This window comes from Mastacembelus armatus, chromosome 24 (assembly GCF_900324485.2).
Source record: "Mastacembelus armatus chromosome 24, fMasArm1.2, whole genome shotgun sequence".
Taxonomy (NCBI): Eukaryota; Metazoa; Chordata; class Actinopteri; order Synbranchiformes; family Mastacembelidae; genus Mastacembelus; species Mastacembelus armatus.
The window spans coordinates 7,463,858-7,608,036 of record NC_046656.1 but is presented as its reverse complement, the minus strand read 5'-3'; the positions used below and the strand labels follow the sequence as shown (position 1 = coordinate 7,608,036).

The 144,179-nt window shown below is 39.6% G+C and overlaps 1 protein-coding gene across 4 annotated transcripts; it reads right to left on the bottom strand.

Annotated features, from left to right (window-relative positions):
- Positions 1–61,317: 61,317 nt before the first annotated feature.
- flrt2 (fibronectin leucine rich transmembrane protein 2) lies at positions 61,318–114,546 on the bottom strand. 4 transcript variants are annotated; one of them, XM_026318543.1, is made up of 5 exons: positions 114,270–114,546; positions 107,006–107,188; positions 106,074–106,140; positions 99,526–99,707; positions 61,318–68,037 (listed from the first exon to the last, which is right to left on the bottom strand). In XM_026318543.1, the coding sequence occupies exon 5, from the start codon at positions 67,607–67,609 to the stop codon at positions 65,630–65,632; it is 1,980 nt and encodes a 659-aa protein (XP_026174328.1). In that variant the 5' UTR covers positions 67,610–68,037; positions 99,526–99,707; positions 106,074–106,140; positions 107,006–107,188; positions 114,270–114,546; the 3' UTR covers positions 61,318–65,629. The 4 variants fall into 4 exon arrangements, with proteins under 4 accessions (XP_026174328.1, XP_026174327.1, XP_026174326.1 ...); XM_026318542.1 differs by lacking the exon at positions 114,270–114,546 and having other exon boundaries at positions 107,006–110,137; XM_026318541.1 differs by lacking the exons at positions 99,526–99,707; positions 106,074–106,140; positions 107,006–107,188; positions 114,270–114,546 and adding an exon at positions 70,397–71,014.
- Positions 114,547–144,179: the final 29,633 nt, after the last annotated feature.

The window sequence follows — 144,179 nt, the reverse complement described above, 5'->3', positions numbered from 1 at the left end:
AAGCTGCCTTGGGTGTAGATAAAGCATGTTAACTATTTATCGCACATTTGTGACAACACATGAGGCTGTCAGCCTAAAAGCCCACGACAGCAAGCTGCCTCGCCTGCCTTCTGCTGCAAAAACCTGCTGACAGGGGTGAAACTCAACGCTTCCCAGCTCAGATAAGGATCCAGACCTCCTTCAGTCATTACTGAGCTCCCCGGTGCGGCGCTTGACCGATATACAGAGCTCTCTACAACTGAACTGGAAAAGGAAATGAGGACAGACTATCTCTTATCAGCGATTCTATTGCCTTTTCTCTCCTGTCTCTCTGACACTGTGGCGTTGTGGTTCTTCTCTTTTCACTCAACAATTGTGAGACTGTGTGCAGAACATAGAGATGATCGATTACCCTCAATGTCTCTGCCCCATCAAGCAAATTCACATTGCCTTAATGAAGAGAGTGCAGGTGTTATAGTATGTAATTTGGGAAATAGCAGAAGAAAAGAATAAAAATGATTTTTCTCCAATATTTGGGGAAGCAAGGCACTGAAGAAGCCTTGTGAGAAAGTTAAGTATTAAAAGAATAAAAACACCTCAGCGAAGAAAATCACAGGTGCCTGATGAATTAAACATTCCTGGTTGGCAGGAGGCTCCCAAGTGGCATCTTTCCACACACAACTTTATTGATCTAATGTGTCCAAACCTGTGACTGGTAACGTGATACAAAAACACTTCAAATCCAGCAAATCCAGCTGCTCCTTCCTTCACATGGTTGAGGTGTCTACTCTCTGGACTTGACCTACCCCTAGTTCTATTTCTATTTGTATCCCTATTCTATTTGTATTCTATTCCGCCACTTATGTGTAATTAATCTATGTCCATACAGTGTGAAGCACACTGAGAGCCACTGTGCCGGGGTCAAATTCCAAATTCCATCCAACATACTTGGAGGAGGAATAATGAATGGGCTGTGTGAAAATGCGGCTGTACATACAAATGCCATGCTCTTTGACATAAACTGAGGTTTCATCATATTCAACTGAAAAGACAGAACACCACCTCTTGCTTATAGCCAGGGGTGACTGAACCACATTAGTCCCCTGGGGTTGGCCGTTCTTCTCTCAGCTTTTCACCACGGGCAATGGATTTAATACTGCACTGAGTTAAACTGAAAACTCACCTCATTTTCCACTTCATCACATCGCAACTGCAAACATTATTAACACAACAGACTGCGTCAGAATTACTGTAAGCTTCCTATACAGTCTACAATATTTTTTAGCCTTTCTGAGCATCCTTTCATGTCTCCTAGATTCCTGGTTGTTTCACATAACACATTCACAACATTCTTTAAATAATTGGCTGCTTTACATTGTTTTATTTTATTTTATTTTAGTTTTTTTTTTATTATTGTTCTACTCCAAAACTGAGTTTTTTTTACACACGATCCTGTTGTACCTCCAAATGTATTTCACATCAGACAACTATCATTTTATTCCACCCATCCACCTCGAGAAGCATTCAGATCAGGGGTATGTGACTGTCAATAAAAGCACAATGGAAGCAAATAACATAACAAAAATGTAAAACTGATACTGTGAAATAAAATGCAGCCTGAAGTTAAAGTGCAATGAAGAAATTCTTATTATTATGCCCAGGATAAGCTTGTAGTGGGCATGAAACCATAGTTTTCTCAAAATTGAGGATATTTAGTTTCATATAGGCAAGTATTTTTTCCATTATTTTTCCATTAAGGATTATTTTCTCACCTGGATACATTTAGAAGTGGTTCTTGCTCCACTGTTAAAATTCTGGATTTGTGAAATCTCTTCATAGCAGACGTATTTTACTGCTGTAGTGCTGCCGCATCCAGCTTACGCCTCTAAACCACATTTTCCACAGAGGTTAATAACATGTTTTGAGCCAGGATGAAGAGCTCCTTATTTTGTCTTTAGTTCATGTCCATATTTGGCTTATGAGATATGAGAAACCAGACATTCAGTCCTATAAAGGCTTTGATTTGTTTGCATGTTTGGAAGCGTGTACAATTTTCAAATCGTTCCACTTTCATTTTGTCACTTCCTTCCCTGACATATGTTTTACAGACTAATACTGTTGCAGGTTTAAGGTTATTTCTCTGTAGTCAAATTGTTTCCATTAATAAGACTTAGACTCCCAGTCGCCTTGGTTTTTCTGGTTGCTCCAAAATTCTTCTAGATTCACAAGTGCGAGTTAAATATAGCTGTTGCTATATATTTCTATATCATCTCAATAGCCTCCAATGTATTGTGAGGCTAATTATTTGTCATTAAGGGCATTTTTGTTTGTTTGATGAAGGTGTAAACAAAAGAAATTTCTGAATTCAGCAAACTGCTTTGCAGCTGCAGGGCTTTTACTCATGCAACCATTTTGCTCTTTGCAGGCTGGTCATTTTAGTTTCTGACTGGGAGATTTATTGAACCAGCAGAAGCTTCAATCACTTTTTCCTCTGCTTTCAATTAATTTATGGTTGAAGCAAGGATTATTGAGTGCTCATGCAAACACAACATAACAAATTAGCACGTCCAAAATTATTTTTGAAAATGATTATTTTTTTTCAGAGTAAACAGTAAAATTAAATTTGGAACAGATTCTAAAAATGTGTTATTTAACCTCGTAATAAAGGGCATCATAATACAGGTAAACCAATTTCCAGTTCAGGTCTGACAACTTTATTAAAATCTAATAAGTGTAAATGTGAACTTGTCTGCTTTTATTTGAACTTGTTGGATGAGGTCAGACTCTTTTAGGAAAACTTTTATTGTAGAATAACAGTATGTCCTGACATAAAAGACATCCCATGCCTTTGAGAAACGAGGCCCAAATGGACCATAAGGCTTCGTGAAACTCCCACTTTTACTGAATCGTTTGGTTTGTTCTTATGCTTGGCCTTCATTACTGAAAATATATTTATGTGCACTGCACTCAGGAAATCAAAGTCACAAAGTCAAATGTTCTAATCTCAAACTGTTTAACAACGAACGTAAAAAAAAACTGTGTCAACAAACTGGTGTACAGCATTGACGTTAGCTTGCTCTGCTCAAAAAATGGTTAAACATCTTTTTACAGCTGATTCTGAAAATCATCTCATCGATTTACATTGTTTAAACTTTCATTAATCCACCGTTTATTTAGATTATGTTAAACAAGTGCAATTTAACAACAATAAACAATGGTTTTTCCTGGGGTACAAAAACGTATCAGAGCTTTCTGCCATTTTGTGGCATATGACGTCTCCTCTCCCGTGGCCTCATGGGATAGCAAAGTGTCCATTGTTTGCATACTACAGAATTCGGGTGGAATACATACATACTAATTTTCACATACTATATAGTAGGGAAGTATGTGATTTTGGACGCAGCCAACTCTTTTCCTATTCTATACAAAGAACAAGCCTGGAATCTCTTTCATTGAGATCGATTTCCAGGGGGCAGGCCAATGGATGCAGAATAAACCAATCAGGGACACGAACGACACTAGTGAATGACAGTTGTAGTTTGTGTTGTAAAAACATGAGAATACACAGTTATCACCAGTTCTGTGTATATTTTTGAACCTAGTAAACAGGAAAAGCCAGTTGTAGAAAGATTCGTGGACTTGGGACTGACATTGACGTTATGAACAAGTCAGTGCGTATGTGCAAGGCTTGTTTAAATCTGATTGGACGACTGGAGCGTAAAGCCAATTCCATTGCAGATAATCGGTTGTGATTGGCCAGGCTTTTTTGAGGCCGGAGACTACATTTGAGACCCACATTCTGTCACTAACAAAAGAGTGGGTCTGGCTGACCAGGCTAGCAAAAAACTGAATTTCTGGAAATGTGAGTTAATTAATAATTTGTAAAAGAAAATAATAATAATAATAATTATTGATAATTTATTTATTTTTTATTCAGTGTAGTGACAATAGAGCTAGATGAGAGACTAAACTACAGCAGCCTTTACATAGCAGTGCATAGCAGTGTTGGGCACTGGGATAGGATAATAGTATTTAGTATAATTATAACAGTCATGGTTAAAGGTCAGACTATATTGATAATTCTGTTTCATTACATTTATTTAACAATATGGAATCATTAAACACTGATTTTCTCAGTGGAAATACTAAATGTAACACTTGTCATAGATGTGGTGTTTTAGAGTGGATTCTTGCCCCTAGCATTGCTGCATAAATTGTGAAATTCAATGAAAACTGCACTGAACTGAGAACTATTGACTGTAGCTGTTTGGTGGCACTAAGCTCCATTCTGAAGCTTCAGGAGAGCCCTGTTTCTTTGAAAATGTGTTTAAATCTCCACAATAAAACTGACACTGCTTAATATGACACATCAAAGTTGAAGGTACGAGTAGATTTTTCAGTTTTACAGTTCATTCAATGTGTGTCAACATAGTGATTGTGATGATTAAGTGCTGTGGTGAATTTAAACTTCCTTGATTGGATAGGACAGAACCTGCACTTTACTGCTCTTGTGTATTACATGTGGAGTCAAATACCCTAGGGTTAGATTTTCTCTCCTTTCGGCTCATTTAAATGTCTTTTATCCTATAAATATGGTCATCACCTAAATTGAAATAGTTACTGCAGATGTCTCTTTTAGTATTTTTTTTATTTTTCGAAAGGAAAGCTTGTCCAAGCTGTGTTTTCGCCTGTAAAGAAAGCCTAAAATTTCTATGTCAAATAGGTCAGTAACAAATGTTCCACAACTGTCACTGCTACCAAGGGGCATGGTGAGAGCAATTTGCTATGCTTGCCAGTCACTCTAATCTTGAAAGGATGCTGTTATTGCACCGCGTACGCCACTCACTATCCACCCAGAGTTCATCTGGCCCATCCTGCCAGGGTGTGTCAGGTAAAGTGCTTGATTACATCCCGTGTCAAACTGAACTCCTCCCAAATGGCAACACTTTAAATAAACTGATGCCACCATTTATTTTGTTCTTTTATACTTATTTTTTTTAGAGTGGGTTTGAGACTGATACACTGATTTCCTCTCTATAGCTGCGTCACGCTGGGCCCTATGTGTGAGGGCTGTCAGAATGATCTGAAAGGAGCGCATCTGCGAGGTGGTGTCTGATGAAGCAAAGCCAAACTGTTACTGTAATGTACTGCAGCCAGTCGGCATGTTGCTCCAGCCTTTAAGCGATCAAAGTCAAACTCCAGCAGAGTGGACTGGTTGTAACTACAATGCATCAAGGGCAACGCTCCGCTTTGTCTAATTGTGAGGTAGTTCAAAGGGGAGGAAGGCTGCTCAGGTTAGATTGTGCTGCAGTAGGGGAGTGGGGAAAGAGGCAGAATGGAGGTGTAGCATAAGGAGAGAGGACGAGACAAAGACAGAGATACAAGTGGGATGACAGAGGGTGGGGGGTGGGGGTTGGCTCTGAAAGCAGAACAGAGGGAAGAAAAACAGAGCCAAACTTGCTCCCTTCTGGTGCCAGCACATTTCATCCTATTGTCTTTTTTCCTCTCCTTTCAATTGGATTTGCCAGTCACAGTCTACTGCCCAGATGAAGCTTTGGGCCACTAGTTTGTAGAAGATATAAGGCTATCGCACCCACACGTATGCCAAGTTTGGGATACTGGTTTTGCCAAAATTGCCACTGTATTATTTTCCTGGTTTTATGTTGTTTGAGCAAACAAGGGCAATTACTTCCACTTTGGAATGTTCCACTGCATTAATATTTCAATGCTGTACAGGCCAAGACAGCAGCAAAATGATAAAAGAAGCAAGGCACATGGGTCTGCACAGTTTCTATTCTAGGGCTAGTGATGCTTAATTTCCTTTGTTCACTGTATTAAGGTCATTTATTACAATTTCTTTACATGTCAGTGCTTATAAGCATTTTACTTTCATCCGTCCAGACTCAAGGCTACCCAGTGCAATCTAAATGAAGCACACTATAAACTCTACATAAGCATGAAATAGTGATGAGAAAACAGTGGTCGGTTTTGAAATTTCAATCTCAGCACCCATGCCTGAACAGGCACTACATGGTTTTAATTTTTTTTGTTTTTTTTTTGGTGTGCTTGGTAGGTATATGTCTCCATGCATTAAATTCAAGTGATGTGTCAGCACTGCGGGCTCATATTACGTGATGATGAAAACAATTAGTTTCACATCACTAATGCATAAATAATGACTCCTCCTGGGATGAAGTGAGCGTCCTCTGTCAAAATGCTGTCATACGCAGCTCTGGATCTCTCTTCATTTCCTAACAGCTCTTCCTCTTTCATTCTGCAGGCTAACAGTGGTTTGGTCATGATACATTTGAGAGAGTACTTTCTATATTATTAGGCCTAACAATCTCTTCCCCTACATTTACTTCATTTGAAGTTCACATCAGGTTCAAGTCAATTGATCAATTTAAGTATCACTGGAAGACAAGTACAGTAATCATGTTCATATATTACTTGCGTATCAGACTGGCCATAAATACTACAGGCAGTAATGCTATATAGAGCTATGCCACAAATGCAAAATGCACCTGAGTACTGTAAGACAATCTGCAGTAGCCAGATGTTGAAAAGACGCACATCTAAAAGAATCTATCTCTGCAGGTTGCATACACAGTATTTACTCACTCCCTACTTCAGTCAGAAATACAGGGGCTGTATTTCTGTGATCATGGTAGCTCAAGGAAATTAAATTTGTGGTTCTCTTATTAAAGCTACAAAAAGAAAGCTGCTCCACTGATTTTAGCATTATACTTATAGAAAGCACAACCTTTTAACTTTTATCTGATCTCTGATCAGTTCAACTACCACCACCAAGTATCTGTATGGATGAGGAGCCAGTGTGAGTGAAGCCAGTGAAGAGATGTAAAACTGGTCTCCCTCACAGTTCACAGACTATTAACAATTAAACAAGTAACTCTGGAAGCGGGGCATCTGATGATAGGCTTATTCAGCTGATCTGACAGCTGGCAAAAGACACTGACAAGCAAATTGTAAAGAGACTTTATTAAACAAGTCCTCATAGTTTCTTGTTTCCTAGCAACATTCTTAAATCCAGTTTGTGGATTTTTTTTTGTAAAAAAGTAGACTGGGAAGTAGCTCCGTTACCTGGGTATGTGCTGTTTTTCTGTTACAACTTTATTTTTAAGATTTTTTTTATAATATTAAATTGCATTTGCCTCCACAAATTCCTGAGAGACCAAATTCAGTGAATGGTAAGGCTTGAATGCAGAAGTGATATGATGAGAAGAATAAGTATACAAAGGGAGGATTCAAGCAGGAGAAAGGAATAGAGGATAAAATCACGGGATGGATTTCAAGTAATTTCTGTTATGGAAATTACTGATGTTCTATAATGAATCGATTCTCCAACCAACGTAACAACATACAGCTGCTGAAGAGCACAATTATTAGCTGGAGAAGCTGTCAACATCACATTACACTTTTAACCAAATCCATGTTGTCTTCTGGATTTGATTTTCCAACAGCATAGCTCATGCAGGCTGCTCACAGCCAACCTTCATATCTCTCTTTCAACCCTCCTCCCTCTGGTCTGTCATTCTCTTGTCACTCAATACACAGTACTGTGAGAAGATCCTGTCCAAACACCGCTGGTGAGTCTGTGAGAATATTCCACAGTGTGTGATGATTGTGCATCTCAATCACTAATCAAAAGAAAAATCCCTCAGGGGAAATGGGAATTCACAGTATAAACAAACCCATATCAGATGTAGTGATATTGATATATGGTTTGCCTTTCTTTCTCCACCAGCAATTCCTTTAACCGTAAAATAGAATTTCTGTTACAGAGCAGACTTTGGCACCGGCAGTTGTTGCCATTAAAAATAAATCCACAGTAATCAGTTTATTAGTAACATCTGTCTTGATCTGAAATGTAATTGTGATTTTGGTGGTGCTGGGTTTTATCATATTAGTGTCTCTAATATTCTCAGTATGTAAACAATCGTAAAAAAAACAGAAGCAAAACAGAAACGCCTCTTATGATGCAGTTTTATTTGTTCAAAGTTAAAAATGTTCCTTTATCTGCTCCTCTGCACAATATAAAAAACTTAAACTGATAAGCCTCAAGCTTATTCTTGGTCATGGCTTATACTCAGGTTTGAGTAATGGATTATTGGATCTGATTTTAAAAGTGAACTGGACTCAACATGGTGGTCCTGCCTAAAGCCAAGAAACAAAAGAGTCTCATTAACTTTCATGAAATAAGCAAAAACACCAAAGCATGAACGCTGGATTCCTCCTGCGCAACAATATGTTCTGCCAATAGCACGAATTGGATATGGACATTGGACATGGTCGAGTAAGATGAGACTTCTGACTGCAGAATTAAAACTTCACGTACACTGGCCATGAATTACCTCTTGGACAGCTGACCACTGGATATAGTATTTGCTGTGTGACACCTATGAAGTGAAGCGCAGTGTTCAGAACGGCCTGGCCAGTTGCTGTCACCTGTGAGGATTTAGCCCCTGTGACTCAAACACATTACAGTCTCAAATCCCAGTGTTCAGCTACTCAAGGATCTAATTAGCACAAGATCCGAAAACCACACATAAACCGGCATCCCCACCACCACCACCACCATCACTGACTGATTTATTAATGATAAATGCACTTGATCTAAACTCTGACAGGATGATTAATGTGAGTAAGTATATGAGTCTGCTTTATGCATGGAGGGTTTTAGAGGGTGTGAATTTTTTCTGTCAGTATAACTACATGACAAATTCTCCCACTTGTCACTTCATCCCGTGTAGCCAAAAACATGCTGGCTGATATTAGTTTTTCATATAAATATAAAATTTCTCACCTTTATCATATTTTACAGTGATTTTATTTCAAAAGTATTATATTTGCAAAGGCCTTACTTCTACATGTTTTAACTTTAAACCTTCTTCTTGTTATTGTTTCCAGCACTGGAAGATTTTCCATTGCTGAGGTATTTACATCACATATGCACCCTAAAGGATCTGTGTGAAAATGTTCTTTGAAATGCCTTTTTTTATTCCATGCAACATTTTTGTGTTACCTTGCAACAGTATTTCACTCTGCTGCAATACTTTTTGACACTTATATTTAAACCCTTGTTAATAGTGCTTATTACTATTCTCACCCAGCAGCTCCCGTTCCCTACATGTCTGTGTATGTTAGTCAGTCAGATGTGCAGACAGCTTATATTGTTTGTCCTTGAATGCCTATTTTGTAATGTCAATTATTTCTAGCTTTAGAAGAAGCCATAGTCCAAATTCATTTTCTGCTTAACTGTAATGTGGACAACAACTAGTGTAGCACAGTGCACAGTGTCGTGCGCAGCATATGTTAATGGTTTGTCCACACTATACTTACATACAAAACAATTTAACATATGACACTTATTTAACATTAACCATACAGTGTCCACAGTAAACAAGGATTAGTGAAGAAATCTAAAATAGAGGATTTACATCTGGACAGGACAACAATACAGCATCATTACTGGACCTTTTTTGCAACCTGAGATTATGGAATCTGCTTATTGAATATGGACCCATTCAAATATATTATTCATATATTTGAATGTTTAGCTCTTTAAGTAGCTGAAGTTCTTAAAAAAGGCCTAATTAATGTTCAAAACCTGCAGCTAGAACTGAAGCTATCCAGATGAAAATATTTCTGAGCTTTCCATAATAAATAGAAGATCGGCATAAGATGTAAAAAAAACCTTTTGACACTACTTATAACTATTAAACTGATTAATATGTGATATATGAATGGAAGGTTGTGGTTCTCGCTCCTGAAATTGTTCTGTCGTGATCATGTTGTTCAGCAGAGAAGGCTAGCACACAAACAAAAGCACACTCCAGCTGCTATGGTTGAGGTAGTTTCTCCAATTTAAAAACTCTTGGCCACAGCCCTCAAGTATGTCAGATGTATTAAAATGATGTATGCTGAGATTGAACATGTACCAGCGTGAAATTTACAAGGCTTTTGGTCTGCAATATGAGAACCAATGTGAAGAGAAGGCAGAGGAGTTTCAGAAACACGTCTTTATGGCTCTTTAGGGGACCTGTACTGTGTTGGTGTATAAACATCGATTAATCACTTGCATTTCTAAAGCATAAAGTATTCTGGAAACACCACCTAAGAATGGAAAACTGATCACTGACACAGCATGTTGTCATTTCACGTTTGCTGCTAAGGTTTACATCACCAGTACAAGAAAAACGAGTGTGTACAGCTTAAGAATGCAGCTCTGCACATCTGAGATGATTTTGTTTTACAAGCAAATTACCACAATAAAACAGCAGGAAAAGATTTGTTTGTCAGCCATCTCTCAGGCTAACATAAATGAAGTTGCCGGCACATGGGGCAATTATCTAAAAATGCTCAGTGGGCATTGTTAGGCAGTGGGTTTTCCATTGCTCTGAACCAATTAGTCATGATTTAGAAATTATTATTTTTTACAAACAGAAAAAAGCTGGATTTAAGTGATATGTGAAGGGAAAATTACTGTGTATTTTCAACCTTCAGGAATGATTTTTTTTTTTTCTTCTTCATCACCACTTGAGGTTGGAAATATGCAGAACTCAGAGGATGGACATTTTCAAGAAAAATCTTTGTTGCTTTGCCTGTGAGACTTCAAACACAAGGCCTTAACGGCAGGCAGGGAAAAGAAGGTCTTCAGAGATTTTGTGATTCATGCTCAAATGAATCAAATGGCTTTAAATTATTAAATATTAAATATTCAGCACTGATACGTCCTTCTGAATATCACAGAAGACACCCATGTTTAAAGTTTTGCCCTGATTTTACAGTCTAGATGAATGCAAAATACTGCAAGTACGAAAGCTGCTGGGTATTCACAGAATGTGCTGCTTTTCAGATGTGCTGTAACATAGTAATGTGTCTGTATTTCATTTTAGGTTTAGGTCTTCATATAATGAGTTAATAACTGTAATATCTGTATGAAGAGCCAGGGGATGCCGGTGGAGCCTCAGTAGCCGATATAAAAGAGATTTTTATAACACTGTGGAGAATTCCAACGTTTTATTTGACAGCCACATACTTTTACACTATTGTAAGGGTTTGTTTGCACTTTCAGTACTCTGTCCTGGTGGTACTGTGCTGTATTGTCACTTAAAACATTTCTTTTTTCCTTAGTTCTTCACACATGCTATTCGATACAAGATCAGTTTTTGAGTAGCTCGCCAAAATATTTTTTGTGGTGAATGTTGTCCAATAAATGTCAAAAAAGTGTTTACAAGTAAAATTATGTTTTTGGCCCCTAAAGTAATAAAAGTTAATATAGGAAGCCTAGGTTCTTCTCCATCATTCTGACTGGTAGATGGTAGCACTGAAAATATTATTGATGGTGTGTACATTTAAAATAACTTAACTTTGTTGGCTGTAACTAAAGCGTTACCTGATGAACCAGTAAAACAGCCCTTAACTCTAAACTCCTAACAGGCATTTAAAGTTCATCTCAGGTTATGCCTCAAAGTGTGTGTAAAGGGTCTATTGGACTTAGTTTCACATAATTTGAATGATGACTTTGACATTTACCACACACCATTATAAATAAATTCTTTAGCATGAATCAGGCCACAGGAATGTGCTAAAAAGGAAAAAGCAAAACAAGAAAAAACAAACAAGACCAGAACCAAAGGGATTATCACAATCTGACACTGCATTCCTGCAAAATGCAAATATAATAGTGATAGAATTTCTTTCCAGTTTAATTCTGTGCCAATTCATGACAACCAGAAAATCATTTTTAATAATTCACTCTATAAACCTGTGTAATCCATTACTAAACATCTTTCATGCTTAAAGGATGACAGGGTATATGCCCTATAATATCCCTATTTAATTATGACACAAAAATATTTTTGACATTGATGATTTCTCTTCAGCAAAAACAAATAATTGGTTTAAAATATTTTTGTCATTACAACACCTTAATAAAAGCTTTCTAATTATTGACAAAGCATGAAGAGTTCTTGATTTTTAAAAATCTTTCCTAGGCAACCGTTCTAATGAGCACCTTGTAGCCCCTGTTTTAATTTTAAACTTGGATTTTTGCCAGTCATACACAAAAAACACATTTTTTTGATGAAGAAAAATGACGACTACCAGTGGTATGTGATGAATAACATGATAAGTCAGAGTAACATAATGCACTGTGTCCTAAGGTCTTCATGATTAAAACAGATCATAGTGAAGTCTGAATCACCAAAATGAAAACAAAGAAATTCAGTCTCTCTTTAAACAATTTTCACAATATACTAGCTACGCTAACTGCAAACAGGACTATGTTTCTTGCATTTTTATGTCTGTTTTTTGACCTCCAGGCTGTCAGTGTAACTATTCTTCTGACCTCCGGATTATTATTTTTGAGTCCCAGTCTGGCTGGAGACTCTGGGAGGGGGGAACTAGAAGAGAAACATTTCCCCTTTCTCACCAACTAGCACTGATGTGCCTCGAGCGAGACGCAATCCGAAAATTACTCCACTTGAGCGTCTCAGAAAACTATGGTTGTATTTGGCAGCTCCCAGATGAGCAAATGTGTAGCAGGTTCAGATTTTATTCATACTGTAAAGATGGAATAAAAAAAAATACACAAATCTATGCACACATAAAACCACAAGCTCCCATTTAGAGAGCTGCACACTTACACACACTCAGACTCTTTATCTCTCTCTCTCACGTGCACACACACCCTGTGTTGTCCTCTTCATACTATTGTTGTGCATGACACAAAGTTAAATGGAATCCTTAATGGACCTCTAGGGTCGTCAGTGGCTGGCTGGATGCGATAGCATCAGTGCTGCAGCTATGACACCACTGGGACAACTGGGGTAGCAGTGGAATCAGACTGGGCTAATCTGCCCGCAGGACTGACGTTATCACCAGGCTCATCTCTGCTGAGAATGAGATCCCTCTCACGACCTTCACCAGATTCTTATCACGCTTGGACAAAAACCTGAGTGTGCATTTGATGCAGCCATGTATAAGTCACTGCATATAGCATTGTAACTGTGGGGATTGTTAGAAAGGCTGCCAAAGGCTTGAAGTATATTATATTATGGGGCCTATACATGTATTTGCCCTATATATTTGAATTTCCCTATTTGTACCACAAAAGCCTGCAGGCATTATTTAAAAAAAAGAAAAACTTGTATTATCTTACTGCCAGGAGTAGAAATTCAGTGTTGGTTTTATATGCTGAGGTTTTAAAGAAATTGTCTGACATTTTCTGGAAATAAGCACAGTCATTGTTTTGTGTAGAATTAGATAATAAGACCAATATCACTCTCAGGTCTGTACAGAAAATATGGAGCTATAACCAGGAGGCAGTTAGCTTGAAACAAATACTTAAAACAGGAGACACTGTAACATCTGTAATAAATATTTGTTTCCCGATCACCTATTGTGGACTGGACATAGAAAAGATCAATATCTAAACATGTTGACAAGAAATCTATCTGTATGGCATAATAGAAACAATAAAAATACAAGCTGAAAAGAATTGGGGACTAATGCATGCAACTAAATAAATGAATCATTATAAATTGTGTAAGAACATGCCAAGCAACAAAAGACTGGAGCCAAATGTTGACATAACAGTCAGACAGGTAAAACTAAACAGGGCATTTATCACATGGGGGTAAATACTTGACTTATGTTGAGTCCAGACAGGTGAAACCACAGAGGAGGGTCAGAGACAGGATGAGAGTCCAAAACTGGGGTCAGAGGTGTGCAAACAGTCTGAGCCAAGTGATAAATCCAGGGGAGCAGGCAAAGGCAGGCAAGGAAATAGTCCAAACATTTAAAAAAAAGTGACACTACGAACACTAAGGGATCTGGAATATTGTGGCTACAGAGAGCATAAAGTTAGGGGTAAGCAGATCTGACATTCTGGCAAAGGGCAAGGGAAAAAGTGACTGGTATGATTACAAAGGAGCTAACAAGGAAGTGTAAACAGGTGAGCAGAGTCATGGGACTAGCAACAACAGGCAAGACATGGAGAGTCCATAAAAAAGTCCAGAATGCAAGAGGGCCAGAAAAACACTGGGCAAAAAGAAATTTAAAGTCATAATAAATGTGAAAACAATCAGTGACAATAAGAATTAAAACAAATGAGGGATCAAAAGGTATATTTTGTATAAAATACTAACATGTTAAATAACATGTGTGATTAAACAGAATATATTACGGTTCAAAATCAAAAGCCAAACTGGAACAGTAAGTTTGCATGAAAAACGTATATTTTTAGTTGTCCTCAGATCCTCAGACACACTATTCCAACAACTTTGAGCACAAACACTCAAAGCTGCCTCATCAAAGCTTTTTGTCCTGCAATTAGACCATCTAAAAGGTTATACCAGAAGATGAGGGATACTGTGCTGATTCATACACTGGAAGCCTATCAGACAAATACACTAGTGCATGACCATCAAACATTTCATTGCAGAGAAATTGCTGCACTCAGCAATATTTCTGAGATCATAAAAAGAGCATTAGTTGGTCCTTTGTTATCAGGAAAAATGGCCATATAAGGCCATTAGTGTTACTATGGAAAGAGATGTTGTGCAGTGGCCCTTATATTGATCCTAGGGAAATCCCAGAAGTTATTTTTAAAGGTTTCACATCTAGATTTATTTTGATCTTGTCAACAACCTTTATTAGGACTTTCCCCATACTATGATGGACTCAGAAGCTAGAATAAAATATTTTTTACTTGTATGTATACCAGCTGATGATGGCCTTTGACTACTTTTTTTCCAAAAAGGTTTACAAGGCCCTAGATTCAAGTGTCTTAAATTCTATAGGTAAAACACCTAGCTGGAGAGAGTGATAAATGATTGTGAGGATCTCCCAAGACACTGAATTAAAAACATTTTTCATAAAGGAGGAAGAACTGGGTCAGTAGAAGACATTGTTACTAATTTTTAGAGCATGTCAGTATGAAGCAGGTTCAAATGGTCCAGTGTATACTGTATAATTGTATTGTGGTATTGTGTTGCTGAGACATACAGTATCAGACCTAATGTTGGGTAGTGTTGTCACAATACCAAAATTATAACTTCAATACCAATATCTGCCTAGATAGCTCAAAAACAATATGATGGAAAAAACATGAAACTTAATAAAGCTAAAAAGATAAATTAGTTTCTCTTAATTGCCTCTTCAAACTTCAGTGGTGAAAAAAGTTCACTTGGTACAAAATAAATGACACTCCTTTGATTTGGCATGTCATGCTGTAGTTATGTTATCCATTACATTTGCTAATCGCAAACCTGTCACTTTAAATCATTTATACACGTCGGCACATCTGTCAGCGAGATGCTTTGCCAAGTTGGATGTGTTGGCTAGGATGGTTTGTGCAGGTTTGAACTTTGGATATATGGCTCTTATTAAAACTGTCATTCAAGTAGCGAGACTTATAAAATAAGGTATAGTATCATTTTTAATGACAGGGTATTACGATACATTTCTACTATACCGGGCAACACTAATGGTGGGTGTCTTCTCTCCAAAGCAATCCACAAACTCCTCACATTTAAAGGCAATAAGGTGGTTGCTATTGTCTGCGGTACATTTAACAATGTTATCAATTGTTGAAAAGCACACTGGGATTGCCTGTGTTGGTATTTATCAGATTAGAAACATAAAACTGCACAGCAGCTTAAATGGCTTTAACTCTTTATTTTAATAACAGTATTTAATAAGATTTCTTTATTGCATTTGGTTTAGTTTTTCACCATCTACCATCTGCAATCCAATAGCCCCTCTTTCATGTGATCATGTCAACATTCTTCCAGGGCATCTTCCTTTTTTTTAAAACACTTTTTGTGATATTTACTGCAGCAACTGTATCACAGACTGTAGTTAAGCTGCTATTAAATTAATTTACATGACTGCCAAATGAGCAATGTTTAGATGCACTATGAATGGATTATTGGCAATATGCGCTAAAAAGTTTGAGTTCACTTCAGGAGTAAAACTGTTTTTTAACAACTGGCTAAATGGGAACTGGCAGTGTACAGCAAAAGACATTAAAAATATACAGTGATGGTGTGAGAGCCAAGTCAACAACAGAAGAGGTGCTTATACTGAGCCTATATGATATGCCCACATCTAGTGTGACCCAAGTTATGACATGGCTCATTGACATGTTGTTTAAAATCCATATACTCCATAAAATTTAAGTCATTTGCTTTGCCTTATTATCAACATGCATTAAAGTCAGCAAGTAAAATTGAGCAGTAATATTAGTGTGGATGCAAGATAGAAATTTAGAAAATTCAAGTAGAGAGAAGCTGACACTGACAGAAAAAGCTCTAAGGTCAACCTTTCTACCCCTAAAGTTTCAGAATATATTGCAGCTCTTCCAATAACAACAAATGGATGTTTTTTTTATGAAATAATAAGCTGCATTGCTTTGGAGCAGTGTAAGATCTAAAATGAGAAAGCATCAACTGACAGAAACCTAATTCAATCGCTTATATACATGCCAACTAAGAATCATTGCACTTCCAGCAACATTATCTATCGGCCAACAGGCGATACAACACCTCCTTGCTTTTTTCTGTGAAAACAAAATTGATTTTTGTTACTCACATCAATCACAAGCAATAAATGCGACCAAATTGTTCTATGTCACACAAATCAGCCATTCAAGGCCTGTAGTGATACTGTAATGATTGGATTTAGCACAGGAACAACACACCAGCTTATGGAAATTCAGGAGTGAGAAATGCTGAGAACTGAGCACAGGTGGCTGCAGTTCGCATTATATTTTAGGATTTTTTATGACTTTTAGTGCAAAATAATCCGTTACCTAGATGGATAGACAGATAGACAGATAGATAGATAGACAGACAGACAGAAACAGAGATAGATAGACAGATAGATAGATAGATAGATAGATAGATAGATAGATAGATAGATAGATAGACAGACAGATAGATAGATAGATAGATAGATAGATAGATAGATAGATAGATAGATAGATAGATAGATAGATAGATAGATAGACGGATAGATAAAGAGGTAGAGTACACAAAGAAGCAGCAGCTGGGAAAAGGGGGAAATTGAAATGTTACTCAGCAGCTCAACAGTTTAATCATAGAACCAAATGGAATGTCCAATCTGTGTTTTTGCCATTGTCTCGTAAACCACACTCATCGCTGTTCTGTGCAACTGCAATCATTGATTAAATTATGCTTAGGACCTGAAACAAGCCCAAACAACATAAAAACAAAACGGCTCCTGTGACTTAGATTTATGGCCTTGACATGTAATTAAATTGTATTTGTTACATTGTTACGGTTTAATTTTACAAACAATTTGCTATAATTCTGGTTTGCCTGAGCCAGTCTATGCAATGTTTTCTTTTTTTAAAAAGGCATTCAAAAGCTTAACGCTTCTGTAATATTCAAATAAAAAGGCAGAGGAGGACTAGAGGAATGGAATTAAAACTCTGGCATGATTCATTTACAGCGGGATTTGGGAGAAAAATGGGATTTTGTTTTGAAATTGTGTTCGGTAACCCATTCTGTATCTGTGGAATTGCAAATCAGAATTCGTTTTCAGATGGGGGAAAAAGAGACAATGGAGTTCTCTTGTTGCTGTGGGATGATCTGTCCTGGACGCTGAAAACAAAGACCTGATAAGACCACATGATTCAGCTGTGTTGTTGTTTATCACAGAGAACTGCTGTGGAATTCAATATCTACCTTCTACAACACCATCTATGACAAAAGGAGAAACTCAGGTAAGAAGATGCTGAGAGACCACATACAGAAAGACTGATTTTGATGGAAAGGATCCTGTAGTGTTCTCTGATGTGGGTGCATGTCCCAGGTATCCAGCTGTGGAATAATATCAAGCATATGGTAATGTTCTTCCCCAACCAAGGACAGTTTTCACACAGCTACAGTTAAGCTACTTGGTGTACACTTATGGAAGCTGGCCTGTATAGCTTAATGCACTGGAGGGATACTTTCCAACAAATGAGGAATATATGAGAACATGTGACTACAAGTTTGTTGCAATCCGCATACAAGGTCACTCTCAAATTGCCCACATCTGACATAACTGATATGTCATCTATCTACAAAATCTCAGAAACTCATGCAGAATATCATGAAAAGGCTTAGTCGGTTAGTCATGCCTACTGGAAGCCAATTCTCTGTCAGCATGGAAGAAGCAGCAGCAAAATATAAAATGCCAGGATTTAGGATCAGGCAGGAAAGATGTTTTTAGCAAAGCTAACAGCATGGCTCCAGGAAATGGTCTATTAGTCAGTCCACCACATTGGTTCAAACTGATATATCTCAACAACATAAAGATGGACTGTTGAATGTGAATGTGAATTCACAATTTAACTTAATTTCATTTAACTTGAACCGAATGTCATGTAAACACAAGCAGCTGTAAAAGAACTATGGCTAAATAAAATAATTTAAAATGTTCCTGATGTGCATGTTAGCTTTTAACTCAGAACCATGATGCAGCTCCACAGAGACTGCAGATTCCTACTGTTGTTTTCATTCATCAGATTGTACTTTGTTACCAATCTGCCTTTTCTAATGCAAGATTTTGTGTGGTTGACCTTTACCAAAACACTTTGGTTTAGAAATGCTGATCATAAAGTCACAGCCTACTCTTCCTACTTTCACTGTAGTGCAGCCATTGAGACTCTTCTGCTATATTTTGTAGGTACACTTAATCTGGACCTGTTGTCAAATGACTTCACATACCTTGAATATGCATATTTCTAATTTGTCTTTACAGTGAATAAAGGGACACTGCAGTAATAATGTAGAAAAGAATGCAGAAAGTACAAATGTCTGAAAAATATACTTTAAAAATATATGAATATTTATTTTTTTATTCCGTTTCTATTTTAAAAATATTTATTTTGAACACTTCTTTCAGCTATTCAAATGAAACTTGTTCCTTCCACCTATCATCAGCACTGGCTGCGATGAGCTGCAATAGGATTAAGTGACCTATGATATTGTACATGTTTTATTCATAAATCCTTTTTAATCAATAATGTCATATTAAAAATGGATTAAATTGCTATGTGTAATGTGAAAGAGTTTCCTGCAGTGATGAACCTATGGAGAATTAACATCAAATTCTTCATTTCGCTCAGCTCTTTAGAACATTTTGGCTACCTTAACTTATTATTTTGGTTTTATACCCTGCAACTGTTTTAGTCAAATGACCAAATTTGATAATAATATAATCATATAATAATATTTGATAATATGCCAATGTTGTGTTCACAGCTTGTTTCACTGTTTCCAAGTGGTCAAAATTTAATTTAGATTCAACCAATGCACTAAAAACTATCAAACTCTATCTAAATGTATATCACCCATTATTTTGTGCTTTTATTTGCAGCAATAGTGCATTTAGTACTACCTTAAGAAAAAGGCAATTTCTAGCAGTCATGTCTTATTACCAATAGGAATTGAGATACGTGATATTGGATGTTCTGTTCCCAGGAAATCTGACATGCTATTTTGAATAAACCACATGTGATCCTCACTGCATAGCCTGAACAGTGACGGGCTTAGGGACCCAGTTCACAAGGATAATACACATGATAATCACAAGCTTCACAGCAAGAAGGCTCCTGGTTCGAGAGCTGTAGGAGTTGGCTCAGGAGGTACAGCAGGTTGACCATGAACCAGAGGGTTGGTGGTCCTGGTCCACAGGCCGAAGTGTCCTTGGGCAAGACACTGAACCCCAAGTTGCCCCCGGTGGCTTCCCTCACTGGTGTATGAATGTGTGAGTGGGTGAATGGGCAAATAGTGTAAAAGCTTTGAGTACACTTGAGTGTAGAAAAGCGCTATACAAGCACAAGACCATTTACCATTGTTCATCTATATGTGTGGCCCTGTGATGGACTGGTGACCTGTCCAGGGTGTACCCCTGCCTTTCACCCAAAGAGAGCTGGGATAGGCTCCAGCAGATCCCCATTATAGGAATAAGCGAATGTATGTAATGGGTAAAGGAAGGAAATCTGCCATTATGACCCTGATATTATTTTACTCTCCATATAAATTCAAGACAAACACACATCCAGAAAAATGCACAGAAATACACACACATACAAACATAGCTATCACCCCTAAAGCAAGAGGTGTGCTGTTATCACTTCCAGGAGGATAAACAATGTTAGTGAGAATACTAATCTTGGTGTACTAGCTCAGAGCGTCTCCTCCATTGCCAGGGTATAAATAGCATAATTAGCCACGGGAGGAAACACAAATGCCACTTATCTCACTAACTGCTGCACAGCGTTCCACATTTCTCATGCACATTTCTCCCCTCAACCATTGTCCTGTGTTGCACCTTTAAGACACACTCAATATCAGAGAATGCAGGGAAATTCAGGGTAGGGTGTTGAATGCAGGGAGAAGATGGAGGAGATAATGCAAATTTGCATGGAGTTAATAATATGGTTCATCTACAGGTTCTGGTAGCTGGGAAGCAAAGGCCTGAAGGGAGAAGAGAGTGTGAAGATGAGCAAATGTGAGGTCTCACATCTGGTGACAAGAGGCACACACATATGGGTGAGTAGGCAGACTCTCTTACACACACACAAAGCAGCAGAAGGTGCTGTTTAGAGTCCTTTGAGTCCTGTATCAGAGGTCATTGAGCCAGATGTTTCCCACTGATGCATAGAGGGGCAGTAGGACATTCAGTACACTAGACCAATAATACACAACCAAATGCAGGGACGTGAACTATGTCATTTTATGTCAAGACTGTATATTGTATAGTGTTTTGTATTTCTAAAAGAAATACCACATTTTATCATGAAGACGATACAAATGAAGGAGCACTGTCTTCTGTCTTAATACTGTCAAATACTAAATTTAAACACATTACCCATGTCTTTCCTACCTTTGAGATGTAACTATCAAGTGATGAAAGGTTATGTATCTTAAAAAATGTACTATTTCTTGACCTGCATAAAAGTGGTGTTGCAGTAGATTAGACATGTTGTGGCTTTTGTATGAAAACATTGCAATTCCTAATCTTGTTGGGTATGTTTAATGACATTATAACAGAAAAAACATGAGCAAAAACCACTGTATAAAAACTGAGAACACCTCATCTGAATCTACATGTTCATACTGCTGGATGTTTCAGGTCCAAGCTTTTACAGTAAACTAACTTTAGTGTCTGAATGACACATTATTTTAACAAAACGATGCCTGTTTCTGACATTCTGACTCCGGGCAACACAATAATTCAGTACCAAACTTGTGATTTGGACCACAATATCCTGGTCCTGTCACTTCAACAATGACTGTGAGCTGAATTACTACTCACCAACAATCATTCAGGGTTATGACTAAGAGCAGGGCACTATTCACCCTCTCACCTCCTTGCAGAGCACTCTCTGGTTCTAGAGTCCTAGAAAAAGTGGTAGTTCACTTTTGTGGGATCAGTTGGGATGAGGATTATAGTGTCAGTGTCATGACAGGTGGGGGAGTTGTGGGAGGGCAGAGCCTATATATAATATAGAACAGGCTACTTATTGTAACTAGGTACTGAACCTCAATCATTTTTATTTTTCTAAAACAAATGTGTCCACACCACAAATGTATAGAAAAGTGATTGAAATTAAAAGTGAGTGAATGGTTTATAATTTAGCCTGTTTGTGGATGTGCACATACACAGGCACTGCCACAGATAAAAAAATATAATGTGTTTCGAAGAACTAATAAACATGGAGCACAACACCACAACCTATTACAACAGTAAACACTAGGGCTGTCAGTCGATTAAAATATTTAATCATGATTAATCGCATGATTGTCATGAGTTAACTCATGATTAATTATGATTAGTCGCAACTTAATCACACATTTTTATCTGTTCTAAATGTACCTGAAATTAATACTTTTCAGGTTTTTAATACTCTAATCAACTTGGGCATGGATGCCTTTTGCAAATGTATGTTTGTGTAGTGTAGTGAAACTACTCTAAACATACAGCATGAAGAACATAGACATGTTTCAAAGACGGTAGATATGTTTTTCAAAGAACTTGTTCATGTCTGTTAAACACATGGAAAAAAAGAACAGAGAAAAAACACAAGTTCCCATTATTTCTCTTTCTTTGCACTAAGCCAGTTGCTCAGACAAGCCTGTTTACATTTTTAGATGACAGGGCAGCTCACTTTCTCTGAACATGCCCTGACAGTGTTGTTTCACAAGGTATGGATGTGGCAAGGGTTGCTAAGTGTCATGAATTTACCGTTCAGAAAACCTTTTTGTTTCTCCCTTTTTGTTTACTGCTACACTCTTTACTCTCTATGGCTGCATTTTTGATTTCTCTTACTATGGGCTAGGCCACGGGTCAAACAGGAAATGCATGCTGCGTTAATCACGCGTTAATAAAATTAGTGCAGTTAAAATGAGTTTGCTTTAACGCATTATTAATGCGTTAATTGTGACAGCCCTAGTAAACACCATGTACAGTTTGCTAGAATGAAAACATCTTTGTGCACATTCATTTTAAATTTGATATATCACTCAGCTGCTACCACAACCACGTCTTTAATTTTATCAGCAAAAATACTGTCAACTGGGCTTCATTAAAATGCAGTATAGCTGACCACAGATCATTGTTTTAGATCATTTAAGACTTTTTTCGTGGCAATATATAATTTTTTAAGCATTTTAATGCTAAATTATTAAAAACAAAATCAATTAATTTAGTTCACTAATTTATTTACTAATAATGTATTAAGCTGAGTTTGAAATGAAATTAAAGTGTTTTGGGAGCATATTTAGTGGGATATTTAGGGTTTAAACTACAAAAATCGGTATTTATAGGCATTTTTTCACAACTTGCGGTTGCTCTAGGAACGTAACCCCCACGAATTCCGGAGGTTCACTATACTTCATTTGAAATCAATGAAATCTTGAAATCTTTAATTAAAAATATGGAATTCTTATTATCATAATATACAAAAAATATATATGTTTCATTAGAAAGACAAGATTGCTCCAAAATTTAAATTTATTTCTGGATTAAATGCCATATTTTCTATAGTTCTTTTAGAGTGGCTTGTGATGGTATTGGCACACTGGCTTAAATAAAACAAACGTAGAAGTTCACAGCAATTTTAGTGTGAATGTATTTTATCATACGCTCAGAATAATAATATCAACATGCTAATATCAAACATCTGATTTTAGCAGGTATTCTTTTAATTACCATTTTAGTTTAGCATGTTAAAATGATATTTTCTAAATTACATGTCTGCAGAGCATCAAAGGTCTTACGGTTCATCCTGAGGTGGACACAAGTCTCTGTATCAAGTTTCATGACATTGCATCGTACACTTGTCAAGACATTTCACTTTGAACCCCAAATGTCAACTTAATGGTGGAGCTACAGAGCAGGTAATGGGATTAAAAAGGTCATTAAGATGAATCCTCTGGGCACCATAGATATTTGCACTGGGCCTGTCACATTATATTTGACATTTGAATATTTTTGGGGAAAGAAATTATATATATACGAACTGTAATGACCTTTTTGAATTCAAAATTCACAGGCAATAAGTGCAACAGACTGTTTGAAATTGTTTGCCCTGTGGTCCAGCAGAGTGCACCCTTAAAACAAACAACTGACCTGTTACATGTCCTACTGATCTATGAGTGAAATAAGCTAATAAATAAAATTTGAGGACGATAGTGACGCTGATCAGATAATCTTTGGGCTCTGTTGGCATTTACTAAAGATTAAGCTAATGTCAACTGTGTAAAAAGCAGCTGCCTTACTCTACAATGGCAATTCTGCTAAGTGCAACACAGCAAGTGGAACATCAGCGGTCCAACTACAACTGCCTATTTATCTCTACATTGCCACCATTTTCATCTTATAATAATTGCAGAGCTGCAACCATTGCATTATTTTTGCATGGCAATCTAACCAATCAAAACAGTTATATGACACCACAAAAGGAAATACATAGCAGTGAAGGATAAACTGCTCACTCAGACTAAAGGTAATGGCAATCTAATCTAATTTGATCTAGTAAAGAAATTTCAGTACAAGCAAAAGTGGAGGGCTAACCTAATTCTAGGACATTAAATACTGTACGTGGTGTCCTTCGTCAAACTGCTCGGCCTCTTTGCTAAATACTGACATTTTAATAGATACGTCATGTTTCCAGCATTGCCCTCAAACAGTAACTATATGATTAACTGAACTTAACACAGAGGTTGCAAATTGTCACTGCAGAGACAAAAAAAAAAAAAGAATAATTATGGCACCGGGTGGGATGACACAGGTACTTTCTCCATGTACACAATTGCACACACTGTGCCATTTACATCTGGCCAATGGTATCTTTCATGGACAGTTCCTGACAATTTCATTTCCTGCAGGGCTATGGGAAGTATCTCCCCAGAGGTTTTCACTTGTCAAACTGTCACATCTCAAAGGCCTCACAAGGAGAACGAATTTGTTGATGTTTGCCAAAACTCACACATCCTCCTCTTCTTCAGTTTCTATTTCAATTTCTATTTCAGCATTTTTTTTTTTTCATGACGTCCATCGCAGGACTTGAGTCGCAGCAGCTGTGAAAAAACAAATAGCAAAGGCACAGCTTTGCTATTAATGGATAAGTTGCCTAACAAGAGTGTAGAGCAACATCTGACACTTTGCACCCATTTTGCATCATTCAAGCCTTTTCATATTCTATCTTTAAGTCTGGTGCTCCATCAAATAGCCTGCGAATTAAATGTTATGACTCTCTAAACTGGAAACCCTAATCCAAAAACTACACATTTAAGTTTCAGAGTTCATTTTGTGTGACAATAGTTTAGCTTTTCTTTTTAATTTCTTTTCTTTTCCCCCTCTTCTTTCTATTAATCTTTTCAGTATTATTAACTGGTACAAAACCTTCTTACTTTTCTGTTTGGATTCTCCTCTGTACTTATATCTTTTTTTCTTTATTACATCAAAGACAATTTATTGGCTGAGGGTGAGCAGCTGGCAATAAATGTGAATTTTATATTTATTTTGAGATTAATGTTTGTTTACTCAGTTTTTTTTTTTTTTGAAATGTTCTATTAAAATAAACTAGGGCATATAAAAGTGTGTATTCTGCTCTTTAAATCATACTTTTGAATAAATTAATATGAACAAATTGTGCATTGTCTGTTTTATCTAACCCTGCTGCTGCCTTTGGTTAATACTTTTTTTTTTTAATATCCAACTGGCAGTAATTTTACTAGACTTGCTATGACTGTCATTGAAATGACTGCTACTCCTCCTGGCATACGCAACCTTAGGATATCACCATTAAATGACCTATCATTAAAAAGAACCAATCCCAAAACTGTGCCAATGAAACTATGTAATGGGAAAAGCCTTAAGGAATAATTTTAAAAGAAATGTGATGAACAGAATTACCCTGAAAAGTTTCCCTTAAAAGTCTATATAATCTTATAAATGATGACTACGAGTACTAAGCTTGTCCCTGGGCTATGATTTAAGTTATCTTACCATGAAATGTAAATTACAGTCTTCATAAGGTTGTAATAGTACACTATTTTATTCATGAGGTTATGATTACACCATTTCTGTCCCTTGAATATTCAAAATGTGTCAGGTGGAAATGATTGGATCTAATGTGATCACTGGGGCCAGGACATACACTACAATGCATTATGGATTAAAACAAATCAGCATTTACTCATTTCAAACAAGCCAGGAGGACTCATAAGTTGTTATTAAAGTTCAGATGCAGTCTGCAAAAAACCTTTTATAATGAATTGTCTTCAATTATTGCTAGCTCCTGTCCCCCGATGTTTCAATTACATGAGCAGTACATGATGTTGATACTCATTTACTGATGTAGTAAACGTGTGAAGGCAAACGTGTATTCAAAAAAGAAGGGTCTCCAACAGAGATTAATTAGTGGCGTAGAAGAACGCAAAGGGACAAGTGGGCATACAAGTGGGCATACATACATACCTATGCATGTGATCTAGCACTGCCTGAATGTAAAATAAGGATCTCTATGGAGCAGGGGAAGAAACAAAGTAATTATAATATAGTAGAAAGCAAAGTTAGCTGTCTTAAGAACTGGCCCCCTGGCCGTCAGATACAAGCATACTTCATTGCATCACATGGCCAATTAGGTTGTGTGTCAATCCATGCCTTGTTGCACTAATGTGGGATCTTGCAGGTCAGAGTCCGAAGTGAGTGGGCAAATGTATATGTATTTAGATTCGGGCTTATCAATTTGACACATACTTGATTTTCAAATACTGGTGCATTTGAAAGGGGTAACACAATGTCACTTCCAAGGAAAAGGACGATTAACTCACTAGGCTATATTTCTTTGTAAGTTTACTGGTTCGGTTAAAAAAAACTTTATCCAGAAGCACATCAAATGTGTGGTACTGTATTTCCACACTGTGTTGAAACTGGTGTTATGTGCTATCAAAATTAAGGCTAACATTAGTCGTTCTGCTGTGGATTTTGAAAGGTTTACACTCCAGCCACCCCGGCTAATGTTACCCAAGATAGTGTTACATTTGCCAAAAGCCTGAGCTAGTCTTCAGCTAATAAGCCATTTCTCTTGCTATGCTGAAAGTGAGAACATCCTTATTATACTTAATGTTATAATACCAGAACTAGCTCTATACAGTGCTGTTCCCTTGTTCCCAATGTCTGTAAGAATTATCAACTATTATGGATGCTCTAGTGCATGGGACATAAAGCTTGAGCTGTAGGTGTCACAGTGTCTATAACAGGCAATTTAAGTCGGACTATTGCCCAACATTCTAGTGCTTATAATGACTTACAATGAAACACCACTTGTACTGCCTCGTGAATCTACACTTATACCAGATTACTTTCAAGCATCTCTGTTATGGAGGCCATATGTGCTGGAATTTACTAACCATATGTTTTGTAACTGTATACCAATATATCTGATTACTTCTTAAAATCACTGACAGTCTGCAGCCTAGTAGAGTGATCATAATGCATGGCACCAGCTGAACCTTCATAAATCTAAGCTGCAGCATTAGGTATAGGATATACTTGCAGTATTTGTGCCAAAGCAAAAATTAATGGGACCCACATTCTCAGCTGAGTACAAAGTAATTACTGTCTTTTTAGAAATGTTACCCTTTGGGGGGTTAAAAAGGCCGCATTAAAGCACAGATGGGTGATATTTACATGCTGATAATTACAGACCATCAGATTTGTGCGGAATGACTCTATCTTCCACTTGTTCAGTAAATATCAAACTTCTGTTCTCATTTGTATCACAATACTACTGAGTATTCATCAAAGGTTGTACCCATTATACAAAGCGTTATGAATTTAAATGTAGTTTTACTCATAATGGTACAACAATAGAGGCTAAATATGAAATGCTAATACCCCATTTTTACCAGTACAATCCTGCCAGTAACTTCTGTGTAGTGCTGGACTTTATAGAAACATTAGCTGTATTGTAGGAGTTTACACTGAAGCCACCTGCTGCTGTCAGAGCTGTTTCATCATGTGTCACAAAGATCTATCTCCTTTGTGTTCACTTCACTGGTGTCTCTTGGTTGATATTAGATTTGTGCTGGGCAGCCTTCCAAGACAATAAGCATGCAGGCATGGTGGGATTTAACAACTGAGGATGAGAAACCCAGGCAAAAATCAGAAATGACACTGTCTTTTTTTTTTATCATGGAGATGCTGAAACATTCATTATCAAAGCTTTCAGCCATGATACACAATACAGCCATCACTTCACTGCAGCAAAGGTGGAACTTAATCCGATTGTCGAGATTACACAAATGTATTTTTATCCTCACCATTTTTGTCAAAACACCATGGGGCTTGTCAGTCGACAGGCCCTTGTCATTTCCAGCATCTCTGATTTATCTGTGGTTCCTGGCCTTTCATGGCGCCCTCCCGTTTGAAGCCAAAGGATAAGGTCACCTCAGCAGCAAGTTGTTTGCAGTCTGAGTGTAGTGGGCTCAGGAGGCATGCAGCTTCTGAGGACTGCGCTCACCCTGAGCGGTTACATGAAATGCTGGAGGGATACGGGGTATCACAGCTGTCAAAACTAGTATGTTGTAAAACTAAAAAAAAAACAACCTTGGTATGTCTTCTTTATTTCGTTGACCCAGACCTTCAGCATGTACTGTCTGCCTCTGCTTCTTGTTATATTACTAGTTAAACACCAGAAAGAAAATCTGGACTTGAACTGATGAAACTCTCAGGAGGGATATGCTACTGATGTGTTATGATGTAACACTTAATTCCAAGAAATGTTTAAAACCCTCTGAATACAGTAGTTGCATAACAGCTTTATATCTGAATCAAATAGATGAGAACAAGCTGTGAGAGCTACCTTTCTGCAGAAGGTAATAAAAGAATGTCAAAACTAGTGTCAAAACTAGTCATCATTAGATCTAGACTGTAATTTGGTCAGTAATGAACCTAGACTCTTTCTGCCTTACCATTGGCCTGTTAGTCCATGTGATGAATCTCTTCACCATCACCAAGAGATGCTGCATCTATGTGATATTCCCAATGGTACTGTAAATATGTTACTGACTCTGTTGTTATGAACTGCTTTTGGAACACTGCTTTAGTAAACATGAACTGGGAATTGTCACACTCTGGTTCAAGGACCAAGAAAATAACTCATCGCCTTTGAGTTTTAGGCCCTGTAGTGTTCATACTAACTTTTACCATCAAACCACAAGTTGGATGAACAGTTTTGTTCACATCGGCATTGTCAGTGCTACATGGACCCAGGTTTTATTGACTCATCAAGTCACACAACACTGCTTCTTATGTGTTTATTTATGGTCAGAAATAGTACCACAATCTCCACACTGAGGTTGTGTGTCTTGCCTTGGTTTCACAATCACAGAGCCTTACAAAAGTATTCACCCCCTTTTGCCTTTTCCCTATTTTGTTGCATACCAACCTACAATTTAAATTGATTTTTATTTGGCATTTATGTAGTGAATCTACACAAAATAGTCCAAAAAAACTTGTTTTCAAAAAAATAAATAACTGAAAAGCAGTATGTGCATTTATATTCACCCACTTAGCTATGAAGCTCCTAAATAAGTTCTGGTGTAACCAATTACCTTAGGAAGTCACATAATTAATTAAAGTAAGTCCACCACAGTCTAAGTGTCACATTGTCTCAGCATACATATATACCTACTCTGAGACGCCCCAGAATCTGCAACATCATTGAGCAAAAGACAGCATCAAGCAAGCTGCATGATGAAGAATAAGGAGTTCTCCAAACAGGTCAGGAACTAAATTTGAGAGAAGTATCAGGGTTGGGTTACAAAAAAAGATCCAAAACTCTGAATATCCCACAAAGCATCATAAAATCCATCATAGTAAATTGGAAGGAATATGGCACAATGGTAAACTTGCCAAGAGAGGGCCCACCAAAACTCACAGACCTAACAAGGAGGGCATTATTTGGAGAAATATCCAGAAGACTAACAATAAACCTGAAGGAACTGGAGAGCGTCACGGCAAAGACTGGAGTGTCTATCCATAGGACCACTATTAGCTGTACACTCTACAGAGCTTGGCTTTATGGAAGAGTGGCCAGAAGAAAGCCTTTGGTTAGAGAAAAAAACAGGAAAGAATGTCATGAGTTTGCCCAATGGCACATGGGAGACTCCCCAAACATCTGGAAGAAGGTACTGTGGTCAGATTAGACTAAAATAGAACTTTTTGGCCATCAAAGAAAATGCTATGTCTAGCACAAACCCAAGACCTCTCATCACACCCAGATTACCATTCCCACAGTGAAGTATTGTGATGGAAGTATAATGCTATAAGGATGTTTTTCATCAGCAGGTACTGGGGAAATTAGACAGAATTAAAGAAGTGACAGATGGTGCTTAATACAGGGCAATTATTGAAGAAAACCTGTTTCAGTCTGCGTGAGAGTTGAGACTGGGAAGGAGGTTCACCTTCCAGTAGAACAATCACTCTAAACACAAGCTAAAGCAACACTCAGTTGGTTTAGGGAGAAACATTTAAATGTGTTGGGATGGCCCAGTCAAAACCCAGACCTCAATCCCATAGACAATCTGTGGTCTGACTTAAATACTGCTGTACACCAGAAGAATCCATCCAATCTGAAGGAGCTGGAGCCGTTTTGCCTGGAAAAACCCCCAGTGGCTAGATGTGCTAAGCTCATAGAAACAGGCCCAAAGAGACTCGCAGCTGTTATTGCTGCAAAGTTGGCTCTACAAAGTATTAACTTTGAGGGGGTGAATAGTTATGCACATCCAAGTTTTCAGTTTTTTTGTTTGCTTCACAATAAAAAATATTTTGCATCTCAAGTTGTAAGCAGGGCAGCATGGTGGCTGAGTGGTTAGCACTGTTGCCTCACAGCAAGAAGGTCCTGGGTCTTTCTGTGTGGAGTTTCCATGTTCTCCCTGTGCATGTGTGGGTTTTCTCCAGGTACTCTGGTTTCCTCCCACAGTCCAAAAACATGTATGTCAGGTTGATTGGTGACTCTAAATTGCCCATAGGTGTGAGTGTGTGTGGTTGCGTCTCTATGTGGCCCTGTGATGGACTGGGGACCTGTCCAGGGTGTACCCCTGCCTTTCACCATAAAGAGAGCTGGGATAGGCTCCAGCAGATCCCTGTGACCCTGGTTAAGGAATAAGCAGGTATAGATGATTCAATTCAATTCAATTCAATTTTATTTGTATAGCGCCAAATCACAATACAAATCATCTCAAGGCACTTTACAAAAACTAAAACTAAAAACCCAACAATTCCCTTATGAGCAAGCACTTGGCGACAGTGGAGAGGAAAAAACTCCCTTTAACGGAAGAAAAAAACCTCCAGCAGAACCGGGCTCAGTTTGGGCGGCCATCTGCCTCGACCGGTTGGGGTGAGTGGATAGAGCAGAGAGAAAAGAACAGCAACAATAAACAACAAATAGACACTGCAAGTTGGTGGGGCCAGTAACTGCACATCAGCGATAAACAGCTCCAGGACCAGGGACACCTGCAGAAGGTACAGAGAGAGAGAGAGAGAGAGAGAGGGAGGGAGAGAGCACAAACTAGGGGAGAGAGAGAGCACAAGGTTAGTAACATTCAATGGTGGAATATACATGAGGTCGGAGAGAAGGGGGAGGGGGGGGGGGGGCGGGTAGGGTAGGGGAGCTCAGTGCACCAATGGTCCTTGGGCAGTCTAGGCCTATAGCAGCATAACTAACTAAGGGATGGTTCAGGGTTGCCTGAAGCCAGCCCTAACTATATGCTTTGTCAAAGAGGAAGGTTTTAAGTCTAGCCTTAAAAGTACAGAGAGTGTCTGCCTCCTGAACCCAGGCTGAGAGCTGGTTCCACAGGAGAGGAGCTTGATAGCTAAAGGCTCTGCCTCCCATTCTGCTTTTGAGAACTCTGGGAACCACAAGTAGGCCTGCACTCTGAGAGCGAAGTGGTCTATTGGGATAATATGGTACTATGAGGTCTTTAAGGTATGAAGGAGCTTGATTATGAAGGGATTTGTATGTGAGAAGAAGGATTTTAAATTCTATTCTATATTTTACAGGGAGCCAATGAAGAGAAGCCAATATAGGAGAAATATGATCTCTCTTGCTAGTTCCTGTCAGGACTCTGGCTGCGGCATTCTGGATTAATTGGAGGCTTTTTATTAAGATATTAGGACATCCAGATAGTAATGAGTTACAGTAATCTAGCCTTGAGGAAACAAACGCATGGACTAGTTTTTCTGCATCATTTTGAGACAGGATGTTCCTAATTTTGGAAATGTTGCGCAGGTGAAAGAATGCAGTTCTAGAAATTTGTTTTATGTGTGAGTTAAAGGACATGTCCTGGTCAAAAATAACTCCAAGGTTTTTTACAGTAGTGCTGGAGGCCAGGGCTATGCCATCTAGAGTAGCTATAATTTTAGAAAAGTTATTTCTGAGATTTTTAGGCCCAAATATAATGACTTCTGTTTTCTCCGAGTTTAAAAGTAAAAAGTTACTGGTCATCCAAGCCTTTATGTCAGTTAGACAGGCTTGAAGTCTGGTTAACTGGTTTGTGTTAACAGGTTTAATAGATTGATATAACTGAGTGTCATCCGCATAGCAGTGGTAATTAATAGAGTGCTTCCTAATGATATATCCTAAAGGAAGCATGTACAGGGTGAACAGAATCGGTCCTAGCACAGAACCTTGTGGAACTCCATAACTAACTTTTGTTCGTGTGGAAGGTTCATCATGGACATGAACAAACTGGAATCTGTCCGATAAATAGGATTGGAACCACTTTAACGCTGTTCCTCTGATACCAATCACATGCTCCAGTCTCTGTAATAAGATGTTGTGGTCAATGGTGTCGAATGCTGCACTAAGGTCTAGGAGGACAAGTATCGAAACAAGTCCATTATCTGAGGCTAAGAGAAGATCGTTGGTAACTTTCAACAGTGCTGTTTCTGTACTATGATGTGCTCTAAATCCTGATTGGAAATCTTCAAATAGTTCATTCCTGTGTAAGTGGTCTGATAGCTGCTTAGCAACAGCTTTTTCTAGGATTTTAGAAATAAATGGCAGGTTGGATATTGGTCTATAATTAGCCAAGACACCTGGATCAAGACTAGGCTTTTTGAGTAAAGGTTTGATTACTGCAGTCTTAAAGGCCTGTGGTACGTAGCCTGATACTAGAGATAAATTTACCAAGTCCAATAAAGATGAGTTCATTAATGGCAGGGTGCCTTTAAGCAGTCTAGTCGGGATGGGGTCCAAGAGACACGTTGATGATTTCGATGAAGCAACTACTGATGTAAATTCAGAGAGATCTATAGGAGAGAAGCAGTCTAAACATAACTGAGGTCCTACAGATGATTCAAGAGCTACTGTAGTAAAAGATTCATTTATTGCAGGTATAGGAAGCATCTGCTGAATTTTATCTCTAATAGTTGTGATTTTATTTGTAAAGAAACTCATAAATTCATCACTGCTGAGAGCTAAGGGAACACTGGGCTCAACGGAGCTGTGACTTTTTGTCAGCCTGGCTACAGTGCTGAAAAGAAACCTGGGATTGTTCTTATTTTCCTCTATTAGTGATGAATAGTATGCAGTTCTGGCTTTACGGAGAGCTTTTTTATATGTTAGTAGACTGTTTTTCCAGGCTAGAAAAATTTCCTCTAAGTTTGTGGAACGCCACTTCCTTTCCAGCCTTCGTGATGCCTGCTTTAAGGTACGAACATGTAAATTATACCATGGGGCTAGTCTTCTCTGAATCACTAACTTCTTTTTCAGAGGGGCTACAGAATCAAGCGTTTCACGCAGTGAGGTTACAGCGCTGTCAACAACATGATCAATTTGGTAGGGAGTAGGATTAAGGCAGCTGCCCTCCATTATGTTTATACTTGGCATAGATGTAAATAAAGATGGAATCATTTTCTTAAATTTATTAACAGCGTTGTCAGATAAACATCTGCTGTAGTGGAATTTTCTTCCAGACGCTGCATGATCCATCATTTTAAATTCGAAAGTTATTAAAGAATGATCTGACAAAACAGGATTTGGGGGGAAAATTATTAGATGTTCAATTTCGATGCCATAGGTCAGAACAAGATCAAGGGTGTGATTAAAACAGTGGGTGGGTTTATTAACGTTTTGAATGAAACCAATTGAATCTAATATAGAATTAAATGCAATGCTGAGGCTGTTATTTTCAACATCTACATGAATGTTAAAATCTCCCACTATAATGACTTTATCTGATCTAAGCACTAAATCAGACAGGAAGTCAGGGAATTCAGTTAAAAACTCTGAGTAAGGGACAGGTGGACGGTACACAATGACTAGTAGAACTGGTTTTTGTGTTTTCCAGTTTGTATGTGAGAGACTAAGAGTGAGGCTCTCAAATGAGTTATAACTGTTCTGAGGATGAAAGTTTAATAATAAGTTTGACTGGAAGATTGCAGCTACTCCTCCACCTCGACCTGTGCTTCGAGGAACATGATAATTTTTATGACTGAGGGGGGTTGGTTCATTCAGACTGACATATTCATCCTGCTGTAACCAGGTTTCAGTAAGATAAAGTAGGTCAATTTGGTGATCAGTTATCAAATCATTTACTAACAGAGATTTAGAAGAAAGGGACCTAATATTTAATAATCCACATTTGACAGTTCTGTTTTTCTGTTCAATAAGAGGAGTGGTCTTAATTTTTATTAAGTTTTTATGAATAACTCCTCTTCTGTTAACTTCTGATTTGTTTGATTTATATGTTCAAGGGGCAGACACAGTCTCTATGTGGTTTGAAGGGGGCGGCGGCTCTAAGGAAACTGCAGAGAAGCGTTTTAGACTGAGTCTCTGCATCCCGGTCCCCACCCTGGATTGTCAGGCTTTAGGTCGGCTAAGAAACTCGGCCAAATTCCTAGAGATGAGAGCTGCACCATTCAAAGTGGGATGGATGCCATCTCTCGCTATCAGACCGGGTTTTCCCCAGAAAGTGGCCCAATTGTCTATGAAGCCCACATCGTTTGCTGGACACCACCTAGACAGCCAGCGACGGAACGACGACATGCGGCTAAACATGTCATCGCTGGTCAGATTGGGGAGGGGTCCAGAGAAAACTACGGAGTTGGATGGAAGTTGTAAGCATTTTGTCCAAATCAAACATAAATCATTTGTAAATCAATCCATTTTAATTCCAGGTTGTAAGGTAACAAAAGAGGAAAAGGCAAAGGGGGATGAATATTTTGCAAGGCACTGTATCAGTTGGATTCTAATAGTAGTTTTAAAATTACATATCTGTTTTCACAAAATCTTACTGTTCACACCAAGAGTTCACTTGGTTAAATCTAAAAGCCATGTCTTAGTCTATCACTGTGGTACAGTACAGTACAAATCTATTTGTGTCTTTTTGGTCAGGTGCTACATGAGCTGTTGTCACTGGAAATTGATCTCCCCATGTGGGTTCACATAGCAGAGATGATGCATGATGACATTATCAAAACTGTCCAATCAATGAGCGACCTGTTGTTAGATATGACTTCATGTTTACAGCTACTGTGAAAACACACCTTTATCACATCCCTTGCATAAGAAAAAAGCAAACCCTCTATCAGGTTTATTTCAGCTGCTAAAACTGATCAACATACTGTTTATCCTAGCAAGCTGTAGGCTTATTGATGTTAATTACTACTGTGACAGATAAATAAAAGATTTGAAAGATTCATTTCAAAGCTGACACAAGTTGACTAGTGAACTCACCTTTGCAGATCAATGTGCCTTCAAATGTACATTCAAATGACCCTCCTTCAGATGATTCTTTCACATATGTAACATAACATGACAAATGCCCGCAAGGCACAGACCTCGGATCTTGACGGAGCAAGCGAATAAGTCTTTCCATCAGTGGTAACATGGACTCATGTTTTCCTGTTGTTTATCTGCTGATTTAAACCCAGGAACCTTCCAATATATGGACACACAAACTGAACTCTATGTTCTAAATAACTATATAACTAAAGGCATGCAGTGCTATTTTGGTAATGACTGTAGCATACTTGCCAAACAAAAGCACAGATATTTAGAACAATGTGAGCACAATAGTGAAAGGAGTGCAAAACTGCTCATTCCAGCTTTTGAATGCAAATCCAAGGTAAAAAGAAAAAAAAGCAACACCAAACTCTCCTAAAGATGGCATCCCATGCTTAAGCAGAATAATAATGCACATCAAGGTTAGCACTGAGAGACATTTTAGGGCATTATTTTTTCAGCAATTACTCTAAATACAGTTGCAGCTTTTTCACTTTGCCTCATGTTAGTCTGCAGCTGTGTAATTATTTCAGCAGTGATGTAGGAAATGTCAAGGACGTGAGCATGTCACAAGGTATTCTGACACTCCTGTCTCGAGCCATATTCACATTCCTTTAGGCTGCCCCATACAAATGTATTTTGGCTGAATCGCAAACAGTTATTAACAATAAGCAGAGGAAAACAGACCTGAGTAACACAAAAAAACAGGAGTAAATTATTTTAGTTATATTAGTAAATTAAAAGCTAAAAGTTAAATTAGATAGTTGCCTCCTAGTTTCCTCACCAAACTGACATGTCATGCTGTTGTTATGTTATCTATCACATTCATTAATCGCTAACCTGTCGCTCTTTAAATTATTTATACTCTTAGCATTTCTGTCAGTGAGGTGCTTTGCTAAATTGGACATGTTGGTTCTGTTGATCTGTGTAGGTTTGAAACATCTGTTATCAACAGACTATGCAGTCCTGACTATCGGCTACATAAGGAAAATAATGCCATGTTTCACTTTGTGCATCTTCTTTCTCTACAAGCTGTAGATGTTTGGGATGAGCACTTTTTACAGTGAAAGCTGCCTGCAGCTTACAGAGAGAAGCATGAGAGAAAAAGAAGCTGACACACCCTCTCCGCCTGCCGTGGAAGGCAGACAGACATGCACACACACACAGCGTTGCCTGCTGTCATACAGAATTACAGCAGCTTTGGATATATGGCTCTTATTAATACAGCAGCTTATGTATGGTTCTTATAACTATCATTTAAGTAGTGATACTTATAAAGTGAGGTATAGTCCATTTTCAACAGCAGGGTATTGTGATACCTTTACTAGTATTCGTATACTATGCAATACTGCTCAAGAGTAGGACCCAATTGCAGACAGCACAGGGAGGGACGAGACGACAGGATAATCCAGATGGGGTAGGAGATGTCCTGTTACACAGAGTCCAAAATATTATCCAAACTGTCAAGGAACGCACAATGACAACAAAACTGTAAAATACATAGAACAGGTGACAAACAAGACAAGACAAACCATGTTACAACCAATGCAACAAACCAGTAACTGAAAAGAGACTAGACATATGTGAGGCTAACAAGACACAAGTGAAAACAATCACACTAATGACAAGGTAAAACTAACAACAATAAGGGAGGCACCAGGAAACAGGAAATACAATAAAATAAGAGTTCACAAGCAAATCATTACAGCAGTGGCACCAAAGTTTAAAAAATTCCATAAAAATCTATCTAATCCAACCTCATGATGGCACTAGAGCAAAAGTCAAAAGTCATGGGATCACCAAAGTCATTAAGATTTTTTCCTGAGGACATGGAGTGCATAAAATTTTATCGTTATCATTGAGATATTTCAGTCAAGATTATAGTGTTAAAAGAACCAACTAACATTGCGATACCTAGAAAAGTGCTACTAGTGTGACTAAAAATGTCCCGCAAGATACAAAGTCTTAATGAAAGGTGACTCTGTAGACAGAAAGGTGTCTAGGAGGAGAAACACACCAGTCCAGGGTCCAACAATTAGATCACATGCCTATGTTTTGGCATCATACTAATTAGGGTTGATAAATGTTCACAGACTTAAACAATGCAATTAAATAAAGTAAATGATTGGCAGTGTGTGTGATTGTTTGCGTATTGTCTGACATCTATCTTAAAATGACAAAACCTTGTCATCACCAATACAGTGGGTGACAAATTGCTACAATGCATGGCAATCAGTGTAGACCTTACACTGAGTGAAAAGGGGGAGAGCAGGAAGTCGTGTAAACTGATTTCATCATAGTGAACTCTGAACTTTCAGCTCATTGGCCAGCTACTGTGCACTTAACTGATGGAGCCTGGATTAGTACTTGACACTTGTCATGTCTGTTGAGTTTAACGTTGTTGATAGTCCAGTGACATATCAGAGCAAGTCTGACAAGCCCATCAAAGGTACATATAAACAATTCACTTCAATTCATACTTAAAATTTCAAAAACTCAACTAGGCCATTTTGGCCTAGGATCTATGGATACTGCAAAATTGTGACTGAACAGTAGGTTACTAATTGAACCAGCAAAGCTAAGTGTATTCTAAAAGCAGATCCTTCCTCCAGTCTTGGTGTAAGTTTCATCTATGTGATGGAAACCTCTCTTGATGAGGTTCTTATTGATTAAGGGTGGCCATCACCCTTCTGGGCTCCATCTTAAACCAGGGCCCTGCAGATTTATATTCTTTTCACAGAGGTTTATCTTTGCCTTAATGCCTCTTTGTTCAGCACTGTATAGGTGTTTCTGTCACGTTGTTAAAATCTATGGAGCAATATCACTCGCTTGGAATGGGCTCATCGAAGTGTCAGGTCTCCTAGATCTATGGCCTAATATGGCAGGGAGAGCAAAAATAGAGCAAGAAGGAGCAGTTCACCTATATCTTTATTCTAACTCAGGGTGCCCGTTCACAAAACAGGCAAAAGAGATGATACACAAACAGCAGACGTTAAGCCGACATGCTCAACTAAATTATTATACAATTTTTGAATGTCTGTGATGAGTTTCCCCATTTTCCTGGACAATTTCCTCTGACATCTCAGGTTATCCACTATTCATGATTGTATGTAAAAACACTCAAGAGAATTATTCACCTCATGTGTATAGGTGTCTACAATGTTTTTATCTTCTCTATGTTTTTATCTTCTAATTCCAGCAGCTGCATTCAGAGATATGCCAGCTGTTCTAACCTGCTAGCCATTTTGGTCAAGCTTCTGAATGAGCTAATCTCACTGATGGAAACATGTTCTCTATGATTATGCCAATCATCCAACCACTCTTGCTATACAGTTACACATCCTCCAGCTGGCCCATTTGGTCCTATTCCATGTTGCTGAGGAATTGCAACAAGGTATCACAACTCAAAGGCTCTTCCTCTAAATGACCAGTTTCATTATGTGAAATGTCGAGATCTGACATTAAACATTAATTATTCAATACTAAAATAGCTTTGCCTTAATTCATTTCTTGTTTCAAAGTAAAACACAGTGCATAGATCATGTTCAAGGGCCATTTTTGAAGAAAAGAAAAATCTCCTGAAAGAAGGCCAAGATTGCAGCAAGATAAATAACTACGCAGCTTTATCTGAATATCAGTGTTGGCCAATACTGAGGTTCATTCCTTATGCTATTCTATTCTTAGTAATAAATGCTTTCATTATTATAAACTACTGCGCAAATAAATGAACATTTAATCAGTCGCATGCCGGTTAATTCACAACCGAACTACAGCTGGGGCCATATATTCATCTATTTAAATACTTTTTCTTTGTATAGGTTTTCGGTTTTCAATTTTGGTACGGTGTTGATGCAGATGACTAATGTAAACTTTCATCTCAGCTGAGAAAAGAGACTTAAGGGTTCAAATGGCACAACTGACAATTTGGGGGTGTGCTTGTTCGCTCTCTTCGATTGTTGATATTGGTGTTGGCCCTCAGAGTCCGGCTGACTGCTCGATTTTGAACTAGCTTGCCACAGGGTGTGGCATGACTTCTGAAAACAAGAAATGTTAGTGTGTTAATGATTTACAAATTGTCTTAATTAGATGATTTGACTACTTTTTGGGGACGGCCATATTTTCTTCTCTTCTTTTCGGCTGCTCCCTTCAGGGGTCGCCACAGCAAATCATCTGTCTCCATTCAACCCTATCCTCTGTATCCTCCTCACTCACAGCAACTATCCTCATGTCCTCTGTCACTACATCCAAGAACCTCCTCTTTGGTCTTCCTCTAGGCCTCCTTCCTGGCAGCTCTAACCTCAGCATCCTTTTACCAATGTATTCACTGTCCCTCCTCTGAACATGTCCAAACCATCTCAATCTGGCTTCCCTGGCTTTTTCTCCAAAACATCTAACATGAGCTGTCCCTCTGATGTCCTCATTCCTGATCCTATCCATCCTCATCACTCCCAGAGAGAACCTCAACATCTTCAGCTCTGCTACCTCCAGCTCTGCCTCCTGTCTTTTTCTCAGTGCCACTGTCTCTAAACCAGACAACATTGCTGGTCTCACCACTGTCTTGTCCACCTTTCCTTTCATTCTTGCTGACACTCTTTTGTCACACATCACACCTGACACTTTCCTCCACCCGTTCCAACCTGCTTGCAATGCTTGATTCCTGTCTCCAGGCTGACAGATGAACCTCATCTGTCATCCTGTTCATCACCACAGCAAACAAGAAAGGGCTCAAAGCCGATCCTTGGTGCAGTCCCACCTCCACCTTGAACTCCTCTGTCACCCCTACGGCACAGAACCTCCTGGCCTCCCAGAGCCTGTTTCAGCTCCTCCCTGAAAGCCACACAACACTCTTCCTTTTTCAACTTCCACCACTTGGTCCTCTGCTCTGCCCTTGTCCTCTTCATCTTCCTCACCACCAGAGTCATCCTACACACCACCATCCTATGCTGTCTGGCTACACTCTCCCAAACCACTGCTTTGCAGTCACTGATCTCTTTCAGGTTGAAATGTCTGCACAAGATGTAATCAACTTGTGTGCTCCTGCCTCCACTCTTATATGTCGCCCTATGCTCCTCCCTTTTCTGTAAAAATGTATTCCCTACAGCCATTTCCATCCTTTTTGTGAAGTCTACCACCATCTGTCCTTCTGCATTCCTGTCCTGCATACCAAACTTACCCATCACTTCCTTGTCACTTCTGTTTCCCTCACCAACATGTTTGTTGAAGTCTGCCCCAATCACCACTCTCTCACCACTAGGGAGACCCTGAATCACCTCATTCATCTCCCACCAGAATTTCTCCTTCTCTTCTAACTCACATCCTACCTGTGGGGCATAACCACTGACAACATTCAACATCACACCTTCAACTTCCATCTTCAGACTCATCACCCTATCTGACACTCTCTTCACCTCCAGAACATTCCTAGCAAAATCCTCCTTCAGGATAACTCCTACTCCATTCCTCTTTCCATCCACACCATGATAAAACAGCTTGAACCCTGCTCCTAATCTATAGACCCTGCTACCTTTCCACCTGGTCTCCTGAACACACAAGATATCCACCTTTCTTCTCTTCATCATATCAGCCAACACTCTAGTTTTCCCTGACAAAGTCCCTATATTCAAAGTCCCTACTCTAAGTCCTACACTCCTGCCCTTCCTCTTCTCTCTTTGCCTATGAACATGCCTTCCTCCTCTCCTGCTTCAACCAACAGTAGTCCAATTTCCACTGGCACCCTGTAGGTCAACAGCACCAGTGGCGGTCGTTGTTAACCCGGGCCGCGACTGCATAGGTATGGAAGTCATATTTGTGATTCGCATGTTTGATTTGGTTTAAATTTTACGTCGGGTGCCCTTCCTGACACAACCCTCTGCATTTACCTGGACTTGGGACCTGCACATGAAGACTCTGGATTGTGCCCCCTGTGGTTGCATTTTTTGGGGGACAGCCATATGTACAGTGTATATACAATATTTGGTTTTGACTGCATACAATAATGTTACATTCATGTTAAGCTGGCTTTGGGCAGTTAGTAAAAACCGCCTGTTGGCTTAATGCTTGTCTAATAAATATAATGTTTTCTGTTTCTACTTTTATTGCACCTTTGATGAAGTAGCTAACCATTCATGTAACTAGTGCTATTTGTTATTGAGTAATTAGTACAATAATACAATTCTATGTTTGGTCATATTTCTACATTATAATGATTATTTGATAGATTTTTAACAAAACTTAGAGAACATTTGTGAATACATATTTACATTTTTTTATTTAAAAAATTTGCACAAAAGCTTGAATTTACAAAAAACCAAAAAACCTACTATGAATGATTCTTGATCTGCCAAAATTAACCTTGCATCACCAGAATTTTTTTCCTCCCAGTGACCCACAGCAGCTCAAATTGCCCAGAGGAATGCTTATTTCAGGTATCAGAGCGCAGGCCAGACAATGTCTGTCCTTTTCAAAGGGTATCAGGGATTGGCAGGGCCATGATCTCCTCTACTTGCAGGTCTTTTGTGATTCCCTGGAGGGGCTGAGGCCAGGCAAGCTCCCTGGCGCCATTCTGCTCTTTCACCCAGTCAGCCTTTATTAGCCTCCACCATAACATTCCTTTTACTGGAGATCCAGACTTTTCGATGGGCTGATTTAATGTACTATCACTAAAAAAAGCTTCACAAAATTCATTAGTTCACAAATAGAGTGAACTAATGAATACCACTTGACAAATACATATATAACATAAGAGATAAGTAATATAAATTACATCTTTGAGAGGTATGTAGGAGATATGTAAGGTAGAAGGTACATTATTATAATCACAACAGCTCAGAAAAGCTATTTTGTCAAGCTGTATCTTAAACCTACCAACTACCTATTTTTCTAGTGGTGTTAAGAGTAATGACATCACAGAAGTGCCATGATGCCAGACAGTGCCAGCTACTTAGATTAACTGATTAATTTCCATGTGTTGGTGTGGTGGTTGTGCCCTAAAGCCATACTGCAGTTGAACTGTTACAAACTAGAATAGGAAGAAAGAATATGCATATTTAATTGCCTCTAGTAAAGGTGTATGCATGTAATAATACTGTACACATATAGTGTAACTGAGTTTTGGTACTTACAATACGCAACCAAAATAGGTAAACTCGCCATGATCTTGATTACTCTGGATATCAAGATGCAGACTGTCTCTGACACTAGTCATCTGCGTGTCCCTTGGAATTAAGTTCATATCGGATAATCCCAGAGTTTGGGATTTACATCCAGTGCTGACGTTAAGGATTTATTGCAGGAATTATTATGCCCTGTATGTCCCAAAGTGTTAAGAGAGGGTGTGAAGATTTCAGCGGCGAATATGCACGGATCTCTTATTTTCACATCGAAGGCCCGAGCTAGAATCCCATCACCTGCAATTTAAAGGTTGTCTTTTTACCAACCAGAACAACAATCTTTCCCTAGGTTTAATTATACATAGTGCCCATCTTTCCATAATCTTAGGCATAGCTGCCATGCCCAAAAAACATGATTTAAAAATTTACTGGCATTGGATCAAAACTCATGTTCCTCGAGCACCACCATTAACTGAACAAACCTGGTTCAGGTAATCCGGTAGCTCTTTCCAACTACCTACTGCTGATAGAGCAGCAGTAGGTAGTTGGAAAACACTATCAAAGTACTTGGAAAACAGGGAGGGCAATAGCCCGCAAGGATCAGGGTTTGGCCCTGAACATAATTTGGGGGTTTGTATAATCATTGAGTACTGCCTGGTGGGGTTGCACTCACACTGTCTACATGTTTTGCATGGGTCAGTTGTGGCCCAATGGATAGAGAGTCAGACTTGTAACCCCAAAAAAAGTTGCAGGTTTGAGTCTCAGGACCTGCGGGAATTGTAGGTGGGGGGAGGGAATAGCCAGTGCTCTCTCCACCCTTAATACCTCGGCTGAGGCGAGACCCTTGAGCAACCCCGGGCTGCTGTGTTCACGGTGTATGTTCACTGCTGTGTGTGCACTTTGGATGGGTTAAATGCAGAGCACAAATTCCAAGTAGGCCACAAGTCACTCCACATTCACAAGAATGTTTTAACATGCACACTGTTTCAGTGTGCCTTCCCTTAAGTAAAGGTAAATTAAGAGCCCTAGAATTAACTCTTTGCTAAAGAATATATTCTTAAATGCAAACATTTAGTTCTTTCAAAATTCATACCAGTATTATCAAAAACGTTAATCAAAAATATCTACTAAAAAACATACCCATCAACAATGTCAATGAGCATGATTCTATTAGGTATTGTATCGCTGAAGCGAGACGCTTCGATCAATACCAGTCTATGCAGTGCATCAACAGTTTGTGCTAGTTCAGCACAGAGGGAGGTGATCAGTCACACTGACAGGAGAGGACCTCTGAACCTTAATTCAACCTGTGCTAGCCAAGTCCGACAATGAAACAGAGCTCTCTGTAGACCATGATATTATCAGCCGGATCTCAGCTGTGGAGCACACATTTCTAACAACATACTGAATTACCAAAAGTCTTCTGTGCTGTAGGTCAGACAGCATACAATCAGGTCACGTTGCTTTGAATTTCGAATGATGTCCCTCTCAGTGTGTTTCATGAATACCAAGCTATCCTTTAATGCATAAGTTATTAAAGTCCATGAATGGCTGTCTTTCAACACTTTGCACTATAAGGCTGTAATTAGGCTTAGTCAACATGTCATCCTCTGCAGTGGAAGCGGTCTAAATCTATTACATGTTGACTGACACAGGACAAAAGTGAACAACAAAAATGATCACATTGTTATCAATTTGTGTTGTATATAAAAAAAGGATGAATGGAAAGCATGGAGAGCAAAGCAGGAGATGTCTGAGCGTTCCTTTATCTGATTCAACTATGGAAAATACTCTTTTACAGTAATATATTTTTTTAGTATTGTTTTTCACAATCAGTAAGGAAGGAAGAGTAGCCGAAATAATGAGGCTTCCACTTGTTAAACCCTTGACACTGAAGTGTGTTATTCTCTGTTGATAGGATTTCAAGAGGGTTGAAGATAAAAGCGTTTCAGACTGAGTTCTGTGAACAAATGTGTGTTGTTGCTCTCAACTGCTCTTTACTTCCGAGCTTGAGATGTTGCCCTGAATAAATATGTTGTATGGTATGTGAAAATGTTTCTACAATACTCTGAAATGGCATGGTTTACAGCTGCCTGACTAACCTGGTAATTTAATAATATACATAAAATCACATAAAATGCTCCTCAGGCTGATGCATTAATCTTTATTTTACTAAAAGCCAAGTAACATTCATTTGAAATAAGGTAACTCACCGTTCACTAAACCCTTCCCCATAGCGTTAAAATCCATGCACAGCAAGACTCTCAAGCCTCGGATTTTTCCTTGTCATGACAGCCTCTATAGGGGTATCATAAAAGCCTTGCCTTTTTTACCTTTTCAAAACCAAAAATATATTATTTTGTGTACATACCGGTCATGTTAAGAAAAGCCCCATTACTGTTAGTGCATCCAATGTCTAATATTCCTGTATCAGACTGTATGCTCTCAACAGCTCTCTATTTAATTTGGCAACCCTAATAACACATAGTGTTAGTACTCATCCTAAAAGTCTTTTTTCTTGTAATATTTAAAGTAAAATCTAGTTTTTAAAAATACCATCAATTCGCTATTTACTTATCTAAAATAGGTAGGTTAATATGAACTGTAAATGATTTGATGTAGTTTTACGAGCCATGTTCTGTAGCCCCTCTGAAAAAGAAGTTAGTGATTCAGAGAAGACTAGCCCCATGGTATAATTTACATGTTCGTACCTTAAAGCAGGCATCACGAAGGCTGGAAAGGAAGTGGCGTTCCACAAACTTAGAGGAAATTTTTCTAGCCTGGAAAAACAGTCTACTAACATATAAAAAAGCTCTCCGTAAAGCCAGAACTGCATACTATTCATCACTAATAGAGGAAAATAAGAACAATCCCAGGTTTCTTTTCAGCACTGTAGCCAGGCTGACAAAAAGTCACAGCTCCGTTGAGCCCAGTGTTCCCTTAGCTCTCAGCAGTGATGAATTTATGAGTTTCTTTACAAATAAAATCACAACTATTAGAGATAAAATTCAGCAGATGCTTCCTATACCTGCAATAAATGAATCTTTTACTACAGTAGCTCTTGAATCATCTGTAGGACCTCAGTTATGTTTAGACTGCTTCTCTCCTATAGATCTCTCTGAATTTACATCAGTAGTTGCTTCATCGAAATCATCAACGTGTCTCTTGGACCCCATCCCGACTAGACTGCTTAAAGGCACCCTGCCATTAATGAACTCATCTTTATTGGACTTGGTAAATTTATCTCTAGTATCAGGCTACGTACCACAGGCCTTTAAGACTGCAGTAATCAAACCTTTACTCAAAAAGCCTAGTCTTGATCCAGGTGTCTTGGCTAATTATAGACCAATATCCAACCTGCCATTTATTTCTAAAATCCTAGAAAAAGCTGTTGCTAAGCAGCTATCAGACCACTTACACAGGAATGAACTATTTGAAGATTTCCAATCAGGATTTAGAGCACATCATAGTACAGAAACAGCACTGTTGAAAGTTACCAACGATCTTCTCTTAGCCTCAGATAATGGACTTGTTTCGATACTTGTCCTCCTAGACCTTAGTGCAGCATTCGACACCATTGACCACAACATCTTATTACAGAGACTGGAGCATGTGATTGGTATCAGAGGAACAGCGTTAAAGTGGTTCCAATCCTATTTATCGGACAGATTCCAGTTTGTTCATGTCCATGATGAACCTTCCACACGAACAAAAGTTAGTTATGGAGTTCCACAAGGTTCTGTGCTAGGACCGATTCTGTTCACCCTGTACATGCTTCCTTTAGGATATATCATTAGGAAGCACTCTATTAATTACCACTGCTATGCGGATGACACTCAGTTATATCAATCTATTAAACCTGTTAACACAAACCAGTTAACCAGACTTCAAGCCTGTCTAACTGACATAAAGGCTTGGATGACCAGTAACTTTTTACTTTTAAACTCGGAGAAAACAGAAGTCATTATATTTGGGCCTAAAAATCTCAGAAATAACTTTTCTAAAATTATAGCTACTCTAGATGGCATAGCCCTGGCCTCCAGCACTACTGTAAAAAACCTTGGAGTTATTTTTGACCAGGACATGTCCTTTAACTCACACATAAAACAAATTTCTAGAACTGCATTCTTTCACCTGCGCAACATTTCCAAAATTAGGAACATCCTGTCTCAAAATGATGCAGAAAAACTAGTCCATGCGTTTGTTTCCTCAAGGCTAGATTACTGTAACTCATTACTATCTGGATGTCCTAATATCTTAATAAAAAGCCTCCAATTAATCCAGAATGCCGCAGCCAGAGTCCTGACAGGAACTAGCAGGAGAGATCATATTTCTCCTATATTGGCTTCTCTTCATTGGCTCCCTGTAAAATATAGAATAGAATTTAAAATCCTTCTTCTCACATACAAATCCCTTCATAATCAAGCTCCTTCATACCTTAAAGACCTCATAGTACCATATTATCCCAATAGACCACTTCGCTCTCAGAGTGCAGGCCTACTTGTGGTTCCCAGAGTTCTCAAAAGCAGAATGGGAGGCAGAGCCTTTAGCTATCAAGCTCCTCTCCTGTGGAACCAGCTCTCAGCCTGGGTTCAGGAGGCAGACACTCTCTGTACTTTTAAGGCTAGACTTAAAACCTTCCTCTTTGACAAAGCATATAGTTAGGGCTGGCTTCAGGCAACCCTGAACCATCCCTTAGTTAGTTATGCTGCTATAGGCCTAGACTGCCCAAGGACCATTGGTGCACTGAGCTCCCCTACCCTACCCCCCCCCCCCCCCCCCCTCCCCCTTCTCTCCGACCTCATGTATATTCCACCATTGAATGTTACTAACCTTGTGCTCTCTCTCTCCCCTAGTTTGTGCTCTCTCCCTCCCTCTCTCTCTCTCTCTCTCTCTCTGTACCTTCTGCAGGTGTCCCTGGTCCTGGAGCTGTTTATCGCTGATGTGCAGTTACTGGCCCCACCAACTTGCAGTGTCTATTTGTTGTTTATTGTTGCTGTTCTTTTCTCTCTGCTCTATCCACTCACCCCAACCGGTCGAGGCAGATGGCCGCCCAAACTGAGCCCGGTTCTGCTGGAGGTTTTTTTCTTCCGTTAAAGGGAGTTTTTTTCCTCTCCACTGTCGCCAAGTGCTTGCTCATAAGGGAATTGTTGGGTTTTTAGTTTTAGTTTTTGTAAAGTGCCTTGAGATGATTTGTATTGTGATTTGGCGCTATACAAATAAAATTGAATTGAATTGAATGTTGACTACATGAATGACCTAGTGAGGATGCAAAAATTTGTGAGCATCATTTTAATTCAAGTGCTAGATAATATATAAAGCTACAGAGGCTAAACAGAGGCCTCAGTCTTGTGTTCCCAGTATATAGCTCTGCTGTGGAAAACCATTGATCCACCTGGCATAAAGAATCTGTTGGCGTGGGCATTTGTATTGGCTTCACCTTAATTCACTTGTCGGTGAGGTATTTTCATGGTTTGACTGAAAGAACGTCTGTCAGCCAACACATACACATAAACACACAACCAGAAATCTCCATCAAGAAAAAAACACACATCCAGTACTAATCAAATAAGTCAGATTAAGTGGATTTCTGCCCTTCTATTTATCAACTGGCTCCATCTTAACAGCATTTGATAATGCTACCTAAGGCTAGCACTGACACACTGGGGAGGCCCATTTCACGCCTGACCAGTTCAGGGGCTAATGAGTGCAGTTAGCATCTCACAAGTGAGCTAGCACAGTAATCGAACATCATTAATTCCAGTGTGATTCATTTTGTATCCAAATCACTGCTCAAAGTCCATTGGATCTTGCTCCAGTAGGGCTGATGAAAAAATAGATGCCCTGATGATGGGCCTCTGCATCTCAGTAAACAAATTATGTGAATTCATTATGTGTCTGCATCCTTGATTAAATGCAATGATTATATATGTAAGGTTCAATAATGTCTTCCATTTGTGGATAAAATAATTATTCTCAATGCGATCGGCTTAAAAATCTCTAACTGCATAATGTTTTCTTCCAATGCACACACTGGAATGTCAAGATACTGTCTGTAATGCACATGTGTTTACCCAGACAGCTAAACAGATATGGTACCTTGTAGCATATTCTTGTACACAAGTATGTTTTTATCAAAATACACTTCATAAGGTATTTGTGCACATTCTCGTATCTGTAGGCCATAAGATGTCTTTGATTTAATGGTGATAGTCATAATTGCAGGTCTCATATTTTCCCATAAACTGTACATCAAATACTGTATATCACTGCAATAGCTGCAAAATGATTTATACATTTTTCTTAACATGGCGTATACACCAAAAGGTATTATCAGAACAGGAGGCAATCTGTCAAATAAAATATGAAAAATTGTATCAATATCTTATTTCATTCATGGATGCAGGAGTCAGCCCACTCAACTTAAGTACAGTATCTAGCAAGCATGGGCTCGACCAGCTTGGCCAGAAAATATTAGTAATTTGCATATTCTGTGGTAAAAAAAAACCCTGAAAAAACTATTGTATAATGCAGCCATAGTATTAACTTAGGATTGAAATGAATGAGGCTCTATCTTGGAAAACAATACATATTTTTCCAAATACATCAGTGGTGTTGTCATGCTTATGATAGAGGACTGAACACAAAATATCTGCATCATCAAAATTCCAGAAATATGCACCTTTACCTTTAAAAGAATAATTTGGTACCATTTAACTTTACTAACTTTACCACCTCCCTCAGGCTAATTTGTATAATAATTTTGACAAAGTACATAATTATCAGTGACAAATCCCTGTTGGTTTGAGAAACAGAGAAGCAATCGTAATTAAACCAATAAAAAATATTTTTAATGCTACCAGAGTAACAAAAGAAAGGAATCACAGTCGTGAATAGCAAAACTGCCATGGTAACCATGATGACATGCATTTACACATGCTCTCTGAAGTTTAATTCAATAGCAGTCTTAACATTCTTTGGGTCTTATACAATAGCTGCATGTGTTTGTTCCAGCCCCAGCCTCATGTATCGAAGGGTATGTCTGCCTAAGATGACAGAGATGGCACAGTGCCCGAAGACCCTGCACTGCATTCCAATGGCCATTAATTGAGTACCTGCCCATCATCTCGTTCCTGATTGATGACATAATTAAAGACGGGCCTGTTTGATGGAGATGCCTGGCAAACTTCTCTGTCTGTTGGCCTTTGTGTGGATCTGAGGCCCAGGTCCCTGGAGATTTGGTCTGTCACTAACCTAGCGTCAGTGCGAGGAAGAGCATGTCTTCATGTGTCTGAGTGTGTGTATGTGTGGACGGAGCTCACAGTCCTGCTCTCCTTAACAATGAGCATAGCTTCAAGCTTGGAGAAGCTGATTAAATTAAAGTGCCTCACAGGCAATCATGCCAAGGTCAAAGAGATGCTGTGCAAACTGCTTTTGGCAACCAACTTTCCTTGGTGTGTGGAGACGCTTATCAGCAGACGTGTGTGGTTTAGGCTCAGGAGTGGCTGAACAGTCTTAGAACGTGGAAAATTGAATTGTCACTGTTGATTTTGCTGCTTGCATAGCAGGGAGAAAATGAACTTTCAACAATACACAATATGAGGTCCTGGTCTGTGCCTTGTACAACAAAGATCCCATTGTCTCTGGGATCAGTGTCACTGAGAATCAGTCAGCTGTGTTTTTTTCAGATGACTAGAAAATCTTTCGATTAGTGTCTTAGCCATGCTTTATATCATATTATTTATTATACTTAATAAATGCAGATGCTTCTCTGCAAGGGGGGTCACTGAATAGTTAACTGTGTATAAAATTATGTCAATCATATACCGTAGCTCTCAAAGTTGTCCGAACTCTGAGAACCCAATTAAACCCAATTAAAAACAATGTGTGAATGTGTGTTATTAAAGCAACGCTATCAAAACACCAAATGAGGGAACATGCTTTATATCCTGAGACTATCTGTATACTGTATATTTAGGACTTTTCACACAGAAAAGGCAACAATTATCTATACATTTATATTAATTACAGTCATAATTCCTAAAACTTTAATTAAATTAAATCCTATTTTTGATTTATGCTTGGCATCACTTCAGCAATAGCCATACAGTGTGTTTTCATTTACAGTGGTAATTACTTCTCTGTATAGGAGCTGTTATTATTGGAGGTGGAGTCTGCCATTCTTGTGCTGAATTCAAATGGCCTACATACACACACACAGGACTCACATGGAATGAAGCATGCATTTAATCCAGCTACACTTTTTGGTATTTAATTAATATTTGTTAAGACACACATAATACCATGTAATGGCCCTGTGATGGACTGGTGACCTGTCCAGGGTGTACCCCTGCCTTTCACCCAAAGAGAGCTGGGATAGGCTCCTGCAGATCCCTGTGACCCTGGTTAAGGAGTAAGCAGGTATAGATGATGGATGGATGGATAACACCAGTTAATCCTGGGTCTTCACCAGTTACAGCTTTTACAGCAATGACATAAAAATCACTGAAGAAAACTAACAAAGTTTTGTGGTCTGATGAGACATTCAATGATGAAACATGCATACTAAATGTTATGTTTGGTATTAGCAAAAATGCTCCACACCATGAAGTCTAGCGGTAGAAGCAATGGGGATCCCTTCCCTGCAGTAGGCCCTTGGTGCCTTGTGAACGACAAGATTGATTGAATTCAACAAAATACACAGAAATCATCTGCTGAAAGTTTGCAGGAAAATGTCTGAGAAGATAAAACTAAAGCCAAAGCCAGACAGGAACCGTTTGAAAACAACAAAGTGCTGTGTTGGAGTGAGAGTCCAGACCTCAGTCCAATCTAGAATTTGTGGCTGGACATGAGACACACTGTTCATTCACATACCTCATCCAGCTTGACAGAGCTTGAGCAGTTTGGCAAAGAAAAATGGGGAAAATCTGCAGTGTCCAGACATGCAAACTGAGACAGATCTATTCAAACAGACTCGAGTCTGCAACTGCTGCCAAAGATGCCTTTACTAAATATTAACTCAAAATGGGTGAATTATGCAATGAATTGTCATGTGTTTTAGCTTTGATCTCAAACCAGATCAATTTAGACATTTCTTTTCATTTATTTCTTACATTAAACAAACTGAAAAAACACACACTGTCAAAATTGCAAACATGGCCAGAACCAGTGGGGCCTTGTCCTAAAATCTTATTGCCCCCACCGGTGTCACTGTTTCTATAGAAAATGACCAAAGGGATGCAAAAATCTAAATCTAAATAAAAAAATAAAAAAACAATACAGAGTTGCAGACTAACCACAAAATGACCACAAAGAGACATAAAAACAAACACAAAGACACAAAACAACCCTGAACTGTTTCAAAATGATCATTAAGATGCCAAAAGACCACAAAAAAACATAAAAACAACCCTAAAGTAATGCAACACAACCACACAGAGATGCAAAAGAAAAAGAAAAAAAAAAACTCATGCAGAACACCACGTGTTGCAAAAAAGACCATAAAGAGACACAAAAGAATCCTGAAGTTTCAAAGTGATGGAGAAAAACGCAATACTGCTGCAAAAATGATTCTGCACAACTGACAGAGGGACAACAAACACAGGTACAATCCGTGGTAATTATGTGAAATTGATGTGAATTCCACTGCGGTGAATATAGGTATCATCACTCCGTGATGTTACTTGTACTTACTCACCTGGCTCTTGTTCTCTCCATCTGCCGACACCATCCTGCTCTCTCTCCTCTCCATCTATGTCGTCCTCTCCCCCTCTTTCTGCTGTCGACCAAAGAGGAAACATAATTTCAAATCTAATAAGAAGTATAAATTGATCCATCAAAATGTATAACATTATTCTTATTGAATATTGGGTTGGTGCAGGCAGTGCAGACAGGGAATGTCATTTTGACCTTATGCTCTCATCTGATTGTATTTATTGTAAAGGAAAAAGTATGTCCAGCAAAGAAATGAATGGGATCCCTTCATTAGTTTAACTAAGGAGATGCTGAAGTCGTAAATACCTTAGTTAAGTGTAATTTTTACAGTATGTAACTGTACATATGTAGTTCACTCATTAAAAGAATATGTCATAGCCTGATTTGCTAATTATTAGCCATGTGTTTTTATTGATGTAAATCAGTCACGTGGAATTTATGTTTTATGATCAAATTTTGTTTTCTATCATTTGTGTAACAAGCACGATTGTGCATAATTGCAATGCTTCACAATAATGTTTGCCACTGCTATTTCATCTCCACTTGAAAACACCAAAATGAACCAGCTCCTGATTAATGTTACGATTAGCAGCTAAGCTAACGTGCTTTGAAAACATTCACACAATGAAACTATGACCAGACTTTTTCTGTGTCACAGTATTGACCAGTTTGGCCCATTGCTCTTGGCTCTAACAGGCTCTGTCAGAAAAGTCAGCATTTTTATTTTGCTAAAGCTTCAACTTTACCTCTGGTTTAATCAGCGACGCTTCTTCTTCTTCTCCTTCGCTTTAACACCGCGGGTTAGTAAGCCTTTAAAAAACCTTAATCAATATTTGAAACTGTAATTATTTGTTTCTAACAGGCAAGTTCATAAACTTTTTTAGTTGTGCTGAGATTAAATTTAAGTTTGCTTGAGAACAATTCAAACTAAAACTGCTCTGATTGTAAAATAACACACATGAAAAACTCCAAGAGGGCATGAATATTTTCAGCACGTACTGTAAATACTGCATAGTGCTTATAAAACACAAGGTTTTAATAACGGTGGAATTGCTTCCATTTCGGTAACAGCACACCAACTTAATGTCGTTTTAATAACAACCCATTCCTCAGCTGCTCGACACTTTCACAAAATAATTGAAGTGCTAAAAAGCATGAGTACAGTTTGTTTACTTGTTCACAAACAAGGAAAGCGTGTCTCCCTCCTCTGTTTAGATTAAACAGAGCAGAAACAGAGACAGTGGTGTGTGCCGAACAAAAGGATAAAGTGTTGACTGAGGATGGAGCTGAATGAGCGATGTCCAATCAGCAGCTGCTTATATTCCTCAGTGGTTTTCAGGGATGTCTGTGGCTAATGACTCACCATTGGAGTGCCTCCACATCCCATGGAGAGATTCAGATCTGCAGGCCAAGTTTGAGCGCTATCAGATGGTTGTGTCTGAACACCAGTGGCGTCTGCAGCATATGCTTAATTGGCAGTTTGAGCCTCTGCTCTGCTGTCGGTGTTCCAAGTCATTAACATGTAATGTGCACCCCGGACCTGGGGCTCGTAAGAACCATTGCTACTCCCCATAACATTTAACCAGCTTTGAGCTGCACTTTCCCCAGCTGTGAGACAAAGGGCTTCTGCTTTTTGTCTCCGATGGACTCCTCTCCAGTCTGGCTCTGTGAACTGTCACCACATCTCCACATTGTGCCCTTTTCCCCACACTTTCTCATGGGACTGCTGGTCGGGCTGTGGCTGGTTTTTGTCTCCACTACTTACAGTGTGAGGGACAGATAAAGAGAGAGAGCAGGATAGTGTGAGTTGTTAACAGCTTGTTAAACATGTCTGTTTAATTCAGCACCACTCTCACCCCTCCACTGATCTCAAATGCAACATTCATCTCCTCTAATGCTAATGCGCTGGGCTTTTATGGTCCAGATATAGAGAAAATCAATTCATAATGTCTCACTTTCCCATGCCGTTGCTAGATGTGTGAGACTGTAACAAGCTTCCAAATTAGATGAAGATGTTTGTTTGGGACTGCAATAATTTGTTTCTTCTGAGAGAAAGCTGTACTGGAAGACATGAAACTGGAAACGGTCGTTCAAAAGAAGGAGGGAGGCATTTGAATTTTTAACAAGTCAAAAAACTCTCAATAACAAGACTGTCAGCAGGTGGTTGGAGGATTGTGGAACCAGCAATAGTACATTTCCTGTTTATTTCTTGCAGCCAGGCAGAACTGAAAAACAGATTGATTTCCCTGTGATAAAAAGACTCAGTGTAGCTACTGCACACACATATTCTTGTTTGCATTGACTGTACTGAAATCATATAAATAGCAGAGAGCTCATTAAAATCCACTACAGCTCTGGGAGAATTAAAAAAAAATCAACAATTATCTTACAGGAATCGAAAAAATCTAGCATTTTTTAAATTATAATACAGAAGTTGCCATGCAATTAGTATATGGGAACAAAAAAATATTCACATAATGTGGAACCAAAATTTGGTATTAAACAGAACCACACTCAAGACAAACAGACGTTAGCTGTATCTAATTATGATAACAAAGGAGAAATACTTTGGATGCTTACATGTTGATTTTAGTGCTTAATTTGAATATTACAAAGTGGAAGAGTTTGCTAAGTTTACCACTGATTCCTTCTATCTACCTTAAGCGTTTTTTCAAGATTTTGATTGGTTGAAAGGCGTGGATTCAGACACTGTGATGTAGGTATTTATTTGACATTGTAAATGAATGGATCGGTATTAAAGAGTAAATCGGTAAATAAAGAGCTATAGGTTTATTTTAATAAGCACTAACCATTCGATGAAATGATAAATTTCACAGGGAAAACCACATTGTCATTACCATATTTTCCCTGATTGCAGTGAAAGAGTTGTAGGAGTTAGGAGAGAAGGCCAGAAACTAAATGTGAACATAAAGAAATAAAGACAACCTCTGCACCCGATACGTCACTCGTGTGTGAGTCAAATCACAACACGGTCTAACTAACATAGACATGAGACACAGCAACGGCCTAAAACCTGCTGCCAACACCAGCCAACAGTGTCTGGATGTATATACCGATTCTTAATAAAAGTAACTTCAGATTTCAGACTGACTATAACTGAGTGCACATCAAAAGCTATTTTTCTAGTGTTACATCAGCTGCAGTCATTCCATCACAAATGCAAGAATATGTTTTACTCATCAAAGCCTAGTTTGTGGGCCTGCAGTAACAGACCTTCAGTATGGAGGGTATTTATGACTTCAGCCCACTGAATGCATCTGCGAACATGACATCATGACTCAAGGAGACTTTATAACTCCTCACCCTGGTCTAAAATTATTGTTGCATGATTTCTCATATCATTATGAAGTAAGGTGGAAGCGATTCTGAAACAGTGAAACAATGCTCACCAGCCCTGAATCTATGTCACCTAAAATGTGCTGGCACAATCTTTTCTTTGAATTTGAGCAACATAGAAATTATTACTCTTATTATTAAATTAGATACCAAGGTTTCTTGGTAATTGAATTTGATGAATTGAGTGAACGATCTGCTGGACATGTAACCAACTTATCTTAACTTACTGCACAAGACTGAACTTTTGATTATAAGATTCATAAAAAGGGACTTTTAAGACTGTTACTGAATGCACAGATGATGAAAAAAGAGCAGCTACTTTAAGTTTTTCAGTGTGGAGGAACTTGGTTATAACTAAACACACTAAAGTTGACATCTTTACGGTGTGCAGACTCTATCATCAAGGTTCCTCATAAGTCATGTTTGGAAAACTTGACCTTCAATGAGCTAGTCACTGTCAGTGTCATAAATTCACACCCATCAGGCCTTGCTGAAGAAGGAATTTGTTTTGACTGTCATCAGGCCCCAAAAAATGCAATAACTGTTAAATGGTTCAGTTTGCAACTTTTCCGCTCCCCTGTTTTGGAGAACTTGTGGCCATCTAATATTTATTGCTTTACTCCCCAACCTTTTTTAAGTATAATCATTAGACTTTTCTCGAAAAAGAAACTTGTATCTGTGCACAGATATTTAATTATTGCCAATAATTCTCCCTGGGCTGAGGCCTTGCTCACACTAAATTTGTGTCTAACATAAAATTTTAAAAAAAGAGAAGACATTGTCCGAGTTTCATCCTTGTAACCCCCAAAAAGCCATGAGTGTTTTTCTTTCACTGTTCATCACTGTCTTCATTCATTATGGGTCTTAGCAGATGGTAAGTCCTGCCCAAGGTCACAGCTGCTCTGTCCCACCTGGAACTGCGACTTCTTTGACCCACTGGCCCAACATATGGAGGTGCTACTGTGCTCCATGTGGTCCAGGAGAGAAAGTTAAACTTTAATCTGGCCGCCTACTGGAGAATTTGCTCTAAGTTTCCCTGACAGGTGGTGTTTTAATTATTGACAATACCAGGTTCATATTTAGTTTAGCCACAAATGACTTTTTCCATTAAGAACAACAACCTGCAGCCAGAGCCAAGAACTTACAGCAAATGTGAAGCAACTTTGAGCATTCCTGCTTTTCTCCCCCACTGTTATGTACCATGCATGCATAAGCATCTCATCCAGCTTGCACTTCTACAACATTAATATTGTATATGTTTGAAAGTTTGTGTTGCCGTCGGTGGAAGCACAGTTAGTTTCAATCAAAGCAACCAGACATGGAGGAAGTGTTGTTTAGATTCCTACCAATTATTCCTGTATACTGGTTTGTTTGGGGAAATCACCTTTGCAGTGATAAAGGGACCCACCACCGCGATATATGCTAGATGGAGAAGGGACCAATTAGCATACAAATATGCACATGTTTCACTGTGTGTGTTTTCTTGTATAAACAACCAAAGATGAATTGTATACTAAAGAAAAATGTGCCGGAGACAGTGAAGGCACATACACTGTTAGTTTGAAAAACAAGTGAAACTCCTTGAATAAGTTCACAGTATATACTGTACAACAAATGAACTGAGTCTTCCGAGCCACAGTGCCACTCACTTATGCATGCACATAATTAAGACACATTTAGACAGATGAGGGAAATTATGCATTATTATGTAAAAAAAAAAAAAAAGAAAAAAGTGCAATGTAACAGTTTGATTTCTACACATTGTTAACAGTTTGCTCTGTGATCTCTCTGGATATCTAAGCTCCTAGCACCAAACATGACATGTACCAGGTACATGTCTAATGAGGGAATTCATAATAATGTATGTCTAAAGCTGGCTATATGTCTGTGCTTTTAGTTCAGTGGCTTTTAAAGGGATCATTCTTTTGACTGTATAACACTGAAGCAATCACACTACGCTTCAGTGCAATGCAACTAAATACATTTATATAAATACAATTTTAAGTTACTTTGCTTGAGTATTTCCACTGTATGCTAATCCCATGCACTGAACCTTAGAGGGAACTATAGTGCCTTTTACTATACTACATTTATTTAACAATGACAGGCAAAATACAAGCTTAACAGTGTATAAAGTAGATCAACCTAGTTTCACCTCAAACAGTGAAATGCTTCTTACTCATAAATGCATCAGTGTTAACGGTCAAACAATAGATAATATGTAACACAAGGGCCATTTTTCAGCATTATCAGTAATTTTACTTTTACATTTAGCTGATAACACTACAAACTCTTTACTTTATCATACTGCTCTTTTTACTTAAGTAAAAGATTGGGACACCTCCCCTCAGTCTGTCTGACACTGCAGGGAGTGGAGGGCATGCTGGTAACACAGGGACAGCAGTTTACTTCCTAAACACACAACTTGATGTTTGCACAATGATGAATGTATCATCCCCCTCATTGTCATTTACTCTTTCCGAGAATATCATGCTGTCAGATGTCTACTGTGAATACATTTTCATAAATCAGCTTAGAAAATAGAAATACTGGATATAACCCAGGGTACATTGCAAACAGTAGCTGCTAATAGCTAATTTGTTATACATTTAATAGTGCCAATTTAACCAAACAGGGCTGGAGTTTTGGTTCACAGTTAGCTGACAGACTAAGTCATAACCTACTGTTTATATTCCCACTACACTACTAAAATCGGGTATGGATGGGGGTGGATGGGGTGTCTGGTAGGGTTTGAGTCGACAACCACAGTGTCAAAGATTTAAGAACCCTGTGTTTGAATATGCTGCAAACAGATACAACAGACTGTAGTATTAGTGCCTCTGACCATGCAAACTTTACAATATTAGTATTTATTGCAGGATTCTGTTCGCAAGTTGCATCATACTGTATACAGCAGGAGTTGCTCTTCTTGTGTCGACACCTGTAAATGCCTTCTAGACCTTTGAGGATTGCACTCAGTTTGACAGCAGTTTTCACAGTAAAACTCATTTTATCACTAATTAGGACTTGGTACAGCTGGCAAGTCATTTTTCCTAAGCATTAAGAGGAAATAAAACTGCGTTTATTGTGAATATTTTTAAGAAAGTACTGTGGTTTTCCTGTTTTGAAAGCCAGTCTTATTGCAGACACTAAACACTTGCAAGACAGGATTCAGTTCATTTTGGAACAGAAAATGTCTCGCTTATCTCATTGGAACTGAGAACATTTTCTTTGTTGCTGAAACAGAAAAACATGCATGACTTCTCTTTCCCCTCACACAGTATTGTTCTGCTCAGCAATCTAAAATTGGGAGGGCAAATTGAATTTGCATCTCAAACCAGCGATTGCTTCAAATATCCCATGTGTTTAATGTTTAAATGCTGTCGGAGGAATTCCTATAGAGCCTGTGCAGTGTTTTTGTCTCTTTCAACTCACAACATCAAAGTTTAATAGCATCAAAAAGAGTAAGCACCTTCAGGAAACAGCAGGGCTCAAGAATAAAGAAAACAGAGCTTGCAGGGCTATTTTCTTCACAATCAAACAAGATAAACGCAAACCATGCTACTCGCTTTGACCAATTTTCCATTCATTTACGATCCATATGATAAAGTAGACCAAGGTGATGCTAAATTGATTTAGTCAGATTTTACTTAATGTTCATAGCATCCACTGTTTACAGCAAACGGGCAGAAATCCAGTGGCCCGTCCTGACACACATTAGCCTGATGTACTGTGAAAGAAGCAAAGGCCTCACCTGCATTCAGTTCTTAATTAAAGGCTACTAAGGGCAATGAAAGATGGGAATAACAACAGAGCACAGCTTTAAACCTGCAAGTTCAATGTTAAGTCTAGCAGATGTCGATGTTTGTAATACCTGGAATAAGATTCCTTTAAATTGCACCCTTTAATGACTTTTCCTCCATACTGAGGCTGATTAGAAGATACTTAAATGAGGATCACAAAGTGAAGCTGTTAGAGAGCTTGTACTAAGCAGAAAATTGAATGTTCTTTTGGCAGTGAAAGATAAAAAAAAAACAGCTACTCAGAGCTAACACCTGTTCAGTAAACAATTCAAAGGCAGACAGCCACATTTCATTAGTTCCTGCCATATGGAGTATGACAAACACAACCATTTTCTTTCAAACGAGTCACAACATTCACAAATGTTAGCACATAAATTGTGCTGGAAAACACTGCAATGATTGTTTTTTTTTCAGTGTTCAGACAATTAACTTGGTGAACTAGTGATGACTGCACCAGCTCTAAATCCAGATTTAGCCAAGCTTACCAAGTGAATATTCACACACACACACACACACACACACACACACACACACGTATACTTGGAATTATATATCACTATATACTTTGGTTTTAATTTCTAAAGAGCAACTAAATCTATGAAATAAATGTAGCGAAGTATAAAATCAAATAAAAGAATCTCAAATGTGTAATCAAATGCAAAACATTCAGTTACTTTCAACCACTGGTTGCCACCAAATGTTTACACCTTCTAAGTGAAGTAGAAACTGCTGAGCTGATTAATTTCAATGACAAGCTAATGTTAGCTTGCTAAGGTGTCACATTTAAACTGGGGGGTAATTAAATATATTATGGTAGGCATGTCTTAACCTGACATTTGATGACAAATGCTGCTTGGTTAGCATGTACACTGGAAATATTTTGAATTGCATCTCACAAAAATAACACAACAATCTGATCAAGATAAGTTACCTCCCACTAGCTCTAAACAGCATGAGACATTCATATTGCTTCATGTATGTATTTAATAATATTATACTTAAAAAGTAATACCTACATCAACAAGATTGCTAATTACATTTAATATATTGTTTGCTCCCCTATAACTGTGCTATGCTGACACCCTGTTTGCGTAGTCGATTGCTTTTCATTAAAGATTTCAACCCTCTAATGCTGCAACCAAGCTGAGTAAATGCTTTTTGGTACTAGCTAGTGGTTACAAAGAACTTGTGAAGAACCATATGCACAAGTTTGACCTAATCCTGATAAATGCACAAGGGTGAGATCACACACTGAATCTTTCATGGTACTTGTTACACAACACTCAAGAAGAAGAGAATAGCAAAGTAGATGATTTTAGTGTGAAAGCCTCAGTTCTCTTCCCCCATTTGGCCTCCCCCCCAAAAAAAGCCTACAATTTTGCAATAACAAATCACATTTTGACATTTAGGGATTTTGAGAAAAATACCAATTTCCTGCTCAAAATACCAGAGTGGCACACCCGTTTGTGTTTCAGCTGAATACATGCGGTTAATTGTCATAGTGAATTAAGACTAATGTGGGTTTTTTTTTTCTTTTTTGTTGGGCTGGAGGTTACAAAGGCAACACTGGGATGTGGTCATGAGGAGAAAAAAAGTTGGGCTTTGGCAGGACACACAGATTTGGAGAATGAGCCCATTCTGGGATTTAGTTGTGCCATACAAGTAGAATGAGAGAGTATCCTGGATTTTCCCCAGCTGAACGCTAAGCTGTGGTGGCTACGCTAAGATGTCTCAAGCTTCCCATATAGAAATAAGAGGATAACTTGGCATGGTGTGGTACAGCACACATGCTTAACCCAGAATTACTAGTGTCTGACCCAAAATAGATTTAGCTAGGCCCATGTTCCTGTACAAACTCTACTCAAGACAGCTTGACAGCTTTTGCCAACACACAAAACTAATGTAAAAGACAAAGAATGTGGGATCATTCATGGGAGCCCAACAATAAATGTATAAAGTTTCATTTCTTTGATAAATACATTGAAAAGTTTTGTAAAATAAATAGAGTGATCACTTAAATCCAAGGGCTCCTTTATTTCCAAAAAGCTTCACTTAAGTATTTACAGTTTGTGCAAAAACATTTAAAGGTTTCAAGGACTTTACATTGTAAGTTCAACCTCAAGGCACATACATGGAACAACATCAATATTTCATCATGAGAACAGAAAATTTAACTTTGGTTCCTAAGAAAACGTCTTGGTGTGGAATGGCTAATGTAACACTGCGAGTGTCTCAATGAGAAGCCAAGATGTCAAAGTATCCCAACAAAGCCGTTTTACATGCACTGTAAATTTCCAGCCTACTCATACTCTGTCTCAACCATTCCTGGATGGCCGCTTTAAAAATAATAATAATAAAAAAAAAACACGTTAAGGTCCAAAATCTGGTATGACTAAAATGAAAGGCTATGAATCTAAATACAGTACATGCAAAAATCCTTGACTGTATGCCACTGGCTAATAGATATTTGCAGTGAAGGTTTTGCCCACAGGAAGAAAAAATGACTTTAAACCTATTTAGTTTCAACCACAGACATGTTCTCTCAGTGATTGAAAACAATTATTCCAATATGAATCGATGAGTTTTAAGGGAAATTACTTCTCGGCACCCTGAAAGAGTAATAAACTGACGGTAGCAGTCTGTAATTCATTTCGTGTAATTCCCTTGGTCACAGCATTGCAGCTGTGTTCTTTCATCAAGCACATAGAAAATTAAGAGTAATGTATGCTGCAGAACAACCATCGAAGCTCCCTCCCAGTCTGGTTGAATCATTTGCCATGCACCACTTGACTAGTGGCACCATGGATGAACAGTCTCTCGTTAGCTACTGTGTGTCACGCTTAGTGTTGTCCTTCCTGTTACTTTCTGAGAAATGTGCTTTCTGTTCTTCTGTCTCTTTAGATCTCATCTTTTCTGTTCCTTGTCTTCCTCCCACTTAAAACTCTCTGTGGCTAATTGTTCAGTCCTGCATAAAAGGTAAGGCAAATATATCTGTCTCTGTTACACATTCACAGACAGGGGAGATTCTATATGTTGTAAGTTTGACCTGATTTTGTATGATCAGCACGTGGAGAAAAACAGGGTTTTCATCTCAAACAAAAACATTTTAAATGATACATAATGTCGATGATCAAGTGTTTCTACGGGTTCTATGGTTATGATCAGCTGGTGCAGCATGTAGCAAACCACAAGTGAACTGTCGGTAGGTAAGGGGCTCAGTCAGTTAGCTTCATGATTGTTAATCAGGGTGGATCACAGCGCAGGGCAGGGCATCTTGGCGTTTCTGTGTATTGGATATGTGCTGATATGTGGATATTAATAAAAAAGGATTAAAAGAAAAAACGGAGATGCTTTGATAACCACAGAAGAGCTCAGCAATAATAAACCCCACATAAAAAAACCCATCTAAACAAGTTTTCAAATCTCATTTGTGTAAAACAAGTGTACAGCATTTGCCGGGGAATGAGATCATTACAATGCAAATCAAACTATTTTACAATTGTTTTCAATTAAAGGACCAGTTTGATATTCAGCAAAAAAATGCTTATTTACTTTTTTGCCAACAGTGATGAGAAATCTGATACCACTCTCATGTCTGTAAGGTAAGCATTAAGCTAAAAGCCACAATACGGTTTGCTTAGCATACCCTAAAGTATGGAAAAACCCTGCCTGCTCTTCCCAAAAGAACAAATTACACCTACCAACATTTTTAAAACCTACAAATCAACACAATATGTCTGTCTTTGTTTAATCCAAAGACAAAGACAAAGGGTAAAACTGTGAAATTAGAGCCAATTTCCTCTATTTTTAAAAGAGCCAGAGCTGTTTCCACTATTTCCACTATGCTAAGCTAAGTGGATGCTAGTGGTAGCTTCATAATTAGCCTGCAGGTGTGAATGGTATCAATCTTCTCATGTAAAGTTGAATAAAAGTATATCCAAAGTTGTTTGGTAATTTTTTTTCAAGACATCTACATTTGTTTTAACATTGTTGCAGAAATGAAACTGTAACAAAGAGATCAAATGTATGCCTGTTGTATTATTAATACACAGTAGGACACTAAATGACAGGTTAAGTCAAATTATTTCATTCAGTGTTTGTTAATCTCTTGGTTAAACACAAATCAGGCATAAGGCTGTGGACATGCATGCATTACTTCAAATCAATATGATCATGATCTGAGCTATTGTTGGAATTACAATTGGATCCACTGCTTTTGAGCTACTCTGACTGCTGAGACAAACCCTTCCAGAGTAAAGCTCCACACTCAGGAAAAACTGGAGTACAAGCCCTTAAAAACCATATTAACCCCAAATGCTCAGCCTAGTTTGTGTTGATTCTCTACTGTGTACATTCGTGCAGCTGAATCTGCGCGCCTCACAAAGAGTTAACACGCTCCGTCTCCCGGTGTAAGCTCCATGCAGCCAAGTGAAAATAAGGTCCACATAGTTTTCTCCCTTTTTTGGTTGAGGATTATGAGGACAGGAGGAAAAGAAAGCGAGGGAGCGGAGGGGTCAGTGGTGGGAAATCTTTATGCTTGGCCCCTCAAAATAAAATCTTGTCAAATCAAATAAAATCTTCTTAAGAAGTGCATAATGAAGACCTCTTACTGGTACCTCACATGCAAGAACAGCCACCACAAGCTATGAGCTGAGGGGCAAGAAAACAAGTGTTTTAATTGAGTCCTTGCAGAGATCAGAGGTTTAGAGACATACAGGGGCAGTCTGATACAGAAAATGACGGCAGACTGGGTGAGAATCATTGTTTCAGAAACTAATTTTGTGGAGTGAGCAGGTGCATTGTTGAGGTGAGTAAACCATAAATGAAGTAGGCAGTCTCATCAATGGAGACAAAAGGATAAATGATGAGACACTAGATGAGCCCCTCAGTCACAACTGTGTGCTGTGAGCACCATGGGCGGAGTGCGATCTTATTGTTGTAATTTCCTAATTTATCAAAAAGCCTAATGAGTGCCAGGACAAGGCTGAAATAAGTGGGTGTATAATAAGCATTAAGGGTTGTGTCTCTCCACAGACACACACACACACACACGCACATAGGGAGGATCTGAGGCCTTTCACTTGTGATAGACCACACTGGTGAAATTCCATATCATTTAGCCACCAAAACACAGAAAGCACTGTTTGTTTTAAACTATTCCACATCATTAAGTAGCTCGATGAGCAATAATACTCTGAACAATGCTGCTGGGGAATGAGTAATGTTGTCTGGCTAATGGACTCCAGCAGAATGGTGGAAGTAAGGTGATCTCTCTCTGTCTGTTTTACCCACTGTACCTCTGTCCCACACAAGACACTGAGGGAAACTGCCCCCTTGTGGCCTCACTTGCCAAAACAGGGAAAAAAGGAGCAGAACAAATTAAAGATTTTCTTCAAAAGGAGCTGTGTGTCTCAGCACATCCACCCGCCTCATTAGGGATAATAACCCTTTGTTGCTTTTTAAGCTCATGTTAATAATCACAAAAAAATGTGCTGAAAATGACACATCCTCTTTCAGAGTTTTCCAAAAGCACCGTTAGACTAAACTCACCTTTGTTCCACTGTAAATCAATAGAAGAAAGGTGCTTTTAGCTTTTTTTTTTAAAGCACTTTTAGGAAATCTCAGTCCATGTTTTCCAAGAGCACCAAGAGATATTCTCTCTGCACAACAATCCACAATCCCTTACATGTGATCAACACCTCTGTTCATTTTTTGCCGTGCTTCCATTAATAAGAAAGTGCACTTCAGTTCTTTTTTACAACATGCTACCAATAAACTAGTGCTGTATTTTCACTGCGCTCTGATCAGCAGTGTTTGGATTTCCCCTGTGCTGTGTTGCCTTTACTACTGTTCTCGTGTACTGGGGAGGGTTTGCAGCGTGTCAAAGCGCAAAAAGGCTGTACTTTCCTTCTGTGGTTAGCAAAGGATCCCAGCCCTCTAAGCGCCCCAACATTTCCAAGGCTGACAGCGTTCGTCAGAAGCTACACCCAGGGTGCCGTGATTGTACAAATCCATGTTCATGTACAGTACTGACCATTAAAACAACTTTCAAAACCCTGCTGGTTATAAAAAAAGAAACACTTGTATCTCTTTTTCTAAGAATAAAAAAGATAGCAGAGAATCCCACATTATTATCCACAGTATAAATTACATCGTAGACAGAACTTGGAAATATATATATGGTACAGTTATATTTCACTAGAATTTTTATGTTTTTCGTTGTCTACACAAATGGTGTATGTGTGTGCATTTATGCACATATTAGGTGTTTCTGGTGTGTGTGTGTGTCTGTGTGTATGAATGCAGCTGTATTATTTGCAGCTGCATCACGTGTGGCAGAACTCTGTACTGGGCACGTTGCTGCTCTTGCAGTAGGCTATGCTGTTGTTACTGAGGTGACAGTCTCTAAATCCAATGCCCCCATTGGGCGTGTAGATGGGCTGAATGCGGAAATCTCCCTTGAGCAGTTGCTCATTGTTCAGTGCCACTATCTGGAAACTGGTCTCAGTCATCTCCAGAATGGAGTTATCCTTCTTGGTTCCAGCTTCGCAGTAGTCGTCTTTTCTCCTACCTCGGTTGTATTTCCACTTGGTCGAAGATGACCGGCTCTTCCTGTGCATGTGCCAGCAGAACAGACCGAGCAGCGTTATCAGGATGATTAGAATTGCCCCACCTATGATCCCAGCCATTAGCAGTGTGGAGTTGATGCTCTCCTGAGGAGCTTGGTCTTTGCCAGGAGGCTTAGCAGACAAGGCAGGCTTGGTCCTGGCCTCAGAGCATATAGTATCCTCTCCAGGCCTGTAGGAATTAAGGGTGTCCAACACATGCACACAGATCCGATACACAGACCGGGGCTCCAAGTTGGTGAGGCTGATATGCCGCCGACCCCCGCTCACTGTCCGCTCCCGCATTCCTTCGTTTATTTGGCTTTGTCCCCTTTTGACCCAAGTGACCTTATAGGCTGTGACAGTGAAATAGGAATCCCAGTTCACGTCAATATTGGTGGAGTTAATCACATCGAAGGAGATTTGAAGAGGGTCCTCATAAGGAGGCAGGGGTCCAGGTGGGTTGTTATGGATTGGGGGTAAGGGAGGGGAGGGTGAGTCAAAGTAGTTAGGAATGGATGTGGTGATGGGGGTGGAGATCATGGTGGTGATAGGGGTAGTAGGTGGGGGTGGGGGTGTGGAGCGGAGGGTGGGCCAGGGCGGCTGATCAACATCAACTGGGCACTCAATAATATCCAGCGTGAGCTCTCTGATTGCCATGCCACGCACCTTGTCTGGACTCAGGCACACGAACCCCCGGGCGTTAATGGAGGAAGGCAAAGACTTGAGCCACACCACCACCCATTTAACTGCACAGTCACAGCGCCAGGGGTTATTACGCACTATGAGATGCTTTAGGCTTGACAGACTATCGAACACACCCTGTGTTAGAGTCTGAAGCTGGTTGTTCGAGATATCCAATTTTTCCAGCCTATTTAGCCCAGCAAAGGCTGCCACAGGGATCTGGTCAATCTGGTTGTCCTGCAGGCTCAGTTTAAGCAGTGACTGACTGGGTAAGAGGGGAGGAGGAAATGTGAGTGAATTGCGGGCCAGGGCCAGCTCACGGAGGTTGGCCAGGTCCTGGAAGGTCCCTGGTGCAATGCCTTCATCCGTCAGCAGGTTCCCGTCCAGCAGGAGGCGCATTAGGCGTGTCACATTCTGGAAGGCCTCCTCTGCGATAACAGCAATGCGGTTTTCATCCAACCGCAGCTCTTTCAGGTCCTCAGGAAGGCCAATGGGAACACTGCTTAAGTGGTTCTTGGTGAGGAAGAGGAGTTTGAGGCTTATTGCCTCCCTAAAGGCCCCTTCTTCCACCCCCACTGTGGAGATGGAATTATCATCAAGGTGCAGCTCCTCTAATCGAGTCAGCTGGGCAAGGGCTGCCTTGGAGATCGTTTGGATATTGTTCTCCTGGAGATGCAGGATCCTGGTGTTTTTGGGCAGATTGATGGGGAACTCATCGAGCTGGTTGCCATAGAGATAGACTGTCTCCACAGAGGCCAGATTGTGAAGTTCCACAGGGAAGCCAGCATTGTTGATCTGGTTGTTATGTAGATAGAGGACCTTATAGCCCTCCTGTATCCCCAGAGGCACTGATGTCAGGCTGCGTTCATTGCAGTACACAAACGATCGGTCACAGCGACACTCTTCCGGGCAAGAAGCACCCGGTCTGAATTGCATTTGGAGGCTTAGGATAACAGTCAACCAAAATTGCAAGAATGAAGCCCAATCTTTATTCCAGGGTCCAGCCAGAAACTCCATAGTGAAAAAACAAAAAGGGAAAAAAGAAAGCAACAAAAAAAACTGGGTGGGAATAAAACAAGAAAGGCAATGACGTATATATCCACCAAAAACCAGACCCACGAAAAGTTCACCTAGGAGAGTTTGGTAATGATGCAGTTAGCTGGGAAAAGAGCAGGAAACTGTGGGCGTAATCCTGTAAATGCAAGTCCTCAGCTGAAGAGCGATGGTCTCATTAGTGGTGGCCAGTCCTCTGACTGACTCCATCCATGCTGAGACATCAGACCATAGCAGGACTCTTCACTCGTTGCTCCATGCAGAGCACAGGCAGGGCCAATTTGAAGCCACGCAGTAGAGAGCCACCGCAGGCCCCACTCGCCTGTCCGTCATACACTGCTGGTCCCCAACCGGGGCAGAGTCCAAGGGAGGTGACATTTGGATCCAGAGACCTGTGGGAAAACAAAGAAATGCTAGATTAGTATTTTCAGGGGTGGCCTGTCCTCAGAAAAAAGGGCCTCTCTTTTCCTTTCTCCCTTTGTCCCTTTATTAGACATACACACATGTACACACACACACACACACACACATGTACACACACATACCAACTGTCTTTCAGTCTCTCTCACTCACTCCTTCTCTCCCAAACAGACAGACAGAAAACAAAACATAGCGTTCACTGCTGATGTCAAATTATGCATTGGCTATTTTAAAAAAGAGTCAAACCATCTGATAAATATTCAGAACAGCTCTTGCACATCCGGTTTCACAGACATAAAGCAGGCTTTTATCCCTTCCGCTCTATCAAAGGAGGCAATAGAGCACTGCAAGGGGACACACTAATGCATTCACAGAGGTTCTCAGCAACACCAATGTTGCTTAATGGAAAACATGCTAAAAAGAGATAATAAAGACATCTGCTCTTGGTGTGCCAACATGGATGCACAAAAAATAAATAAATAAATAAATTCCTGGATAAAAAAGTTTTGCCTATCTTTCCTTCCTCCTGCTTGTGTAGGCATTGTGGACAGAGGTACATAAGTAAACACAACTGCTTACAGTAAACAGGGCCGATTGTTTTGCCAGTGGCCAGAGGATGAGCTTGTTATTACGTGTCGGCCTGAATACACCATCATCAGATTCGAGCTTTAAAGCTGCAAAGAGTGGAATTACAAAGAAGAGGCGGTAAAGGAATTGAGATCCTGCATTTCAGCTCTTCCCCTTGCTAGAGTGACATACATGAGCTGTCAAATGAAATGGGATTGAAAAATAATTTAGTCCCTCAACCTGCAATAAATGATCAATACAGACTATTTTTCAGCGTGAAGAGGCTTGTAGTAAAGCACAAGGCCGCCGGTTTAGACTGGACCCCTCTAACCATTATTTCACGTTTTATTACCCATCAAACATTTCCCCCCCTCCTCTTCCCCTACATGATTGAAAGATTGGTTGGTTATCATCAGTAACTTTTAGCTTAAATGAAACTCCTCCCTGAGTAAGTGTTGGATAACACACAATAGTGGGAACGGTGGATTGAATGTTAAGCACGGGAACGGCCGTGAGGGTGGATTAAGGTGCCCTGAAGGGTTTGTCCAGGAACAGGAGAAGCCAGTGAGCCACATAACAATAATTAGAATTTTGAAACTCAGTTTTAGATTTGTAATGTGTGAAATTCGTGGCAGGGAAGTATATTCTGCCGAGAAAACCAGATCCTAAAATAGAAAAGTAAGAAAAAGGAAATCCATCTATTTGCCCCTGTAGCACTGGATCTTCACAGTCCCTGTGTTGTTTGTTGGTAAGATGGAGTCTGTGTGAGCTCTTTGTGGCAGAGACGGAGAAACAATCCTCTGACACACATCTGTGATCTACTTTTCTAAATTGAAAGAGCTAAATTTAATCAAATAAGCTTCGGGGGGGAATAAGCAACCACATGAGGCGATAAAATGCGCTGCCACAGCATCACAATCAACGGCAGAAGGCAGCAGCATCCAGATTATCATAACTGCACAAATAAAATGTCACTAAGAATCAAGTAATAACCTTAAAAAGATGCGCCATATTAACGCCTAACCCGATAAACTGAAGAAATGGATAGATCAAGGAGTGAAAGTGACAAAGAAGACTTTTTTCTTCTTGCACCCTTTCTTTTTATTTGTTTTCCAGACGAGGGAGCACAGTTTCTCACCACCAGATGAACGCTGTGATATGTGGCCAAGACAATCCGATTAGAACTGGATTTAGCGACAGAAACGCAATTAAAAGTTTAAAATGGATAGGGTATTTAAGAGGCGATAAGAGGCGGATCAGGTATACTTCAAAGCCTGCCCAGTGAGCGGTGTTCATTTGAATGAATTATTTCAAAGGGAGAATTGAAAACCGTGCAGTGCATTGAGAGAAGTGAAAGCCCCTCTGTAAAAAAAAAAAAGTCAGGTTTTCTCGGGGGTGTAAAATGTAGAGCGGTGCGCTTTGTAGTGCACTAATCTTTAACTCGATGAAATGTCTAATTAACCCACAAATAAATTGAACAACATTTTTAATTAATCTTTAAAAGTCACTGGGAATTGGTGAATGAATATGAGTTTCTGATCTGCACAGTGCCTGGGACTAGGAGTTATATGGATGAAAGCATATTTGTGCATCTGTTTTATAAGGGCTCAGTTAATAAAAGGCCCTTACAGTCTACATTTCATTTTGAATTTAACTTGAAAAGTGGTCGATTGACAGACCCCTCAGGCCTGTGCTAAACCTGTAAATTTGCCTCTGCATTCCTCTCCAACTATGCCCCGGGTTATTGAGAAACATCCATCGTACCTTTGGCGAGCCTTTATCCATTAAAAACCCCGCTACCGTGATCAACTTTCCCCCTTTCTTTAAGCATCTGTCCTTCGTGCGGTCCTGCTGTATGACCGTGCGTAAAGGTCCGTTCGGTAACGTTGGTGCGAGTCGGTGCCGATCAGCAGAGTGAACCCGGTGAGTCTACGGAACAGCATATCTGCCTGCATGGGTCCCCTCGGTTGTGTGGCTGCGCGTCCGTCCGCACCGCTGTCCGCACTTTTTTTTTTTTCTTTTTTAGTTTCCCAGCTCCCGGGCGCTTCACAAACGAAGCTCCTCCGCTTTAACTCAACGCCATCAGCAGCGCATGAGGAGCGAAGGAAGCGGCGGCAGGGCGATCGCAGCGCCCGCGTCTCTCCTTCCACACTGAGCCCGAACGGTGAGGACGCACTCACCGAAGTGTCCGCCGCGGGATCCGCCACGGGCCATGACGGCCAGCTGCGTCCGTCGGGTGCGCTGTTTAGAGGTGAGCTCAAACTTGCCTTTAGTGTGTATTCGCAGCTCAGACCCGGACTCCCTGCGAGTTGTTTTCTTAGATGGATTCAGTTGATAGTGCGACGTGTGTGCTCAGCACACCTCTCTCTCTCTCTACCTCTCCTTCTCTCTCACTCTCTCTCCCTCTCCTTCTCTCTCTCACCCGTCCTGTCCCTCCCCCTCCTCAGAATAAAGAATGCATCTCCTCCAGCGGCTCCGTGATGGCTTTAAGCCACAGAGCCTCCCTGCTGCCCTCACACTGCAGAAAATAGTTTGTCTCTCAACACATTTCATCCCTACATGCTATTTTCCTGGCCCACCTTACCCCACGACATGTCTGCGCTCCCATTTGCATTTTAATCAGCAAATCCAGGGATTTGGCTTTAAGTCACATTCTCAATATAAAATCACTACAGGCCAGATTCCTTTATCGTCCCTAGAGTTATTTACAGTGTGACTGGGTCCTTGGGGCCACAGAGTGTCTCGGAAAGGCCTTATTGAGCTATAGTGTTATTGGGAAAGATTCGGGCCAACTGTAAGACTCTTTATGAGCACCAGTCCCTGGTCTATTCGGACGTTTTTATTTAATTACAGTTGTTAATTAGCCCCGAGTGAAAAGCAGCGTCTGAGTGATCTGAAGCTCGCTCACAGCCACAGTAATCTCATAGCTCCTTCACTGATTCAGCAGGGCGCACATTCACGCGCACACACAAGTGCCCAGATCCAGGCCTCACTGTGCGCGCGCGCGCTCGTTCTTTAACGCCACCAAAAACAAGCACGCGCATCCATAAAGGCGCCATTTCCATTGAGTTTAGCTGCTCTGAGTGTTTTGTTTCTCCTTCTCCCCTTTTTCTTCAGAAAGTGAATTTCCTAAGGAATATGCCACAGTTCAGTTGACCTACACTGTTACACTGAGAGAAGTAAGTTATCTTAATAGTGCCCTTAATGTTCCCTAATCTACCAGTCATTAATAAATTACTCTAACCTCATCTTTAGCTTGTCTTACTAGCTTCTAGTATTAGACTACCACTGTAGTTGACTGTTCAGGCTCAGGAAGATATTCCACCATCCATCATCTATACCCGCTTATCCCTATTTAGGGTCACAGGGATCTGCTGGAGCCTATCCCAGCTCTCTTTGGGTGAAAGGCAGGGGTACACCCTGGACAGGTCACCAGTCCATCACAGGGCCACATAGAGACAAACAACCTCACACACTCACACTCACTCCTATGGGCAATTTAGAGTCACCAATCAACCTGACATACATGTTTTTGGACTGTGGGAGGAAACCAGAGTACCTGGAGAAAACCCACACAAGCACAGGGAGAACATGCAAACTCCACACAGAAAGGTCCCTGCTGGGTTATGAACCATGAACCTTCTTGCTGTGAGGCAACAGTGCTAATCACTAAGCCACTGTGCTGCTAGGAAAATATTCCTTTTTCCAAAAATATGTGCATGCTTACCAGGGCCCTGCGGAAGAAGCATACGCTAAAACGAAAAAGTAAACCAAACTATTAAAATCTCCCATCATCGATCACATTCATTATATTAAACAGCAGCAAACACCCAGAAATAATTAACCTGGAGCAACTCAGATTTCTACACATTTTGTTTACATGATTCTGAAAAAAGAAAGAACATGTTTTTTAAAAATGCATTTATTGTAGTGAAAATGCCTCCAACATTAGTATTCTGTGGCTGATGTTACAAAGCTAGAGTAACTAGCTTCCACATGCTTGACAGTTTTCACTCTGAATAAAATACACACTTAACAACACAAATGACCTTCCCACATGTGAAATGTTTAAAAAGGAACAGGCAACATTATGTGGGTTTGTTGCAAAAGGGGAAAAAAGTTATGGCTACACAGGACTATGATGTAAGAGCGAGGAGACGTTAACAGAGCACGTCGCAGCCTTTATGTTAGTCAGCTGCTGTCATCCCAAGGCTTGAAGCTCCCACACAGTTTTATCATCTTGTGTTTGGAAAAAATGTGAATAGTGATATACCATTATAATTTATATTTCTTCATACAGTGAAGGAAAGATAAATTAATGATGAAAGAGGAGAATTCACATTTCAGTTTGACTTAAAAAATACTAAAACTGTCAAGTTCTGTGTTTTCCATGTTAGTTAATAGCCAAAGCCAGGGTCAGAAAGGCATACAAGATCCCCACGGGTCAGCAGGTGCACGTTTGCCTTTGATCTCTACCTACAGTTGCAAAATAGTATTAATGTACCTCCTTGACTTTTGGTGACCCACCTCAACATATATAACTTACGAAAAATTTCAAAATAAATCATGTGCACCCATTTAAAGCACGTTCGGAGCCGTACATAGCCTTTGCCATTGAAAATGTCAGGTCTACATGAGATGATCTGGTTGTTCTCTATGTTTTCTTTTCATGTTTAATTTCGGCTGCCACTCTCCTGAGATGGACGGCTGTTGTGAGGCTTAGTCCACAACATTTAATTCCTTCATAAATCAAGCTTCTGGCCACCGCATGAATTACTGATGAGTGAATTTATAGGAAACAGCCTATTTTTATTTTCTCTTTGATGGACATGTTTTGCAGTAGCGTGCTACATCCCTGGTTGGTGCAGCATTATGGAATGTCTTTTTCTGGCACAGAAATGAGGATAAAATGACAGACACTTACATGAATGCAAGACAGGCCTAAGCCATCATCCAACATGTTGATTTTATTGTGTTCATTGTTGTCAAGCAAAATATCCGCGCAGAAGTTGTATGTATAATAGCCTGAAGATACTGAATGCATTATATCTTCTGCACTGCTGTCATATTTGGTGATAAAATACTGTACACATTTAAGGGGTATAGTTGTTCAGATGCATAGAAGTATTTTTGACTGCACCTTCTCTTGAATCTCATAAGTGGAAATCCCCTTTCTGTGCCTTGCCCTGCAATGTTCCCAGAGTTTTTGGTGTGGCATATTTACTCTGCATGCTTGTGTACCTTGATAACACTGCAGATACACATGACCCCAGAGCACATCAAAGCCTCCTCTGTCCATCTGCTCCTGTTCAGGCCCCAAACGGTGTTAAAGGAGGTAGAGGGGGAAAAAAAAAGTCCACTTAGATATGCAGATATGTTTATCCCTTGGTTATATTCACCCCAGTCTCTAGAGACATCATTAGCTTATCACATTTCTCCCTGCATGAATTTACATCTGGTCACTGAAAGGCACTTCAAAGACAACAACAGCAGTGTTTAAAAACCTATTGGCAATACCTTTGAAAGAACTGTGGGAGACCACGGTTCTTTATAATATTACAAATTGTCAAAGGCTTGATATAATCAGGCCGTTGCTCACAATTTCAGGGGCTTCAAGAAAAATATGCTGATTATGTTTAGAGTGGGCGATCAAACCATTCATTAATTTCTAAGGCGATGTAATTATATTCCCCCCCATAGCATACGGTATATTTTACTCAAGGACTGAGCTGAGAGGAGACAAGGGAAACAGAGGAATGCATCAACACATGAGCCCCCCCCGACCAAATTTCACTTTTTCCCCTACTGTCAGACTTTTTTTATTGGTAGGTCTCTGGGCAAACATATGATTGACAGACTTTGAAAATACAATATACTGTAGATACTGCACACAGCCAACTCAAAATACACTGTAAGAGGTCACGGTATCTCCAAGATGATGAAATGTAGCCCTCTAATTACATGGCAGCGTTAGTGTAAACAACATTTCCCTTCCTACCTTCTATCCTAGTTGAGCAAATTTCCCCTCATATGTCCTGTAAGAAAACCCAATACAGCGCTGCTTCATCTGAGCCTTCCCAATGTTGTCTGGGCTGTTATAGATGTGGCATTTAAAATGTATAAAAGATTTATTTGTAAGGCTTTAGGTTGCTTTTATATTAGGAGTGAAATGGTCTGTTGAGCTGTCAAAAGGCTGACAAAGCTCAATCAGGGTCATTTCATGAGTAAAAGTGAAGGCAGCAAGCTCTCACATGAGCATGTGAATTATAGGGGAGGCAAAGTGAATGCAGGGTCCTGACTGAATGCTGCCCTGTGCTAATGCCAGGCTGTAAAAATACTGACTTAACAACAAGCAAGCCCCTGTAGTTCTGCTGAGGGAGGGCTGGGGGAGAGAGAGATGCTGAGTGAGAGGAGATCAGAGGGGGAACATAATGGGGGGAAAAGAGCGAGAAAAAGGGTGGGGATATTTGACATTTCTCAAAAAAGAACAGGAGGAGAGGATTTTGGATTACTGCTCTCTTTGATATGTGGCTTGCCATGTCATCATTGTCCTTCTGAGATTTAACAGTTTAGACAGCTGCTTAGCAGTGTATAATTGTTAAGATAAATGGTGGCCATTTTGTGCTGACATGTGACTTTGGTGACTTATGGTCAAATTTATAAGGTTCACATTTGTGACCTGACTTAAATGCTTTAAGAACATGTAGGTGGATTGCCATGAAATTCGGTACACCCATCCATGTCACACTCAGAATGAATGATAATAACTTTGGTGACAGCCTTATTTTTTAATCTAGCACTAGTATCAGGTAAAAATTATAATTTGATCAACACAGTAATGTTAGCGCTAAACACAATCTTGTTTCTAATCCGAACAAATGTGGTCTCCCCTTGTTGATTTGTACAATGTGAATCAAAATCCTTAAATAACATTGTTATATTTGTGTGTATTGATGTTTCCCTCCAATGCCTTGATATTTTGCTTGTGCATCACAAAAAAGAAGAACGTTGATACGTTAGAATACTCTGAGGAATTGGGGAAGTGGGAAAAGTTGTTAAACAATGTTTTGGAGGCAAAAGCTGACACTTAGCTCTGTGTGTTTCAAACACAGGGCATTAGCGGCAGAAAGTGTTGCGAGGTCAAGTGCTGTCATTTAAACTTTCACTCATCTGTACTTCCACTTCATTCAAGTCATTTCCAAGGGTGACGTTTGACACTTTCTTGGGTAAAGCTATGTGTTCTGTATTCTGCATGTGCTATGTGGTTGAAAATAAAAGCAAAAGAAAGTGTCTTTCCAAGCATGATTGTTCAAAACAGAAGTCCTTAACATTTGCATTTCAAACACAAATAAACAAATGTTTCCTTCTGTGTAATTATACAACAGGCTAGAAAGCAGTCCTTGAATTTTACATTCTGCTGCCTTATCTCTGAAATCTCTTGTTTAATTACCACTGATATGTGGAACTAAACATTTTCAGCTTAACCTTCACTGAAGCCTTTCCTGGAAACAGCAGTGTGTCAACATATGGTGAGATATTTATAAGAAAAAGATACAACACAAGGTTGAAAAAGTACTTCTTTTATGATTGTTTTTAGAATTTAAGTGTGCATCTTCTGAGCACTTGACAAGTTCTAGATTTTCACCTTAATTAGTAAAAATCCTTATGCACGACGTTGGGTAACTACACGGCTAAATTAGGAGCAATGTTTCTCTCACTTCTTAAAAACAGCCATGGTGTTTAGAGGTAAAAGGACCTGTGGGGGCGCAACTTGCAACAGCTCAACAGAGAAAGAACAGGAGAAAAATAGACAGATGCCAGGAAGGAGCAGGTCTTCAGGTCACGCGAAAGATGGGCCTGATCCCACCTCCAATCCCTGCAGCTTTTCTTTTGTTTGAAGTCACATCTGGGCTAAATTTCCCCCTCTGACTTGAGCAAAGAGGAAGTCTTCTGGGTGGGTGGAGGGGGGCTCAGGGCCGCTCCTACCTCCCAGGCTAAACAGCATAAATACTGTAGATCCATGAGTCACTGAACCAGGGATTGAGCAAACAGATATATCTAGACCCTGACTGAGTGCTCTTCACTGTGGATCCATGATGAGCATGACATGTGAGACGTGAGCAAAGGTCTGTTTAGACTACTGTGTTAAAATAGAAGCCACAGATAGGACAATAACCAGTATCTAAAAATAATCACAGTACCTCACAAAGATCATGATATCCTTCTTGTTAAATATTGTGGAGAAGTCTTAAACTTATACATTGCTGCCCAGCAAAAAAAAAAAATGATTTGATTTTTTTTCTGAATAAACTTTAGTTTAGTGGTTGGCAACCTAAGGTTAGAGATCCCCACAAGGGGTCATGAGATGAATGTAATAGGTCACGACCTCCTGATTAGGAAATAAGAAAAAAACAAAAAGAACTTTTGCTACACCAAAACAAATGTATTTTTCTTGCATGAAAAATGATCTTCTTCGTGCCTTTGATGTGCTCTGGGGTCACTGCTTCTTCAGGCCTCAACATTTTCACAATCAACCATGTAAAAAAAGAAAATCAATCTCATACATATGGAAGTAAACATTACTTAGTAAACCAAAAAGTTTGGAAAGTACTGTTCTGAGTAAGTACACAGAATTGCACATGTTTTAAATAAGGTAAAAATGTTTGGACAAGGCAAGCGTGAAATATGAAATGGCTATTAAAATCTGTTTTGCAAAACGATTATCCCAATTATTTTGGCCAATTTAATCGAGGGTTTAATGTCATGTATTGTTTATTTCTTCTTCTTTTTTTTCTCTGTTTGCTTTCTAAGAATATTCAACTGTAATAAAAATAAAAGCTTTTAAAGATGTTTTCACATAACCCGGTGCTTCATAGACAAAATAATCACAGGTAAAGGGAAATGAGAGAAAAGAGCAATGAAAAACATTTGTTTACTAAAGAATCCTGAATTATTAATACTAAAACATTTCAAAGAGTTTAAAAAATCTGTTATCCTTTCCAATAAATACAAAATACAGAGTTTGATGCTATGCTGAAGAATTATGTCCAAACCCTGCAGTGCTTTGTCTGACTGGTGACCACCTTGATCTGATCAGGCTCTTACAGCTGTGGACAGCTGTTTTAAGGCTCTGCCTCTGCTTGAATGACAATCTGTGTTTATCTTTGGCTTTCCCCTCCAACTAATTAACTAAGCCCTGAAACACCAAAAACACCACAGCCCCTGAACCCTTTTCTTCTCTGACAGCTTGTCCCAGCAGCAGATTTATTATTGCACGATTTCAAATTAGTGCTGGGTGGAAAATGTCTCACAACAATTTACACTCACATGACCTGAGACACTAATTAATTACTATATAGTAAGATAAATATACTGCAAATATGTGGCTTCATATGGCCAGATAGAACTGTTGAACGTTGCTTATTTATCCTAACAAGAAATAAAGTTAAAAGAGACAATTATTTTAATCATTTTTTAATTTAGCAAGTTAGATTATCCAAAACAGACACACACGCACTCTTGGGATGAGGCATGGAGGTTGTTCTTCATTTTCATTCTACGTCTGTGTCTTTGCTTTCAGATTAAATACTATGCCAATCTTTATTCCTCGTGGAAAGCTTTAATTGCCTGGGAAGCAAAGAGACATTTTAGCATGTGGTACCTTTGAAAGCCTACATTCTAGTGCATGTTCTAAAGGGTTTATCTATCTATTTCAGCCCTCCCCCCTTGTCTTTTCACTGTGAACAATCCCCCCTGTGCATCAAGCAGGAATTTGGATAAATCCAGATTACATCAGAAGCCAGGTGAAACAGCTCCCAAAACAGACAGCTAAAATTATAATTATGCTGTCAGACACCGCTAAACTACAGAGTTTAATCCTTTGCCATACTGATGCCATTGCTTGTCTTTTCCTATCAAGTGTTGTAATTTAATATTCTTATCCTGTGCCTTAATATACATATCTTTCCTCTGGTTAATTCATCATCATCATCATCATTTTTCCGGTTATTTATTCTCCTAACAATCACAGCAGTTGCCTCAGAAAGCTTTACTGCAACTTAATGCTTTATGGTATTAAAGCCTGGAATGTGTTCATTTGATCTTATTTTGGAATATTGCTCACGAGTTGAGCACTCCTCCCAAACACAAGCCCTGGGGCTTTGCAGATGCAGATGAGGTAGCTTGTTTTTTTTTCCTTTTTCTCCAATCACGTGTTAACGGTGGTAGTACTTTATCGTTTGTATGTAAGGTCCTCCAGTGCTGCTTACCGTTTCATGAAAAACATAAATGAGCTTTTGCTAAATAGCATTTTTGCCCCATATGGTTTTGCTGAGGCAGTAGCCCCCTTTAAAACAATCTGCGGTTCCATCTGGTCACTGTGGTTTTTGCCCCTCGCCACTTTGTCCTCCCCCCTTTGCTTTCGCTCATTGCTGCAGTGTGCCGGCCCAGTTTGTGAACATTCTCACAAAACATCCTCAGGGTGTCTCTAGGTGGACGCCTACGTGAGAGTTATCGCTTCTCTCAGACTGCTTCAGGGACGCTTGATGAATCAGAGCACCTTGTTCAGGCTTTACTGGCCTCGTCTTTACACTCTATGAAGAAGGAGAACAAAAAGGCTCAGAGGAAGAGAGACATTCAGAGAAGCAGAGGAGGGAAAAGTTAAGGGGATGAGTTTGGTGTAAGCAATAATGTAAGGTGTACCGATTCAGAGGGATCTGTTTTCATTACTAATCCCTCACCGACTAGCAGATCACTCTTCCTCTCTCGTTTAGGTGGCATGGGGCCCAACCCTGGCGCCTGCCACCCTGCCCAGATTAATTGAAGCATGCTGTTGGAAATGAATCACATATGGCTAATATCTCACAATTTTCCCCTCTCTACTGCACGCTAGCATCACCTATCCTCCTTGTTCGTTTTCTATTTTTGGAACAGATGACTTCAATCATGCCTCTCTCCTTGTATTTTTTTAAGGAACTACTTCTCAATGAAAAAAAATAAAGAGACAAGAAGCCTGGTGGAAAAGGCAACCAAGGTCAGGTGTTCATCGGTTTGAGTTCACTGTAAAATTCATGACTTTCCCTTTTGGTTTTTCATTTGTCTCTTTCCACAGTCCACTCTTTGCTCTTAACTTGGCACAAAGCAGATTAATTGCGCTGTCGTACAAAAGGTAGAAATAAGCCAGTGCACCTGTCCCTGATGCCACCTAGCATTAAGATGAATGCGTCATAGCTTTGGTCTTTATTAGTTATTTATAAGGCCCACTGCCCAGAATAACAGCACTAAAAGAAGGCGACAGAGTGAGCAGTTGCTGAAGGTGTTTTTGGCATGAACACCCAAGAACAAGTAATGTACCAGAGCGATAAATGTTGACCAAAGTGACATCTACAACAGTGCTTATGCTGGGCAGCTCGATCAGGTTATCATGTCAACGCAGCATCATACATCGTCCAACAGAAGAAGTAACATGGATGAGAGTCTTTCTTTGTCTTCATAAATCTTGACATAGCTTGTTATAATCCTTGAATGGTCCCACACAGAAATCAGATGTGGACCACCAAACCACTACTACCAACTGTACAAACATACAACTTGACGGGTAATAATAATATAAGTATTATTACTTTAATAACAAAAGCAAACTTTCTGGGATTTTTTTGAATGGACTCATTCACCATGTCAACATGCTAGTATGTTCACAATGACAATACTAATGCATGGTGGCATTGCTTAAAATAAAGTTCAGGCTGATGGGAATTTGAGTCATTTCACAGTTGCAAATTCACATTTTGTCCTGAAGAAACATCACTGACCACTAAATTCATCCTTAGGGGACCACATTTGTCTATCGTGTCTGTACCAGATTTTGTACATAATAATTCCTACAGTTGCTGCGATACTTCACTGAAAGCCACAAATTCTAGCCTTATGGTGGCACAGGAATTCAAAAAGTGAAGGCCATAAGCTCATATTCAGTACTGACTCAAGATGTCTGATAGCTAACAAGAACACTGCATTTCACAAAGCCACAGTGTCCTGTCGGTCCCCTCTTATCATCAAAGTGATCACAGTGTATTCACTAACTTGGCAGAGCCCCTGATTGCATAGTAGAAATCCAAGTGGTAGATCTGTCAGGTTTAATATTAATATTATGCGGTTTGCCCATGGGGACAATTTCATAGACCAAACCCCTTCCATGTTTGAACACTTTTGGATTTGTCACTTTGAATTTACTTTTAAGAGGTAAAGCTTTTAAACAATCGGAATAATGGAAAGCAAGCTTTGGTGGTAACACCACTGTGATCAAAGCCATCTGGAAAATAAAGTCCTTGCTTGTCTTTAAAAGTGCGTTTATGCTCTTTCAAATCCCAGTTCTTGAATTTCCACATTACATCTTGCGTTAAGGGGGTGAGTTAGTAAAATCAGCCCATGTAAATGTTCTCTGATTGCACTTCAAATGATTTGAAAATGAAGAGGTTAAATTTAGACGCAGTAAACTAAACTCCTGTCTGTCACTCAAGTTGAACTTATCCCCAAACACCATCACATTTCTTGATCTGTCTACAAAACCAGATGTTAACAACATGGTTCTTTATGAATGTATCCTCATGTGCAGTGGCCTCACATTTGAATGCGGGGCTGTTTTTTATTAAATACAATCTTGATGTATATAATTCCTACCCTAAATGCTATGTTTCAGCACCCAGCGTGCACTGCCTACATGCATTTGTTACATCAAACCACTTTTGACCCACTGTTGGGATTAAATGCATGGTTCTGCACAAATGTACTGTGATAGTTCTCGCTGTCAGAGGATGAGTGTGCAAACTGGCTCTGAAGCTTACACCCAGCATTTATAGTGATCCACAATAGTTAAAGCGATAAGGCAGAGCATGCACACGCTGGAACAGTGGGGTTTGTAGGTGCTTATTCTGCACACTGAACCTCTTTGTTCTCTCACTGACCTTCATCCAGACACTTTTATTTGGCAACAAGGTGTGCCCCGCAACAGCCAATTGCAGCTGATGTCCCTATGCAGCCGCCAGGGGTGGTGATTACGACTGTCATAAAATAGCTTTGGCTCAATCTCCCCAGTGTATAAGTGTATGAGAGGGGGAAAACAATAGCTGGCACATGTGCAAAAAACAAAGAAAACCAAAGGAATGGCAAAAATTCTCTATCCTGTTATTTACTACTGTTAAGCGCTAGCAGGTATTTCTCATGACTATCTGCTTTCCCCTGGGTATCAGGTATCTTTAGGGAGAGTCTTGAAATGCCTCAGAGAGGTAGTTGGAATGTGGAGGCTGCACATGGAAGCATTTTAGACGACTGCAGAGCAGGCGCCCACTAGAGAGATGTAAGACGAAACATTGCTCAATGTCCTTTTCAATGTATCTCTTGGAAAGAGAGTGTTAACACATGTTTTGTTCCCGGGCTATCTGGCCTTGTGTGTTGTCTGGGGTTGCAGAATAGTAACTGCCATGTCATAGCAGGGGTTGCACAGAAATACGCCCCTGGGACTTCAGCACTGGCTCAGGTCCAGCTCTACTGATACGTTAACAAGAAGAACTTGTTCTTATCAATGGGGTGCTTTATTCCTGCTGTACACACACACACACACACACACACACACACACACACACACAGAAATATCAACACAGACACACAGACTAGTGACAGATACAGAAATGCAAACATCAAAGATTCCAGTAAACTCACACGTCTACACACAATTGACTAATGCACACACACTCACTGACCAACAGGCTCACAGACAAACAGACAGACAGACACATAAACTGGGCCTGGAGACCAATAAACATACAGATGGACTGAAACACACATACAGCCTACAGGCATGAAAGCAGTGCTGACATCAGGAATGACCCCCAGATCCTCATTGCAACACCTCTCTCTCTCGCGCGCACACACACACATTCAAACACACACACACACGCACACACACACACAAACATATTTTCATTCCTCATGGGGACTTTACACTGATTTACATTCTTTTCCTGGAGGTGTAACCTAATCTTAACCATAACTACTATCTACCTAACCCTAACCCTCACCCCAACCTTAACATTTCACTAATATTACACCAAGTTTATCACCATAAAATTCAATGATCTACATGGTGGGGACCAGATGCTGGTTATGCATGTAATGGCCGAGTCCCCACAGTGTCAGTGTGAAAGTAGGTTTGGGCTCCCATAGTGTGAGTAATACCAGGTGCACAAACAAACACACACACACATACACATGGGAGGGACTAACAAGATGATGCCCACAGAAGCAAAAAGAAGAAAACAGCATCTGCCCTAAGAATTGAAGGAGTGCACTAAGTGTTCATGTGCACAAAATTGAGTCTAAAATGAGACGGATCCATGTTTGCCTTTTGATCTCAAAGCTGTTATCAATAATAACACAAGACTTATTGTCAGTAGTATTGATATCCCCGGTTTTTGCAGATGAAATCACAAAGAATGGACCAGGCCAGTGTAACAAGCTTTAAACATAATATTTCCACCCTGTACAGTTATTATATGGTCAAAATTAACACATAAGATTTGTAACTAGTTATGTTTTACAAAAACAAAATGAAAAAAAAAAGTCACTAAAGGGGTCTTAAAAGTCACCAAATAATGAGAAAATCGCTAAGATGGCAATGCTGGCTGCTGCTAGAAACAAGGTTAATGAGAGCAGTGGGAAGAAACTGTAATGTTGCAGGCTGGAAAACCAAAGTAATGAGCTAAAAGATGCTGAAGGGTTCTGTGGAAGTGGAGGGGAACCGCAGAGTCAGGGGATAATTCTCTGTGGGTTAGTTACTATGAGTGACGCCTTTCACACCACATGTAGTCTGTCCATCCACTGTCAATGTAATTACATTGAGTAGCACAGTTTAAAGACTTCACGTCTGCTCACGTCTGTTTTAGTGTGATATTTGCATTGTCCGCAAAGAAATCACTGCCTTAAAAACTAAAGCTTGCAGGGAACAAAACTCTCCCACAGACTACAATAAAGGTCATAAAATGATTGACTATTTGCCATATACCTATATATATATATATATATATATATATATATATATATATATATATATATATATATATATATATATTATTTTTAGAAAGTAAACCCAAGAGCTGGGTAAATGCAGTTATGTTGCCAGTGTATAAAGGCAAACACAGAAGAAGGAAAAGGGGCTGAGAAAACATAAACTCGCTGATCGTAATGCTTGATAGGAGTAATAGGGGTGAAAGCAGGAGAGGACAGCTCTGTCACCTCCTTGGCTACTGCTCCCATTGACTCATGGGGTGAAGCAGAGCAGGCACAGTGCAGTGCCCAGCCAGCCCCTGTCCTGCTAATCTATCAACGTGGCCCACCTAAATGAAAAGGCTTTTTGACAGAATTTAATTACAGCTAAAGGTACTTGTCTCTCGCTATACGCTTTCTCTGTTTTTCCCCTCTTCCTTTCTTTGCTGCAGACCTCTCATGCTTCCACTGCAATTAGCCTGCTGCACACACACGCAGTGCAAACACAAGCGAACACACGTATACGTGTAAAACACAGCTCCCACTCTCAAGTTGTATCAAGGCCAAGTGCTACATTACTCACACTGTGTGTCACATAGCTAGCCAAAGAGTACAGGACAGTGTGGAGGCAAGGTGTTACACACTATTATTGCTGGGAAAAGTTTAAAAGCTCTGCCGTGTGCTTGCCACAGTGAGAAGTTTTCGCCGTTTTGTTCCTGCTTTTTTGACTTACATCAGAGTAGTCACAAGGTGCTGTTGTTTTTCAGAAAGCTGTTGAAAATAGCTTGCAGAACATAAAGCATACAGCCCTGATTAACACACTCCATCATTTTTAAACAACATGGATACAAGTATTGTTTTTTTTTTTTTTTCATTCAGCTCGTTATCGTGTTTAATGGGGACGATTTTCACTTCTTCCATTATGGAACAAACACTTTTACGATACATGTAGTTTCAGTACTGTTAATGAAGAGGTAAAACGAAACATAAAGTGGGAGGCAATTACACGCAGTTTCTGCATATTCCAGTTCCTGTTCTATTGTTTTGATATGCATGTGGGTTTGATTTGATTGCAAGTGCTGTAATTGGGGTATTATGGAGTCACATAAGGACAAAATATGTGTTACCGTGTTACTGTAAACGATGAGTTAAATAGGTGTTCACTGAAACAATATCAGAGCCTGGTTTCTGGGAGGTAGCAGAAGCGACAACCGTGCCTCTGTTTAACAACTTTAATTCATGCGTGGTCACTTGACACTGCAGATGAAAGATGATGTATAATATCAATGTCCACATTTATTTCCTCTGTGGGATTCAAGTAGAATGAGAGGCATTTTAAATGGATCGATAACACAAGTGCAGTACTCCACTTCTGGAAGAACATATAAATATATTAATAAAATAAAATAAACTTAAAAATATGCAATTTTATACTTCATTCAAGTGATATTTAATTAGGTTTAATATCATATTTTTATTCATTTCATTTATATGAAATATAAGGTTGCTGTTGACTAATTAGTAAAGTAAATGTGTTACCTTCTCACTAATGTATAATATATATAATAATAAGTATGTGTGAATGTTGTAACTTGCTCATCACTGGGCTATAAGAGCATGAATTCATTAGCATTACAGGAATGGAAATAATACTAGAGTTAATGTTATGTGAATCTGAGATTTCCAGTGTCAGTTACTTTCCTCTGATGTAATGTAGAATTGACCTAAGAAAAATCCAGTATTATATTTAATTTGAATTATCTGATGGGTATTTAAAGACTGAAGAGAAATGAAAGAAAAACATCCACCCATGGAACTGAGCTCAAATAATCATGTTTAATGTACTTTCATATCTGGCTAAAAATATGAAGCATTTTAATTTAATTTCCCAATCTATTATTATAGAATCTCATGGTTGGAGTACATTTCCTTCAGTCTGGATTCCAGCTGAATTTATTCTGCAGATACTGTAGCAGGTGGTGCCTTGTCATGGTCCTTCCGACATGTTTTTTTTAAATACACTTACGACTTTGTTACAAATCTATGAATAGTACCCGTTCAGAGTTGTATTGTGGGGCAAACTGTGCTGGGATTAAATACTATTACTGTATATAAGGCAGCTGATGTGGGTGTAAGTACATTTCCAGGCGAGTTCTCTTCTCCATAGTCATTTAAGGCTTTTATGAAGATAACTTGTCACTCCCCTAATGCCTGTAGTGCTTTAGGGAAAAACTCCCCAAACTTTATTCTCCCTTGAAACAGTTGGCGATCTCTTCAGCCGAGTCAGTAAATAGGAACACATAAGTTCTCCTCTCGCCCCCCTGCTCCCCCCCGCTCTGTGCATGATCCAATTTCAGTCCAGCGGAGGTGATCCTTCCTCGGGGCTCGTTCAGATGGAGGCCGCTACAGCGTTTACACAGTGGAGTGAGAATGAGGGATTTCTAATGACTCTGCACTCTGATAGTCTTCCAGTGGTGCCCAAGGCCTCTCGCCAAGGACCTTCCAACTCGACACAACTACTCATCAACCAATCACATAAATTCTAGAGTACAGGCAGAGTACTGGGGGCCTCTGAGTCCTGGAAGCCCGACCACGGCAAGTGTTAGCAGATGAAATCCATACTAGTTTGATTTCTTTCTCCTTTTATGGTCAGCTCATCTCTCTGAAAACTCAGATACCTTCAGTTTTTCATGACTATCAAGTTTATTTATTATTATTATTATTTATTTATTATTACTGTTTATGACTATTACTGAATTAATGTCTTGGGGAGCAATTTGAAAGAAAAATCTACCTTTTTTTTTTTTTTACCATGTACATGCAAATGTAGTCTATGAATAATCAGTGCAATGTCAAAAATATTAATGATCCCCTTAAACAGAATAATTAGTGGTGAAGCTGTCCTGCAGCGTTAACTGACCTCACAGCTTTCTCGTTTCTCTTTGCAGAAAAATAAAGCTTTAATTCTGAAAGGATCACCATGTTTTTTTTTAGTTTTCCTAGATTTACACATACAGGATTATTTTCTCTACATGTTCTGCATGTTTTCCATTTTACACCTACAGTGGCACTGCACAGATATGGAAATCTTCACTTTTTTGTAACGTTTCAATTTATAATATAAAACATTCCTCCCCCGATAGAACGGTTTTGTTGTTTATTCTTTAAATTAGCAGTGAGGTCAACAGAACAGGAGATTTCAGTGATTCATTTTGCAGATTGTTTTTTTCTAACTTTACTACTGTCTACTGTCTAAATTTCAAATGATGGTTGTTGTTGACAAATTTGATGGATTTTATTTTAATTTTTAAAAGAAACATTCTTGTTTTGTAATTTTTTTTTTACATTTCTGTCATATCTTTGAAGTTGAGCCTTTTACATTGCACTAACCCTTGAGATAACTTCAATCAATCACATCATCTTTCACCTTTTCTGGTTCTGCTTAATAGCTACTTTTTCCATTTCTAAAACCACTTTTAACTATTAATTATTATTCTAACTATTAATAAAATAATGAATTATTTTTATTACCAGTTAATCTACAAATTATTTTCCTGATTAATCACATTAAAGCATCAATAAAGCATCAGAAAACAGTAAAAAGTGACAAAAGTCACATATTCGCTGTGCTTGTTAGAAATGAACAGTCCAAAAATATTCATGTAACTATTATTAATGCAGACAGCATGTAACTATTGTTATGACAATCAATATATCAGAAATAGTTTTACACTCATTTTCTATTGATAAATGAATAGATTACTCAACCAATTCCTTTTTGCTGTTAGCTATTTTTGTTTGTTTGACCATGTAATTTTCATTCCTATGAACTCTTTGAGTTTTTTTTGTTAAAGGGCAGGCTTTCTTGTAATACCATATATCACATCAGTAAAAGCGCTCATGCTAGTTAAGAGAGCAGGAAATTTTACAGCAAATGTACCACATTGGACATTAATTAAATGCTACAAGCTGCATGCAGCAATGCCACTTTGGACTACGTGTCACTGAGTGTTTGTGGATCTGAGGCAGCAGAAAAATCAGAGAGGCTAAGAAAAAGGTCAGACCCACCATTCGTTTCCTTTAACCTGCATTAGTTTTGAGACTTGTTACACTTCCAGGCTTATGACCGCAGGGAGGTTGCGTAAAGTGACTCCTCAAGGCCCCAAACCACATTCACGTGTCCTTGAATTGTTGTTAGGATACATGTGACCCCTATTGTCTTTGCGTTCATATTTCCCTGTCACAGTCACACAATCACGGGTCTGAACTAAATTCTATTTCCTTTACTGTATCATTGTGTTGGAGACAAACCCAAGAAACAAACACGAAGAAAGAATGTCACTGCAGTGTGGGATCATCACCTCCATCAAGCATGGTGCAGCTCATACTTTCAGGAAGGGAGTCATCACGAACGCACACACACACACGCACGCACGAACGCACGCACACACACACACACACACACACACACACACACACAGCTACGCATTGACGATGTGCATGTCTTAGCAGTGTTCTTCCCTTGATAGTGTGGCTCCTGTGACATTTAACCAGAGCAAAACAAATTCCACTCATGAGTGAGTTTCTAATACACACACAAAAATGTGTAAAATGATACCTGGAGTAATCAGAGTGTAAAACGTCTCCTGATAATAAATACAGGGAGGACTGAGGCAACAGAATAATATTTACTCACCGACTGGCTGGTTATATTTGTGCCTCTAAATGAGGTCATTTTGTTGCAAATAATGATGCGGCTTTACACAGTTTACTAGCGAATTTAAAAGGGGACTATTCCAAAGTATGACCCAGTAGGAATTGAGTGGTTTTAAAGAAATGGCCTCACTAAACCGCTGTTACTTTTACACGTCTGGGTCCATTTATATGAGCAGTCCCTGTTGTATAATTTCTCCCCTGTGTTAGCAATACTCGACCAGCTCCCTGTTTCCCCTCCTCTCGGTCCCCCGTAATCTCTTTCTCTTTCCTCCACACCATATGGGAGACAGATATGCAGTGTGTTTTGGAACGGAAAATTGATTATAAATAGATGATGTGAGGGATCCACGGTAATGATGGCGGAGAGTGCTCTGTCCCACAGCACAATGTCACCACAAGCTATCAGCTGCCCCGGTGCTGTGCTTTGATGCAACCTAGTACTTATTCTTATGCTCTGACACTGGTAAGCCTATATGCCTCCAGAGAGCTCGCCTGGGGGTCAACTAATGGGACCACTGCCATCCTCCCTCCCTACTTTGGAAAAGGGGAAATTTCTTTTTTTTCCTCTCCCTCTCTTTCTTTTTCCTGAGGACTTGGTTACAATAACTGCAGCTCCCACAAACACAGGCGGGATACAAGCCGGAGCTCTGGTCGCGTAAAGAGATGGAGGAAAGAAGTGTTAAGTAACCAGCCCGCATGTTCAGAGCCAACACAAACCTACTCACACCTTGGAATCTTTCAATTTGTCTGTAATGAATTGCAGTAGGAAGCAATTGCGTTGCTGATGTGCTGAGGGGGCTGAAATTGAAACCCATGCAGGGACAGTGGCATGCTCTCAAAGAGAATAGCGCCATATAGTCTTGCCTTTGAAGGGTTGAAGAAATGAAAACGAGGTACGATTGCTGAATCTCTCTCTCTCTCTCACTCACACACATATATATGGATTCTGAAGGCCACAGGAAATGGTTGTCAGGCTGAGCACGAAAGCCAGCAGATATGCTTCTACGTTAACGTGTCAAGTCACTATCCCGGCTCTTCTATGTACTCACAATAAAAAGTGAAAATACAATTGACAACAGCAGCAGCACCTAGTCCAGCAATTATGGAGACAACAAAACAGCTTTCAGGGAGAATTATAGATGTGCAACTGCAGCATAAAAAAGGCATAAAGCACACACACACACACACACACATATATATGTATATATATATATACACATATACCCCTCAGCTAAGTGACCCAGGTCAGTCGATATAGTAATACAGTCCTAATATTCTAACCTCTCCTCTTTTTTTTGCTGCATTAGTGCCCAGCTGAGTGGTGGTCAGCTCTGTTTGTTCTAACTGCAGGTGGCATCGGTGACATGCATTAGTCCCCCACCACCTCCATAACGGAGGAGCAAATGTGAGCTCCATGGAGCGCCGGGGGCCCAGACGTAACTGGATAAAGGCTGTTGGAGGGCCTCATCTGAGCCACAAGTGGAAACACAGGCTGAATCTAATAAGTGTTCAACCTGCAGCGATGTAGACTGTGTGAAAACAAAGGCTCTGAAAACCGACTTCTTTTTGCAGGTAATTTGGTCTCAGCTGGGTCTAAACTCCAGTTATTCTGTTACGTTCCCTCATGCTTCCTGTTCTGCACTCCATCTTGTGCTGTTTCAATACTTTTACAAGAGAAGACATTTGCTGACCTTACAAATGACATTTTCTGTACAATGATGTGCAGTCTGGATTGACATCTGATTTGAAATTAATAACATTGTGACATCTTGTTTTTCTGAAGCAAACCTCATTTTTATACTTTTTTGGCTTTCTCGCATGATAATAAACATCTTCTCTGGAAAGTACCAATAAAGTCTTGTTTAGCAAAGGAGGCAGAGAGGGGGATTGAGATTGGCAGAATCTTGTTGGCTCGCCGAACGTGTGGGTATCAGATAACGCCGTGCGTGTTTTATTGGGTGATGGACAAATAAAGAATAGCAGAACAACGTGTGGGAAGACAGACAGTGCTCTAAAAGCCTCTATTCATCCCTGAGTCATGTTTCACCAAGAGCTGCGGTGTCAGGTTGGACCCTGATCTCCTCCAGATGCCCTCACAGGAAAACAACATCCCCACCTGCACCGCCACAGAACAACAACACGACACCTAACCTCGATAGCGTAATTGATTTGCTTTTCCATTCTGTTGTTTGGACTCTGTTTGTATGTATTTGCTCATGTATCCTCTGTTTGGTTTCTTCTATCCTCACTTTCTAGTCTTGATCAAAACAGTGTCTCCTTCCACTCATTAGCTCTCGCTGTATATCTGCCTGTTCCTGTGAGATGGGAAGAACAAGGGAAATATATGCATAACCCTCCAGTGACATGCCGTCTCGTTTGATGTGGGATCCTCAAACAGATGCCCTGTCTCTCCAACAGTATTGGGGATATTAAAGTGCTGCGTAGCTCTGTCTCTCTGACTTCTTAATACAAACACATACACACTACATCATTTGCAAAAGCCAATTCCATTTCCTGTTTTAGAAGCTAACTTCACAGCTTTCCTCAGTTATTCAAAAAAATAAATCAAAACTGAGTCCAGGAAGTTTGAAGTAGGCAGAGGGTTGCTGGTGCAGTCATTATCCTGGAATGTGTTTATAATGTTTCAGATAAATCATTTAATCTACATGATGTCAAGTTGCCGGAGATTAAATGATCAACTGTAAATATTCAGTTTCTGCCCAAAAATATTTCACTTACAATCATGTAAAAGAGAAGAAATAGCAAAGCCTCACATTTGAGAAGCTGAAGCTCAGTAAATGCTTGAAAAATGTCTTAAAATAGTCACATCACATCTTAGGAAAGACACTTATTCACTTTCTTGTTGAGACTTAGCTGAAAAGGTCAATACCAGCCTTGTGTCTGCATGACAATTACTAAGCTACAGCCAGCAGCAGGTTCGCTTAACCTTGCATTAAGACTGGAAAGAACAAGCATTCTCAAAAAAAAAAAAAAAAAATCTCCCCACTAGTACCTCAAGAACTGGGCTAACCAGCTCCTGGTGGTATTTTCATATTTAACAGACAGGAGAGTGGTATCAATCTCGTCTAACTCTCAGCATGAAAGCCAAACATAAATGCTAATGTCAAGCTAATCTTTTAAGCAAGTAATCAATTAAAAAAAATCCACTTGTTGTCAGTAGGTGATTGATTTCTTCCATTAAAACTGTCCAAACATAACATCAAAAACTGCCCGACACAACCTTAACACTGTGATAAATTTCAAAGGCTTCCGGTGTCTCAGACGGGGATGTGCCTGTCCTTGTAAACCAAAACTGTAAATACACATAGATGAAATTTACAAGCCAATTGCATCTCTGGAGTAGAGTCAAACTTGTAAACAGCGAGGAGGAGGAGGGAGACGCAAAAGAAGAAAAGATAAGCAGGCCTTGAGTTATCTGGGCCAGTCAAACAGAGGTGTGGTCAGGGATGGACGGTGCGGCTCTTGCTCCGGGCCGGTTCTGTGACAGGGTCATGTTAAAGTGGAATGTGGCTGAGCTGGATACTCGCCAGAGGCTGTGTTGAGTCAAGAAAGCTTATTTTTCTTGAAACAAAGTGAAAACTTTGTGCCACCTGGGAGAGATTATTCCTCCCTGTTTCAATACAGTCAAGGTTATTTGAAAAAAATTGGGGTTTTGAAGCATGTGAAAATATCCAATAGCCACTAGGCACACATCCTTTTTTTTTTTAAAGGTGTGCTATTTTGATCAAATTCAACAAACATAATGAGAGACTGAGCTTTAACATACTGCATTACTAGACAAACAATTACCCAGCAATTACTGTGAAGCTTTTGAGATAGAGGGGAATGCATCACTCAGCAGACAGCTGACAACATGCGCTAACTCAGCAATATGCAAAACAGGAAAATAATGGTGTAGGGTGCCAGGCGTGAACAACGTCCATTCCACAAATGGACATACAATAAACAAGGACAAGGCAATACATAGACAGGGAAAACCAATTTGCGTAGACAGGCGAAAAGGAGCACGAAAAAACAAAAAGACATGTCCAAAGAGAAATGAACATGCACACACATATCAACACTCTCCAGAGAGCGCTGTCAAAGCCTGGACATCAACTGAGCCTGTCTGACTGCGGGCAAGATGGCTACTGAAGTCCCAGCCTGGATAGGCACTTTCAGAGCTGTTAATACTGGGAATGAATCATGTATCAGCTGGTATTAAAGCAGTACATATAAAGAAAATGATTAAATTTGTTCCCATATGAAAGGACAATTTCATTTCATGATATTATGCTGTGGTTTTTATTGTGGGTAAGAAAGTTTAATAAAGAAAATCTTTAAGGTGAGCAATAACAGGATGTCCAGGGAGTTGCATAATGTCTGGGTAGTGCATGTTTTAGTGTGGAAGCGTAGTATTGTGTTGACTAGACCTATGATCCGACCCGCATCACTGAGTCATAAGTTTGGGTATAGAAACAACAAAACTGAGGGATGATGTCACAATATCTGGTGGAAATAGAAGAGGGTGAAGAAAAGCTCAAAGACAGACACACAGAGGAAATAAAATAAAGGAATTAAAGGGTAAACACAGGCATTAGGTTTTCCTAAGACTGGCAACCTAAATCAAAGTTTTGGCATATCCAGATTGGAATCAGATTGCTTTTATCAAGTGTGGATAGCAAGAAACAATGGAGAAGTCATGCTGTAGGTGATTGGAAATCTGATTCAAATCAGATTTGAAATGACTTAGCCATAGCCACTCAAATCAGATTTCAAACTGTCCTTTACGTCACGCATAGAGCATAACACAGAACACATGATGGTGACATCACATCTGGCTACGAACATGGTAGAAACACTCACTCCTTTACCTGAATACCAGCTCACAATTACATTACCACATCTAAGTAAAAACCAGCAAAATGTACCTAAAGGTAAAAATTAGAAGTCCTGGTTCTGCATGCAAGCAGCATTTTACTATCACATTTCTATTTTATATATAATGTGGTTTAATCCAGTGTTTATATTTATCTTGTGGCCAAAGGACACGCATTAGCAATCACTGTTAAATATTACCCTACTTTGGGTTAATACAGGATTGACGCTATACTGTAATAACATTACAAAGTATCAGTGGGTTGTTTTGACTACCCACTGTGTCAGACATGGCTAAGCTCAGGTTTTACCTTAAAGTCACACTGAAACAGAAGTTACAGCAGCTTTATGCTTCAAGTAACGTGACAGATTTTATCAATCTGACTCAGTTTAACGGGATCTCAGGCTCAAAATGCTTTTTTTCACTCATATTAAACAGCTATCTTTAAAACACTCACAACCGTATATTCTGTCAACAGTGAGCATATGAGTGAAACCTAAGTTTTATAAGGGACAGAGGAGATTATGGGTCAGAATAACCCATTGTCTTGTTACCTTTATACCCATGGTACTATGAGCTGGGCCAATTCTAAGTTTGGTGTTTATATGGAAATGGGTAAAATAAAGTTCTGCTGTATACATTTATATTCGTTTTACATTCATTTCAGTTATTAAATGAAACCATGTGAGACGGTTTTAGAGGAAAACGCTCTTTGTTGAAACTGCTAACAACTCACAGACACGTAAAACATGACAAAGAGTTTTAGTTTTAGCCATTTAGACAGTGCTTTAATGTAAGGGGCACATGCCAAAAAAAAAGCTATATCTGTCAAATAAAAGCAGGAAGGTTAAAAGGACAGTAGCCTATTTCCCACTGAAATATAGGGAAGTAGAACTAGGATGTAGCAAAAAAACTGAAAAATACCAGTAAGTACATTAAAATTACAGTATAGCACTTACATAATGTACTTGAATACCTTCCATCACATGAAATCACTGCTGAATGTCTTGATGCTGCCTGCACTGTCACTGTTGCTGCAGTGTGAACGTCTGAGAGAGTACATTCTTCATCTAATCTGCATCTTGCTGTTTTGGTTTAATTCTCGAAAGTCAGTGTACGTGCAGCAGTGTTGTTACCACAGAAACTAATGCTGATGGCTTTACAATGCCTGAACACCAAATGCAACATTGCTTGTAAATGACAACAACGATTTCAGCCCTAAAGATTAACTCTGAGCAACAAATTGAGTTTTTATGAGGTGTGAACATAAAATCTAAGATAAGGGCGGGGAGGAGGAGGTGGGGGTGGAACACAAAAATGCCTCATCCTGGTAAAAGTTCAGTGTGGTTGGAGCGGAAAATCAGGGAGCAGGGCTCTGTGCTGTGCGCTGTACGCCTGCTGGCAGCCGTTTTGCCTGGCTTTCGCAGATGCTTTTTTGGCTCCTTTCTGAAGGCTCCAAAGCAAACAAGAATGACCCTGCTTACAGGCTGTAAAACTTGTGTGTCGCCCTACTTAATCATGCACCTCACTACAAATTATGAAAGTAATTTTAAATTATGATCTTGCATATGCTTTTTAAAGAATTAAAAAAAAGGTTGTTTTTTTTTTCTTTTTAATTTTTACTTCTCTCTTTTTTGCACATGCATAGTGGGTCAAGACCTGTGAGGAAGCCCTCATAGGCTTTTCATGGAGTCTGCACTCAGGAATGAATTGGGCACCACCTCTGAACGCCATACCGAGTTCCAGCTAATACATCCATAGTCCAAATATGGCAAGAGCAAAACTAAAAGCAGCGACTAACCCTATAAACTGAGGCCTCTATACACTACTCTGAATCCAATCACGCCACTGCATAACTAACATACAGAGTCATGGAGCAACGTAATGAGCGCTCAAATCACAGATGGGACTAAGCTTGGTTACTAAAATAATGATTAACATCAGCTCCCAGCTGGATAAGTGCCTGTGTAGGAACTGAAATGATGCTACAAATTATTTTCAGTGCCCAATCGCACAGATATTGCATCAATCCAATGACAGTAACCACAAAAATCACACCACCTGCAGAACATTAATGCAGGGGGAACTATCACAGCAGCATTCTAAATAAAAACTACATTTCTTCTTTTTGCCTATGACAGTGTTTGACTGATTGTATTTAATTTACAATCTAACACTTATATTCTAAAGCAAACTTTACTTCAAACCGGTCCAATTACATGCCAGTGTGATACTGTAATTTACTATTTACAGTGTGGCAGCTCTTTACCATACATAGAAGGGCACAGGGGCCTGATTAAAATGGCTGTTTTGAATGTTTATGGGTCTTCTTCCCACTTGAGTGGCTTGAATTGCAGGGTGTTTTAGAACATTGTCACTGCCGCAATCAAAACGGTGATTTTCTTTTTATACGCCTCGGTAAAGAGCAATCAAAGGTGCCGGCAAATGTTGACCAATTCATATGAACAAAATATGTCACCTCTGATGCTGAGATGCATTTACAGTAACACAGTGAAATCTCAATGTACTTGCCAAAGCAGGCATGCTGGAAGTTAAAGTTAGGCAAAAGGTTTTTTTTTTTTTTTTTTACCCACATTTAACTCTGGTCATGTTTTAGACATCAAGGCAATTTTCTTTTCTGTGGTAGCCCCACAGAGACAGGGGGCAATGGTTATGAGTGTTAAAAAAAAAACAACAAAAAAACAGCTACAGGTCAGATTCATCATGGGTGGTGCTTCATTGCTCCTTTTGACACAAGATACTTGTAGCGAGGCCACTGAGGCAGCTTCATGACTTTTACATCAGTCTTCATGTTATTCTAATCATATGTCTAAGCCATTGACTACAATCCAATGACTGGACCTCAAAAGTCCAGGTATTACATTCGCAGCATTCTTTCTGAACTACAGAGTTATGTGTTTATTTTAAAGGGCGTCCAAGGCCTGCTGGCAGAATTTAGGTTGACTTGCAGATGTATATACAAGGTTGTTTTTTATAGACACTTAACTCCAATTAACCTTCATTCTCCAATTTGCCTATAATCACATTATCCTCTGGTAGTTGACTCCATTTTTCTTTCATCCAAAAGAGGCCGTGTCCTCCTGCTACATGCCCAGAGAATGGTCAGGCAGAGCAAGAACAAGCTTCTCCTTGTACTGGATCTCCCAGTTGGCCAGAGAACCAGTCTATGGTCTGCTCTCTCCTGCCCCGTCTTTCTCCCCCTCCTCTTAATGCTCTCCTCATGCTCTCTTTTTAGCCCTCTTCCTTCTGCTCCCTCACTGCATATCTGAGATCTGCCCTCAGGCCATGTCCAGAGCCAGACAACGTCTGATTCATGCCTTCAGTGGGCTGCTGCAGTCAGCTGACTCTATAGTACTATAGGCTTGGGCTTGTTGAGGATTGACTCAGTATTCCGCCAGGATATTGATCAGTTCTATTGTAGTGTAAGAATGCTTAAAGAAGACAGAAATATTAAAGAAGTTTTATAATTAAAGACAAATTCCATCAAAAATGGGCCCAACTGTATTTTCTTCCTAAGACATCAAACGTCATTGTTTTTATAATCCATGTCTGATATACTCAGACATGATGGGAGTGATTGTTACTGTCAAAATAATGTCAAATGCTTTTAATATTCACTACTAAGTGACTTAAAACAGAAAGTTTGAACAGAGGCATGAATGTGCTGCAATGTACAAAAACACATTCCAGCTGTCAGATATGTTCATTCATGTACTTCCATATAAAACCATTTCTGACTACCAGCCTGTCCCCTAAAGCTATTATAGGTGAAACAGCTCACTTTCAGCACTTGAACCTCTCTGCTCCAAAAGGTACATGTTGAGCTGTCACCCACTCTGACACATGTGACATATTTCCAGAACGGATGTATCAATGGCATGGCATGAAACTTGTAGTGAGTTTCAAAGATTTAGAAATGTCACCTCAGTGAGGCTCATATTTTACACTTCTTCTTCTACATTTATCTGAAAGGTGGAAAAATATTAGCTGATTTTATAAATGAGTGCTGCAGCTATTCTTTCCCCTGTTCATTAATGTGACAATTACTGCTCTGATTAATCATTTGGTCTAATAAATGTTTGCAGTAGTGAAAAACATTTCACTTTCTGGAGTGCATGTGTTTAAATGTCTTGCCCTCTTTGAGTAACAGCCCAAAATCTAAAAACCACCAGTTTACAGCAATATAAATAAGAACAAAGAAAAGCAGCTAGCTGGCATTTCTGCTCGGAAAAAATTAGCACTATCCAGGAGTATCCAAAAGTATTTAAAATAGGTCCACCATGACCAGTTACAACATGCCACTTACTTATTAGTCCATCAGTAGTATTAACCTAATAATAATAATAATAATAATAATAAAATTGAATATAACAATAGAAAACTCTTTAAATGCAGAATCTGTCTGATAATGAAGAGTTAGTAAAAGTAAGTAAAGAAGGAAAAAGTACTGATTATATGTTGGTGTGAGGCTTTAGTAAGTAAATCACAAGTAAACTTGCAGCTACAATAATCTGTCTGCACATTACACCACCACTGCTGACCTGAGCTGGTGTCGTAAGTAACTCTACAAAACATGGGAGTCATCCATCCATTATCTATACCTGCTTATTCCTAAAATGAAAATCACTATGTCTTTTTTATTTTATTTTTTTGATTTATTTTTTAATTAGCAGTGTTTAAGTTGTTTCAGTTTCACTTACATTCTACTTAACCATTAACTTAACTATCTTAAGTGCTGTTAATATGTAATTACTTTAATTTTTTATCCATGAGGGTTGGCAGTTTATTTAAAATATTTATCGTCTTGGCCTACTATTTAAATAATTTATTACTTTTAGCTAACTATTTTATCGTGTTCTGTTCTCACTTGCTAACCAGCTTCATTCAGTCCCCGTGACTGGTCGTAGCTTTATAACCTTCACATCGGTGGAAATGAATATATGTGGAACATGGTGGTGTTCAATGAAAGTGAGCAATGAGGACGTATGCTGGAAACCATGCTTACTTTTAGTGCACTATAGCACCAATCCTAGTCTTTTATTTTGTATGGTCACTATTATGGGTCACTGTGGATTTTAAATCTTTTCAATAACTGAATTTTTAGCATAGGCTGCAGCAAATAACCATGAAACTGCTGTCAAATACTGAATAACTGGATTTATTAAAAAAACAAAATGTTAGAGGTTATATGTTGATGCTGGTGTGTGCTGTTAGTTAGAATGTTTACTCATTAATCACATCCACTGGCAGTCATGGTGAGAGATTTGGCCTAAGTAAGACCTGTGAATAAACTTAATGTGTAAATTAAGTGCATTCTGGGCATTTTCACCTGGTAAAAAAAATATAATATTATTTTTTTGAAAGCAATCTTTTGATCATAGAGACGTCATTATTTCCCAAGAAGTGTGGTGTGTTTACCTGTGAGGAGCAATGGAGCACTTCACACCCATTTAAATAATGAGACCATTGCAAAAGATGTTAGAGATAATCGTTAGTGTTTCACCTCAGACATTTTTAAAGTTATCGCAGGAAAAGGCTCACAATTATTTTAAATTGCTTTGTGTTAGCAATGGAAGAGCAGATGGCAGATTTCAGAGTGTAAACTGGCCCTTACACTGTTCTGAATTTTTAAAACAACCCCGGGGAGAGGATGTGAATGCTCTTTTATTATGCTTTTTAAAAAAAAAATGTGTACTCAACCTTTTATTTAGTGTCTCCTGTAGGGCACCCATTAAAATCATCAGCCGTGTTTAAAAGTTTGCTTCAGAGGGATTTGTCACCCCAGAGGTTGACAAGACAAGTGCACGAGGTCAGGGAGAGACACAGTGAACAACAGGCAGTGAACTAGAAAGAAACATGGCAGCTATGAATAATGCATGGATGAAAGGTTTAGCTAATGGTACTGTTAAAACTTTGAAAAGTTCATCACTGCTTTCAGCTGGAGACGCTCGTGGCTAAAAAAGCCCCTTTCTCTAGCTTACTGCAGTCATCCTCCAAACTAAGCTTGAGAGAGGAGCTGATTGGTTTAATTACCTTTGCAGTGATTAAGCATCTTAATGGTGCTCATCACAATGTGAGACATGAATCATAATGATTCTGAGAAGGAGCTTTGGTGGGTAGAGATATGTTGTTTTTTTCTCACTTATTAATATTTTAACACACAAAACAAACAGCACAATCCATAAAATTATGCACATACACACACACATAGGCAAGCAAGTTAAAGAGAAGCACTTACTATCTCTGGACACTTGGTGGTCACGTTGGGGTCAGGGAAGAACTGAGACAGCAGAGAGGGTGACCCCACAGCGTTACACTCACAGCCCGGCCCAGATCCCAGACATGGGGACGAGACCGATGGTCTTGTTAACTCGCTGCAGTGTGTCAAGAGGAAACTGCAAGCACCGCTCAGTCAGGCCGCTGAGAGACAGCGAGGAAAGGAAAACAAGACAGACAATAGCAATGAGAATTCAAAGACCAGCAGTTTCTCCTTCCTCTTCCCCTCGCCTTCTTCTCTGGTGTAACTTAAGAGCGCAGCCGAGCAGACGCACGGAACCAGTTCCAGACCTGTCCTGCACCAGCGGCTGCCTCCCCCCCCCCCCTTTCTCGCTCGGCTTTCTTTTCTCTCTCCTTCTCTCTTTTCTTTCCCTGTCCTCTCTCTGCTTTTTGGTATCATTTAACTCTTGATTCGGTGGCCCGGCGATGAGCTCAGCACAGGCTCAGGTTTCAGTGCCTTTGCAGGAATGTGAGGGCAGCCGCTCAGAGAGGCAGAGGTGCCGGGGAGGTCAGAGGCTACTGGGGTAGTGTGGAGGCACAGAGAGGCGAGAGGTGTCTGTCATCTGGGGGAGTTCCAGAGGAGGGATATGTGAGGGGCCTGGAGTGCTGAGAACAAAACGGGAGTTACAGGGGTCACAGATTACGGATGTTGTGGGGCCGGGCAACATTTGACAGCTCTTGAGGCTATGGACTCGGGGACACTCAGTACATTTACACGCTCAAACACACACACAACCTTTCCTAAGTGCCAGATTTATTGCTCACTTACTGGGACGTTTACCTTAGGGAGACAAACCTTTTTTTTCTCCTTTTGTGGAGCTGCTTTTTTGTCTTTTCCCAGTCTTTGGTTAGAGATATGAAAAACACATTACTAAGAGGGTGACTGAAATCACAGGAATAATAACACTTTTATTTTCACAAGACTTTCAGTAGCTACAGATTGTGACAAAGTACGACACAAAAATGCAATAAAATGGAATTTAATTATATTTCATTAGAAGCCGTTAAAACATAAAAAGTACATAAAGTAGCCTAAGTGACAGATAAAGAACAGAAAATAATGAGGACACGTTCAAAATTCACAAGTATTATGGGCGCTGCTCAAATGAGAACTCTTCAATGGAGTTTATCAAATGGATTTTAATTGAAAAACCTATAAATTATGTTTAAAATGCTTTTTAAGAAAAAGTCTGTTGACTTTTATGACAGTGCAGTTGGCACCCTCACCTTTTAAAGCACAACACAGCCTGCTAGTTAATGTTGACAACCTGTGGTAGTGCAGCAGAGCTGTGCGGAGCAGTGCTAATTTCCTCTAAAGGCAAGCCTGACAACACGAGCCGATTACAAAAAGAAATGATGCCTTTTGAAGATGCCGTTGTCAAACCGAGCTCTCCTCTGCAACAAAAAGAACCTGCAGCTGATTGAAGTAGTGCAGCATTTGTTTGTTTATTGTTTTCATAGTTGACTTTCTACAGTTTACTTCTCCTCTCTTCTGCAGACCGGACTGGCTTTGAACTGCAGCTCTGCCCGGCCCAGCGCCGGGCTCCAGCCGTTGGGAATGTGTGGTCTTTATTAAGGAGAGGAAGTGTGCGAATGAGCACTGCAGGCCCAACATCTCAGGAATCTTGATCCTTTCTCCCCTTGTGGCACTTCTCACGAGCGGGGCCAGCTAATCGCTTACACTGATAACAGGGTTCTGTTTGAGGCCCAGGTTCTTGGAAAAAGAGGCTGGGGGTGGTGGAGACAGCGCAGCAATCTTCCCCCTCTGTAGGGGGATTGTATAGCATGCCGGGGAGTAGGCTTGCATACTGTTTGTGCAGATGAGTGTCGGAGCGGGCACACCCTCTGCGGCCTGTTCCCATGGGAACAGCAGTGATAGCAAACAGCTTGTTTCTGTGTATTTTGGCAATGTTGCCACTGCTGGAATACTGACAAGCACTGGGGAGGTCTGATATGCAAAAACACTGCCAGGTAGGCCTTATGTGAAAGGAATGTTTTCCCTTTGACTTTCTCATCTGTGTTTTTGCATTCACACTGAGTTATTTGGTCATACAGCTTCAGGAGAGTTAAGAGTTTTTCAGTGCCCGATGTTGATCAAATGGAGTTTATGTTTCAGAGCTCGCTCCATGCCACAAGTTGACAGGCTGAACTTGTTCTTGAGGGTTCACAATCCTCAGGTGGTTCATGAGATCCGTTTTAGTCAAATGACTTCAGGTTAGTGTTACACGTCTCTACACGCTTGGCTGACAGACGCTCGGCTTTGGTTTTCACCTTTCTGGGTCTCAAAGGGAATTCCACACTACATAAACAGGAAAATACGTTCCCCCCCCCCCATAAAATCTCAAATGATAACATCGCTCTATGGCTTGGCTAACTTCATTAGCATATTTGTAATTGTAAACCTCTTATCCCCGTTTAAGAAATCTCATGTAGGAGGGTGAAACAGCGAAGCTTTGGGACTTCTAATAGCAGTGGACTGACTGCTGAAGTTATGAACAGTCTATTTTACAAATAAATGCCACACAGTACAATTGGAAGCAAAAATGTATGAAATCACTAAGCAGTCATTCATTTAAAGAAGTCAATCTCAAACTGTGGTGAAAACAAAAATATTCTCGTGCAGCTTTATGAAAACAAATAAAAGATTAATGTTAGGCAAACAAAATCAATCGCCATCTGTGTCCGGGAACAAAGAACAAACGTTCCCCGCTGACCTTTATAGATCAAAGAGAACTCTGAACTTGTATTTTTTTTAATGTTTTTTATTTTCATAAATTTTGGACACACACACAGTGCAGGGAGAGCTAAAAATTAAATTAAAATCTACTTTTATTGTGCAAACGACTACCTCACTTTATGATGTTTGGATTCCTAGATGAAAACATACTTCAGGCAACCCTTCACCAGGCTTCTTGCTGAGAGCGAGAGCGCGGGCAAGCTGCAGGGAGAGCAAATGCCTCTCCTCTCCTGCCGCCCTCTCGCCTGGGATGGTGGGGTAATTACATCATTTGGAAATGGAATGAAAGCACTTTACAAGCGAAAGTAAGTGAAATGCTTTATTGCTCGCAGAATTGCCAATTAAAAAACAGCACCTGGAACGCAGAAGCTCAACTAAAACAGCCGTCTCCCCAGCGACAGGCCTGAAAGCAGTCGGTCCCCCTGCTCCACAGAGGCCCCTAGAGAATGTTTTTCTTTCCATCTCTTTTCCCTCGTTTTACCCCACTTTTTATTTGTGAAAAGTTGCCGACAATGCACCTTCACATTAGCTTACATAGCCCATAAGTCACCGAAGCCTGACGTGCTCTTAAATGTATTAATAAAGCCCATTTCCTGGGTAAAGCATATGGCACAGCTACAATGTAAACCTGCTCAGGGCACGCTACCGAAAAAGAAAACAGTGGTGATTCTCTCCAGCACCCAGTCTGCGCTACACTAGTTACCACCCGTCCAACACACACACAAACACACACACACACACACACACACACACTAGTGCAGTCCTGTCCCAGATGTGTTCTGTGCTTTGGTCTCTTTCCCCCAAGAGAGAAAAGCAGACCAAACTGAACAAACAGAAAGTTGGAGAAAAGAGAAAAATGTCTTTCATATTCTGCCACTGCTTCTCCAGAACACCCACTGACCACTGTCAATGGGAGAATTGTCTCATAATATCCTGTGGTATTTGTAATTGTACATCTGTTAGGATGAATAAAAAGGTTCAAGGCCCCTCCAAGACTAGAGGTCTACAGCCATGCAAGCAGCTGTGAAGCCATACTTATTCACAGACGTGCTATGACCTAAATGCTAGAATATTTGCTAAATAAACATTAGTTTATATGTCAGCACTATTTTTAGCACTAAACAAAAAGAGCTGAGTGCACTAATTGTGCAGGATTATGAAATAAAGCATTTGTTCTAATTAAAAATTAGATCTGCTGATGATGATGATGAGTGGTGGTGACATGATTATGTGTTACACATTTCATTGCAATCTACCAAATAATTATTGAAATTTGCAGTAAAATAAATATGTCAAACCTATGGAGGAGCTAGAAAAAAGTCACAGGATCAAAACAGATCCATCATCTGGGTACGACAGTAATCGACACAGAGCCATCCCAAGGTTCATGCTGTTAGCACAGTGTGATAAGGAAAAAAACACTCCATTAACTTTTTTACTTCAAAACCACAATCTGTGTTTGTTGCCTCCCTTCATCCTTTGCCCAAACAGTAGCTGACTGACAAATTTGCCACACCCCTACTCCTGGAGTTCCCACTCTGCCCCACCACAGGCTGTCACACCCACAGAATAGATTCACATCTGCTCACGCTGCCATGACGACACCAGTGACAACAATGCTGACAGGCGGTACCATGGCGACAGCAGTCATAAGCTCACATTTGTGGTGTCAGAAAGGAGGCCTTATTTACTTTGCAAATTTCTTTACAAGCAGCATTGGTTTATTACTTTTGAGCCTGACTGACACAGCCTTATGGAAAATAAATTGGCAGAACCACGCTTGATGCATGGCATATCACTTATGATACTGGTTTTCTCCCTTAGGAGAAAAATGAAAGGAGCTAGATACTTGACGATAAACTGCATTGTCACAAATGAGAGTGAAAGGGATGAGTAAAACCCTGAACAGGGCTCGTAGCCCCTTTGTAGTCCTAGGGTAGCTTGCAAATTGTGAGCTGGCAGCCACAGATAATGTGCCTCTCATGTCCAAATAATGACTGCTGTGCTTTGCACATCCTTACAAGTTTCTTGGCTACACAATTTACCAAGTCTAATGTTATCACTTGTTAGGCTTGCATAGATTTCAGCGGTGTATAAAAAAGCATAGTGTCGTGTTTCCTCTTTGTGCATTTTGTTTCATTAAATATTGCTGGGGGAAGAAGTAAGCTCTTTCATGCATGGTTTACGTCAAAGTATTTGTACAGTGACTGGTTAAAGGCAATTCCTGTGCCTGGCGTTATAATTGTGGGAAGAGAAGTCTCAAAGAATTGTAAGAGGAGCTTATCTTTTGATGAAACATAAGGACTCTATTGCCTAAATCCTTCTGGATGACACATAAGCAGATAAAGCTAGAATCTGAGTGAAATAAAAAGTGAGTTTAAGTGAGTGCAGGCCCACTATACATATTTTATTCATACATAACCAGATGAATGAATGGATGGATGAAAATTTGAGTCCTGAGTCAAATGAGAAAAAAACAACAACATAAAGCAACTGAAGTCTGCTCAGTTCTTTCAAGTGCAACATACGTGCTGATAAATGCAAGGCAGAACTGTGCAAATGTTATGCTAAAGTTAACAGCGTTTACATCTGAAATCAGCCGAAATTTTTGCAAATGTCAAGTGACAGAGTGACAAAATGATGAGGTTGCATCCATCTGTTAGAGCTAAAGTTTCTCGTGGCCGCTCAGTAAAATCTTCCTGAAGTCCTCTGTAACCACAGTAAAATCTTCCACGTGATCTTCTCTTATCGGAAACAGAAAAAAAACTGAAGTAACCCCAGCCCCATAATGTCTCGATACATTACCCCTGTGCTCTGAGTGCACCTGGCACTAATGCCCCACCTGTAGCGCTGCAGCTTGTGCCAGCATATCTGACTCAGGAGTAATATCCATTCTGACTTGCTGAAATATTCATTGGCACACCTTGGGTGCAGCAGAGGTGTATAGTGTGTCAAATAAGGATATAGCAGCAGTGTTCACCTAACCCCTTCGAAATGCAGGCTAATCGCAGTCGTAAAACGGAGCCTAGACCGTTATCACTCCACATGAAATTCAGGAGAAAAATACCTTTCAAGGCATTTATGGTTTAATAATTGCTTTTAGCAATAAATGGATAGTTCATTTAAATACACGCCAGTAGTAGAAATAGAATTGGTGTCTAACTATCCTCTACTGCACAAATTTTTCCCCTGTCTACCACTTATTTCCTCACTTCCATTTAAGCATTATATGAAAATTGCTCTAACAAAACCCACTGAATTGTATATTCAGTTTTATATGAGAGAATATTACTTGCCATGCAGGAAATTAAGCTAAGTTATGTTGATCTTGAGTCAATCACTTATTGTATGTTTGTCTCACGCATATACAAATGCAAGCCTAAAGTTTATATGTTAAGTTTCTTTGATGCGTTTATTTGTTTCAAGTTTAAAGTCTCCTCATGCCTGATGTTTCTGTCTGTGGCCAATTTCCTCCCTTCGCTGACAAGTGACACTTTTTTATCGTCGTCGATTTTTCCACCTCAGCCACCAAGCGTAAAAGGTTTTTTGCAATGTGTCTAAGAGGACGTGTAAGAAGAAACGTTGCCATCGATGTATATAAGTCAGGTAACAGAAGCTTATGTTTGTTTGTACAATCATTTCATAGGCATATTTTGTGTTATATGCTGTGTGATGATAAAATTAGACTTTCCTCTGAAATCTTAAAACACAGAGAAATGTATCAAAGTGGCTCAGAGTCTGATTTGTCACAGTGCCATCTGGAGACTACTCACCATCCACCTGGTGTGTCCTGTCCAAATGTTTATCTCTTTCTTCATTTGTTCAGCTGTCTTGTCATCTCTGCAGATGCACACACAGACAACACATGGAGTACACAGAGCACATAATTTGCAAGGAGAGAGAGGAATTCTAACACACAGCAGGTTGCATTATTGGGCAAAACATAAAGGCTGAGGCATCATGTAAGGCATAGGGTGACGCTTCAGAGATGCTGGATGATTTACATTTGAGAAAAACAACTTTACAGGAAACTCAACTTTCATGTGGCATACTCTCTGCTTCATTTTAACCAAACTGATACTCTGTGCAGACCGCAACACTCCAAACACCAGAAAAGAAGGGGAAAAAAGATCTTTGAACATCTGTCTGTGGATGCATATTGTCATTGTACAGTGAAAGAGTTGCAGTGAAGTGCAACTAGAGGTTTGAGATATTTTACGACAAAGGTCATTCACTAAATAACTTCCTTTCCCATGTCCTTTTGTGTCTGTAAACACTGAAACCATCAGAGATTTCTCCATTACCTGACACCACTAGGGTTTTTATGTAAACACATCCAAGGATTGTATGACAAGTAGGATACCATCCACCGTTGCTTTTTTTCTACCCTTCTGTGAAATGGAACTCACGTCTCAAAAATCTAAAAGTAATGTTCTGTCTCACTATTTCCACATGCACACATGCATACCTGGCCTGCAGTATGAACAGTGCCGTGAACCGAAACAGGCCCTGGTGTTTCACTCCTAAAACATGCAGCATATGGGCAAGTTACATGCAGCTTTTTCATGGCATGCATTTTGCATTAGTTTGAATGATGGGACACTTATTGCTGCCGTTTAAATGTGATATTCGGTCAGCCCTAGGATCTGGAAAGAGTGACATGAGTAAAGTACTGTTCCTCTTTCTCTCACAAACATTGTTTTACCATTTGGCTGCATGCCTGTAGTCCGACATGCTCCATGTCCTCTGTTTCAGGGGGCTCGATAGAGAGACGACCCTGTGCTTCCTCTCTCCTCTCCTCCTCCTCTTCCTCCCCCGACGCCCACCCTGGGCTTGGCACCACCAGCTGTTGAATGCATCACACCCCAAAATGGCTCCTCAGCTGCTGCTGCGGCACAAAGAGAAAAGCCAGACCGACAGACTGAGCAGCTGCTGGGTTGAAACAGGGCAAGGTCACTTGTGCAATGAATGTAGTGATACTACCTGCTAAAACATTACTTTGTACCATGACTATTAGACCATTCTAGATAAGGAGTGTTATAATAAAGTTATTAGGGCCGGTACTTTGAATACTTTCATCATCACAATGTCCACATTATAATCTGAGTCATTTTGTCAATATTTGCAACTGTGGGACACCAATGTGCCTTCTTCAAATGCTTTGAGTATATGTCATAAAGTATCTCCATTTTACTCCATAACCACTTTTTGTAATAGGATTAGCATAATCATTAATCAGATTGATGTAATTATGCTACATAGAATTTGCCACTCTCCAATCCGTTTAACTGCTGTGGCATTGCAGAGATAAAGAGCAGGAAGCTGATTTATTGTTAGCGTTCACCCACAGTGAATGCTGCCCTGTGGCAGTACACTGCTGCACCACTCCCCATATTAGGGTCTAATAAACCAATCAGCGATGTCGAGTTTGTGGAACATGTGACATGAAGTGATTTGATGTCATTTGATGTTTGACAATTTCTCCTTGAGGGTGAAGGTACAAGTCTTTTTCAGTTTGCCCATTTGGTTTCCAACCAGCGATCCATGTAGCCATGGTTTACTTCAGCAGCTGGGCATGTGGAAATATTGAACTGGAAAAAATAGAAAATCGTGATTCATTGAAAAAATATATTCATGTATTTGTACTGAGAAGAAAAATTAACACAACACATCATGCAATGACTGATTCGCTGACTATGAAACACCAAACAGACTGATTTACTTGGCAAGTCTATTTGACTGACTTCAACAACCCTTTCCTGTCCACCCATTCCATCCCACCAATGCTGACAAATGAAGGCGTTTTACATTTATGCGTTAAGGTTTTAAGACCAGGGCTTAAGTTCTAAATGTATTGGGTATTGTATAATGTTTCATGCCGGAGCCTGCGCGACTTTGCCGTGTGTTTAGCCGTTGGCTCAGAAAGAGTCGATGACAGTGGAAGTTGTCAAAGTCTCAGCCTGGGGGTAAGCTGATTGCGTAAACTCTTGTCACATGACAAACCAGTACTGTGAAGTCCTGAGCAGTTCAATTATCTCTGACTTTTCCTTGGCAGATTATTTTCACATGAACTCCAAGGTTGCAATTTATTGAATATTAAACTCCTCTGTGTGCTAATTAATGGGGTTCATGTGGTGTAAATGCTTATGCCTTTACAACATGTATTTGCATGATGAGGAATCCTGAGAGGCTGGAAAACCTCCAAGAAGGAAATTGGGTGAAAGTTCTGAAGCTTCCTGAAAGTTTCTACAAATGAAAAAAGAAGAGATTGCCTCAGTTCAGATGTTTAACTTATTTAGAAAGACTACAGCCGTCTTTTTAGAGTAAGACCAGCTTAATGCAACAATTTAAAAGATTTTTCTTTACAGATATTTAATAGAACCCTTTAATTTGCAGGCAAGGACAAGTACCAGCGTGGGTGGTAAATACCACAATGTGAATGACTGTACTGTCACTGTACAGCCATTCTTAGCAATGAATAAAGTACTAATGTCTGCACTAATCCACTGGTCACTGAACCTCTCCACTGTAGACAAGGATCTGTGCTTAAATGGTGCGTTTTGTTATTACTGCCTTGACCTTTTTCAACAGGTTCACCTCTGGTCTGGTTTAGTATTTCCTTTGGATGAACTTACATATTGGGGTTGTTTTCTATCTGAGCTCCTTTGTCTCTAAAATATATTTCCTTTCAGGTTGGCTCCTGACAACTTATCCTCCCTCCCCTCCCATCATTCTCACCATCTTAGTCACAGCAAAGTTCATTAGGATAGCTATGAGAAAGTGCCCTGCAGGATTTCCTGTTTGTTCTTACAACAAACCACTGTTTTCTGAATTTATTTATATATGTTACTAATTTCATTTATTTATGGAAGTATTAAAATTGTGAAGAAATGCACACATGCACCCATTCATCACACACACTGACAGACACTAGTTTGCCTATGGACGGCTCATAACCCCTAAACCCAGCATGACACACGCACACATTAATGAGTCATATGACTGGCTGTGTGTGTGTCACCACGCAGATGTTAAGTCAGGAAAACCCTCCTGTTAAAGTCAGATAAAATACAGATTCCAATTATGCCTTAAATCTCCACTACCCATCTAGATAAACAGGAAATCAGCTTTTGTGGTTCCAGAAATGTGAATCAAAGCCAAGCTGATCTGTAATTTTGTTTAGTGCAGGCTGCATTAGGCTCCCCACAAGCCACTTATTTTGGTTTCTTTAGGCTTCTTGCTTGCCCTTTTTGTATCTTCCCATTTACTTTTTCTTGCTGACTTTCATGCATTATTGTCATGCTTCATTGGCTCATTGTGTCATTCCAAGTTGTGTTGAGCATTTTGCACTTTTGTACTGAGATAAACAATTTACACACCTCTGATCTGCCAACCATGCACACACACATACACACACACACACACACACACACAAGCAAATTACATGGTCCAGTTGTGCATGTGCCAGCAAAAGCAGCTATTATTGTACATTTTATACATCGTAAACACAATTATGCAAATGTTTTGATTTGGGTCTATTTTCTAACATTACTTTGTATATCATCACTGCTGGGAATTGTAATTTTCCAGAAGTGTTAGCCTTGGAGTCTCTTTAATCAGTTTCTGCACACAAATTGCAAAAACTACTTTGTCTGCTTGTATGCTAAATATTTGTTTAACTATATATATATAAATAATGCAATGCTAAGAGGTTTTAAAGCAAGACAAAAAAACTAATTGTCAGCAAAGTGTTTGAGCAATCAGATTTGAAAAAAATGACAATGTAATTATTAAGTAACTATTAGTTTTTGGATATGTTCATTAGTTTCAAGTTGAAACACATATTTCACTTTGTCATTTTGAGGGATTAGGACACGCAGGCCTCCCTACTGCTGAATGAAAAGTGTGAAGCCAAAACAAGTCAAATGGTGAGCAGGCTGTTGTTGCAGCTCTCTTGTTGAAAAAGAAATATCTGCAGGTTTTGAAAGCTGTCAGCCTGCTTGTAGAACAACAACATGTCTCCCATATTTTCTCTGCAGTACAAACATAGTTGACAACTGCGGCTAGAAAGCTTGACTTCTGGCTTAGTAAAGACCTTTAGAATTACTGAAATTCACATTAGTAATCATACTTAAAAGCAGAGAAATGAAAGGGGTCAGCTGTTCCATTTGAAGAATACCTGACATAACCATGGTCTTAGACAATCCAGCCTATACCTAAACCAGTCATCCTAAAGATAACACTCAGAGAACTGTTATATGTAAGAATTCATAATTACCCTGTGATGGACTGGATCCTAAAGCACTAAGTTACATAACACAGCAGCTTTTATCACACTTAAAACAGGTGGTCTTAGAAACAAGTCCATTTGATGACCTTGGCACCTTGTCATATTTTTTTAAATTCCCTCTTTTTTATTATTATTTTTCTCTATACCCTGTGATGGACTGGTGACCTGTCCAGGGTGTACCCCTGCCTTTCACCCAAAGAGAGCTGGGATAGGCTCCAGCAGATCCCTGGGACCCTAAATGGATGGATGGATGGACGGATGGATGGATGGACGGATGGATGGATGGACGGATGGATGGATGGACGGATGGATGGATGGACGGATGGATGGATGGAAGACTTCATAATTTTTAAAAGAGAAAATAACCAATTTTTCCTAAAGCAAAAATAAACCCACAAGTCAGTACATTTGGTGTAGCTAATTCTTCTCTGCTTGTGCTACTGTCAATATACAGTAACTGTCAATTTTGGTCACTGTAAACATGACATAGACTCAATTTAACCCTGTACATTTGGGCTAGAGAGTGAAAATCAATCAGACAAAGGGAAAATGCAGCAGAAAAATCAGGCACATGTCACTTTACCAGCTTTGACATGACTTGTCTGCCAATGTGCAAACTGAGGAAATCAACAGTACTATACAAGAATGTCTGTCATGTATAGAGGATTAGGCGCTCCGCAAGAAACTAATCGTTCCTTCAACCATTCTCCAACTTTGGACAAAACAACAGCTGACTCACTCTTACCCAGTGTATCATGGCTTCTAACACAGATGGAGAAATGCTGAGATAGACCACAGCAGCTGGGGGCCTTGAGCTGCACATGGAGCGTTACCAAAAGCAGCATCATTACAGTTGGTCACCCACCATTTAACAGAGACACCCTGTGTCTCCTGTACCTGCTGATGAACAAAGTTGTGAGGCTGAATCACCTTGTTCACTGCCACAGAGCCAGTCATGGAGCAATTCCATCATGGTTGGAAAATGTGAAAGATAAAGTTGAAGGGCAACAGCTCTACTGTGTAGGGGGTCCCTCTTAATGCACTTTAGCTGGGCAAAGTCATACCCTTTAATAGCCTTGAGGCAATTCATGCTTCTTTACTATTTAGTCATTTTCCCAGCTACTACAGTATAAAATAAATGAAAAAGAAAAGAGTCGGCAAAAGAAATTCTCATGTGTTTCACCATATTGGGATGACTTTGATGCATTTGTGTTAGTGACTAATGTGTCATGACCTGTCTAGGACTTTTATTTTGGTTATGGTCCTTCATATTTGCTCTGGTGGGTTTCCTGTAACTTCACTTCCTTGTGTGTGATTCCCTGGATATGTTCACCTGTGGCTGATTAGTCTGTTGTTGTATAGCTGCTACTCCCCACCCATCTTTGCTCCCTGTCTTCTGTTTCTCATCTTTCTGTGAGACACATTCGTGTTGTTCCTGTTACCCCCATTGTATCTGCCCTCTTTGCCATTCTATGGATTATGTGGACTCTGTTTTCTTGCTCATACTCTTTAGATTCTGATGAAATCTGGAACTAGGTTTGGACTCTTGACTCATGTGAGAGGTTTGTGTTTGTGGTTGTTGAGTTCTTCATCTGTATGTAGTCACCCTGAGGTTGTGTTTCCTTTGTGCATGTCTTCACTCCCTGTTCTGGAAATAAACCTGAACCTCTGCCATCCTGCCTCTCTGCTCCTTCTGCATTTGGGTCCACACCTGATTACTGCTCTAAGGAGACCTGACTTAATGTGATTTATACACAAATAAATTCATCCACTGGTACTATAGAATAACCATTTTTAGCAGTGCTAACAGTGTCAGCCAGTCCACCATAGACCCTGCTGAAATATCTCAGTGACTCAGTGATTGTTGTCAAAGTTGGTCCAGGCATTTATGATCCCCAAAGAATGAATCCTAATGATATGGCTCTCTTCTTTCATTCTTGTTATGAACATGTAATGAGTTGCCCATGACAAAGAACACCAGATAGATCAAACACTACAACATAAAAAGCTCTGCCAAAGTACCCCCAATTGAAAATTTCTAAAATGAGAGAACAAACTTCACAATGAAGTTCAGCAGAGCTGATCATCATCAAAGTTGTCAGAGTAACACAGTTAATGTATTGCATCATATGATTTATTTCATCCATCCATCTATACCACTTATCCTGTCAATCCCAGCTCAAACTGGGCAAAAGGCAGGTCCTGGAGACGTTGCTGGGGCCTGTCACAGGACTGAGACAGACACAACCACTGATCCTCACATTCACACCCACTACCAACTTAGAGCCACCAATCAACCTACCCTGCATGTGTTTAGACTGTGGGATGAAGACAAAGTACTTGCAGAAAACCCAAGCAGGTAATGGTAATGGATGTATTCTAGAAAAAAAAATCTCCCCATATCTCATCCATTTTCAGAAACTACCAGTTAATTTTCATAGCTCTGGTAAACAAATCACAGTGCAAACACATTTTTGAAATGTCAGTATTTTCATCTTGTTATATAAGAATAAAACATTATAATTACTGTGAAATGTCACCAATGTCAAGGCACCAAGTTACTTTCTGCAGCTAAAAGTCCCTGTCCAATTTGAAGAAGCACTTAGAGACTGGATGAACTGGCATGTTGCTGTAGCAGAGCTGGACTCTGATGCTCAACACCTAAAGACGCCTCCATGCAGGCAGCAGAAGTTGGAGTTGCAACCACCTTTATCAGTAAAAATGTGTTTTTGAAGGAACAAAGGCAGATTGTAGTTGCCAAGTGCGGTGGTTCCCTGAATATCAGGCGCTCATTAGTCACGTTCAGGCCAAGTCAAAACATGGACAGGTGAGTTGTTGGCTAGCAGAACAGTGATAGCATGTTAGACTACAGTAGGAGCAAGTAACTTTGTTTATAAAGCTGCTATAGCTAAAGTGGTTAAAGACCTTGATTCTCAACACGTTTCTTCTCACTCTGAACAGACCTTCAAGTGAACATTATTATTAATTCATCAACCTGCCAGACTGGGTTTTAACTTTAATACATTTAGAGACTGAGCTATCCTCACCGGGAAGACTTAGGGTTATTAATGATTGAAGAGAGGTGAGAGCATCATCTTGGTCCACTACACTGTGGCCCTGTTCAGAATTTAAATGATTGCATCATTTTGTTACATTGTCCCACTGAACATCACCTTGCTTAGACAGACTCATGGGACAGTATAAGCGAAGGCAGAGGTAAGAACAACAACGTCTCTAGAGCCAATGTGTAAAGAAGAGCATCTCTAACCATGCTGCAGGATCAAATCTGGTTACACACAGCTCTAACCTTATCCTGTCTGTGTGATGCTTGCTTTAGTCTGGCCTCAAAGGCTTATGAGCTCTAGAGTCACCTCAAGTAGAGGGGAGAGAGCGGGGCAAGCTTTAGAGATGAGGCAAAACAGAATGAAATATATCAACATACGCACAAACAGCAAGAGAAAGCCCGTGTGGATTATTCACAGGGAAAACACGCTACTCAGGTGCTGCAGGCTCAGTCGTATTTCTTTTGCTTCTTCTTTCCAGTTCTCTTGTTTTATCTCGTACCTTAAAACTCTCACATGCAACAGACAGAGCTGGGGTGCATATACTCACTTGCAGGCTGTACACATTCTTCCCCACTCACTTCCAGACACTTTGTAGACAAAAGATAAAACTGCACCTTTTGAAGGTTGTCGTGTAACCGGTGAGGCATACTGGGAATTGGTGATGCGGTGGTCTTGTTTTGGTGGGTGAGAGACTCCTAGCCTTTCATCTCCGGTGATGTGATCCCCTCAACCTGCTCAGCCCCTATGTTACTAACTCTCCACCTGTGCTTTGATGCCCTCGCCTCTGTCTCTCTGTATTAGCGGAGAAGCCGTCACTGTACTGTCAGCAAAGCAGGCAGAAGTCATTTTTCATGCTAAAAAATTCTAAGACCTATAAGCTCCTGGTAAATAATGCTTAATTCTTTTTTTATTTTATGACTTTCACCAGCACACATGAGTAGGAGCTCGTGTGGCTTCATATAAAATGGCAGACCTATGACAGGCTGAGATTAGTCATTGAGCAACAGGCAGGGACTCGCAATCTGTTTTTATTTTCACACAAACCTGAATGTTTTGAAGTTCTGAAGTGCCAACGGGATAGAGTTGCAGTAATGTACATGTTGAAACCGAAGACAATCTGTTCTCATCGGTGACAAGAGGCAAGATAGTTTCACCGCACACGGTGCCGGAGATCTGTTGGAACTTGACTTAGCCCTGCCTGTCACAATTCTCTTTAACTTCACACCACAGTAGTGCAAGAATTCTCAAATGTTTCTGGTACCTTGACCCTGTCTCTTTAGGTCTCACAATTCTCAGGATCCCAGCAATTAGAGAGTTGTCAAGTTGTCATGCTAATTTTAGTCCGGGAGAAAGTTGGACATAGCTCCTGTTGTGAAACATTTGGCAGGACAGATATATTTGACATTTATAATCATCATAGGTTTTCAATTTCCAGTGAGAGTACACTATCCAGATAATGTGTCCATGTGTTTAATCTAACTCAAAACCATGTATTTAATTCATAACTGATAAAACGATTCCTTTGTTAAGTCATTACAGTGGGCAACATTGGCTATAACCTAAGTTAACTATAGAGAGACCTTGCTATTACTACATTTCAGTATGTCACAGTTTAACATGTCAGGAGTTTTATCACAAAGACAAAAGCAATTCTACATCAAAAAAGCAGTATTTTAAATATACCCAGCTAAAACTGATAAAAAAAGATGATTTTAATTCATAACCAATAAAATTATTATTTAGTATTTATTATACACGATATACATTCTGAAAGAGCCTTAATTGATCTACCATTATTGATGGTTATCTTGAGCAAAGCTCTAGAGACATATTGTTGTGTAAGTGGAATTACACACATTAGACTGAAACTACTTTCTGCTTGCCTTACTTCCATTTCAGCATGTCCCAGATAAACATTTCAGTGTAAAGTAAGTGAAGTAAACACAGCAGAGCTGTACCTCCAAAGCAGGATAAATTCTTCTTCCATGTTTGTGGCTCCCTTCCTTCTCTCTCAATCAGTGTGTCAGGGTGTCTCGTAATAACAGCTGTGTCACTCCCTGCTATACTGTAGTGAAAGGGAAGTAAAAAAGATGCATCCATGTCATATTTACCTCTTTATGCTAACAATCCCACAATGCAACACTATGTGTTGTACAGATGAGAAAATTACCATTGACTCACTCCAGAGCTTTTAGTGATGACAGAAAATGACAAGGATTATTGGTTGTCTAAAATCTAAATTTACTTCTCACTACTGAGCAAAGTGTGTGTACACTATATGGACAATAGGCAATGAGGAAGCGATGTCAGACACAGCCTACAACTTTAAAACATATTGACTTGAGTCCTGGGAAATAAAGAGAAGATTTCACCCATGATCGCAGCATTTCCCAAGTTTAGCAAAATCTGTGTATTTTACTAGACCAGAAATCCTGCTATACACTCCACTGTGATTAATCTAATTTAAGTTGCAACCAGATGGCTGTCACTAATTACTTGCTCTGAAAATGTTAAATGTTGTAGAAAAATATCTCAACATTTCAGAATAATGACAAACTCGTCATCTTTCGATGAGTCATTTGAATTTTGATAGCAACCATAAACAGACACTAAATCAGCCACTGCAGCTGAGCCCAAACAGATTCCTGCCCATGATGTCAAGTTTTTTATTGGAACACTGAAGAACACTGTGAACATGTTTTTAAAAAGGTATATATAATAGAATTATCCATTACACTCTTCTTCCTGCTCTTGGTGACCTTAGGTCAAGGGTCGGCAACCTTAAACACTCAAAGAGCCATTTGGACCCATTTTCCATAGAAAAGAAAACACCGGGAGCCGCAAAACCTTTTTGAAATACAAAATAAAATAACACAGGATAAAATGTTTCTTGCCTTTATTCTATGTCTTTTAAATATTCTCCATCTGTGAACGGCTTCCAGTGCCTGGCCATTTCATGAGCGGCCACAAAACTAGTGTATGTGGTTGGATTTGCAGACTTCATCCACTTCTTAAAAAATGTTTTGCTCATATCAACCTTCCTCATCAGTTTTGAAACGGCCTTTTTTCTCTCATCTCCATCCAGATATTTTTGAGCAAAGGCTGCCTGTTTATTCTGGAAATATCTTGCAACATTTGACTTTTTGTTGTTTGCTAGTTTCTCATCACATATTAAGCAGACTGGTAAACCTCGTCAGCAGTGAAAGCAAATGAATCTGCCCACGTAGCATTGAACGTTCTGTTTCCTTCAGACACTTTTCTTTTCTTAGAGTTCTCCATAGTTGGTTTACCTGGGGTCAAAAAATGATAGAAATCGCGCACAGGCAGCTGTCGCACATTGGCAGTTGTGACGAATATTAAGAGCGACAACAATTTTTTGATCATGTTTTATTTAGATTTTATAAGATCACCATCATTTTGGAATTACATTTTAAAAACTAACTAAACTGAAATACATTTTAATTAAATACTCATTGTTTATTTTCCAAGGTCTTAGGGAGCCGCAGCAGAGGGATAAAAGAGCCACATGCAGCTCCGGAGCCGCGGGTTGCCGACCCCTTCCTTAGGTTATAGTGGCAATTAAACAATAGCAGATAGATACATTTAATTATAATTTAGCACAATTTCACTGTGTTGATTTTAGACAAAAGTGAAGTATCTGGGTTAACTTCAACTTATACTATGTCCCTCAATGTATAGTAATTTCACTATCAACTAAGTAGTCCTAATTACAGCTATTTAAGACAATATTGCATGCATGCCACCACATATACTCTGATGCAATGTATTTCTAATGTCTTTAACTGCCACAGGCTTTTTTTTAGGCAATTAGTTGTGCAGTGTTCTGAATTATTCTCCAGATGCAACCAGGGTAACATGTGGGAGGAAATGACTCTCGTCAATGAGGGAAATTCATCCCAAGCTATACATTATTTCTATGCTAAAAGGAAAAGATATATTGTTGACACTATTATTTTTGTGTTGCTCTATGTTCTCTTATCCTTAGCCTTTCTAGGACATATATTTTTACACCAACACCAAATAGTACACTGATAATGAGATGCAGATGAAAAGCTTTAAGTCACTACAGCACCAGAATACCAAGCTCTGCTAACTTGCTAGTCACTCTGTCATTTGTTTAGTTTAGTACTGTTTGTAGGAGTTCTCTTTCTATAGCAGTTACCACAGTCGGGAGGCAGCAAGAAGTGCTGTCGGTAGCATAAGGCAACAGTTCTCCTTAACAACACCAGTGATTAAAGAGCAAGCGCCCCTGCTTAATAAGTGACTAATCCTCCTGCCCTTTTGGTCTGTCAGTCCTAACAGATGAGCTAGCAGTCCAGAGAGATTCATCACAGCAGGTCTCTGGTCATCATTATTATTATTATACTGGTTCATGTGAAACCATACTTAACCAACATTGTGCGTGTAGAGGGATCATCTGACCTAGTTAAATAGTGTTATTAATACTGTTATAATTAATATAGTAATAGTAAACAATTGATGAAATGACTTTGTGTAATGTGAAAGGGGTTACCCATAATAACAAGCCCATAGATAAATATCACTCAACTTTTTTTCAATTGAATGAAACTTTTTTGCATGGCATTTTAGTGTCTTTCATCTCTTTGTTTTGGTTTTAAACAATTCAGCTGCAAAGACAGACAAATATAGAGAGCATGTAGCAGCTAAAGAGCCAGAACAGTTTGTGGAGAGCAAAACAGAACTAAAAAGGTGAGGGGAGTTACATCCATTGCATCACCACAAACACAACTAAAATTAATTATTAGTTCTGTTTATCTCAAAGTTGGACAAATAAAACTCAAATCTGTATTATTTGAATCTACCATGTAAGTCATAAAATATGTTTTTGTTGTAATATGGGTGAACTGATCCCCTTATGTCGTAGTTGTTTTGTCTGACAAGGCTCTCTATGTTTTGTACTTGTGCGCTCTCAGTAATACAGTCAGCTTAGTGAGCCAGTGAAGCTAAAAGCACCCATTACTCGCCTGCGAAGTTGACAGACAATGGCAATTGGATGTAAAGGCAACTTAAGCAGGGGTTTGATTGTCACGGGGATAATGTTTCATTTCTTTTGTTGCAGTGTGGCAAGCGACCTCTCACCCCTACAAACCCCTCGTCTAAATCAGTTGCTGTGATGTGGATCACATTCCTGGTTGTTTACATTATGCCCCCTATGCCAGACACTGCCACCAGCCATTCACACCTGTCCCGTCATGTCTTCAGAAAGGAAACTGTGATACATTTTCAGAGTGGAACAGAAAGGCCTTTGTATGTGTGTGTGGGGGGGGACTTAAGGCGCAGACATTCACACACATTCAAAAGGGACTGCATGCTTAAACTTACACACAGCTGAGAAATGGCCCACACAAATTGATGCAGAGATGCAGTGAGACACTCATATTCGCGCACACACTCATTGGGGCTGTCAAACTGTCAGAAGAGTGAGTTATGGAGCTGCTGGATGTGTCTGAACATGGCGGGGAAGATTCCACTGCTGTAAGGAGTGATAAATGAGGGAGAAGTGAGGAGTAGAAGCTCCTCAGTCTGACAGAGACGCCACAGTCGCCCACTGGAGAGACCAGGAAGGCAGGTATGGGCTGTCACCTCAGTGCCATCCTTTCCCACTTCACACATACAGAGTTACAATAGCACTCGACAAACAAATTCTGCTAAGTTTCCTATTAGAATATTGGTACATTACAATTTTCTTCTGTTATAACAATTGTTATAACTGTTATGTTTTAAGCCATTGAAAACTTAGCTCTAGAAGCATGTCACTGTATTCTGCATTCTTGTAAACTGACAAAAATATGTTTACATTCAGCGTTACTCACCAAAACTCATTGCGTTTATTCTTGAGGTTTAACAAAAGTTTTTCATGCGTCATATAACATTTGCAGAGCTTTTCAGTTTTCCAAATCCTGGATTTTTCACAGATGTTAAGGATGTTGTCTTCTTTTTCCACAGTGTTTGTTGGGGCACTGTTACATTGGCTGGTTATGTCAGACCTACCAGCTGCCAATCAGCAGTACTCTGTGAACCAAACAAAACAGAGTCCCACAGGTGAAGACATGGCCGCTCGCTACCCTACTGCTCAAAATCTTCAGAATGTGCCCACAATGTGAGTAACACCATATGTATATCCATCCATCCATTACCTATACCCACTTATTCCTATTTAGGGTCACAGGGATCAGCTGGAGCCTATCCCAGCTCTCTTTGGGTGAAAGGCAGGGGTCCACCCTGGACAGGTCACCAGTCCATCACAGGGCCACATAGGGAGAAACAACCGCACACACTCACACTCACTCCTATGGGCAATTTAGAGTCACCAAACCTGAAACCTGAAACCGGAGTATCAGAGTGTATATATATATATATATACACTCTGATACTCCGGTTTCAGGTTATATATATATATATATCTATATATATATAGATATATATATATCTATATATATATATCTAGATATATATAGATATATATATATATCTATATATATATAGATATATATATATTGTGTTTTGAAAAAAACTGCCTTTTTAAAAGCTTTCATGAACTGGATGTATGCTGATGCGGTTAAATATCAATAGACTGAAGAGCAGCAAAAGTTTTCAATATTAAAATTTCCAAATGACTCCCCTTCACCTCTTTGTCTCCTACACATACACCCCCACTGGCATACCCAATCATAAAATACATATCTGTTAGCGTATATTACCCATGGACCCATTATCATAGTTGCATTCCGTTATCTTGTTCTTTTGTGCTCTCTGTCCCTCTGTACCACACACACACACTTCACAGCCATCCATTAAACCACACACTCATCACATTCATTCACTGCCCACACACACACTCCTCACAGCAGTGCATGCAACCCGCATCACTGCCAATCCATTTCTCATCATCTACACTCAACACCAGGATATTGGACTAATGGGTCTAATAGCACGCCCACTGCTATTGCAAGACTAACTGGGTGTACTGGAATAAAGGATGATCTTTGTGTGGAAGAAGAAGAAACTGAGCAATAGAGTCCAGGAGATACAGGAAGGAAAAACAGATGGTGAGAGAAAGAGAAGAGTGATGAAAGTGACATGCTGAGGGATACATGAGAGACTGACGGGAAGCAGCAGCAGAAGGGAAATGTGAAAGTGCACTTCATTGTAGTCAGCCATGCTGCTTAGCTGTCTGCACCCCTGGTTTACAATCTAAACATCACGATCCTTTGATTGTGACATTTTTTTGTTTCTTTGTGCCTTTTGTCTGAGCTCAAAGCAAATGCTGTTGGACGAAATGAAAGCAGGCGAGAGGAGCTTGGGGAAAAAATATTGTCTCGCCTGTTGCACACAAAAGAAAACACTTGACTGGTCGGACTCCAGTGTTCAAAAATGTGTATCCTTGGAGCCTGAGTGATTTAAGCACATTCTTCCCACATGCTGTTATTACTGGTCTGACACTGAAATATTGCCTCCGAGATGGGAACAGTCGCTCCACCTGACTTTTATTTTCGGAGACTTGGATGAGTTGATAGATTTTCGTCTGCCGGAGGAAAAAAAATACTTTGCTTTAGTTCAGAAAATAAATCCATGCACACATGCCTGTATGCACTGTAGGAAGCGATTATTGGATTATTGGAAAATTACATTTCTACAAATGTACTCATAATGGAGTAAATTAGCACATCTACAATTTCCTTTTGTCTTTAATAGTTCTGATTTAATTTATAGTAATTATCTGCAGGCATGTGTAATGGAAACAACGAAAAAGAGAAGCATGGTGATGGATTTAGGGCTAGAAACATGAGCCTGGAAAGAAGAATTACAGAAAGAATGTGAATACTTTCGCTGATTTAAGTTTCAGGAGTGGAGATTGGATTCACAGAGGTCTATTTCTGTTGATGAAAAATATTCCTTCTCCACTCATGTCTAACAAAAATAGATTTGTTTATTTGGTGAACCTGAGAGTGTGTCGCCTTTTCCTTCTTCCTAAAACAGCCTCTTCCTGCTATTTTTAAACGTGTCAGCGCAAACTTACCATTCAAATGTAAATTGTGTCTTTTTGTAACCCGGCCCCATTCATTAAAGCTTATTTCAGTTAAATCTTTCTCGGAAAAAAAAAACAAAAAACAAAAGGCAAACAGGGTTCCAGCTAATGCAAACAGAAAACATCTGCAGCTGCTTCTGATCTTTTTCCACCAAGGTAAAGAAAATAAAGGAGGGAGACAGAAAAAAAAAAAGAAACAGTTAAATGCCTTAAATCTTACAGCTGACTCACAAACAAATGTATTTTCATGGATGAATTATTCATGTACAACTGACACGACTGCTACAAGGGCCAAACAGAGCACTCTTTAAAAAAAAAACAAAAAAACGGGGGGAATGTTTTTTTTTTCACCAATGAAACCAGATAAGATTCAGCTTTTCCTCCTTAATCAGCTAATGTTAGATCCCTTTAATTAACCCGTCTCCCCCATTTGATTTCTATCACTGCTAAATTTTATGTTTCTGTTTACAATCCTCAATTGTAATGGACATATCAGCATTTTGCAATTATGCAGAAAGGTCCATGGATGAGAGTGATGAATAAACGATATGTAATTAAAATGTGCTTTCTATGCTGCACTTACAGTACGAGTGAGATGCTTTATAGTTTAATTCTATGTGGGAGTTTGCGTGCATGAAAAGATGAACACGCCTGTGTTTCATTCTTTCATTTCAATCTTTGGTTGTATTAAACTAATTCTGGGTATTTTTTTTTATTTTTTTTTTTTCCCAACTAATGCTTCACTAATCTTTTTTTATTTTGTTGCTGACACGTTTGAGTAAATATTCAGCAGCTGTCTTGTATTGGTTCATTCAGTTTTAAGTCTGGGGAGACATGTGGCATAATAGACTAAAAGGTTAGCTAGTGGAGCAGCAAGAGGCATGTTCCACTTGAGTCCCTACTTTAAATTGCTGGTATTCATCAACTTAAGTGATGAGTCTGCATGATGAATGGTCCCTCATTAATATTATTATGCTATTAGGCTGCATCTCGCTCACTCTGCTCTACCTAGAATATGCATATGTACTCAGTCAATTGCTCGTGCATTTAGCGGGTCTGTTTTTTTCATGTGCTTCTCCTGCCTGCATTATTCTGTTTACCATATCCACACAGTTTCGATCTTTTTCCTTCCAGATCCAAAAACACCTCATTTAAAATCTTACTGATATTTGTAACAACATGTTTATAGTGGACAGAGGTTACACTTAGAAAGATGGACTTTAGAACTTTTGTTTTAGTGGACGTTTATGGAAATGGACAAAACCAGTGTACTGTGGCGTAACTACCAATGCTACCACACAGATAAACTAAAAATAATAGTTGTTTTAACAAAATCATCAAGGTTTCCATTTCTATTAACAACGGCTGCAGTTCATGGGTCAAACATTTAGGACTAGATTCAAACAGGACATGTGGAAAAGCCACTAAAACCGGATGTGTATATACATTTATTTTCTAAAAATAGAGACCTGAAGCTGTTTTTTCTGAACTGCATGGCTTTGGGCTGAACACTAACAAAAACAACTGGAGCAACCTCAGATGATGCTGTCTTTGTAGTTACTCTGCTACAAAATGGCAAAAGGTTTTTTATGTGGAGAGAGACTGACTCTAAACTAACACATTGACTCTAAACTGAAAAATTTTAAAGGAAAGCAAATCTGAGATGAACAACAGAGGGTCTAAACACTTATTCTATGAAATATCTTAAGTTTAAGTTCATTGAACTTGTGTCTTAAGTTTGGTTAATATTACTCTCAGCTGTTTTATCTTCATATATAACTTCAGCCTGAGTTAACCTGCATTTTCAAGGTTGCAGGGAAACTTATATTTCTAAGTTGATCCAGCTTTAAATGATTTCCAGTGTGTCCACTAAGATAAAGATATCCATTCTGCCTCTCAGCCCCCCTGACCCTTCAGACAGCAAATATACCTATCACTCTAGATTTATCCCTACCAGATATACAACTCATACATTTCTCCAGCTACAAAAGTCCTTCTAGAGTGCCCCAAGCAGATGTTCTTGAACCCTCGCAGGCCATGGGCAAGATGATGCCTTATAATTATGGATATAAACAGACTGTGCACATGGTTTAACCTGCCATGAGTGATGAATGGCAGTCCAGTCCTGCTGCATAAACTGTTAGTGCCAAAATAGCGTCCTCTTGGCCACAGAGGGTCAATGGCACTGGGAGGATTTAATGGGAGAGGGGCATCCAAACAGCCTGGACGTCCATCTGTCCACCAGCGCCGTTTTTACATGTCATACATTTGTGAAGATGGCTGTTCCACTGGACCAGTGGGGCTGGACACCCACTCAGTGAAGTGTGCAAATGACTGAGCAGCACACTTTACCTGAGAAAGTACTGTAGCTATAGGGCATGTTTCATTCAGGATGATCTTTTAATATACATCTTTCCAACACAGAAATAAGCTTCCCTGGTTTTTCCTAACAGATAGAGGCTTAGGCACAATGAATCAATGTATAAAGACATTCCTCATAAGAAATGTAAAAACAACCATTCTTTGTGGCAGCATCACCAAACTAATCACACAGCAGGTCTGATATTTCTCTGTACTGTACCATCAACTTGGGATGTAGTTACAACCATTGACTGGAATAAGCAACTTGCAGCCATCAACTCAAAATATTAGTAATAGCAGACAGAGAAAAGATAAAACTAATGCAGCCTAAAGACATTGTTAACCTGGCTAACTTGGAGATATTTGAATACTGGATTAGATTTCATTAGCCAAGGAAAGTAGTTAGTTGGTGATATGTGACTATATCACAACTGAACTAACATTAATATAATGTGTCTTGGTATCTAAACAGTTAGTTGTGTTCGCGACATCTTTTTCAGAACATTTATTCATATAAAAAGGACATGGACAATCCCATAGTGGCCACTAAATACCCAACATATTTTTGACAAGACATATCATCCTCACAACCATGCATCAAATAATCTAAGACCTTGAACCACTCCACAGCTCAGGGGTTCAAAAACTGCTTTACATGACTGAAGCTGCTCCAAATCAAGCCCTGAACATTCTGACTATAATCCCAGTCAACAGTGTAACACTAATCAGTGGAGAATAAAATATTAATGACAAAACACAGTAACATTTTTCTAATTGAAATGGATATATTTCACATTCTGTTTACTATACCAGTATGAGATAAAACAACTGCATCTGTATTCTGTACACCACTGTGTGAAATTACTAAAATTGTCTACTTTCTTTTAGAGACCCCTGTGAAACTGCATATATCAAAATCACTGAGAACCGATTCTGCAAAACATCCTAACATTATTTTACCTTTGCTTAAGTTTTGTTATGGTATTACAAGACATTATGGTTATTTGCTGAAAATTGGCAGTTGCTATGGTATATGGGAAAATGCTCATGACATACAAACCCACATCAAACAGTCAGGTGAACCCTCCATCGCATGGAATATGCATTAAGGCAGAAAACAAACACTGAAGTATCAGGAGTGATCAACAGGTCTGGTAAAGTGGGCTTGCAGGAGGATATACAGTAGTTTGGCAAATGATATAACCAGGCGTAATGGAAGTAACGCTGTTAATAACATTCACTGGAAATATCACTGCCTGTCTGCTCTGTCTGAACATGCTGGTTGTGTGAGCAGCCTGTGAGCCCCGGGAAAATAAAGCATGCACAAAGTAACAATAACAGAACGAGCAATGGAAAGACTGATTTGCAGTTCTCTTCTTGAAAACAGAAGTGTCAGTTTTTCATGATTTTGTCCACAGATTCACCTCCCTCCACTGGCAATGTGCTGAAAACATTTTGTTTGCATCTAACAGCTGAAAGCATTGGACAGTCTTTATTAACAGTCTGAGGATATCTGGTATAGCCAGATGCTAGACACCAGCACTCACCTCCTCATCTACTATTCTTCCAGAGGTTGTGTGACACTCCTCAGGGCATGTGCCTGACATTTAGAAGTAGACTCTTATAGATGGAGTAATAATGTCACAGGGGCTGTGGGTGTATGTTTTGTCTGAAAACACACAGAAACAGCAGACAGACAAGCATTGTCTAATGTGGAGAATGCTTTAATCTGCAGAGACAGACAATTGAGAAAACGACCTCAGAGAATATTGAGTTTTCTATTCTCTTTAACCACAATAGACTGTCCGTATATTGCATTTAAGAAGCCATCTAAGCAATGTGCAGAGAAATCATTATGATCAGAAAATAAAACCACTGCTCCTCAGCCAGTGTTGTTGTCTTTGACATCCACTATTAAGAGGAAGCCAAACAGCCTGTTTTTGTGTTTCCTACATTCAAACTTCAGCTTGTTTTTTCCATCTTTTGGGATGTATCAACCTGTTAGGGTGCTGTGGGGTAAAAATCTGACCAGAACTCATTATCTTACAACAACATCAAAGGCATTCTATAACATATTCCATGACTAGTAGCACTATGGAGCGTTGTTTCTACAAGTGGGTCCCTGCTTTCTGCATGTTTATGTACATAAAGGGCATGATGCACATTTCTGGTTTCACACTTTTCCACTAATTCGATCTAATAAAACAGCTGACACAAAAAAGCACAGTAATGCAACAACAAAGGCTTATTAAAAGCATCTAAGAAACCATGACCCTAACCCAAAGTGACATGAATAAACCAGGGGGTTTTGGGGCAGCCCTGGTGGCCTGGGGCCATATGGGAATTGACCATTTTTGCCCAGATTTGATCAAATACTCACCACCTATAACCTTGCAATGTGACTCTGAAAAGACAGCTTCAGAGTAGCATGGTGAACAAAACAGAACTGTCCATAGACACCTATTGAAACAACTTTGTGCAATAACCCACTTCCAATATGCAGCTGCAAGGTTATTACCAAAACACTGTTAAATATGCTACTTGGGGATATTTGGAGAATAATGGAGGAAAATGAAAAAATGTAAAACAGATTCAGCATTGAAGAAAGCTTTACTGTATTATGTAAATGAATTAATGTATGCAGGAATAAGCGGGTATAGATAATGGATGGGTGGATTAATGTATGCAATGTACTATAATTTTAAAGCAAAAACCTGGGGAAAACCCACACACTATTTGCACAAAGTTGATTTTCATATGTGGCCCAGCGCTGTAAAGGTGCACTAGTCCCTTACTGCTGAAACCATAAGAACAAGCAACATGTAGAAAACTCAATACCTTCATGCTCGGTTGGACCAGATTTATTTCTCACACAACACACAACAGTACTGAAGAACTGAATGCAAAACAGTGAGGGCAATAGACTGAAGGTCTGTGTAGGTGTTCCTGTGTACATACTGTACAGGTACTGTAAGTGGCTGAGTGTATGTGAGTGGGGCTGCTTATGTGTGTGTCCTTGTGTGCAACAGATAAAAATGTGCACATGTTGTCGTCAGTAGCAGTTGATGGATGGGGTGGAACATCGTTTATTGACACAACACCTTCATGTTTCACAAGGCCATCAGTCATACAGAATGCCCATCTGCTCTTCTAGGCATGACCGGCGAATCACACACACACGCGCACACACACACACACACACACACACAGAACTGCTGAATGGTTTTATACACTTTCTCCCAGTAGTCACGACCTTCAAGCATTGCCCCATTCATTCTGAGACGATACCAAGGACAGCTTTTCACAATAGAAGTCTTTCAATTTAAAAAGACTACTGTACGTATACAGCACATATTTCAAAGGACACTTAATGTTAATATGACCATATCAGAGTCTAGCAGGTCCTTGAAATGCCAAGTGTATGTCTGAAAAAAGGAGCTATTTCTGGAAAAATGAGTAAGATAATCTTTTCTCTCATTGCTTTTACATGCTAGCAAATACTGAACTGTATAATATCAGTCTCATTCTTTTTTCTGTTTTCCCTTTATTGCAATTTTTTGCAAACAGCGGTGAATAATACTTGTATTAAAGTAACAGGTTCTGAGGTTCCCTGAAAGAATGATCATTGACTGCAGCTCCTCTCACAGCTCTATAGAGCATTTTAGCATCTTTTGGGTGATCATTATGATATTCTGGCCTGCAACTTTATTATTTTGATCACTCTAATCATTAGCTGCAGCAGTCAGCTGTTTTTAGTTAAAAAAAAAAAGATAAACCACCTGTACACTACCTGCTCAGCATGAACCAGTACATAAAGACTATATATCATTTAGCAGCTACAAAGCCAGATGCATTCTTCAGGAGTTGGTGGAGACCAAAACAAAAAGACAACAAAAGTGAATCTTTTAGGAGACTAGCCTGTGACCCAGAGGTCCATAGCTTTCAAATACCCTGAAAGAAAAATTAACAGCTAAACAAGTACATAGTTCCTTTTTTTGTACTTATCTTTTTTGTTTGGAGCTCAGAAGGAGGGAGCAATTATTTACTTCCCCATTTTTCACAATCTTAACATCAACAGAGAAAGATAAGAGAACAGCGTGCAGACTACCTTAGATCAATCTTAGCAGTCTTCTGTCTACAGCTGTGCTGTTATTATTTTCCTTGGCTCCCATAGAACACCTTCATCTCTCCTTTTTGAGAATCAAATATACACTCCCAAGCAGACAGCTAGGGCTTCATACTCAGTCTCAAACCTACAAATCCATTATGAAAAAGATTATTAAAAAAACAGGATTCATGCCTTGCAGCTTTGCTTATATTGTTTGTGCACCTTCATGTGTCCTTAGAAACCAGCTCATATTGGGTGCATCATTTATGTATGCTCAGTGGGCAGTTTATTAGGTACACCTTGCAGAAACGAATGCAGCAGTATCTGTAATAAATCAGGTGACGTGTCGATTAAACTGTGATCAGTTTGGAGACTGTAGATTGTGTTCCTCTTTCTGTTATTTATTTATTTATTTAGCTCATTGGTACAAATGGACAAAATAATAGAAACACCCTTTTCATATAAGACAACACAAAGGCAGCACCAGCTACTATCTTCTGTTTGAATCGACATCTGTTGGATTACTTTTAGCCGCTGTAGCTGCACCTACTGAACAGCCAACTGAGAATATATTGCAGTTATTAAAAACTGTCCATAGCCTTTTTTTACCAGCTTCTCTCATCAGGTTGTCCCCCCTTATGCTCAACAGCTTGTCCTGCATGATGATTTGAAAATCATGTGTTCGGTACAGATGCTACAGCAACATGATGGACTGCATTTCCCTGCTCTGTGCCCCTGCAGGAGAGAAAAACAGAGGCACGAGGAAATAAGGCTGGTATGGGATGCATAAGGAGGGAGAGGGGCGAGCGCTGTCGAGTTTTCCAGCCACAGAGTGTCGCCTTCCTCGACAGTGACACATACTCAAGCTCTTCCTTTTCTCCTCGCTGTGGTGTCCTCATTACAGTTAATACAAGGTTGGTGGCAGGAGGCTGTGGTGCTGCCTGGGGATCTCAAGGGAGTAATGATGGGGGCCACTGGCCAAGGGCCCCAGGAGGGAGGTTTGTTGGTTGTGATTCCCTGCTACTTATGTAGAAGTCACAGAGGTCAACTTCACCCACTCACATACACACAATCACACACTCAGACAGCTGCAGCTCGCTCGATGCTCTGTTTGCCCTTGGGAGAAAAATGGGAAGAGAGAAGCAAACAGTAGGGAGTGTTTGGCCAGGTGCACACCACACCCCATCCATCTCCGAGCTCTCTCTCTCTGCCCGCTCGCGGAGAAGACACAATCATTTCTCCCTCTCTCTCACTCCTTCCCTTCGTCCCCTCGGGTGTATTGGTCCAGTCTCAGTTCAGTGCAGATATAATCCTTTAACGCCTCTAAATGATCCAGAGGTTGAGTGCTCCTCCTGGGTGCCAATGGGACCTGCTGAGCTCACACCTGCTGGAGCAGGTTAAGATAAATGCCAGCGGCCAGTCGGGCATCTGGCCCCGCATTAATATTTAACAGGCCGACTCTCATCTCCTCCATGCGGAAGGTGTGAAGGTGCCAAACCCCAAAGACATATCGCAGCTTAATATGGATTTGTGCAAACCAGAGAAATGGAAGAGCGGTGATAGCATAGCGAGATTCAGTCTGCATGTTAAGTTTGTGGCTGCCCACATGTAACAGGGTGAACTTTACTTCTGAGAACAGGGAGAGTAAACCTGCATGTGTGGCTCACAGGGCAATTATTCAAGCATTATGTGGTTTTAAGCTGCATGGCCTCAGAATCTAAGATCGATATTACCCATCATCTGTGTCTGGTTTTTTAAAAAAGATCCTCAGGTTTCGTTTCATTAGATTGTTGACGATAAAAAACATGAGTCCTCCTCCAGAACACCTCACCTTTGTCTGCACTGTCTCAATTTCAAAAATCACAACTTGGGCATTTCCTTAGCACTGAGGTTAAGTGCACACAGTCAATCTCTTAAGAAGTACAAAACAGATGCTAAGTGAGTTGCAACAGAATGTGGACCTCGTTAAGAATCCAATCTGACGGTTTCAACTTAACACAGGTTAGCTTGTCTCTCTGAATCACCCTGTTGCTGGATGTACCTAATTGCCACTTGAGCCAAGAAAGATTTTGACCTTTCTAACAGGGTTAAATGGTTCACATATTTTCTTTAGACGATCTCTGAGAAACAGCTCTAAGGAGGATCAGGTGCTGATGACCTGTAACTCTAACCCTTGTTAAGTTGTGAATGCGGCTTAACCACAGGAAAGAGCGTGTTCCTCCTGTTTTACACAAGCTCATCTGAAAGGTGTTGAATTTTAGGACACATTATTGTATGACTGAATGGGGATATTTGTTTATCAGCCTCAGACATTTGTTGTCCATTACAACAATAAATCATGGAAACACTTCATTCCCAACCTCCTTTGTACAGATTTGCAAAACACAGAACGCAGTCTCTCCAAAATCCCTGTTGCTGTTGTATAAAAACTGTGCATGACAAACTGTAACACATTATATAAATATTGAGCAGTAAGCTAATTAAGAATAAAACCAGAGGGTCTGTTTAGCCATGCTGGCAGTGTGGCTCGGGGGATGGCATGATGTGGAACTACCGGCAATCCTGGTGCCCAGGGAACGAATCCTGAAGGTAAAACCTTTTCCCCCACCAGCCAAAATATTTCTTCTTCGGATAAAGCCACTTGACTTGTTGCACTGCTGACAAATCTTAACTTCTCTGACATTACAGTGACATTACAGCAGGACAAAAATGAGACTATCACAGACAACAACTACACTAATACATCTTTGATTTTTTTCATTGATCACTGTAAAAAAAACTAGTAGAAAAATAAAAGTGGTAACAATAAATAAGACAATGGTGTTAAATAACTAATCTTTTGATGTGTGTGATTTTTGTGTGTATGCTTGAGTGATATTTGAACAACATAACATGATAGCAGCTATCATGTGACATCACCCAGATAGATTAAGGTAGTTCATGTGCCAGCGGGGTAAAAGCAGAGGCATCAGGCAAGCAGTGTGAGATAGATTAGACATCCTCCCACCTCGCTACAGGGATCAGAGCATGAAAACCCAGCGACACAACATCAGGTCAACACAACCTCTTTACCCTCCATTTCTCCCGGTGGGTGGGAAGCCATTTTCACACAGAGGTTTTTGTTTGTCGCTGTGCATAACCTAAACCTGGAGCCTTGAAATGATGGGGGAATTATAGAGCAAAATGGTGGCAAATAAATGGACAGACAGCTTTTAAAGCTGCACAGCCACTGAAATGATTTGCATTTTCAGGGCTGCTGAGAGTGTGACAGATTAAAATAAGAAGTCAGCCTTCTTGATAGACATTCAGCTTTATAATGGAGACAGCTTTCTTTATGAACATCTAAGCCAGGACCAAGGAGGCGGGGTGGGGATCTAGTATTTTTTTTGTCCGTCTTCTCAAAGCAATGCACTTCTTTCACCCTGGTTGAGCTGATAGCAGAAACCTCAGGGGTGCCTTTTAGCAGTGCATCACAGATTTCCTCCTCTGCCTTTTGCTTGTCGGTGGCCTTTCATGCAACAGCAATATCAGCTCATCCCAGGGTAATGGGTAACAGCCTCAGAGGCAGCCGAGATTGAGATCACTTTGAATTATTAATATTCATTCTCCACAAAGGGGCAGGCGGGGCGGGACTCCCACAGCACAGCCGAGTGTTCAGACTGTCACCGAGCCAGTGTCAACAGTAAGAGTCAAGCTGTGCCCCCCCACACACAGACAGACACACACACACACAAATTAGGCACATGCATGGATGACCTTCCATGCCTAAATACAGACAAATGCAAGCACAAAGACAAGACTGCACACACACAGATGTATACCATTTCACTGTCATTTTAGTCGGAGGTGGGGCTGTGTGGGCTCCCATCTGTGCACACAGCTCCATTTCCTCTGAGCTGCTACCAATCCACAGACAGTATTTAGGACAATTCAAACTGCAGGAGCAGGAAATAGCCTCCATAGTGTTTTTATGTGCATTCATGTATGGGCTTCCTGCTGTATTAATCAGAAACCTTAGGAAAGATCATCAGCAGCACATGATTTAGAGCAAACACTTCTCTGCTATAGCTGTGGTAAATGACGGAAAAGTTACACCATTTATTCAGCAGTTCCGGAAAGTTTTAAACTGTGGATGCAGAAGTGACATTTATATTGGTCGGTAATGTTTTTCCTCTTCTCCATGTGTCTCTCTGCTTATTTATAACTGCAGTAATCCGGGTTCTCATCACCTTCGAGTGCCTGTAGACGGTGCTGTTTTTTCTCTTCTAATGCTTAATATACAGCCTATTGCAGGTACATAACTAACAGTAACTGCTGTGGTGTAGCTTTAGATCCCTGAGCATGAATATAGTACTTTAAACTGCACATTTGTGTATACTGAAACACAAATGCAAATGTGAAATGATTCAAGATTCATGACTCATTCAGGCATTAAAATGGAGAATTTACTCATACTGGAACTTGCATAAAGAACATCTCCTCCATATGCCTGCATATTTCTGCCCCTCCCATTATTTATTTTGAATTATACTGCATGTCCCCGGGAAATGCTGGACAGCACAGCAAGAGCTGTGGAAACGTGATATCTGTAGAGGTGGACAGGCAGCTGGCAGTGTGTGTGTGTCATTGTATGGGGAGGACTGACTTCAATGGGAGGATGAAGGTGCGGTCAGTGAGAGTCAGGATGTGTCCCAGTGGAGCAGGTCAGTCCTTTATTTTTTATATGTCTTTCACTGTGATTGCACAAACATATGGGATCTGACATCCTTATATCAACAGGAAACACTCTCGGTTTATTCTCTGCAGGGATATGACATCAACAGGCAAAAGAAAAAAAAAAAACATTCATCTCTGATAGCCAATAGAATGTAAATGAAACCTGTTGCTTACCTGCACAGACCTGTAAATACAATAGACCTAATTCATTCATCATTTTTTCACATAAGCCAGCCCTTGAATCATGAATGCAAGTGCTGTGTTCAGGGTTGGTTTTGTGTGACATTTTCTCTTTTATGATCAATAGAACGGACAGCGTCTGAGGAAAAATTCCAGTGCGATTCTATTTCCTGCATTCTTTGACTGTTTCATGTCACTGTACATTGTTCTCCACTGAGTTGCCCATGTACAAAGCAAAGTTATGTATTTATATACTGTAGCACATTCCTTTCCAGAGGAGTCAATAAAATGAAAGAAAACAAAAACATGTATATATAGCAAATGCATATATGTACATGTGACAGCAATGAAGTGATCAACTTGAAACTTCAGAAAAAATAAAACTTGTCAAACAGGAAAAAAAATGAACTCAAAAACACCTTAATCTAAAAACATTCATGAGCTCAGTGTCATTATGTGTCAGCAGTGGTAGTCTGAGCTCAATCTGCAGGCAGCCCCTAACTGGTTAGGACGCGTCTGGAGCTCTCCTACATTTTGGTGGAGCAGCTGTTGAGTTATTGGTGACATGGCTTTAAAATGTTTGATCCAAATTCATGATGACAACCAGATTTCTAAAATGTGCAGTGCTTGTAAAGGGAAAAGAAGCCAGAAGAGAACATGCTTCCTGCTGCAGAGGGGACAAGAAGAAATTTGCCATTTTTGTCCTTTTTCCTTATGGAGAATTAGTGTTTTTTTTTTATGGCATATGTTCTGACCAATGAAATCCTGTCCTGTATCTCCAAAACAAGACAGCGACTTTATAATATGATTCTGTAAATTCTATTTTTAATTTCCGCTTGACTTTATGTACTACAGCTGGCTGCAGTGGCTCGGCTTTGTTTTGACTGTGGGTTTGGATGGACTGCAGGTCGTAATGTAACCACAGGGACTGAATTTCTGAAAGCGGGCATGTCACATGCTAAAGAACTGCTCTCAAAATGCAATGTGAGCTAAACTGAGCTATGGTTCATGGATATTAAAATGAACATTAAAAGACAAGTCTGTGATATTCTACATTCTTCTCATTGTCATCAAATCCAATGAAAAACCCCAAACAAACAATGATTACTCTGATTAAGTGTTCAGTATTCCTCTGTCTATCCAAAGCCTGCTAAACCTTATTCCTCTGTGCCACACAGCTCCATTGTAATCCAAAAACTATTAACAACACACCAGTGAGCTGCAACTTTCAACTGGGTGACCTTCATTGTCATGAACACTGCCAACTGTAGGTTATTTATCTCAAAATAGTCCCCAACAGTTTCACTCTTGACTCCAGTCTGAGTAATGTTTGGTAAAAACCACAGTGACGTGGAAATTCATTCTTTTAATATGTGACTCTAAATATGTCGATAATGTTTCAGTCTTGAGTTGTGTGTGGTCAGTGCTACAAACAGGAGTGAGGTGGCACAGTGTTTTTTTGTTATTTGTAATTTCATGGAGACAATAATAAAAATAAAAGGAAATGCCAGCTGAAGGGGTAGAAAATATAAACAGCAGTGGCTGAATGTGGCTTTATTTCAGTACAATGTTGAGGTACTTCTACTTTGTGCTAGTATTTTCATCTTATGCCACGTTGACTCCACTATGTTTCAAAGCAAATATTCCACTTTTGATTTCACTGCTTGTAAAAGCTACTAATTACTTGGTAAATTAAGAATGAACATATAAAACATGAACTTATAAAAAAACAATGTGCTGTTACTTTGTAGATTAAAAAGCAGTAAAACAGACTCTAAACTGACCAGCAACAACAGGATAATGCTGCTTACTCACGAATTAATCAGTATTAACAACACATTAAGCATGTCTTGTCCTTGGTTTAACATGAATTCAATGTTGAACAATGTTAAACTGACAGTTGAAGGCAGTATTGCAACAATAAACATATAGCAGCAAAGGTGACTGCAAGCTAGTGATGGACTTAAAGTCTGCATAAATTAATATCTAGACTGACTGGATTTTTGTTTTGTTTTGTTTGTTTTTGGGGGAAGGAAATGCTTTAAGATTTTTGTTAGAACTTTATACACCCTGTGATTTGGTGAAAAATACTGAATGTAAACAGAACTTTTGTTTGTTCACAGGAATGATCCATGGTGCACTAAGTCAGCTTTTATTTTTTTTACTTTACTTGTTCTGACACCAAGGTATTTCGTGCTGCATGGTATATGATACTAAAAATGCATTGGCATACCCCTTCCATTAAAAACGGTGCAATACCTCGTTTTATAAGTACCGATGCTTGGATAATAGTTTAATAAGCGATAGATAACATAACTACAGCGTGACATGCCAAGTCAAAGCATTGTGGTTTATTTTGTGACAAGCAAACCTTTTTCAACATCAGAGTTTGGTGAGGAAACTAAGACATACTGTCTAATTTAACTTTGTCTTTTTTGCTGGTAACTTACTAATGTGACTTACTAAGATAACTCACTGCTGTTGATTTTTGGCCTCTTTAACATTCTCCATAGCGCTGACATTGTCAAAATATTTTTGTTCTGTCATCTGTAGTTCCATTACTTTTCCTGATGGTTTATTTATTTAGTTATTTGTGGTAACATTTCAGTATTGATATTGAGACATTTAGGCAGGTACAGTATTGGCATCAAAATCCTAATTTTGGTATCACAACACTAGAGGTATTACTAACTTCACCGGAGGCTCTCAGTACTTCTGTCAGCTAGCAAAAAAACTTGTGAATTGTCCTTTAAACTGAAGTGAACTGAGCTGGGCATTTTCTTAAGTTAAATCATGTGAATCAAAATGTGAAGATAGTAATTCAGAAGCACTTCATTTATTCAATTTATTCCCCTGAGCTGAGTCAATTGAAGAGGCTGCATCTCCTGCATGCTCTCTTTGCAGCACTACCGAGTCCAAACCCAGACCCTGGCACGTCATAATGCCGGGACGCAGATGTCCCAACTGGGCTCCTGTCTCTGAGACACCATGATGCGTCTGTATCATGTACAGCACCTCTGTTGTTAGTGTGTGCAGAGGATGAAGAGTCTGCTTCAGAAATGATGTATAGTCGTCTGAAGGCAGAGGGAGGCTGTTCGGCATGTCTGCTACTGCTGACTCTCCCAGGACAGCTTCAATGTATCCACCTGCCAGGTGGCAATATGCCATACACTCAGCAGTTATTCAATCATTCGCCCTGGCACACCAGATGGTATCACCTATGATAAGGCTGAAACTCTGCCTGGCACCGCCGGAACTTTGGAGCTTTGGGATGATATGTAAACAAACTTAAAGCACCATTTTCAAGCCAAAATAAAGGCCTCACGGTACTTTTGTTCATATTTTATTGTCATTGTTTGCGTGCCAGCACCCCTGTGTTAGTTTCAAGTGAAGCCAAAGCAACAGTAACAGTGTAGGAAGCCCTGTCAGTCCGCGGTTCCTAAATGCAGTCCTACTGAACAGATGCCCATTGTCGTGCTGTGGGTGGCAATGAATGAAAACACCGTGTTCTCTCCTGCAGGTTAATTGTGCTGATTTGAGAGAACAGGGGGAAAGCTTTTGGCGACGCACGAGAGCTCACAACACTTTTTTATTACGACTATATTTTCCAGAACATTAATTCTGTGGATTTTCTTTTTTACAGTATGAAGTGAAAGCAGAGAGGATACAGTATAAAGGCCTGTGTGAAAGTCATTTGCTAATGAGAGCTCGTAAATAACCTGGATGGCAAGGGCCAAAGTGATTTTGGCTGCGGATACGTTTACACAGCTCAGTGGCTGGAAATATTTCCCTCACAAAACCATTTAGATCCTGTGTTTTTTTGCTGCTGCCTGTGTGTTTTTCTTATTAGTTTTCAGAGTTTATATTTTCTCATTTCATGTGGTGGTAATTGATAAGCTCAATGAATAAGTGGTCCCAATGCACTTGGGTATTACCTGGGCAAGTGCAGTGTATTTACAGTATAAATGTGTGATTTATTTCATGAGGGGGAAAAAAAAACAAAAAAAAAAACAGGTGTAACATTGTGGAAGCATTAAAGCACAGCAGGAGCAAGCACAGAGCAGTTGTGTTTGTATCGCACAAACACTTATTTTCATGGGACATCTCTGAAGGGCACACTAGACTGATGTTCTCCCTGGTATCTGTCATGTCGTAGCATACTCATCCACTATGAAAAGAAGCTGTGAAAACAAACAGCAGCTTACGCAGTGTCACATCTGACAGTGATCTAGCAACTCCCACAGAATATCTGCAAATCTCTTTCTTTCCAGGGAAAAAGGGGGGAATGTTACAGAAAATTCCAAAGATGCAAAAGACAGAATCCAAGATCAGTACCACTACAGCCTTTCATTTTCTATATACAGCAGAAGTGATATCTCCTTTCTATTGGAACATGTCCAAGCACATATTTGAGATGTACCAATATACACCTTGGGTCATTTAATATTCAAGGTTGAGATGATTTCCTTCTGCCGCTGCTGGAAGTGCTTAAACACTTTCCACTCAGCAAGATGGTTCCTTGTGAAAGGTAGGGCCACACCTGCACAGGTCACGTTGTGTTTGGCATCAAGGCGGCTTTGAAACTGGCAGTCACTACAAAGATAATCCCTTGAGGTGTAATTAAATTCACGCATATGCAATAGATGTAGAAAGGAGCTACCCCAACCACTGAAACGTCTGCAGAACACTAACAGTGGTTTGTTTTGGGCAACAACTCTCAACTCACACCCTCATTAAAGTTTTTTTATATCTCCGAGTTTGTCTTTATTGACACCAAGTCCCTGATACTTGCAACATAAACATTTAATCTGTTTTTATTTCACACAGTCCAAGGCTACTAACACAGTATGTTATGTTTGGACACCTTGCACATTTTTTTGTACACAGAATTCAGTGACAATCCCTTAAAGAGCTGTTTTTGCTTTGGGTTGCAAAAAAAGCTGCATATCCTGTATTTGCAGTCCCATTTGCTTTGCTGCATTTGTATTATGAAACTGGTAAATGTGTCTCTCACTTGTCCCATGTTTACTTATTATTTTATTATGGTACATGGTTATCATTTACTTTCACTTGCTTGTGTCTTGTGTATTAGCAGGTGTTTGTTCAGGTGAGGTGCGATTAAATGTCAGGGTTACATAGCAGGTACAGTATATGTAAAAAAAAAACAAAAAAACAGACCTTATAAACTCAACTGTGTATAGAAACTGATTGAAGTTACCACAGAAAACACACAGAAATGACAAAACCATCCACCTTGTTAATCCTGTTATATTTCAAGGTCATGACTGGAGCAACTTGGAGCAAAGCCTATAAAATGACATCATCTCTCCTGCTTACAGATAACATATCCACTGACTGGGCTGAGGCTGTGACCTTATAATCGTAGCATACATGTAGTTGCAGGATAATTCATACGCAAAGCACATGGAACATCATGTGCATGAACACACCTAACCTACAGTAAATGTATGATATGCATGAGGCTGTAAGCCATTTCTCATCGAGACACATTTAAAAATCAGGAAAAAGTCAAAGTCATAAATTGCAAAATTAATCAGACACACCTGGCTGAGTTATGTGTCAGGCTGACAGGCTTTTCAGGCTTTTAAGTGACAGAGAATTGAGGTCTCTGTGGGACCCATGGTCCGACGTGCCGCAATAACCCATGGATAGTGGTGGCTTATTATCTATGCTCAGACAGTGTTTCTCCCTACTGGTTGCCCCCTATGACCATGGCTGTTTGTCTGTCTCCCTCGCTGTCTGCCTCATATCTCGTCTGCTCAGCTGCTCCGATGATACCACTCTCCCTCTCTCTCTCGGACTGTGGTGCCGCACAGCTTTCGGGGAGAGGTGGGGGAGAAAGTTCTCTGTCCCAGTGAGCTACATCACACTTTGAAGTGGTATTTTAGCATGATACTTGATCAGCCAAATATCGTTATAAGCTTTCCAGCTCATTCATAATTCACCTGCGGGTGAGTTGGCTAAGAATAGCCACCTTTTTGTGCTTATGGCAGGACAGCTAGAGACGACATGACGTGGGTACATACTGTAATGCAGCATATTTTGGTAGTCTGCACATCCCATTACTCATATTCATCATACAAAGGCAGTCAGCAGGTCATGTTTCCCTTTTTATGTAAAAAAAAGAGAAGTGTGTGTATTAAACTGAACCTATGTGCACCCTCTTTCCTGCCTCATTGTGTCATGTCTCTGCGTTCTCACTCAGGAAACAAACAATAATGCAGACATAGGTTCAGATTCATGTGTTGTATCATTACATTGTTCTGTCCTTCCCCTCTCGCCTTGTGTCACATCCCAAGTCCCATTGCTCACTTCAGAAAAATCCATATCTCACATACACAGTCTTCTGCAGGATGTGACTTTTGTGAACTTGTATTAGTGTTTTGTTTGTTTACCTAAAACGTCATCAGCAGCCAAGTCTGCACACATAAAGACACGCAGAGTCTGTAATGAAGAGACAGCTCAGTCCCTGTGGGCTACACTGTTTTAGTCCACTTTCTGGTGTGATGACATGCATGTATGTTACTGTTAATCTGCTTGGACGAGATGGCAGTCTAAGCATGACACATCGCTCTGCTTCAAGGTTTTTTGACAAGGGCTCTCAGATTTTGCCAGTGGGACAGAAATCAAACTCCCAAATCTCTTTGGACTTTTTTATGCTCCAGCCAGGGGACACACTGGCCGTTTTTTCTGCAACACACACTATTCTTAGAGACTGTAAAAGGCTGACATTTGACCGGAATAAAAATGCATATCTAGTCTTAGTGCTGCAGTGTTGGCTGAGGAGTCACTCTGACTATAAAACCCTCTCATCATCTTGCAATGTCTGAATCAGCACGGAAAGGCCATCGACTAACCACACTTCTCTCCCAGTGCAATTCTCACATTCCAACAGCTGAGCAGTGAAAGTGTCAGATTGTTCCCTATGCAAATAAGATGGGAAGAGAAACAGAAAGACTGTGAATGGGCTTGCCTCTCCTCCCTGATGGAAATAAAAAATAAAGAAAATGAGGAAGATTTTTGGAGGAAGTTAGGCAGGGAGGGCTCACTCAGCCAGTGCTTAATTCATGCATACCAGGGACATAATGTGACAGTAATGCAATTTGTTCTGGGCCAGAAGCCCAGTCGCACTTACCAACAGTACAGGCTTGATTTGTCTTTTTACTCCTCCTCTCAGGCCACTATGCATTAAAGAGGCCTTTTTACGCTCCTCGCCAGGTTGGAGGACAGTGCCCTTATTAGATCTGACTGCATGATAATGAAACAGCGTAATGCAATGTCAGAGCAGTTGACACGACACAAAAGGCTAAGGCTTGTGAAATTCCTAATCAGCTAAAAATGTCACAGGGCTCACCTTGGGTCTGAATCACAGCCCACAGATTAGTTCTCCACACTGATGTCAACCTCAAGGATGCCTCTCCTCTTTGGTCTCAGAAAGTCACTCTGATTCTCGACTTACTCTCCTTCTTTCCTCTCTCTCCTTAACATATAATCCTAAAATCTGTAAAGACAAAGGTCAATAGCTGACAAATCCTCTTAAAGGTCTAATATTGGTTTCATTGTGTTTCTGGATAAAGTAATCACATTTGCCTTGAATTTACCAGAACATTTAAAGCACTTAGATGTATTCTTCCCTCTCAAGACACGTGACTATTTGCTTTTCTGCCTTTATGACATTCAAGCTCACCATTTTTGCCCACAGCCTGTATGCAGTATACAGTGTTATCTGACATTTACCATCTGAAATTATTAGTCAGTTTTGACACCACATATCCCCAATTTCAGACAGAGCAGGATTCACATCCCCCGCTGGCATATGTCAGTTTCACGGCAGACTCCTTTTAATAGGTGGTTATGTGTTAAAGAGGACTTTAACATGGTTGAATATCTTTATTAATTGTTCACCTGGTTAGATGACATAAAGAAATAAATAAAGGCATTGTTTAGAGGTAGTCAGTCCTAGCATTTGAAGTATAATAAAGAAAATTGCATTAAACTTATTTTGTTAGAATAATTAATTGATTAGCTTCCATAGTTGTTCACATTTTTATTCAGCATGTTTCACTTTTACCTATCACTGGAAATACTTTTAAGAAATAATGTGGAAATACTGTTTCCAACTAAGCTGATGAATACAAACCTAAGATACTGCATTTCTGTCATGTACTAAAAACGTTCTTTCTGTTCAGTAGTTGAAAAGTTCCCAGAGGAACCAGTGCAGTAAAAGATATAAGCAATTTGCAGTAGTTCAACATCCCTCCTACTGCACGACATCTGTGTGTCTTTTTGTCATACAGAGGTTGCCTTAGGGATGAACTGCACTACTATGGGATCTTTTAAACAATCATACTAAAGTAAAAAGAAGCCAATTCGCCATAAGCACTTTTGTAGATGCCAGTCCACTTTGGATTACTCTAATGTAATAGAAGATTATGTTATCACAGCGCTTTGAGCATGGTCTGTTTATTTTATTTCACCCTCAGTCCCAATTCACGTCCACAGTCTCAGTGCAGTGCTGCCATCACACCTCATTAAGTATCAATTCCAGATATGGCTATTTGTGTGCCTACTCTGGTCACACTGCAGCAGAACAAAAGCTCACATTGCAAGTCTACAGCAGCGCCTTCACTGGCCCACAGGTCACTGCAGAGGTAATGTTGAGCCCAGAGTCAGGACATCAGATTTTTTCAGAGGGAAAAAGAGCACTGGCACTCTTGCTTTTCAAAACCTGCAAGGTTATTTTCGTCTCACACAAGCGGTGGTCACATCCTATTTACAGCGGAGAGAGCGTCCAAACAAAACCATGAAATAACCTATTAAGATATCATTCATAATAACATATGACCTTAACTTCTTTTTTCTATTACTTTAATCACCAGCGGAAGAATCTGCTTGTTTTCAGATGCATTAATGCTCTTGAAAAGAAGAAAACATTCCTGGATTGCTGAGCCTACACAGAGTATTTCATATGCTTACTCAAAAGCTGTCTTTCTTCTTTCTGTGAGATAGAAAGAAATAAACTTCAACCCCTTTTAGACACACATCTTGTAAATGTAAAGTCAGTTTTACAGGTCTTATATATACATAAGCGCCTGACTGACTTTAACTGGCAACATTTCTTTATCACTTTCAACTTTTTTGAAACTCAAAAATTCCATATGTCTCTTATCACCTGAATAATATCACAGTCATACATGTCTCATGTGTAATCTCCTATGCTCAAGAAAAATAAAAATGAGTTGATGGTTTACATATAGCATGCAAAGGATTATTGAAATGACATACAGTACCATGCACAGGTCCAGGGGCCAAAAGGGTCAGGGGGCCCTTAGGCTGTTTTTAATACATTTTGTTGGAAAGTCAATAAATAACTACAAAGAGATAGTTGAGAGAGTTGAAAATGGATACACAGGGATGCAGAGTGATACAAAGAGTTGTAAAACGATTACAACAATATGAAAATGAATTCAAAGAGTCAAAAAAATTACTGCACAGAGATGCAAAAAGACCACAGACACAAAATCCCCACAGACACAGCTGTGACATACAACAGGCATAAAAACTGTCTGTAAATGATGAATTAATGAGATCATACAAGGAGATTCATTGGGAAAAAAAGCAGGAACAAGTATTCCTCTCACTTACAATGGCCATTAATCCAAAGGCAAAACAAGTTTTAAAATCCCTCTGATGTAGTTTTAGACAACACACTTTTCTTTGTTACTCCCTTCGTTCAAACACCACAATTTTTACTGTTACTGAGTAATGATACTGCTCCCTGCTGCTCAAGCATTAAACACTCCTAGAGCATGCCCTTCTTTCAGTCAGTGTCCTGCCATGTCTGAACAAAGGCACAAGTAACATTTATGTAAAAGTCACATTTGTCTGAACAACAAAAAGTCAACAGTTTGACGTATCCAGCAACATTAACTGTTCCATCTCTGAAAAGAGCTTTTAACAGAGACCTAACACCGTACTCTCAGCCCACGTAAGCAGAACAATTAAATACCACCCATGCAGACATATTCACTCACCAGAAACTTGTGTATGTAGCCGAGACGCTCGTGGAAAATTGATTAATAGGTTAAAAACCGAGACATACTTCCTCTGGTATTGAAATAGATTTTATGAATGCTAATTTCTTTTGCAGCTAGTGCAGAGAAAGTGTGTTTCTAAACCATGGCAGAGGTACCGCTAACAGAGTGGCTGGGATGTAATTGTGGCTCTACACTGGAGAACTGTGAAGTCAGAGTCTTAATTCCACAAAGCATTGGGATTGCAGCAGCTTTCCTCCCTGATTGATACTGCTATTGGACCGGTCTGGTTAGCCAGTGGAAACCACCATAAATTGCAGACCCACTTTATCGTTAAGTTTAGTAGCCTAGGAAATAAAATTAGCTGTGTCCGATTTTGGAAAGGGCTGCATAAAGCTATAAATAACAATTTACAGTAGGTGATAAATGAATAAAATGGAATTAAAAAAAGCACCTTAATCTATTTTATTTATGTATTTTGTGTATTTATTGAGCAGCTTTTACCTATACAATCTACCACTGTGATATAATTATTAAACTCTTATAGCTTGTGGATTATTCAGGCAATTTGCTTTTGTTGTCAGCACATAAAGCCAGCATGTAAGCATCGTCTGAATTCTGTTACATGCCAAAGGGCCCCTCACAGGGAAATGACTAATGACCAAGCCTTTTTGCAATGTTTCTCCTGCCTGTATATATAGCATAGACCCTGCAGTTTGTTGAGGGCATGGATGGCTGTAGTTGTGGCTACAGTGAGGGAGACTACTATTCTTAATGTCAAATGAACACATAACTGTACTTTATCATTTTTGACTGCTCCTTATTGCTAAATCGTGAGCAGGAAAGCCGAGGTCTCCTTTCTCCTTTCAGTTTGAACTGAAATCCTGCTGAGGTGGGAGCAAAACTGAGGCAAAATAAATGACATGTCCTACATCTCCCTGTTTAGGTATGTTTTCACAAAGCCCTTTGTGTGTGTTCGAGTTAGTGTATGCGTCCAATTGTGGAGCTATGTTTGTCTCTTGGTATCCTCCCT

Excerpts from the sequence above, each read along its gene's own strand:
- flrt2 (XM_026318543.1), bottom strand. The coding sequence starts at position 67,609 with ATGGAGTTTCTGGCTGGACCCTGGAATAAAGATTGGGCTTCATTCTTG.